Source organism: Hibiscus syriacus, unplaced genomic scaffold (genome assembly GCF_006381635.1).
Source record: "Hibiscus syriacus cultivar Baekdansim isolate YM2019G1 unplaced genomic scaffold, ASM638163v2 tig00021708_pilon, whole genome shotgun sequence".
In the NCBI taxonomy this organism is placed as follows: Eukaryota; Viridiplantae; Streptophyta; class Magnoliopsida; order Malvales; family Malvaceae; genus Hibiscus; species Hibiscus syriacus.
In genome coordinates, this window is record NW_024062515.1 from 3,705 (window position 1) to 147,883 (window position 144,179).

At 33.3% G+C, this 144,179-nt stretch overlaps 9 protein-coding genes, 2 non-coding genes and 4 pseudogenes across 12 annotated transcripts; 3 read left to right on the plus strand and 12 right to left on the minus strand.

The window, feature by feature from the left end:
• Positions 1 to 4,805: 4,805 nt before the first annotated feature.
• LOC120209994 lies at positions 4,806 to 7,024 on the minus strand (annotated as a pseudogene).
• A 12,896-nt stretch (positions 7,025 to 19,920) lies between these two features.
• Positions 19,921 to 22,151, minus strand: LOC120210001 (annotated as a pseudogene).
• Positions 22,152 to 22,785: 634 nt separating this feature from the next.
• On the minus strand, positions 22,786 to 23,515 carry LOC120209998. The gene is made up of 2 exons (XM_039208840.1): positions 23,302 to 23,515; positions 22,786 to 23,221 (listed from the first exon to the last, which is right to left on the minus strand). Exons 1-2 carry the CDS (start codon positions 23,307 to 23,309, stop codon positions 22,786 to 22,788), a joined length of 444 nt encoding a protein of 147 aa, XP_039064771.1. The 5' UTR covers positions 23,310 to 23,515.
• Positions 23,516 to 26,149: 2,634 nt separating this feature from the next.
• On the minus strand, positions 26,150 to 27,169 carry LOC120209999. The gene has a single exon (XM_039208841.1). It carries the CDS (start codon positions 27,167 to 27,169, stop codon positions 26,150 to 26,152), a length of 1,020 nt encoding a protein of 339 aa, XP_039064772.1.
• Positions 27,170 to 39,624: 12,455 nt separating this feature from the next.
• LOC120210002 lies at positions 39,625 to 41,962 on the minus strand (annotated as a pseudogene).
• A 4,794-nt stretch (positions 41,963 to 46,756) lies between these two features.
• Positions 46,757 to 50,326, minus strand: LOC120209995 (ent-kaurenoic acid oxidase 2-like). The gene is made up of 8 exons (XM_039208839.1): positions 50,041 to 50,326; positions 49,466 to 49,946; positions 48,048 to 48,311; positions 47,658 to 47,747; positions 47,491 to 47,569; positions 47,305 to 47,411; positions 47,086 to 47,207; positions 46,757 to 47,009 (listed from the first exon to the last, which is right to left on the minus strand). The coding sequence occupies exons 1-8, from the start codon at positions 50,277 to 50,279 to the stop codon at positions 46,916 to 46,918; spliced, it is 1,476 nt and encodes a 491-aa protein (XP_039064770.1). The 5' UTR covers positions 50,280 to 50,326; the 3' UTR covers positions 46,757 to 46,915.
• Positions 50,327 to 53,579: 3,253 nt separating this feature from the next.
• Positions 53,580 to 55,013, minus strand: LOC120210003 (vinorine synthase-like). The gene has a single exon (XM_039208842.1). The coding sequence runs from the start codon at positions 54,986 to 54,988 to the stop codon at positions 53,630 to 53,632; it is 1,359 nt and encodes a 452-aa protein (XP_039064773.1). The 5' UTR covers positions 54,989 to 55,013; the 3' UTR covers positions 53,580 to 53,629.
• Positions 55,014 to 73,553: 18,540 nt separating this feature from the next.
• LOC120210004 (stemmadenine O-acetyltransferase-like) lies at positions 73,554 to 75,065 on the minus strand. Its single transcript, XM_039208844.1, has one exon. It carries the CDS (start codon positions 75,017 to 75,019, stop codon positions 73,682 to 73,684), a length of 1,338 nt encoding a protein of 445 aa, XP_039064775.1. The 5' UTR covers positions 75,020 to 75,065; the 3' UTR covers positions 73,554 to 73,681.
• Positions 75,066 to 85,202: 10,137 nt separating this feature from the next.
• On the plus strand, positions 85,203 to 89,528 carry LOC120210005 (protein NRT1/ PTR FAMILY 7.3-like). The gene is made up of 5 exons (XM_039208845.1): positions 85,203 to 85,290; positions 85,496 to 85,613; positions 87,391 to 87,608; positions 87,692 to 88,254; positions 88,334 to 89,528. Exons 1-5 carry the CDS (start codon positions 85,264 to 85,266, stop codon positions 89,205 to 89,207), a joined length of 1,800 nt encoding a protein of 599 aa, XP_039064776.1. The 5' UTR covers positions 85,203 to 85,263; the 3' UTR covers positions 89,208 to 89,528.
• A 13,432-nt stretch (positions 89,529 to 102,960) lies between these two features.
• Positions 102,961 to 106,206, minus strand: LOC120210008 (ribose-phosphate pyrophosphokinase 1-like). 2 transcript variants are annotated; one of them, XM_039208847.1, is made up of 8 exons: positions 105,916 to 106,206; positions 105,391 to 105,570; positions 104,732 to 104,980; positions 104,302 to 104,445; positions 104,041 to 104,208; positions 103,693 to 103,762; positions 103,524 to 103,605; positions 102,961 to 103,413 (listed from the first exon to the last, which is right to left on the minus strand). In XM_039208847.1, exons 1-8 carry the CDS (start codon positions 106,054 to 106,056, stop codon positions 103,233 to 103,235), a joined length of 1,215 nt encoding a protein of 404 aa, XP_039064778.1. In that variant the 5' UTR covers positions 106,057 to 106,206; the 3' UTR covers positions 102,961 to 103,232. The 2 variants fall into 2 exon arrangements, with proteins under 2 accessions (XP_039064778.1, XP_039064779.1); XM_039208848.1 differs by having other exon boundaries at positions 103,233 to 103,413; positions 105,391 to 105,564; positions 105,916 to 106,056.
• A 4,818-nt stretch (positions 106,207 to 111,024) lies between these two features.
• Positions 111,025 to 111,102, plus strand: LOC120210013. Its single transcript, XR_005524468.1, has one exon. It is a non-coding gene; the product is annotated as a small nucleolar RNA U61 (small nucleolar RNA).
• Positions 111,103 to 111,180: 78 nt separating this feature from the next.
• Positions 111,181 to 111,268, plus strand: LOC120210014. The gene has a single exon (XR_005524469.1). It is a non-coding gene; the product is annotated as a small nucleolar RNA snoR14 (small nucleolar RNA).
• Positions 111,269 to 112,049: 781 nt separating this feature from the next.
• LOC120210006 (type I inositol polyphosphate 5-phosphatase 2-like) lies at positions 112,050 to 115,200 on the minus strand. Its single transcript, XM_039208846.1, has 10 exons — positions 114,897 to 115,200; positions 114,690 to 114,795; positions 114,520 to 114,612; positions 114,317 to 114,404; positions 114,123 to 114,227; positions 113,209 to 114,028; positions 112,896 to 113,077; positions 112,697 to 112,805; positions 112,463 to 112,611; positions 112,050 to 112,358 (listed from the first exon to the last, which is right to left on the minus strand). Exons 1-10 carry the CDS (start codon positions 114,924 to 114,926, stop codon positions 112,121 to 112,123), a joined length of 1,920 nt encoding a protein of 639 aa, XP_039064777.1. The 5' UTR covers positions 114,927 to 115,200; the 3' UTR covers positions 112,050 to 112,120.
• A 5,371-nt stretch (positions 115,201 to 120,571) lies between these two features.
• Positions 120,572 to 123,924, minus strand: LOC120210009 (tobamovirus multiplication protein 2A-like). The gene is made up of 7 exons (XM_039208849.1): positions 123,829 to 123,924; positions 123,334 to 123,750; positions 122,794 to 122,893; positions 122,519 to 122,599; positions 122,323 to 122,427; positions 121,317 to 121,523; positions 120,572 to 120,745 (listed from the first exon to the last, which is right to left on the minus strand). The coding sequence occupies exons 2-7, from the start codon at positions 123,570 to 123,572 to the stop codon at positions 120,641 to 120,643; spliced, it is 837 nt and encodes a 278-aa protein (XP_039064780.1). The 5' UTR covers positions 123,573 to 123,750; positions 123,829 to 123,924; the 3' UTR covers positions 120,572 to 120,640.
• Positions 123,925 to 129,171: 5,247 nt separating this feature from the next.
• Positions 129,172 to 134,265, minus strand: LOC120210007 (annotated as a pseudogene).
• Between the last annotated feature and the right edge of the window lie 9,914 nt (positions 134,266 to 144,179).

The window sequence follows — 144,179 nt, forward strand, 5'->3', positions numbered from 1 at the left end:
TCTTCTTTCAATTTGTTATTAATTTGGGGTAAGTATAATTTAATATATTGATTAATACTCTTAATCATTTGACATTGAACTTTTACATTTTGACATCTATAATGCTCAAACTCGAAAACTCAAAGAGTAACAATAATTCTTTACCATCGAGTTCGCTTAGCTGTTTATTCTTTCTCACTTTTTTCACATTCAAACATTTAACATGTTAATTAATTGAACCATTAATATTAAACGGTTTTAGTTAATCGAACTGTTAAAAATAATAATTAACCGTTAAGGATACAGTTACGAATTTTGTTGGTTAACTGTTAATAAATTAATTTTATAATTATATTTCTAATTTATTATATTTTTACACAGATAACTTAATATAATTTTATATTATTTATAATATATATATTTTTAATAAATTTGTATACAATAACTTAATATATATTTTTTACTTTTTATTCTTTGAAATATAGAAACAAACTTACACCAATATAATTATGTGTTTATTGTTAGGTCCTAAGGTATCGGGAGATGTGCATACTTACACCGGTGTAAGTATGTGTTAAGTGCTACACTTTTTTATTATGAATTATGAAAATATTTTGACAAATAATTGTAATAGGTTAACCTGTAGCCGAACCGTTAATAACGGTTAACCATTAGCGGTTAACTATTTTTTAATGATTATGTTACGGTTAAAAACCACATAGTTATTATAACGGTTAACCGACCGTTAACATCAACACCTCTACCCACAACCACCAAGTGTATTATGTATATTAATTCACCACTTAAAAAAGATATTGATTTGATTAAGTGTGTCCCTAGTCATCATCTTTGTAGTTTTAACATTATTTACATAATATGAATGACAGAATTTTACAACAGTCAACAAATCAACAAATGATTTGTTATTACCTATATGAACCTTATTCACGAGATCATCAATCACAAATGTTGGATTACTATCATTGCCAATGTATCACTTTGTTATTAGTCCCATTCACCTAAATGTTGCATTTAGTAATTTTATCCCTAATGATTTAGTAAGAGAATAGACCAAATTCACTTATGGCTTCATTCAATTAATGACTTATATCTCAAACATTCCGATTAGTGACTAAAATAAAAAGAAAAAAAGTTGGTTGCTAAAGTGCAAGCTAGAAAAAGATGGATCCCTTAATATGTTCTTTTCTCAATTAATTTAAGGGCTAAATAAAAAATTAAATGAGATATAAGATAAAAATGATATTTCATGTTCGATATGAAAATTAAAATTAAAATAATGTTGGAATTGAATACCGCAAAATTCACACGTTACCACTGACAGGATAAATAAATGATAAAGAATGATCGAACCAACTGAAACTGTGTCATGGTGGAAACCTCTATCTTAGAAACAAATTCGTCCCGATGTGTATAATCGCTGCTTCAGGCGAATTGTCCCCAAGGTTAACACGAACTCTTCGAGATTTCGTACACCCAAAACCAGAGTGGACTTCGATGGTATTGCTCCTCTGATCACGAAAATAGTAAGAAGCTTAGAAAGCTTTTAGAGAGTTTAAAGATTTTTGAGTGAATTGATGAGTTGAGCTAGCAATACTTCTCTATTTATAGGTTGTACGTCAGGGGCAAAATGGTCCAACGTGCATCGTAATTATTTCTAATTAATTTATGAATTAATTCTGTCTGGAAGTTGTTATCACAACGAGTGAACTTGGCCTTAATTCAGTCCAGGTTCAAAAATTTAAAATCCAGCCGTTTGTAACTCATGCATTATATTATAACTCTTGCATTTACTCTGTAACCGACTTAAAAAATAATTTGGAACATAGCCTGATACTCGTTCAGGTTCACCAACGTTTCACACACTTGATTCAAGAAATTGGCTGTTATAGATTTAATTTTCAGAAATCAAAATGTTTAACAGCTAATTAATCACTTGTTACTCTGAAATTTAAATCACCCAGACCACTGCAACCTATAAATATTAAATCAATTCTTTCACATTTCTTTTATGCTCAGACAATTCCTTACGAATTTTCTCTAAAAAGATAGAATCCGCGCGGACGTGTTGAAGACACGTATTGCCATGAACCACAACACATGCACGATGAGACGAGACGAGACAAACGGACAGAAACAGCGGCGGTGCGCGAAATTGCCCTTTATCTTTATCACTCAACAAGGGAGGGAAGAATGCACACTATAAACCCAAACCAGCGTATTTCCCACTCAATGTGGGATATTATATTTCACGTTACCAACATTCCCCCTCTAATGTGAAGAATTCTTCTGAAACTCGAATATAATCTTCTTAGAAGAGCAACAGCGGAGCTAGTTGCTTAAGCAATAGTGAACGTGTATCTTGAACTAGTACATAGTGATGATGAGCAATCATTCTCTTAGATAAGTGAAGCTAGTCTTGAACTTTCTAAGATAGGGGTAAACTCATAACACATAACTAACCCATTCATCCACCGAAGTCCTCGATGTGTAAGATATATATACACAAGTGTATATTTGGCCATCTTGCCTCAGAATTTTAGTAAGTGTACTAGAAAAACGTCCCAAACGTTTTTCAGAGAAGGTGGCTAATCCTTCTCACTTACGTAGGTTATTTCATCAAGTTTATCATAACATAAACCACCCTTAAACCGGGCTATGAAATAATTAAGAGCTTCTAAAATAGCTCAACCTCATAATAGGTTATGGTAAATTTTTTCAAGTTCGTTATAAAAAAACCAACGAAATTCTAGGATAAGAGTTCATTAAGAACAAATATTCAACCTCATTAATCGGTGAATTCGATATGTCCTTCTCACTAGAATCATCCAAACTTTTGGATTCAAATTCTTTAGGAGTTTTCATAAAACTCAACCTATCTAGCGGTAAGTTCATTTTGTCGTTCTCAATTAGGACTACTCACTCAACTCTTGGTTATGAACTTATTAAGAATAGATATTCAACCAAAGTCGGTAAATTCATCAAGTCTTTCTCACTAAGACCACCTAAAGTCTGGGCTATGAATTTATTAAGAGCAATTAAGCTCAATCTGGGCATGCACATTGTTCTTCATAGGGATAGGTAGGGAAATGTACACTATGAGTCTTTCCATGCTTTCGTTTAATCACATTGAACTTAGATAACTAAGTTGGGTATCCACCATGAATTCCTCAAACAATGGGCTTTAAACCCATCCTCCTTGATGAATCTGGGACCAGTTTCCGACTTAGCGGATCTACTAGGTTCCTTTCCGACTTCACATACTCTAAAGAGAGTACTCCATTCCTTATCAAGTGTCTAACAGATTCATGCCTTATGAAAATGTGTCTCTTCTTACCATTGTAAGGTTGGTTCTTAGCCACACTAATCGCAGCTTGTGAATAAGACAGTAAGGAAACTGGAAGAGTCGGTCTTCATCATAATGGAATTTCAGCTAATAAATTTCTGAGCCATTCAGCTTCTTGCCCATCTGAGTCAAGAGCTATAAACTCTGACTCCATAGTGGAACGAGCTATACAAGTTTGTTTTGCAGATTTTCACGAGATCGTTGCTCCACCTAAAGTAAAAATATACTCATCGAGCTTACTTCATCATTATCAGAAACCCAACTGGCATCACAATATCCTTCTAACACCGCAAAATAGCCAACAAACTCAACTCTCTAATCCATCATACCCTTAAGGTACTTAAGTAAGAGACGAAGAGCGACCCAATGTTCACCACTTGGGTTGTGAGTATATCTACTAAGTTTGCTCACAGCTTAGACAATATCAGGTTGAGTATAGTTCATTAAAAACATCATGCACCCAATTATTTTAACATATTCTGTTTGGGAAATGTTATTTCCTTTATTTTTAAAGAGATGTATGCTTGAGTCATAAGGAGTTCGAACAGGGATGACGTCAAAACTGTCAAATTTCTTTAACACTTTTTAACTAATGAGCTTGATTTAAAGAAAATCCTTTTTCAGTTTTGGTAGCTTTGACTCTTAAGATTATGTCGACTTCTCCCAAATCAGTCATCTCAAACTTAGTAGACAAAAATCTTTTATTTTGTTAATAGACTCGATGTTAGTATTGAAAATCAACATGTCATCAACATATAAACTTATGATGACGATATCAACACCAAACATCCTCGAATACGAGTATGCATCCGAATGATTCACAACAAAACCAAAATTAAGGATAATTTTGTGAAATTTCTCGTACCATTATTTAGGATCCTGTTTGAGGCCATGAAGAGACTTTTTGAGCCTACACATTTTGCCTTCCGTACCATGCGCCTCAAAATCAAGGCGTTGCTCTATATAGATCTCCTCATCTAGATCTTCATTCAGAAATACAGTCTTTACATCCATTTGATGTAGTTGTGACTTGTGAATAGAGGTTAGTGCAAATAATGCACAGATCGTTGAGATCATTGCTACGGGAGAGTAGGTATCGAATAGGTCTATACTGAATTTTTGAGTGAATCCTTTGACGACTACCCTTGTCTTGTACTTCTGGATACACTCTGAGTTTCTTCTGGAAGACCCATATGTACCCTTTGATGATATATATGATGCTTCAAATTTAGATCCAACATCTTAGTATATATAATTAACTCATCATTTAAGATTGAATCTTCATCGACTCGATCCTTTAGTTTGTGGCCTCAAAAAGAAATAAAATTAACAATCTATTTTTTAATTTTATATTAAAAATATATAAATCATTGACACTACAGATTATTAAGAAAAGGACACACGATCTATCTTTTTAAAATTTCTTTCTCTATTGAAAGAGCATCTTATTACACACAATCATGCGTTTTTAGGTAGAAATAAGGTGAAGAAGGGAAAGTAACAATTTAATTCCAGTCGACATGATTATGGAAGCTTAACGATTCTTGCGAGACAGTTATCTGCCGGACGTGTCAATGGTAGGGTGATAGTCGGTACATTTGTGTTTATCTCTTCAAGCCTGCAGAATATAAAATGAATTAAAGTTATGAGTGTTGAGGGTAAGTGAAAGACGAATGTCTAAAATTCTAGATGAATAAAAATATATATTACTTTAAAATTTTCAGGGTGATCATGGTTCTGCACGCGCATGCATGTTTTTTTTCTTTGGATATTTATTGTGGGAAGACTTTTGCAATTTCTTTTAGAATTCAAAGTAATTGTTTACTTGTAATAGGCATGAAAAAAAAACAGAGAATAAGAACTTACTTGTAATTGAGGAGGAAATAGTGGAGGAAAATGGAGACCTCCAGTTTGCCTAGCTCAGAACCAGGGCAGAATCTGCTCCCTCCTCCAAAGGGAATGAAATTTTTCCCCTTCAATCCAGGGTTCTGCATTTAGGTGAGTGTCAATTAACATCATTCCTTGGTATATGTGAAGCAAAGTCCTCTTCATATATGAATTTGGTATATTTATTTGTTTTACTGACCTCCCATCTCGAAGGAAGAACTCTTTTGGGTTTGGATAAATGGTAGGATCCATATGAATAGCCCTACTCCAAACCAAAACTTTCCATCCATTAGGTATGGTAACCTGTAAATCAAAGGAACCCTTTATTCTTTGAGACAAACATTGAAAGTATTTTCGAGAAAAACGAAGAAACAAAGTTTAGAAAACTAACCATTAAGGTTAACATCAGTTTCAACCTGACGAAACAGCGTGAAGGCGAAATTGGCTCTTCTCATCGACTCATCAATCACCTGCAAGGAATCAAACGCAGCACGGTTAATTTGTTACGTACATATAGTGCTGTCGACCATCTGAGTTAATTATAAGACAACGAACCTTGGGCAGATAGACCATCTGCTTGATTTCAGTGAGGGTCAGGCCATTCTGGGAAGATGGCCTTCTCTTTATGACCCCCTGCTGTTCTTCCTTTGCTTTTTGCAACATTTCAGGATGGTGATGGAGGTAGATGGTTGCCCACATTGCAGTGTGAGCCGCGGTTTCGTGACCGGCGAACAAGAATATCAGCAACAAATCCATGAGATGCTCATCATCCAGTTTTTCACCATTGTCGTATTCTGCTTCCATGAAATAATCAATCATTTCTTTCTTGGAGTCGGGCTCCTTACTTTTGGCTCTTCTTTCTGCTACTTTGTCTTTAAATATCTTGAGCAGCATTTTTCTGGCCTAATGAACATATCAAAGTTTGGTATATAATCAGAGCTCGTCTTATATCTGATGAAAACAAAAGTTCACAATTGATAGGATAGACGAAATTAATTCACCTTAAGTGCTCGATGGAACACAAAACCAGGGATATTAACGGGCACGGAAACAATGCCGGGGAACAAGTCGTTGTAACATTTAACCAGTGACGAAAGAACCGACTCTTCAGTGGTGCCCAACACAATGTGTGCGATAACCTTGAAAGTGATCTTCCTCATCTCATAGAAGAAATTGGCGGGTCCTTTCATGGAGGAAAGCTCTTCCAATGAGCTGGTCACAATCCCTTCGATAAGCTCGATATGGGAGGCTAGTGCTTCGTCTCCATTGATGGGATTCATCGCTATCTTACGCAAACGCCTGTGCTCCGTGGCTGTAATTCCATACAGCGATTTCTTCCCCGCTAGTTGTTTTGCCGATGAAGGGTAGCCGAACAGAACGTGTTCATCGGCCAATGCCTTGCGGCAGAGCTCCGGACTGCAGACTATGATGGTTGGACTCCCAAACAAATGGGTTTTGTAAATGCCTGTTTTCCCATGCCTGCAACCACAAATTCCCTTGCACGTCAGACGACAAGCATTTCAAGGATGAAAAAGAAGAGACGATTAAGAAGCTTATAAATAACCTTTAATCAAGTCGGTGATGAAGGTGTCTGGGTCCTGGGAATTGAAAGCTTTGAAGAAGGAATAGATGTGGCCGATGAAGGGCCATCCCATATCACCAGGAGGCAGGGTGTTTTCTTCTTCCCCAACCTAGTAACATAGTACCATTCATTATATTTTTTAAGAAACCAAACACAATAACATATGTTGCAGCCACAACTGCCAGGATTGAACTCAGCAATTCTAGCCCCATTTTATTTTCCTCTCTCTTTTTGCCTCTCGATACACTTTTCGGGTTCGAACGTGCTTCCTTTTATAGACAAATCGCTGTACGTATATTGTTCTCTAGAATAGTCAATGTTTTTATTTTATGTTTATGTAATTTTTTATATGCATTCTATTATGAGTAATTATCCGAAGCATTGGTGATGAGACATGGAATAATAATTTTTATATTATTTAAGTTATAGTTTAATTTTTAAAAGTATTTTTTTATATTATAAACCCATTAAGTTGTCTTTGTGATTAAAAAAATATTGTTCTTTGATTAAATGAAATATTGTTATTTTTTGATATTATAAATTCGAACTGTTGCGTCTGTTGTGAGTAATTATCCGAAGCGTTGGTGATGAGATTAAAAAAAAAAATCATACCGACACCGGGATAATATTTTTGTATTATACAATTTATAGTTTATTTTTTTAATTTTTTTTATAAATTGAATCAATAATTAATAAATTATTGAATTGGGATTCGTTGTGAATATATATATATATATATATATAAGAATTCATTTATTCTTTTCTTATCTTTTCTTTTCCTCTATGCATGTTTCCCGACTGGCCATTGTATGAATCCTGACCTAAATGTTGTTCTCATGTATTAAGTCACAAGTTATAGACCGCGAGACTGATTTTGGGATTACTCTAAGGTAAGCATCCAGGCTGATTCTTTTAACATGCAGGTATAGTGTCGTGGGATTACTGCAACCAGCAATTCAACATTGACCGAGACCTGAAAAGTAGGAAATATAAATATTCTAAACTATTGGGTCTGCTGCTATTTCTTTAAAATTTGATTAGCAGACAATGGGTTGCTTTGCGTGGACCTGTAAGAACTGAAGACTTTGGGGTCGTCCTTACCTTAACGCTACCCTCCATTGAAACGCCGTCGTCAATCGTCTAACTGATAAATTTTACTTTTTTATTTTCCTATTGTATGAAATATCGTTGAAGTGATGGAGTGCACCTTGTTGATCCTATTTTCATAAGTGTTGGATTTGTAGGAATATTAAAAGACACTTCACACACCAATAATAACCGGTTGATCTAATAAGATGAGACACTAGATTTTTACGGATTGGGAGGATTACTCTCATAATGGACCTTTGTAAAATCTGATCTGAATTAATCGGTCAATAAATCAGATATCGGATTAATTAAAAAAATTCACTGGTTTACACTACGTTAATTAGGTTGACTTTATATATAAATATATATATACACACTAACCATACTTCCTTAGCCATCATTCCACATGTATTCAAGATGTTTTATTGACTGAAGCTTCAAAGTCAAATATGAATTGTAAGGTGAAGAATATATTTGTGTGTGTATCAAACCGCTTGACTCGCATTTAATTTTCCGTTCATTGGTTTGTTGATCGTTGTGCATTTTTTTTTTTCTCTCATTCTAATGAACTTCACTCAATTAAAAGAAACGATTTTTTTATAGCAGGTGACTTAAGAGTTTCGGTTGAAAAATGATAGTTTTAATTTAATTGAGATCACCTACCCTTCAATAAAACAAGTTTGAACTATTCTCCTGGCTTTTTAGGGAAATAATGTCCCCACTTAAAAATATTAGAGAAATACAAGACATCATTTTTATTAGATCTATGGTACTTTGGTAAATTTTTACGATAATGGTAAAAAAGTGCTTGAATAATGGTAAATCGGGATTATTTACTCGAATAATGGATTTAGTACAGGACTACGATGTGATGCAGGGACCTCACTGCGTCTTCGATTGAAGCGTGGAGGGACGTCAGGACTGTAATACAACCCCTATTGTACTTCGTTTGTTTTTCTTTTAATTTTATTATAATGTTTTTCATAATTAATCTTTATCTAATTTATGTTTCAAAGAATATTCTTCCCAGATTTAGGTGTAAGAATAATAAAATTAGACCGGTGTGTATGTAGGGGGAGATGTCTGTATGGAGGGAGAGATGTGTGTATGGAGGGAGAGACACAGGGCAGTCATGACGTCTCCTCACATTTCAATCAAAGACACATCGGGATCCTTGCGTCACACCTTGGTCCAGTAAATATATTACTCGAGCAAATAATTTTCATTCACCATTATTCGAGTAATTTATTTTCCAGACCATTATCATAAAAATTTTGCCATTATATCTATTACAATGATTTTAAAATTTGTCATGTTCTTTCAATATTTTTTTTTAAAAAATATTTTATTTGAACTTATCATATCAGTTACAACAAATTTCTAATTTTTTTTTATTTTTTATTCAATTTATTGGATGTTAAACTTTAGCATAATAATATTCTTCTTGGAATTCATTGGGAAACCATGGCGATTTCTAAGATATCAACATTTAAATGAATTAAATTATAATTTATATTATTATTATTTATTATTATTATTATTATTATTATTATTATTCTTTTACAAGATTTCTTGATCAATTTGTGTCGCCTTCCAAAAGTCTCCTATTATTTCACATTCAAAACAATCAAATTTAAGATTTTGATTACTCGTTAAATCTGCTAACTGTTTACTTTTTTGGGTCAATTTTTAATTTTGACTCATCATTATTTAAATTTTATTATTAGTAAAAATATGAAAAAAAAATATATTTTAAATCTTTAACCAAGTAGTTTTTAAAATATATATTTTACAAAATTTAATTATTTAAAATATTTAAAATAATAATGGTCAAAATTTTAAAAAATTTAACTTTTGATATTCAATGATAGACACATTGATTAAGACAAAGGGAGTATTTTTCAGTAACTCCTAAAAATATGTTTTTTAATCGTGAGATTCCTTGGAAATAATTTTCAATGAGTTTTAGTTGAAGAATGTTAAATATGAAGTCTCGTGTTGGACTGGCAGCCTCTTGATTCTCTTAAATTATTGCACTCTCCGGTGGTTGAATATTTTTTTTTATCTCAGACAATATTCCATAACAGATATATACATTTGTGTTCTTAGTTCAAATTTCATCAATCCAAGAAAGGACATTTGTTAACATTTTATTAATATATGATTAAAGCTATAAATTTCCTGGGTAATTACTCATAAATAATTCATGGACGTGACTGAATAGTTGTAACATTTATTACGTTGAGCCTGATATCATTTTAATGGTTTTTTTTTTCTTTCCAATAGATAATGTAGGTAAAAAATTAATAAGTTAAATCATCTTTAAAATTAATTTGGGATCTACGGTAAATGTTATAGTACAGAACAAACTCGTCACCCCTATTTTATGAGTTTATCTAAATGATATTTTCTTGGTGTAGAGGTGCAACAGAGTGTTGACGGGATTTTTATTTGTCAAAAACGGTATGCTCGTGAAGTTTTTGCAAGGTTTGGAATGGAAGAAAGCAATGTTGTTAAAAATCCAATTGTGCCGAGAACGAAGCTCACAAAAGATGAGAATGGCGAGAAGGTGGATGAAACTATGTTCAAGCGATTGGTTGGGAGTCTTATGTATCTAACAGTGACCAGGCCGAATTTAATGTATGGAGTATGTCTCATAAGTCGATTCATGGCAAATCCAAGGATGTCTCATTGGCTTTCTGCGAAGAGGATCTTAAGATACTTAAAAGGTACAATCGAATTTGGAATCTTCTACAGGAGAAGTGAAAGCAGCAGTACGAGACTTATGGCATTCACGGATAGCGACTACGCCGGCGATTTGCGGAGAAGCACAACGGGCTGTGTGTTTTGATAGGGTCTAGTGCGATTTTTTGGGCATCGAAAAAGCAGCCTGTTGTCGCCCTTTCCACCACTGAGGCCGAATATATTGCTGCGCGTTTTGTTATTGTCAATGTGTGTGGATTAGAAGGATCTTAGAGAAGATTGGAGCTGAAGAAAGTCTGCAACCGTCATTCATTGTGACAACAGTTCGACGATTGCTTTGTCCAAGCATCCAGTCCTTCACGGGAAAAGTAAGCATATCGAAGTAAGGTTTCATTATCTCAGAGAGCTGGTGAATGGCGAGACTGTTAAGTTGGAGTATTGTGCAACAGAAAACCAAGTTGCGGATATCTTTACGAAGCCGTTGAAGCTGGAGCAGTTCGAGAAACTAAGAGCATTACTTGGAATTGTTAACTTGTCTGAAGTAAGCTGAATTCAGGAGAGTTAAGCTTAAGGGAGGGTATGTTGGAGTTTGAATTTGTCTTAGTTGAATAAGTCATCTACGAGTATTTAGGAGATTATATAGTGGAGTCTGTTTTACGTAGTGGAGTCTGTTTCCTAGTTTATAGCTGATTATGTAGTGGAGTCTGTTTTACGTAGTGTGGAGTTTGTTTCCTAGTTTCTAGCTTGCTTCTGTTGTTTCTTTGTTTCTCCTGTAAGGCTAATCATTGTCTTTGGTTTAATAAAGTATCATTTTCAGCTTTATATTTCACAAAATATCCATGACGCAGTAAAAACTAATATGATAGGAATGCCCACATAAAATTTACATAAAAGATACTAACGTGCAAAAATTTATACAAGTAGATAATATCTATATTTGCATTCCAACACAAAAAGCAGATATGATTCCACACAATAAATAAAATTACTAAACTGAGATATACGTTGTATATATTATTATAAGAAAAACGCATACATGTATATATTCTATATCAAACAAGGCTGCTTATAACAATGTAGAATTACAAAAGAATAGAAATATGCTTTTTTAATTTTTCACTTGCAATAGGAATTTCAAATTCTACATTTGAGTGGCAAAATTTAAATCAGAATTTTCAAATCAAATTCGTTTCTTAATATCCAAAGAAAAAAATTGAAAAAATGTTGATGAACAATTGACACACTGTCGTTATAATGTCAAAATAAATAGCTTTAATCTCAACAAAATAAATAAGAATAGGTAGGGTAGTGAGAGTAAGGGTCGATCCACAAGGACTAGGAGTTTGACGATGTCCTCGCTTTTGAGCTTGCTTCACGCGTGATTTGTAAAAGAAATTAGATGGGAGATTTTAGAGAGTTGAAGTGAAGTAATAAAAATGATTGAAATAAAATAAAATAGTAAATTAAGAAAATAAAATTCAATTGGTAAAATCAGCCTTGGACTAAAGCTTTTGTCTCGATTTAATCCCAACCCTTGTAACTTGTTTTTCTCTCAAATGATTGAGAATCTAAAATCAATTTTTCAGATCTTAACTCTTTGTGAGCGACAATCACTTATTAATTCAACGTTTTTAAATTATGGAAAAACCCAACTCAGATTCTATTGTCTCTACTGAGAATCTGACCCGATTTCAGTTCCCCATAGCGGACCGCCGCTAAGTTGTTCCCGGGAAGTCGAATGTGCCATAGGCCGATCCTTCTTCTCAAATATTAATTGAAATCGAAATTCAATTCCAACGTGCACTTTTTGAAATGAAATCGCCTTAATTATAAAAGGATGGTCGATTACCGTTCCTTGATTTCCGAAAACTGAAAATGTAACCCTTTAGGGTATGAAGGGTTTTTCGATTCTCACGACTTAGAATCGAGTCACTGCTCTAACCCTTGGCTATAGAAAACTTAGCTAAGCATGGTATAAATCATACTTAGCATTTTGAAATAAAATAAAGTAACTTGAAAATAAAAGGAAAATAAAAACTTTTATAAATCTAAAGAAAGAAAGAAGTAAGAGTTGAATGAATTCTGAATGAAAATCGATGCTTAGAGGCTTACCCCACTAGGGTATTTATAGTCCTCAAAAGATCTAGAAAATAACATTCAAAACAAACGATAATTCCTAAAGATAATTCCTATAAATAAAATCAAGATAAATCCTAATTTAGAATTAAAATTTGGCTAAATCTCATTCTCCACGCCACTGCTGATCGAATCTTCTAGAAGCTGTTGATTGGGTCTTCTAGAAGCTATTGATTGGGTGCCACATCACCTGCCACATCATCATCACATCAGTCGACACATCATCGCCATGTCAGCTGCAGACTAGATGCCATGTCGGGTGTGTCATGTCCCAAGTCGTGCCCACTAATCCTGCCATGAATCCAGAAAAATCAAAAGTTGCACGATTTCGTTGTTCTTAGTATAATTTCTGGAATTCAATGTCCTACATCGAAAATGAATGAAAAGGCCTAAGTTAACAACTAAAATTATCTAATCAATGAGTAATTAATCATAAATAATGTATAATTTAAACACTAATGAACAATACAAGCATGGACGAACATAGAAATTTATGTCAGAGGTGCGAATTTACGAAGTTATATTTAAAATTTTAGGGGATGTGAAGTTATAAAATTTTAGGAGGTGCGAAATTAGGTAATCAATAGAAAATACAAAGATAAAATCTAAAATATAAGGAAATTTAAATAGGCGTGCGATCGCATCCTCAGCAACCCTCGGTCCATCCCTGAATGCAAGGGTTCGCGATGGTTATTGGTTTGTGGCTCAAACTAAGGTATTCGAGTGGAAGGATCTATGACACTAATATCAAACTATTCTTCCATGAAGGAATTACACAGTTCACATTATCTTATTTGGGCAGAGTTACCATTTTCAATTTTATGAATTTCAATACTTCGATTGTAATTTCAATTTATCTCTAGAGGGATCTATAACATTGTCTTTAGTGATTTATTTTAACGCTTATGTAGTTCTCCTTTTTCTATTTAGACGAAGAGTCATGAGTGTACTTTAGAGTGCAAGGTTGTTATACATCTTTCAATTAATTTGAGCAAAAATGTTCCATTATCCTCATTTATATATATTTAGATGGATCATAAGTTTATTTTTTTAATTTAAACACGTTTACGTCGAAAACATCTTTTTGGTTATAAGCTTGCAAATTTACTGTTGGATATTAACTTATTGACTAGGATATGATAAAATTTAATCCATGAATCTCAAAAGACTATCACATCTCAGCTAATATGTTAATGTTCAGCTTAGACGACTATAATATTTTTAACGAAAAATGATGAGTTTAGAACATATGAATAGTCAGGTGACCATTTCGTAACTTTTAATAGTCAATGACTTAAAAAAACAACACCCTATAATGGGGATCATTTGTGTACTTTACCCTAAAAATAATTTTTTAAACTCAAATTCAAGTTGGTGATGAACCATTAGTTATTTTCGTGTCATTATCATTTTAAGGCCTTGGATTTCATGACATTTTGACATGCATGTATAGCGTCGAGGGTTTACTGCAACCAGCAATTCAACATTGATCGAGACATGAAAAGTAGGAAAAATAAATAATCAAAGTTTAGCGTCTTTGTTAAGTAGTCATATTCTAAATTACTGGGTCTGCTGCTGTTTCTTTCAAATTTGGTTAGCAGACAATGGGTTCTGCGTTGCGCGGACCTGTAAGAACTGAATACTTTGGGGTCGTCCTTACCTTAACGCTTCCCTCCATTGAAACCCCGTCGTCAATCGTCTTACTGTTTTTTTTCCGTATGTTTATAGACCGCGAGATTGATTTTGGGATTACTCTAAGGTAAGCATCCAGGCTGATTCTTTTAACATGCAGGTATAGTGTCGTGGGATTACTGCAACCAGCAATTCAACATTGACCGAGACCTGAAAAGTAGGAAATATAAATATTCTAAACTATTGGGTCTGCTGCTATTTCTTTAAAATTTGATTAGCAGACAATGGGTTCTGCTTTGCGTGGACCTGTAAGAACTGAAGACTTTGGGGTCGTCCTTACCTTAACGCTACCCTCCATTGAAACGCCGTCGTCAATCGTCTTACTGTTTTTTTTAGTATGTTTTATATTGTATGAAATTTCGTGGAATGTGTTGATTCAATATCATATGTGTTGGATTTGTAGGAATATTAAAGGATAGCTCGTACTTTAATCAGGTTGACTTTATATATATATACAAATCATACTTCCATTAGCCATCACCCCAAATGCATTCAAGGAATTTTCTTGACTGAAGCTTCAAGGTCAAATATGAATTATAAGGAGAAGAATAAATTTGGGTGTATTAAATAAACCGCTCAACTCGCATTTAATTTTTCGTTCTTTAGTTTGTTGATAGTTGTGCATTGTTTTTTCTCCTTTCAATTTTGTTATTAATTTGGGGTAAGTATAATTTAATATATTTGAATAATACTCTTAATCATTTGACATTGAACTTTTACATTTTTGACATCTATAATGCTCAAACTCGAAAACTCAAAGAGTAACAATAATTCTTTTACCATCGAGTTCGCTTAGCTCGTGTTCATTCTTTCCCACTTTTTTCACATTCAAAACATTTAACATGTTAATTAATTGAACCATTAATATTAAACGGTTTTAGTTAATCGAACTGTTAAAAATAATAATAAACCGTTAAGGATACAGTTACGAATTTTGTTGGTTAACTGTTAATAAATTAATTTTATAATTATATTTCTAATTTATTATATTTTTACACAGATAACTTAATATAATTTTCTATTATTTATAATATATATATTTTTAATAAAATTTGTATACAAATAACTTAATATATATTTTTACTTTTTATTTCTTTGAAAATATAGAAACAAACTTACACCAATATTATGTGTTTATTGTTAGGTCCTAAGGTATCGGGAGATGTGCATACTTACACCGGTGTAAGTATGTGTTAAGTGCTACACTTTTTTATTATGAATTATGAAAATATTTTGACAAATAATTGTAATAGGTTAACCTGTAGCCGAACCGTTAATAACGGTTAACCATTAGCGGTTAACTATTTTTTAATGATTATGTTACGGTTAGAAAAACCACATAGTTGTTATAACGGTTAACCGACCGTTTAACATCAACACCTCTACCCACAACCACCAAGTGTATTATGTATATTAATTCACCACTTAAAAAAGATATTGATTTGATTAAGTGTGTCCCTAGTCCTCATCATCTTTGTAGTTTTAACATTATTTACATAATATGAATGACAGAATTTTACAACAGTCAACAAATCAACAAATGATTTGTTATTACCTATATGAACCTTATTCACGAGATCATCAATCACAAATGTTGGATTACTATCATTGCCAATGTATCACTTTGTTATTAGTCCCATTCACCTAAATGTTGCATTTAGTAATTTTATCCCTAATGATTTAGTAAGAGAATAGACCAAATTCACTTATGGCTTCATTTAATTAATGACTTATATCTCAAACATTCCAGTTAGTGACTAAATAAAAAGAATAAAAAGTTGGTTGCTAAAGTGCAAAGCTAGAAAAGATGGGTCCCTTAATATGTACTTTTCTCAAATTAATTTAAGGTCTAAATAAAAAAATTAAATGAGATATAAGATAAAAAATGATATTTCATGTTCGATATGAAAATTAAAAATTAAATTAATGTTGGAAATGTATACCGAAAAATTCACACGTTACCACTGACAAGATAAATAAATGATAAAGAATGATCGAACCAACTGAAACCATGTCGTGGTGGAAACCTCTGACTTAGAAACAAATTCGCCCCGATGTGTGTAATCGCTGCTTCAGGCGAATTGTCCCCCGAGGTTAACACGGACTCTCCGAGATTTCGTACACTCGAAACCGGAGTGGACTGCGGTGGTATTGCTCCTTTTATCACTGGAAATAGTAAGAAGATTAGAAAGCTTTTAGAGAGTTTAAAGATTTTTGAGTGAATTGGTGAGTTGAGAAGCTAACAATACTTCTCTATTTATAGGTTGTAAGTCATGGGCAAAATGGTCCAACGTGCATCATAATTATTTCTAATTAATTTCTGAATTAATTCTGTCTGGAAGTTGTTATCACAACGAGTGAACTTGGCCTTAATTCAGTCCAGGTTCAAAATTTAAAATCCAGCCGTTTGTAACTCATGCATTTATATTTATAACTCTTGCATTTACTCTGTAACCGACTTAAAAAAATAATTTGGAGCATAGCCTGATACTCGTCCAGGTTCACCAACGTTTCACACACTTAATTCAAGAAATTGGGTGTTATAGATTTAATTTTCAAAAATCAAAATGTTTTAACAGTTAATTAATCAGCTGTTACTCTCTGAAATTTAAATCACCCAGACCACTGCAACCTATAAATATTAGACCAATTCTTTCACAGTCTTTATGCTCAGACAATTCTTTACGAATTTTCTCTAAAAGATAGAATCCACGCGGACGTGTCAAAGACACATATTGCCACGAGCCACGACCACATCCACGAGACGAGACGAGACGAGACAAACGGACAGTAACGGCAGTGGTGCGCGAAATTACCCTTTATTCTCTATCACTCAACAAGGGAGGGAAGAATGCATACTATAAATACCCAAACCAGTGGTATTTCCCACTCAATGTGGGATATTATATTTCACGTTACCAACATTCCCCCTCTAATACGAAAGAATTCTCTGAAACTCGAATATAATCTTCTTAGAAGAGCACAACGGAGCTAGTTGATTAAGCAATATTGAACGTGTATCTTGAACTAGTACATAGTGATGATGAGCAATCATTCTCTTAGATAAGTGAAGCTAGTCTTGAACTTTCTAAGATAGGGGTAAACTCATAACACATAACTAACCCACTCATCCACCGAAGTCCTCGATGTGTAAGATATATATACACAAGTGTATATTTGGCCATCTTGCCTCAGAATTTTAGTAAGTGTACTAGAAAACGTCCCAAACGTTTTTCAGAGAAGGTGGTTAATCCTTCTCACTTACGTAGGTTATTTGATCAAGTTTATCATAATATAAACCACCCTTAAACCGGGCTATGAAATAATTAAGAGCTTCTAAAATAGTTCACCTCATAATAGGTTATGGTGAATATTTTCAAGTTCGTTATAAACAAACCAACAAAATTCTAGGATAAGAGTTCATTAAGAACAAATATTCAACCTCATTAATCGGTGAATTCGATATGTCCTTCTCACTAGGATCATCCAAACTTTTGGATTCGAATTCTTTAGGAGTTTTCATAAAACTCAACCTATCTAGCGGTAAGTTCATTTTGTTGTTCTCAATTAGGACTACCCACTCAACTCTTGGTTATGAACTTATTAAGAATAAATATTCAACCAAAGTCGGTAAATTCATCAAGTCTTTCTCACTAAGACCACCTAAATTTTGGGCTATGAATTTAGTAAGAGCAATTAAGCTCAACCTGGGCATGTACATTGTTCTTCATAGGGATAGGTAGAGAAATGTACACTATGAGTCTTTCCATGCTTTTGTTTAATCACATTGAACTTAGATAACTAAGTTGGGTATCCACCATGAATTCCTCAAACGATGGGCTTTAAACCCATCCTCCTTGATGACTCTGGGACCAGTTTTCGACCTAACCCTTTGGTAAGCGGATCTACTAGGTTCCTTTCCGACTTCACATACTCTAAAGAGAGTACTCCATTCCTTATCAAGTGTCTAACAAATTCATGCCTCATGCAAATGTGTCTCCTCTTACCATTGTAAGGTTGGTTCTTAGCCACACTAATCGCAGCTTGTGAACAAGACAGTAAGGAAACTGGAAGAGTCGGTCTTCATCATAATGGAATTTCAGCTAATAAATTTTTGAGCCATTCAGTTTCTTGCCCATCTAAGTCAAGAGCTATAAACTCTAATTCCATAGTGGAACGAGTTATACAAGTTTGTTTTGCAGATTTTCACGAGATCGTTGCTCCACCTAAAGTAAAAATATACCTACTCATCGAGCTTACTTCATCATTATCAGAAACCCAACTGGCATCACAATATCCTTCTAACACCGCAAAATAGCCAATAAACTCAACTCTCCAATCCATCATACCCTTAAGGTACTTAAGTAAGAGACGAAGAACGACCCAATGTTCACCACTTGGGTTGTGAGTATATATACTAAGTCTGCTCACAGCTTAGACAATATCAGGTTGAGTATAGTTCATTAAAAACATCATGCACCCAATTATTTTAACATATTCTGTTTGGGAAATGTTATTTCCTTTATTTTTAAAGAGATGTATGCTTGAGTCATAAGGAGTTCGAACAGGGATGACGTCAAAACTGTCAAATTTTTTAACACTTTTTTTCTATAATGAGCTTGATTTAAAGAAAATCCTTTTTCAATTTTGGTAGCTTTGACTCCTAAGATTATATCGACTTCTCACAAATCAGTCATCTCAAACTTAGTAGACAAAAAATCTTTTATTTTGTTAATAGACTCGATGTTAGTATTGAAAATCAACATGTCATCAACATATAAACTTACTATGATGATATCAGCACCAAACATCCTCAAATACACGTATGCATCCGAACGATTCACAACAAAACCAAAATTAAGGATAATTTTGTGAAATTTCTCGTACCATTATTTAGGATCCTGTTTGAGGCCATAAAGAGACTTTTTGAGCCTACACATTTTGCCTTCCGTACCATGCGCCTCAAAATCAAGGCGTTGCTCTATATAGATCTCCTCATCTAGATCTTCATTCAGAAATACAGTCTTTACATCCATTTGATGTAGTTGCGACTTGTGAATAGAGGTTAGTGCAAATAATGCACATATCGTTGAGATCATTGCTACGGGAGAGTAGGTATCGAATAGGTCTATACTGAATTTTTGAGTGAATCCTTTGACGACTACCCTTGTCTTGTACTTCTGGATACACTCTGAGTTTCTTCTGGAAGACCCATGTGTACACTTTGATGATATATATGATGCTTCAAATTTAGATCCAACATCTTTAGTATATATAATTAACTCATCATTTAAGATTGAATCTTCATCGACTCGATCCTTTAGTTTGTGGCCTCAAAAAGAAATAAAATTAACAATCTATTTTTTAATTTTATATTAAAAATATATAAATCATTGACACTACAGATTATTAAGAAAAGGACACACGATCTATCTTTTTTAAAATTTCTTTCTCTATTGAAAGAGCATCTTATTACACACAATCATGCGTTTTTAGGTAGAAATAAGGTGAAGAAGGGAAAGTAACAATTTAATTCCAGTCGACATGATTATGGAAGCTTAACGATTCTTGCGAGACAGTTATCTGCCGGACGTGTCAATGGTAGGGTGATAGTCGGTACATTTGTGTTTATCTCTTCAAGCCTGCAGAATATAAAATGAATTAAAGTTATGAGTGTTGAGGGTAAGTGAAAGACGAATGTCTAAAATTCTAGATGAATAAAAATATATATTACTTTAAAATTTTCAGGGTGATCATGGTTCTGCACGCTGATGCATGTTTTTTTTTCTTTGGATATTTATTGTGGGAAGACTTTTGCAATTTCTTTTAGAATTCAAAGTAATTGTTTACTTGTAATAGGCATGAAAAAAAAACAGAGAGAATAAGAACTTACTTGTAATTGAGGAGGAAATAGTGGAGGAAAATGGAGACCTCCAGTTTGCCTAGCTCAGAACCAGGGCAGAATCTGCTCCCTCCTCCAAAGGGAATGAAATTTTTCCCCTTCAATCCAGGGTTCTGCATTTAGGTGAGTGTCAATTAACATCATTCCTTGGTATATGTGAAGCAAAGTCCTCTTCATATATGAATTTGGTATATTTATTTGTTTTACTGACCTCCCATCTCGAAGGAAGAAACTCTTTTGGGTTTGGATAAATGGTAGGATCCATATGAATAGCCCTACTCCAAACCAAAACTTTCCATCCATTAGGTATGGTATAACCTGTAAATCAAAGGAACCCTTTATTCTTTGAGACAAACATTGAAAGTATTTTCGAGAAAAACGAAGAAACAAAGTTTAGAAAACTAACCATTAAGGTTAACATCAGTTTCAACCTGACGAAACAGCGTGAAGGCGAAATTGGCTCTTCTCATCGACTCATCAATCACCTGCAAGGAATCAAACGCAGCACGGTTAATTTGTTACGTACTACATATAGTGCTGTCGACCATCTGAGTTAATTATAAGACAACGAACCTTGGGCAGATAGACCATCTGCTTGATTTCAGTGAGGGTCAGGCCATTCTGGGAAGATGGCCTTCTCTTTATGACCCCCTGCTGTTCTTCCTTTGCTTTTTGCAACATTTCAGGATGGTGATGGAGGTAGATGGTTGCCCACATTGCAGTGTGAGCCGCGGTTTCGTGACCGGCGAACAAGAATATCAGCAACAAATCCATGAGATGCTCATCATCCAGTTTTTCACCATTGTCGTATTCTGCTTCCATGAATAATCAATCATTTCTTTCTTGGAGTCGGGCTCCTTACTTTTGGCTCTTCTTTCTGCTACTTTGTCTTTAAATATCTTGAGCAGCATTTTTCTGGCCTAATGAACATATCAAAGTTTGGTATATATAATCAGAGCTCGTCTTATATCTGATGAAAACAAAAGTTCACAATTGATAGGATAGACGAAATTAATTCACCTTAAGTGCTCGATGGAACACAAAACCAGGGATATTAACGGGCACGGAAACAATGCCGGGGAACAAGTCGTTGTAACATTTAACCAGTGACGAAAGAACCGACTCTTCAGTGGTGCCCAACACAATGTGTGCGATAACCTTGAAAGTGATCTTCCTCATCTCATAGAAGAAATTGGAGGGTCCTTTCATGGAGGAAAGCTCTTCCAATGAGCTGGTCACAATCCCTTCGATAAGCTCGATATGGGAGGCTAGTGCTTCGTCTCCATTGATGGGATTCATCGCTATCTTACGCAAACGCCTGTGCTCCGTGGCTGTAATTCCATACAGCGATTTCTTCCCCGCTAGTTGTTTTGCCGATGAAGGGTAGCCGAACAGAACGTGTTCATCGGCCAATGCCTTGCGGCAGAGCTCCGGACTGCAGACTATGATGGTTGGACTCCCAAACAAATGGGTTTTGTAAATGCCTGTTTTCCCATGCCTGCAACCACAAATTCCCTTGCACGTCAGACGACAAGCATTTCAAGGATGAAAAAGAAGAGACGATTAAGAAGCTTATAAATAAGCTTTAATCAAGTCGGTGATGAAGGTGTCTGGGTCCTGGGAATTGAAAGCTTTGAAGAAGGAATAGATGTGGCCGATGAAGGGCCATCCCATATCACCAGGAGGCAGGGTGTTTTTCTTCTTCCCCAACCTAGTAACATAGTACCATTCATTTATATTTTTTAAGAAACCAAACACAATAACTATGTTGCAGCCACAACTGCCAGGATTGAACTCAGCAATTCTAGCCCCATTTTATTTTTCCTCTCTCTTTTGCCTCTCGATACACATTTTCGGGTTCGAACGTGCTTCCTTTTATAGACACAAATCGCTGTACGTATATGTTCTCTAGAATAGTCAATGTTTTTATTTATGTTTATGTAATTTTTTATATGCATTCTATTATGAGTAATTATCCGAAGCATTGGTGATGAGACATGGAATAATAATTTTTATATTATTTAAGTTATAGTTTAATTTTTAAAAGTATTTTTTTATATTATAAACCCATTAAGTTGTCTTTGTGATTAAAAAAATATTGTTCTTTTGATTAAATGAAATATTGTTATTTTTTGATATTATAAATTCGAACTGTTGCGTCTGTTGTGAGTAATTATCCGAAGCGTTGGTGATGAGATTAAAAAAAAAAATCATACCGACACCGGGATAATATTTTTGTATTATACAATTTATAGTTTATTTTTTTAATTTTTTTTATAAATTGAATCAATAATTAATAAAATTATTGAATTGGGATATTTTTTTTTTTTTTTTTTTTTGGATAAATCAATTCAATTTTATATCCAAAAGAGCAGTAAAACTGCTTCAAAACTCTGAAAGTTCTTACATAAAAATCAACACTTACAACACTATACAACAGAACTGAAAACATCAATGTTCAATACCCCATTGATTACAAAGAGTATTATTGACATAGTCATTTCTATTTATTTCTCTACCCTTAAGTTGAATAGCAACAGAGTCTTTAATAGCAAGGAGTAAGGCATTAACATTTCTTGAGCGTCCTTGGTAAATTCTCTTGTTTCTCTCCTCCCAAATAATGTAAGTAAAAGTAGTCCAAGCTAGCTTCATAATAGTAGTGAGTAGTGATTTTCCTTTCCATGAAGCACAAGCCCATGAAATGTGAGCATCCCATGAACAAGTTCCTCTGCAAATGCCATTAAGATGCAGAACAGAGTTCCAAACAGAATTTGCCACAGAACAATGAAGAAACAAGTGGTCCCTAGTTTCCCTCTCTTCACTACAAAGCACACAAATACCGTCAATGTTTAACCCCATTCGAATCAGCCTATTTTTGGTTGGTAATCTGTCAAGGAAAGCCATCCAAGTAATAATACTATACTTAGGGACATGAAGAGGAAACCAGAATAGTTTATGCCAAGTAACCTTGTCATCTTTGTTACGGATGTGATGCCATATGTCTTTGATTGAATGAGTTCCAGAAGCAAAAATGGGGGCAGCGTGATTCCTCATACTGAGCAGTTTACGAAAGCTCCAGCTTGTATTGATCCTAGCCTCCATAGTCCAAAAATCAGAGTTCTTGATAACATAAGTTTTGATCCAAGCGATCCATAGCGAACCATCACCCGCAAGGATTTTCTTTATCAAGTGCAGAATACAAGTTTTATTCCAAGATTTTATGTCTTTTAGGCCAAGACCCCCTTCCGATTTTGGGAGGCAAAGCTTATCCCATTTAACTCTTGCACCTTTAGCAGCAATATCAGAACCTTTCCAGAAAAACCTTGAACATAACTGCTCAATCCGATTAAGCACAGATTGTGGAAGGATTAGCTGCCTACACCAGAAATTAGTGATACTATGAAGAACAGTTTTAATGAGCTCGAGTCTTCCAGCGTAACTCAAATGTCTTCGAGACCATTTATGGAGACGGTCTCTAATATTGTCAATTAGAGCTATGCAGTCTTTCTCCGAAAGCTTTCTAGATACTAGTGGAACACCCAAGTATCTAACAGGTAAGCAACCATGGTTAAAACCCGTAATCTGTTTGATTTCTCCTATTTTCATTGGTGAAATTCCAGCAGTGAAGAATTCACATTTATGAGCATTAAGTTTAAGGCCTGAAATTTCATAGAAGTGATCAAGAACACTAATTACCCCACAACAGATTCTACATTCCCTCGACAGAAAATAAGCAAGTCATCTGCAAAGGTGAGATGAGTTAACCCAATCTTTTTACATTTAGGGTGGAAGCCAAAAATACCTCTAGTAGCAGCTTTGTTGAGAATACTAGAAAGGATATTCATTGATAGTACGAAAAGTAAAGGTGAGATGGGATCACCTTGTCTTAATCCTCTAGCACCTTTAAAGAAGCCAATTAGACTACCGTTAAAAGATATAGAGTACCGAGCAGTAGTGAAACAAGCCTCAACCCACTTAATATAATTGGCAGAAGTCCAATAGCAATGAGGGCAGTAGAAATAAAATCCCAATGTAAAGAGTCGAATGCTTTGTGGAGATCAATTTTCATTGAACATCTTGGTGATAAAGTCTTCCTTCCATAACCTTTGACAAGCTCCTGAGCTAGAAGAGTGTTATCTACTATGTTCCTCCCTTTAACAAAAGCCGTTTGGTTAAACGAAATAATTCCAGGGAGAAGGGGTGTCAATCGATTGACCAATATTTTAGAAACAGCTTTATAGACCACCGAACAACAAGAAATAGGCCGAAAATCTTTCACCTGGCTAGGATTTGGAATTTTAGGTATCAAAGTAATACAAGTGGCATTAAATGCATAAGGTTGAGTGTAAGGATCTCTAAAGAAGTGAGTAACAGCTGCCACCACGTCATCACCAATAATAGGCCAAGCTTTCTTGAAAAAATATGGAGTGTAACCATCCGGACCGGGAGCTTTATCGTTGCCTTGAGAAAAAAATGCATCTTTAATTTCATCACGAGTAACCTCCTTAACAAGATCATTAGAGCTTTCCAAAGGCAAAGAGCTAAGAAGCAGCTCCTTTAAAGTGTTCGGGTCACAAGATTTAACCTCAAAATTAGTCCCAATCAGGTTGGTAAAGAACCGTAAGACTTCTGTAGCCATATCCTCATAAGTTTCTAATCTTCTTCCTTGGTCATCAATAAGCACACGTATAGTATCCCTCTTCGTTTTAGTAGCAACTGCAGAGTGGAAAAATTTTGTACATTTATCACCGTGATTAATCCACTGTACCTTCGCTTTCTGTCTTAAAAACATGTTTTCGGCTTCTTGAAGGAGGTGGAGCTCGTTTTGCAATTGGGATTCTTTTTGGAAAGAATCAGCAAGATTTAAAGATTTGATCTGTTGATCCTCGAGCTCCAGTTTCTTTTGGTTGACACGATCAGAAATATTGCTATAATGCTGCTGGTTTAGGGTTTTCAAACTGATTTTTAGGCGTTTAAGCTTGGAGAACAGTTGTTGCATAGGGTTGCCCTGGGAAAAAGAGTGCCAAGAATGGCTAACTATGCTTAGGAATTCAGAGTGGTGGGCCCAAAAGTTAAAAAATTTGAAAGGCTTAGGATGGTCAGCATGAACCTCTTTAGAAAGCCAAGCAATTACCAAACAGTGGTCAGAAATTCCAGGAGCAAGGAATTCCACATGTGACTTGGGAAAAGCAGTAAACCAAATAGGATTAACTAAGATTCTATCAAGTTTTTTTGCTAGATATGATTCGTGTTGTTTGTTGCTCCAGGTGAAAGTAGGGCCAAAATAAGGGTGGTCAAGCAATTCCAAGTCAAACAAAGCATCCTGGAATTCCTTCATGTCTGGAGTAATAAAAGGGCCCAACAGAGCAGAATTTGAACTTTCTGTCGAATTAAGAATAACATTAAAATCACCTCCCAGTATCCAAGGAAATTGCCATGCTGGCTGTTCACTTCATGTAGATGCTGCCATAGTTGCCTTCTCAAAACACCTTCATTTCTGCCATAAATAGCTGTGATAATCAGAGGATTACTAAGATAATGACCTTTAATGGTTATACACTGATCAGACATGTGTATAATCGAGAAATCAATGCCTTTCTTCCAGAGGATCAAAATTCTGCCATTCTCAGCAAAGTTGTGATTAGTACATAATTCCAGTGCTCAAACTTAGAATTCAGAATAAACGAAGCATTACTAGTTTTAACTCTAGTTTCCAAGAGGCAAAGAACATCAATATTCATAAGACGAGCTCTCTTTAGAACACCATGTTGTTTAAGAGGACTGTTGAGTCCTCTTATATTCCAAAATCCCACAATCATTGAGAAAGAGAGGATGTAGCAGCCACATTAACTCCTACTACAGTATTTTTAGCTTTATCAAAACGGTCTTTCTTTTTTGTTTTTAGTTCGTTCAAAAGATTGGCTACACCTTTAGATGCTTCTCTTTTCTTTGGTTTACTTTCATTCAAAACAGGAGATGAATCTTCAATTACGGATAGTATTTCGAATCTGTTTTTTGACCCAGCAAGCACAGTTGTCGATGAAGTCTTGCCTCTTTCCCGTGATAACAAAGTAGGTTCAGTAACCTCTACTGAAGGAACAGTAAGGTCAGGGAGTATAACATCTTTAACAGCAGAAATAATTTGATCAGTGGGAATAATGTTATTGCTTGAGTCAGTACTAACTTCAGTTGAAATAAGCTCCTTACTGTTGTTGCTAAGAGAAGTTAAATTTCCTTGTAACATCTCAGTTCCTCCTATTAACGGTTCAGAATCATTAGCATTAGGAATAGTTTCTTTCCTTTTCCATACTTGTGTAGGCTGCTGGGCAGTCTGTTTGTGAACTTTACAGCCCTTCTCTGTGTGGCCAAACATTTTACAACTCCTACAGCTTGGTGGTAACCAAGGGATCTCCACAAGCACTGAAGTAACAGACCCATCGTTCAATACGACCTCCACATACTCAGGTATTTTATCATTTGGCCCTATTTCTAAACAGATTTTTGCAAATTCCAACCTTGTTTTTTCTGCAGTAACAGAGTCCATGGAGAGTGGGACTCCAATGGCACTAGCAATATAACTAAGACCAGCTCGGGAGTAAAGTTCTAAAGGGACATTGAATAAGTGAACCCAAACTGGAATTTTTGTTAGGTCAAAACTGAGTTTTTTCAGATTTGGTTCCCAATTTCTAAGGATCAACGGTTTGTTGTAGATATGCCAAGGTCCATGTTCTAACACCCAATCTCTAGCAGCATTCGAACTAAAAGAAAAGAGGAAGAGATTGTTACCTGCTTTGCTGATGCGAACCGGACTGCCATTCGAAGCATTTTTCCACATGGCTTCAACGATTCTTTGCATTGAGATGAAATTTGGAGGTGGCCCAAGGAATTGTCCTACTAACGAGTGTTTCCACTCCGCTATCCCATCTTCAAAAACCTCTGGCGGTGGCTGAACCACCGGAGACCCATCGCGTAGTGTCGGAGGATAAAATCAAGGTCAAGACCTTTTGAAATTTCAAACAACTTTCTCCAATCCATGGTTGCACGGGAACTGGTTGAGGAATAAGAGAATGAGGGGACAGATTAACCAGATGGAGAGAAGAAAACAAGACCGGAGCCACGAACGGAGAACCCAGAAACGTTAAACCTGCTAACGTGCACCTAGAGAAAACCGGCTATCGTGCGCTCAGGAATTCTAATTGAAGTACTTACGTTACTTGCAACGAATTTGAATTGGGATATTCGTTGTGAATATATATATATATATATATATATTATAAGAATTCATTTATTCTTTTCTTATCTTTTCTTTTCCTCTATGCATGTTTCCCGACTGGCCATTGTATGAATCCTGACCTAAATGTTGTTCTCATGTATTAAGTCACAAGTTTATAGACCGCGAGACTGATTTTGGGATACTCTAAGGTAAGCATCCAGGCTGATTCTTTTAACATGCAGGTATAGTGTCGTGGGATTACTGCAACCAGCAATTCAACATTGACCGAGACCTGAAAAGTAGGAAATATAAATATTCTAAACTATTGGGTCTGCTGCTATTTCTTTAAAATTTGATTAGCAGACAATGGGTTCTGCTTTGCGTGGACCTGTAAGAACTGAAGACTTTGGGGTCGTCCTTACCTTAACGCTACCCTCCATTGAAACGCCGTCGTCAATCGTCTAACTGATAAATTTTACTTTTTTATTTTCCTATTGTATGAAATATCGTTGAAGTGATGGAGTGCACCTTGTTGATCCTATTTTCATAAGTGTTGGATTTGTAGGAATATTAAAAGACACTTCACACACCAATAATAACCGGTTGATCTAATAAGATGAGACACTAGATTTTTACGGATTGGGAGGATTACTCTCATAATGGACCTTTGTAAAATCTGATCTGAATTAATCGGTCAATAAATCAGATATCGATGATTAATTAAAAAAATTCACTGGTTTACACTACGTTAATTAGGTTGACTTTATATATAAATATATATATATACACACAACCATACTTCCTTAGCCATCATTCCACATGTATTCAAGATGTTTTATTGACTGAAGCTTCAAAGTCAAATATGAATTGTAAGGTGAAGAATATATTTGTGTGTATTAATCAAACCGCTTGACTCGCATTTAATTTTCCGTTCATTGGTTTGTTGATCGTTGTGCATTTTTTTTCTCTCTTCATTCTAATGAACTTCACTCAATTAAAAGAAACGATTTTTTTATAGCAGGTGACTTAAGAGTTTCGGTTGAAAAATGATAGTTTTAATTTAATTGAGATCACCTACCCCTTCAATAAAACAAGTTTGAACTATTCTCCTGGCTTTTTAGGGAAATAATGTCCCCACTTAAAAATATTAGAGAAATACAAGACATCATTTTTATTAGATCTATGGTACTTTGGTAAATTTTTTACGATAATGGTAAAAAAAGTGCTTGAATAATGGTAAATCGGGATTATTTACTCGAATAATGGATTTAGTACAGGACTACGATGTGATGCAGGGACCTCACTGCGTCTTCGATTGAAGCGTGGAGGGACGTCAGGACTGTAATACAACTCCCCCTATTGTACTTCGTTTGTTTTTCTTTTTAATTTTATTATAATGTTTTTCATAATTAATCTTTATCTAATTTATGTTTCAAAGAATATTCTTCCCAGATTTAGGTGTAAGAATAATAAAATTAGACCGGTGTGTATGTAGGGGGAGATGTCTGTATGGAGGGAGAGATGTGTGTATGGAGGGAGAGACACAGGGCAGTCATGACGTCTCCTCACATTTCAATCAAAGACACATCGGGATCCTTGCGTCACACCTTGGTCCAGTAAATATATTACTCGAGCAAATAATTTTCATTCACCATTATTCGAGTAATTTATTTTCCAGACCATTATCATAAAAATTTTGCCATTATATCTATTACAATGATTTTAAAATTTGTCATGTTCTTTCAATATTTTTTTTTAAAAATATTTTATTTGAACTTATCATATCAGTTACAACAAATTTCTAATTTTTTTTATTTTTTATTCAATTTATTGGATGTTAAACTTTAGCATAATAATATTCTTCTTGGAATTCATTGGGAAACCATGGCGATTTCTAAGATATCAACATTTAAATGAATTAAATTATAATTTTATTATTATTATTATTATTATTATTATTATTATTATTATTATTATTATTATTCTTTTACAAGATTTCTTGATCAATTTGTGTCGCCTTCCAAAAGTCTCCTATTATTTTCACATTCAAAACAATCAAATTTAAGATTTTGATTACTCGTTAAATCTGCTAACTGTTTACTTTTTTGGGTCAATTTTTTTAATTTTGACTCATCATTATTTAAATTTTATTATTAGTAAAAATATGAAAAAAAATATATTTTAAATCTTTAACCAAGTAGTTTTTAAAATATATATTTTACAAAATTTAATTATTTAAAATATTTAAAATAATAATGGTCAAAATTTTAAAAAATTTAACTTTTTGATATTCAATGATAGACACATTGATTAAGACAAAGGGAGTATTTTTCAGTAACTCCTAAAAATATGTTTTTAATCGTGAGATTCCTTGGAAATAATTTTCAATGAGTTTTAGTTGAAGAATGTTAAATATGAAGTCTCGTGTTGGACTGGCAGCCTCTTGATTCTCTTAAATTATTGCACTCTCCGGTGGTTGAATATTTTTTTTTATCTCAGACAATATTCCATAACAGATATATACATTTGTGTTCTTAGTTCAAATTTCATCAATCCAAGAAAGGACATTTGTTAACATTTTATTAATATATGATTAAAGTCTATAAATTTCCTGGGTAATTACTCATAAATAATTCATGGACGTGACTGAATAGTTGTAACATTTTATTACGTTGAGCCTGATATCATTTTAATGGTTTTTTTTCTTTCCAATAGATAATGTAGGTAAAAAAATTAATAAGTTAAATCATCTTTAAAATTAATTTGGGATCTACGGTAAATGTTATAGTACAGAACAAACTCGTCACCCCTATTTTATGAGTTTATCTAAATGATATTTTCTTGGTGTAGAGGTGCAACAGAGTGTTGACGGGATTTTTATTTGTCAAAAACGGTATGCTCGTGAAGTTTTTGCAAGGTTTGGAATGGAAGAAAGCAATGTTGTTAAAAATCCAATTGTGCCGAGAACGAAGCTCACAAAAGATGAGAATGGCGAGAAGGTGGATGAAACTATGTTCAAGCGATTGGTTGGGAGTCTTATGTATCTAACAGTGACCAGGCCGAATTTAATGTATGGAGTATGTCTCATAAGTCGATTCATGGCAAATCCAAGGATGTCTCATTGGCTTTCTGCGAAGAGGATCTTAAGATACTTAAAAGGTACAATCGAATTTGGAATCTTCTACAGGAGAAGTGAAAGCAGCAGTACGAGACTTATGGCATTCACGGATAGCGACTACGCCGGCGATTTGGATGATCGGAGAAGCACAACGGGCTGTGTGTTTTGATAGGGTCTAGTGCGATTTTTTGGGCATCGAAAAAGCAGCCTGTTGTCGCCCTTTCCACCACTGAGGCCGAATATATTGCTGCTGCGTTTTGTTATTGTCAATGTGTGTGGATTAGAAGGATCTTAGAGAAGATTGGAGCTGAAGAAGAGTCTGCAACCGTCATTCATTGTGACAACAGTTCGACGATTGCTTTGTCCAAGCATCCAGTCCTTCACGGGAAAAGTAAGCATATCGAAGTAAGGTTTCATTATCTCAGAGAGCTGGTGAATGGCGAGACTGTTAAGTTGGAGTATTGTGCAACAGAAAACCAAGTTGCGGATATCTTTACGAAGCCGTTGAAGCTGGAGCAGTTCGAGAAACTAAGAGCATTACTTGGAATTGTTAACTTGTCTGAAGTAAGCTGAATTCAGGAGAGTTAAGCTTAAGGGAGGGTATGTTGGAGTTTGAATTTGTCTTAGTTGAATAAGTCATCTACGAGTATTTAGGAGATTATATAGTGGAGTCTGTTTACGTAGTGGAGTCTGTTTCCTAGTTTATAGCTGATTATGTAGTGGAGTCTGTTTTACGTAGTGTGGAGTTTGTTTCCTAGTTTCTAGCTTGCTTCTGTTGTTTCTTTGTTTCTCCTGTAAGGCTATATAATGTCATTGTCTTTGGTTTAATAAAGTATCATTTTCAGCTTTATATTTCACAAAATATCCATGACGCAGTAAAAACTAATATGATAGGAATGCCCACATAAAATTTACATAAAAGATACTAACGTGCAAAAATTTATACAAGTAGATAATATCTATATTTGCATTCCAACACAAAAAGCAGATATGATTCCACACAATAAATAAAATTACTAAACTGAGATATACGTTGTATATTATTATAAGAAACGCATACATGTATATATTCTATATCAAACAAGGCTGCTTATAACAATGTAGAATTACAAAAGAATAGAAATATGCTTTTTTAATTTTTCACTTGCAATAGGAATTTCAAATTCTACATTTGAGTGGCAAAATTTAAAATCAGAATTTTCAAATCAAATTCGTTTCTTAATATCCAAAGAAAAAAATTGAAAAAATGTTGATGAACAATTGACACACTGTCGTTATAATGTCAAAATAAATAGCTTTAATCTCAACAAAATAAATAAGAATAGGTAGGGTAGTGAGAGTAAGGGTCGATCCACAAGGACTAGGAGTTTGACGATGTCCTCGCTTTTGAGCTTGCTTCACGCGTGATTTGTAAAAGAAATTAGATGGGAGATTTTAGAGAGTTGAAGTGAAGTAATAAAAATGATTGAAATAAAATAAAATAGTAAATTAAGAAAATAAAATTCAATTGGTAAAAATCAGCCTTGGACTAAAGCTTTTGTCTCGATTTAATGCCAACCCTTGTAACTTGTTTTTCTCTCAAATGATTGAGAATCTAAAATCAATTTTCAGATCTTAACTCTTTGTGAGCGACAATCACTTATTAATTCAACGTTTTTAAATTATGGAAAAAACCCAACTCAGATTCTATTGTCTCTACTGAGAATCTGACCCGATTTCAGTTCCCATAGCGGACCGCCGCTAAGTTGTTCCCGGGAAGTCGAATGTGCCATAGGCCGATCCTTCTTCTCAAATATTAATTGAAATCGAAATTCAATTCCAACGTGCACTTTTTGAAATGAAATCGCCTTAATTATAAAAGGATGGTCGATTACCGTTCCTTGATTTCCGAAAACTGAAAATGTAACCCTTTAGGGTATGAAGGGTTTTTCGATTCTCACGACTTAGAATCGAGTCACTGCTCTAACCCTTGGCTATAGAAAACTTAGCTAAGCATGGTATAAATCATACTTAGCATTTTGAAATAAAAATAAAGTAACTTGAAAAATAAAAGGAAAATAAAAACTTTTATAAATCTAAAGAAAGAAAGAAGTAAGAGTTGAATGAATTCTGAATGAAAATCGATGCTTAGAGGCTTACCCCACTAGGGTATTTATAGTCCTCAAAAGATCTAGAAAATAACATTCAAAACAAACGATAATTCCTAAAGATAATTCCTATAAATAAAATCAAGATAAATCCTAATTTAGAATTAAAATTTGGCTAAATCTCATTCTCCACGCCACTGCTGATCGAATCTTCTAGAAGCTGTTGATTGGGTCTTCTAGAAGCTATTGATTGGGTGCCACATCACCTGCCACATCATCATCACATCAGTCGACACATCATCGCCATGTCAGCTGCAGACTAGATGCCATGTCGGGTGTGTCATGTCCCAAGTCGTGCCCACTAATCCTGCCATGAATCCAGAAAAATCAAAAGTTGCACGATTTCGTTGTTCTTAGTATAATTTCTGGAATTCAATGTCCTACATCGAAAATGAATGAAAAGGCCTAAGTTAACAACTAAAATTATCTAATCAATGAGTAATTAATCATAAAATAATGTATAATTTAAACACTAATGAACAATACAAGCATGGACGAACATAGAAATTTATGTCAGAGGTGCGAATTTACGAAGTTATATTTAAAATTTTAGGGGATGTGAAGTTATAAAATTTTAGGAGGTGCGAAATTAGGTAATCAATAGAAAATACAAAGATAAAATCTAAAATATAAGGAAATTTAAATAGGCGTGCGATCGCATCCTCAGCAACCCTCGGTCCATCCCTGAATGCAAGGGTTCGCGATGGTTATTGGTTTGTGGCTCAAACTAAGGTATTCGAGTGGAAGGATCTATGACACTAATATCAACTATTCTTCCATGAAGGAATTACACAGTTCACATTATCTTATTTGGGCAGAGTTACCATTTTCAATTTTATGAATTTCAATACTTCGATTGTAATTTCAATTTATCTCTAGAGGGATCTATAACATTGTCTTTAGTGATTTATTTTAACGCTTATGTAGTTCTCCTTTTTCTATTTAGACGAAGAGAGTCATGAGTGTACTTTTAGAGTGCAAGGTTGTTATACATCTTTCAATTAATTTGAGCAAAAATGTTCCATTATCCTCATTTATATATATTTAGATGGATCATAAGTTTATTTTTTTAATTTAAACACGTTTACGTCGAAAACATCTTTTTGGTTATAAGCTTGCAAATTTACTGTTGGATATTAACTTATTGACTAGGATATGATAAAATTTAATCCATGAATCTCAAAAGACTATCACATCTCAGCTAATATGTTAATGTTCAGCTTAGACGACTATAATATTTTTAACGAAAAATGATGAGTTTAGAACATATGAATAGTCAGGTGACCATTTCGTAACTTTTAATAGTCAATGACTTAAAAAAACAACACCCTATAATGGGGATCATTTGTGTACTTTACCCTAAAAATAATTTTTAAACTCAAATTCAAGTTGGTGATGAACCATTAGTTATTTTCGTGTCATTATCATTTTAAGGCCTTGGATTTCATGACATTTTGACATGCATGTATAGCGTCGAGGGTTTACTGCAACCAGCAATTCAACATTGATCGAGACATGAAAAGTAGGAAAAATAAATAATCAAAGTTTAGCGTCTTTGTTAAGTAGTCATATTCTAAATTACTGGGTCTGCTGCTGTTTCTTTCAAATTTGGTTAGCAGACAATGGGTTCTGCGTTGCGCGGACCTGTAAGAACTGAATACTTTGGGGTCGTCCTTACCTTAACGCTTCCCTCCATTGAAACCCCGTCGTCAATCGTCTTACTGTTTTTTTTAGTATGTTTTATATTGTATGAAATTTCGTGGAATGTGTTGATTCAATATTCTTATGTGTGGATTTGTAGGAATATTAAAGGATAGCTCGTACTTTAATCAGGTTGACTTTATATATATACAAATCATACTTCCATTAGCCATCACCCCAAATGCATTCAAGGAATTTTCTTGACTGAAGCTTCAAGGTCAAATATGAATTATAAGGAGAAGAATAAATTTGGGTGTATTAAATAAACCGCTCAACTCGCATTTAATTTTTCGTTCTTTAGTTTGTTGATAGTTGTGCATTGTTTTTTCTTCTTTCAATTTTGTTATTAATTTGGGGTAAGTATAATTTAATATATATTTGATTAATACTCTTAATCATTTGACATTGAACTTTTACATTTTTGACATCTATAATGCTCAAACTCGAAAACTCAAAGAGTAACAATAATTCTTTTACCATCGAGTTCGCTTAGCTCGTGTTTATTCTTTCTCACTTTTTTTCACATTCAAAACATTTAACATGTTAATTAATTGAACCATTAATATTAAACGGTTTTAGTTAATCGAACTGTTAAAAATAATAATTAACCGTTAAGGATACAGTTACGAATTTTGTTGGTTAACTGTTAATAAATTAATTTTATAATTATATTTCTAATTTATTATATTTTTACACAGATAACTTAATATAATTTTATATTATTTATAATATATATATTTTTAATAAAATTTGTATACAAATAACTTAATATATATTTTTTACTTTTTATTTCTTTGAAAATATAGAAACAAACTTACACCAATATAATTATGTGTTTATTGTTAGGTCCTAAGGTATCGGGAGATGTGCATACTTACACCGGTGTAAGTATGTGTTAAGTGCTACACTTTTTTATTATGAATTATGAAAATATTTTGACAAATAATTGTAATAGGTTAACCTGTAGCCGAACCGTTAATAACGGTTAACCATTAGCGGTTAACTATTTTTTAATGATTATGTTACGGTTAGAAAAACCACATAGTTATTATAACGGTTAACCGACCGTTTAACATCAACACCTCTACCCACAACCACCAAGTGTATTATGTATATTAATTCACCACTTAAAAAAGATATTGATTTGATTAAGTGTGTCCCTAGTCCTCATCATCTTTGTAGTTTTAACATTATTTACATAATATGAATGACAGAATTTTACAACAGTCAACAAATCAACAAATGATTTGTTATTACCTATATGAACCTTATTCACGAGATCATCAATCACAAATGTTGGATTACTATCATTGCCAATGTATCACTTTGTTATTAGTCCCATTCACCTAAATGTTGCATTTAGTAATTTTATCCCTAATGATTTAGTAAGAGAATAGACCAAATTCACTTATGGCTTCATTCAATTAATGACTTATATCTCAAACATTCCGATTAGTGACTAAAATAAAAAGAATAAAAAGTTGGTTGCTAAAGTGCAAAGCTAGAAAAAGATGGATCCCTTAATATGTTCTTTTCTCAAATTAATTTAAGGGCTAAATAAAAAATTAAATGAGATATAAGATAAAAAATGATATTTCATGTTCGATATGAAAATTAAAAATTAAAATAATGTTGGAATTGAATACCGCAAAATTCACACGTTACCACTGACAGGATAAATAAATGATAAAGAATGATCGAACCAACTGAAACTGTGTCATGGTGGAAACCTCTATCTTAGAAACAAATTCGTCCCGATGTGTATAATCGCTGCTTCAGGCGAATTGTCCCCCAAGGTTAACACGAACTCTTCGAGATTTCGTACACCCAAAACCAGAGTGGACTTCGATGGTATTGCTCCTCTGATCACCGAAAATAGTAAGAAGCTTAGAAAGCTTTTAGAGAGTTTAAAGATTTTTGAGTGAATTGATGAGTTGAGAAGCTAGCAATACTTCTCTATTTATAGGTTGTACGTCAGGGGCAAAATGGTCCAACGTGCATCGTAATTATTTCTAATTAATTTATGAATTAATTCTGTCTGGAAGTTGTTATCACAACGAGTGAACTTGGCCTTAATTCAGTCCAGGTTCAAAAATTTAAAATCCAGCCGTTTGTAACTCATGCATTTATATTTATAACTCTTGCATTTACTCTGTAACCGACTTAAAAAATAATTTGGAACATAGCCTGATACTCGTTCAGGTTCACCAACGTTTCACACACTTGATTCAAGAAATTGGCTGTTATAGATTTAATTTTCAGAAATCAAAATGTTTTAACAGCTAATTAATCACTTGTTACTCTCTGAAATTTAAATCACCCAGACCACTGCAACCTATAAATATTAAATCAATTCTTTCACATTTCTTTTATGCTCAGACAATTCCTTACGAATTTTCTCTAAAAAGATAGAATCCGCGCGGACGTGTTGAAGACACGTATTGCCATGAACCACAACCACATGCACGAGATGAGACGAGACGAGACAAACGGACAGAAACAGCGGCGGTGCGCGAAATTGCCCTTTATTCTTTATCACTCAACAAGGGAGGGAAGAATGCACACTATAAATACCCAAACCAGCGGTATTTCCCACTCAATGTGGGATATTATATTTCACGTTACCAACATTCCCCCTCTAATGTGAAAGAATTCTTCTGAAACTCGAAATATAATCTTCTTAGAAGAGCAACAGCGGAGCTAGTTGCTTAAGCAATAGTGAACGTGTATCTTGAACTAGTACATAGTGATGATGAGCAATCATTCTCTTAGATAAGTGAAGCTAGTCTTGAACTTTCTAAGATAGGGGTAAACTCATAACACATAACTAACCCATTCATCCACCGAAGTCTTCGATGTGTAAGATATATATACACAAGTGTATATTTGGCCATCTTGCCTCAGAATTTTAGTAAGTGTACTAGAAAAACGTCCCAAACGTTTTTCAGAGAAGGTGGCTAATCCTTCTCACTTACGTAGGTTATTTCATCAAGTTTATCATAACATAAACCACCCTTAAACCGGGCTATGAAATAATTAAGAGCTTCTAAAATAGCTCAACCTCATAATAGGTTATGGTAAATTTTTTCAAGTTCGTTATAAAACAAACCAACGAAATTCTAGGATAAGAGTTCATTAAGAACAAATATTCAACCTCATTAATCGGTGAATTCGATATGTCCTTCTCACTAGAATCATCCAAACTTTTGGATTCAAATTCTTTAGGAGTTTTCATAAAACTCAACCTATCTAGCGGTAAGTTCATTTTTTCGTTCTCAATTAGGATTACCCACTCAACTCTTGGTTATGAACTTATTAAGAATAGATATTCAACCAAAGTCGGTAAATTCATCAAGTCTTTCTCACTAAGACCACCTAAAGTCTGGGCTATGAATTTATTAAGATTAATTAAGCTCAACCTGGGCATGCACATTGTTCTTCATAGGGATAGGTAGGGAAATGTACACTATGAGTCTTTCCATGATTTCGTTTAATCACATTGAACTTAGATAACTAAGTTGGGTATCCACCATGAATTCCTCAAACAATGGGCTTTAAACCCATCCTCCTTGATGAATCTGGGACCAGTTTCCGACTTAGCGGATCTACTAGGTTCCTTTCCGACTTCACATACTCTAAAGAGAGTACTCCATTCCTTATCAAGTGTCTAACAGATTCATTCCTTATGAAAATGTGTCTCTTCTTACCATTGTAAGGTTGGTTCTTAGCCACACTAATCGCAGCTTGTGAATAAGACAGTAAGGAAACTGGAAGAGTCGGTCTTCATCATAATGGAATTTCAGCTAATAAATTTCTGAGCCATTCAGCTTCTTGCCCATCTAAGTCAAGAGCTATAAACTCTGACTCCATAGTGGAACGAGCTATACAAGTTTGTTTTGCAAATTTTCACGAGATCGTTGCTCCACCTAAAGTAAAAATATACCTACTCATCGAGCTTACTTCATCATTATCAGAAACCCAACTGGCATCACAATATCCTTCTAACACCGCAGAATAGCCAACAAACTCAACTCTCCAATCCATCATACCCTTAAGGTACTTAAGTAAGAGACGAAGAGCGCCCAATGTTCACCACTTGGGTTGTGAGTATATCTACTAAGTCTGCTCACAGCTTAGACAATATCAGGTTGAGTATAGTTCATTAAAAACATCATGCACCCAATTATTTTAACATATTCTGTTTGGGAAATGTTATTTCCTTTATTTTTAAAGAGATGTATGCTTGAGTCATAAGGAGTTCGAACAGGGATGACGTCAAAATTGTCAAATTTCTTTAACACTTTTTCACTATAATGAGCTTGATTTAAAGATTATGTCGACTTCTCCCAAATCAGTCATCTCAAACTTAGTAGACAAAAAATCTTTTATTTTGTTAATAGACTCGATGTTAGTATTGAAAATCAACATGTCATCAACATATAAACTTATGATGACGATATCAACACCAAACATCCTCGAATACGAGTATGCATCCGAATGATTCACAACAAAACCAAAATTAAGGATAATTTTGTGAAATTTCTCGTACCATTATTTAGGATCCTGTTTGAGGCCATGAAGAGACTTTTTGAGCCTACACATTTTGCCTTCCGTACCATGCGCCTCAAAATCAAGGCGTTGCTCTATATAGATCTCCTCATCTAGATCTTCATTCAGAAATACAGTCTTTACATCCATTTGATGTAGTTGTGACTTGTGAATAGAGGTTAGTGCAAATAATGCACAGATCGTTGAGATCATTGCTACGGGAGAGTAGGTATCGAATAGGTCTATACTGAATTTTTGAGTGAATCCTTTGATGACTACCCTTGTCTTGTACTTCTGGATACACTCTGAGTTTCTTCTGGAAGACCCATATGTACCCTTTGATGATATATATGATGATGAATATATGATGCTTCAAATTTAGATCCAACTTCTTTAGTATATATAATTAACTCATCATTTTTCTTTAGGTGGTGTAAGATTGAATCTTCATCGACTCGATCCTTTAGTTTGTGGCCTCAAAAAGAAATAAAATTAACAATCTATTTTTTAATTTTATATTAAAAATATATAAATCATTGACACTACAGATTATTAAGAAAAGGACACACGATCTATCTTTTTTAAAATTTCTTTCTCTATTGAAAGAGCATCTTATTACACACAATCATGTGTTTTTAGGTAGAAATAAGGTGAAGAAGGGAAAGTAACAATTTAATTCCAGTCGACATGATTATGGAAGCTTAACGATTCTTGCGAGACAGTTATCTGCCGGACGTGTCAATGGTAGGGTGATAGTCGGTACATTTGTGTTTATCTCTTCAAGCCTGCAGAATATAAAATGAATTAAAGTTATGAGTGTTGAGGGTAAGTGAAAGACGAATGTCTAAAATTCTAGATGAATAAAAATATATATTACTTTAAAATTTTCAGGGTGATCATGGTTCTGCACGCTGATGCATGTTTTTTTTTCTTTGGATATTTATTGTGGGAAGACTTTTGCAATTTCTTTTAGAATTCAAAGTAATTGTTTACTTGTAATAGGCATGAAAAAAAAAACAGAGAGAATAAGAACTTACTTGTAATTGAGGAGGAAATAGTGGAGGAAAATGGAGACCTCCAGTTTGCCTAGCTCAGAACCAGGGCAGAATCTGCTCCCTCCTCCAAAGGGAATGAAATTTTTCCCCTTCAATCCAGGGTTCTGCATTTAGGTGAGTGTCAATTAACATCATTCCTTGGTATATGTGAAGCAAAGTCCTCTTCATATATGAATTTGGTATATTTATTTGTTTTACTGACCTCCCATCTCGAAGGAAGAAACTCTTTTGGGTTTGGATAAATGGTAGGATCCATATGAATAGCCCTACTCCAAACCAAAACTTTCCATCCATTAGGTATGGTATAACCTGTAAATCAAAGGAACCCTTTATTCTTTGAGACAAACATTGAAAGTATTTTCGATAAAAACGAAGAAACAAAGTTTAGAAAACTAACCATTAAGGTTAACATCAGTTTCAACCTGACGAAACAGCGTGAAGGCGAAATTGGCTCTTCTCATCGACTCATCAATCACCTGCAAGGAATCAAACGCAGCACGGTTAATTTGTTACGTACTACATATAGTGCTGTCGACCATCTGAGTTAATTATAAGACAACGAACCTTGGGCAGATAGACCATCTGCTTGATTTCAGTGAGGGTCAGGCCATTCTGGGAAGATGGCCTTCTCTTTATGACCCCCTGCTGTTCTTCCTTTGCTTTTTGCAACATTTCAGGATGGTGATGGAGGTAGATGGTTGCCCACATTGCAGTGTGAGCCGCGGTTTCGTGACCGGCGAACAAGAATATCAGCAACAAATCCATGAGATGCTCATCATCCAGTTTTTCACCATTGTCGTATTCTGCTTCCATGAAATAATCAATCATTTCTTTCTTGGAGTCGGGCTCCTTACTTTTGGCTCTTCTTTCTGCTACTTTGTCTTTAAATATCTTGAGCAGCATTTTTCTGGCCTAATGAACATATCAAAGTTTGGTATATATAATCAGAGCTCGTCTTATATCTGATGAAAACAAAAGTTCACAATTGATAGGATAGACGAAATTAATTCACCTCAAGTGCTCGATGGAACACAAAACCAGGGATATTAACGGGCACGGAAACAATGCCGGGGAACAAATCGTTGTAACATTTAACCAGTGACGAAAGAACCGACTCTTCAGTGGTGCCCAACACAATGTGTGCGATAACCTTGAAAGTGATCTTCCTCATCTCATAGAAGAAATTGGAGGGTCCTTTCATGGAGGAAAGCTCTTCCAATGAGCTGGTCACAATCCCTTCGATAAGCTCGATATGGGAGGCTAGTGCTTCGTCTCCATTGATGGGATTCATCGCTATCTTACGCAAACGCCTGTGCTCCGTGGCTGTAATTCCATACAGCGATTTCTTCCCCGCTAGTTGTTTTGCCGATGAAGGGTAGCCGAACAGAACGTGTTCATCGGCCAATGCCTTGCGGCAGAGCTCCGGACTGCAGACTATGATGGTTGGACTCCCAAACAAATGGGTTTTGTAAATGCCTGTTTTCCCATGCCTGCAACCACAAATTCCCTTGCACGTCAGACGACAAGCATTTCAAGGATGAAAAAGAAGAGACGATTAAGAAGCTTATAAATAACCTTTTAATCAAGTCGGTGATGAAGGTGTCTGGGTCCTGGGAATTGAAAGCTTTGAAGAAGGAATAGATGTGGCCGATGAAGGGCCATCCCATATCACCAGGAGGCAGGGTGTTTTTCTTCTTCCCCAACCTAGTAACATAGTACCATTCATTTATATTTTTAAGAAACCAAACACAATAACATATGTTGCAGCCACAACTGCCAGGATTGAACTCAGCAATTCTAGCCCCATTTTATTTTTCCTCTCTCTTTTTGCCTCTCGATACACATTTTCGGGTTCGAACGTGCTTCCTTTTATAGACACAAATCGCTGTACGTATATTGTTCTCTAGAATAGTCAATGTTTTTATTTTATGTTTATGTAATTTTTTATATGCATTCTATTATGAGTAATTATCCGAAGCATTGGTGATGAGACATGGAATAATAATTTTTATATTATTTAAGTTATAGTTTAATTTTTAAAAGTATTTTTTATATTATAAACCCATTAAGTTGTCTTTGTGATTAAAAAAATATTGTTCTTTTGATTAAATGAAATATTGTTATTTTTTGATATTATAAATTCGAACTGTTGCGTCTGTTGTGAGTAATTATCCGAAGCGTTGGTGATGAGATTAAAAAAAAAATCATACCGACACCGGGATAATATTTTTGTATTATACAATTTATAGTTTATTTTTTTAATTTTTTTTATAAATTGAATCAATAATTAATAAAATTATTGAATTGGGATATTCGTTGTGAATATATATATATATATATATATATATATATATATATATATATATATTATAAGAATTCATTATTCTTTTCTTATCTTTTCTTTTCCTCTATGCATGTTTCCCGACTGGCCATTGTATGAATCCTGACCTAAATGTTGTTCTCATGTATTAAGTCACAAGTTTATAGACCGCGAGACTGATTTTGGGATTACTCTAAGGTAAGCATCCAGGCTGATTCTTTTAACATGCAGGTATAGTGTCGTGGGATTACTGCAACCAGCAATTCAACATTGACCGAGACCTGAAAAGTAGGAAATATAAATATTCTAAACTATTGGGTCTGCTGCTATTTCTTTAAAATTTGATTAGCAGACAATGGGTTCTGCTTTGCGTGGACCTGTAAGAACTGAAGACTTTGGGGTCGTCCTTACCTTAACGCTACCCTCCATTGAAACGCCGTCGTCAATCGTCTAACTGATAAATTTTACTTTTTTATTTTCCTATTGTATGAAATATCGTTGAAGTGATGGAGTGCACCTTGTTGATCCTATTTTCATAAGTGTTGGATTTGTAGGAATATTAAAAGACACTTCACACACCAATAATAACCGGTTGATCTAATAAGATGAGACACTAGATTTTTACGGATTGGGAGGATTACTCTCGTAATGGACCTTTGTAAAATCTGATCTGAATTAATCGGTCAATAAATCAGATATCAATGATTAATTAAAAAAATTCACTGGTTTACACTACGTTAATTAGGTTGACTTTATATATAAATATATATACACACACTAACCATACTTCCTTAGCCATCATTCCACATGTATTCAAGATGTTTTATTGACTGAAGCTTCAAAGTCAAATATGAATTGTAAGGTGAAGAATATATTTGTGTGTATTAATCAAACCGCTTGACTCGCATTTAATTTTCCGTTCATTGGTTTGTTGATCGTTGTGCATTTTTTTTCTCTCTTCATTCTAATGAACTTCACTCAATTAAAAGAAACGATTTTTTTATAGCAGGTGACTTAAGAGTTTCGGTTGAAAAATGATAGTTTTAATTTAATTGAGATCACCTACCCCTTCAATAAAACAAGTTTGAACTATTCTCCTGGCTTTTTAGGGAAATAATGTCCCCACTTAAAAATATTAGAGAAATACAAGACATCATTTTTATTAGATCTATGGTACTTTGGTAAATTTTTTACGATAATGGTAAAAAAAGTGCTTGAATAATGGTAAATCGGGATTATTTACTCGAATAATGGATTTAGTACAGGACTACGATGTGATGCAGGGACCTCACTGCGTCTTCGATTGAAGCGTGGAGGGACGTCAGGACTGTAATACGACTCCCCCTATTGTACTTCGTTTGTTTTTCTTTTTAATTTTATTATAATGTTTTTCATAATTAATCTTTATCTAATTTATGTTTCAAAGAATATTCTTCCCAGATTTAGGTGTAAGAATAATAAAATTAGACCGGTGTGTATGTAGGGGGAGATGTCTGTATGGAGGGAGAGATGTGTGTATGGAGGGAGAGACACAGGGCAGTCATGACGTCTCCTCACATTTCAATCAAAGACACATCGGGATCCTTGCGTCACACCTTGGTCCAGTAAATATATTACTCGAGCAAATAATTTTCATTCACCATTATTCGAGTAATTTATTTTCCAGACCATTATCATAAAAATTTTGCCATTATATCTATTACAATGATTTTAAAATTTGTCATGTTCTTTCAATATTTTTTTAAAAAAAATATTTTATTTGAACTTATCATATCAGTTACAACAAATTTCTAATTTTTTTTTATTTTTTATTCAATTTATTGGATGTTAAACTTTAGCATAATAATATTCTTCTTGGAATTCATTGGGAAACCATGGCGATTTCTAAGATATCAACATTTAAATGAATTAAATTATAATTTTATTATTATTATTATTATTATTATTATTATTATTATTATTATTCTTTTACAAGATTTCTTGATCAATTTGTGTCGCCTTCCAAAAGTCTCCTATTATTTTCACATTCAAAACAATCAAATTTAAGATTTTGATTACTCGTTAAATCTGCTAACTGTTTACTTTTTTGGGTCAATTTTTTTAATTTTGACTCATCATTATTTAAATTTTATTATTAGTAAAAATATGAAAAAAAATATATTTTAAATCTTTAACCAAGTAGTTTTTAAAATATATATTTTACAAAATTTAATTATTTAAAATATTTAAAATAATAATGGTCAAAATTTTAAAAAATTTAACTTTTTGATATTCAATGATAGACACATTGATTAAGACAAAGGGAGTATTTTTCAGTAACTCCTAAAAATATGTTTTTTAATCGTGAGATTCCTTGGAAATAATTTTCAATGAGTTTTAGTTGAAGAATGTTAAATATGAAGTCTCGTGTTGGACTGGCAGCCTCTTGATTCTCTTAAATTATTGCACTCTCCGGTGGTTGAATATTTTTTTTTATCTCAGACAATATTCCATAACAGATATATACATTTGTGTTCTTAGTTCAAATTTCATCAATCCAAGAAAGGACATTTGTTAACATTTTATTAATATATGATTAAAGTCTATAAATTTCCTGGGTAATTACTCATAAATAATTCATGGACGTGACTGAATAGTTGTAACATTTTATTACGTTGAGCCTGATATCATTTTAATGGTTTTTTTTCTTTCCAATAGATAATGTAGGTAAAAAAATTAATAAGTTAAATCATCTTTAAAATTAATTTGGGATCTACGGTAAATGTTATAGTACAGAACAAACTCGTCACCCCTATTTTATGAGTTTATCTAAATGATATTTTTTATTCAAACTCATCACGTCAAAATGGCGAGTTCTAATAAAATATAATTTTTATTAGATTTTTTCATGTTAGAGAGATAAGTTTTAATAAAAAAATATATATTTTATTGGAACTCGTCATGCTCACGTGACAAGTTTCAAGTAATTGTAGCAAATGTCATACTTTTCAAAATAAAAAAAATTGATATCGTATTGGTCTAAATAATTAATCCACCTACGGTATTGGGCCAATTTTGCCCATTTTAATTAGCCTTTCTTGATTGTATGTGGTCCATTTCTATCAGCATTTGGATCCTTTAAGCTTGTAAATATAACCCAAATAAGCTAGACCATGACTAGATTTCTTGATATTCTTTATCCTTCAAATAAGTTTGCAAGCCTTTAGTTTTTACCAACATGTTCAATTTGAACTTGAATTATTTTGACTTCATTATTGGGCTTGTGGAAAGGTAAGCCCATTACGTCCACGATCATAAATTTGGGCTTGGTGCTCACACCATTCCCCATCCTCAAAATGATTTAACTCCAAACATGGAATATGAAAGATTGATGCATATTAAACAAGAAAGAATCTTTATCGTAAGTGGAAAAATTTAACTAAGCACCTCTTAATGATTCTACAAAGTCCTCAAATAACCAACGGATTGGTTCAAGTGGTAAGTAGCTTGATACCGCTTAAGCAAGTGTTCAAAAGTTTAAAGACTAATTTAGAATGAGAGTCATAGTTTAGGGATGAAAATAAAATATTTAAAAGTTTAAGGACCAATTTAAAATGATGGTTATAATTTAGGTCATGTGATGTAATTAACTCTAATTTTCCCTTCAACTTTGAATTTATTTCAAACATGGAAATTTGTTAAGGCGGTATCCACCTCCTATAAATTAGGAACCTATAACTAGGGATGTCATATAGATATAATTTCGTGGATTTTGTATCGTACCTGTAATTAGGGTGGGGATGAGTATAAGTCTAGTAGGTAGTGGGCGATTGTAGATGTAAAAATTCATACCCGTCGTGGGTAGTAGCTAGGTGATGAGTTTGAGACTTTATCAACTCCACATCCACCTACCCCGCAATCGCCCTCCCACTAACTACTTACCATATAAATTTTGGAATATTATGATTTTAGGTATAATTTTAGAGATTATTCCGTGAATCTTAAGATTTTATAAGACATAACTTATAATTTAACCAAATGTTATGATATAAACATTTTTAGAATTGAATAACCTGATTTTTTCTATCTCAAATTGGTGGATATGTACGGGTATGGATGAGTGGTGGGTATTCAAATAGGTAATGAGTGTGTGGATGAATTTAAAAATATACCCACATAAACGGGTGTGAATTTAAAATTTATACCCATCGTGAGAAGTGGGTAGATGGTGAATACAAAAATTTTAAATAAGGAATGATGAAAGGTATCCGCACCTGCTTCTCCAGTTTACCATCCCTACATATTAAATTAGCTTACAGTAATAGAAAGTCTTCGGTCTGAATTCAACTGGTACATGGGTTGAACAAAAGGCTGAATATTTATATATTTTACAACACAGCAGGTTGGATATTTTCCTAACAAAAGGCTACTAGTGGAGCTGAGTTAAACAGAACTGGAGGAAAATAAGATAAACATGAAGATCGTTCGCATAGTGGTCGATCATTCGATCTTCACGACTTTCGCCAGACAGTTGTCCACAGGCCTTGGGAGAGGCAAATACACATTGGGTCCTGCTGGATTGATTTGTTCAAGCCTACAAATTAATCAAAGTAAACAAATGAGAAAAAAGAAAAGAAGAATCAAGCTTGGATTAATGAAAGCTGACTCACGTGTAGTCAAGTAAAAAATAATGAAGGAAAATGGAGATCTCAAGCTTGGCTAGATCAGCTCCGGGGCAAATCCTGCTTCCTGCTCCAAATGGAAGGAATGATCCTGGCCTGGGTTTGTGGTTCTGTATGCAATGCAAGTGAAAGCATATGCCATATTATGGGATTGTTTTCGAAGGAAATAAGGTTAATGTTTTAGCCATGTAATGTATTTAAACTTACCCCCCATCTTTCAGGGAAGAACTCTTTTGGGTTTGGATAAACTTCAGGGTCCATGTGAACACCTCTATTCCAAAGCAGAACCTTCCAACCTTTTGGTATTAAATAGCCTGGAAACATTGCATATCACCAGGTGAAATCAAGGTTAATGAAGAATGTTGAGTAAATTAGAGGGATTTAATCGCTAACCATTGATGTTAACATCAACTTTTGCCTCCCTGAAGTTGCAAAAAGAGACACTTGCCCTTCTCAGTGTCTCATCAATTACCTAAAATTCAAAATCATTGATATCTGAAACAAAAGGACATGTTCCTTGTGCAATAAACAAGCCAACAATGGCGTATCACACACGTTACCTTTTGAAGATAATTCATTTGTCTTACATCTTTTAGAGTCAAACCCTTCCCCACACTTTGTCTCTTCTTCAAGATTTCTTCTTGCTCTTCCTGAAAAATCGGTAATAAATTCATTAAAATAAGTAGCATTCAGATACAAAATCAAACCGGAGAAAAAATAAGAGTTTCGAGCATTTTATTTTTGAATAGTTTGTTGTGATTAAAGTATCTGTTCAATTTTTTTTCTTAGTCATTTACAAGGCACACACCATCCAAACACAATTACTCAAGCTCGAGACCTCTAGGGAGAATAACACTTCCTTTTACCACCGAGATCGTTTAATGAGTTTAACGTTCCATTACTTTATAGTTAAGAACAGAAAATGGAAATTAAGGCTACGATAATCCAACCTTGGCCATCTTCAGTATTTGTGGATGGTTATGAAGATAAAGGATTGCCCACATAGCCACATGAGCTGAGCTTTCATGACCAGCTAACAAGAACATGAGCAGTAAATCGATTATATCCTCATCGGGTAATTTGTGGCCATTCTCGTCTTCGATTTCCATCAGTAAATCAATCATTCCTCTCTTTACATTCGGCTCAATAACTTCACTCTCCACTCTCCTCTCATCAAGGACTTCCTGTAGGATCTTAATCAACATTTTCCTTGCCTGTTTATTCGTCAATTTCGATCAACAAATAATCATTTATTACTATGACTTCAATCATATTAATGTAGGGTACTTTCGTAAAGATAAATGTAAGTAATGATAATTAAATATGTAATTATAATAATATTTTAAACTATTTTTTGTCAGATGTTAAAGATTTAACATTTATTATAATCACTAAATTTTTTATTCTCCTTCATTATGGCCACTTTTATTTGTTGTCTTTAAAAATATTGATGTGACACATTAAAATATTTTCTTAAAAAATATTGGGATTCCAAACATGTAGTTTCATCAAGGTCAAATTTTTAATGAATGAAAAAAAATCATCGTTCAATTTCGATAGTCGGAAGGATCTGTTTAGATAAAAGATTAATATAATTCGATTTCAAGTTGATTTGATAGTTGATCATATCAAAAAAATTTAAATTTTCATTTTAATTTAGATTTACTTAGGTTTTGAAGAGTTTGAAAGATTTTTCGATAAGTTTGAACCAAAGAAAAGAAAGAGAATGAGAAAATAAATAATTTGGTGATCTTTTCGATCAGAAAAAACCATCAAATGATGATAGAAACGACGACAAAAGTAGAAGGCAATCTGATAGAAACTAAAAGCTAAAGCGTTTTTATTCGTCATTATTGACTGTTGGATTAAATTGAAATCAAACTATGTTAATCATATGTTCAAACGTAACCTTCCCACTATTAGGATTGATTAACACCACTTCGTTCAATGAAAATTTAATTTTTACAATGATTGATAATTTGAAAATTAGAGTTTTAGGAGAGGAAAACTCCAGGTCAGTATTTTCTAACTGTACCTAGTGATAAAAATGTAATGAAAGTGAATTTAAAATTTATTGACTCAATGTAGATTTTAAAATTTTGATGACCAAGATGAAAGTATCATAAAAGTTCAGTGACTAGCAATGCAGTTTACCCTATAATTTAAACTCTATTATATTAATTGTCCATTGAAAGCCGTCCTTGGCATCTTCCATTTTTGAATCTATCTATATTGGAATTCTGGACCATTTCTTTTACATTTAATTAATAATGGCTGGCAAACACTCATATGGTGTTAAGTTAATTGATGTTGCACACATACATCTAGGCATGTAGAATGTTGTTGCTTATTGTGAAGAAATATTTACCTTGAGAGCTTTGTGGAAAGCGAAGCCAGGAAAATTAATTGCGGCAGATTTCATTCCATGGTTCAAATCAGTATAAAGCTCCTCAACTGACCCCATGATTGATTCAGCACTGGACCCAACGAAGATGTGTGTAATCACCTTGAAAGTAAACTTCCTTATCTCGTTCAACAGCTCAATCGGCTCTTTCATGGTGGACCATTCCTCCAAGGAATTAACCACGATCTCCTCAATATGTCCAATATACATGGACAGTGCCTCATGGCCGTTGATCGGAGCCGTTGTTAGCCTGCGAAGACGCTTGTGTTCTGAATTCGGGATGCTGTGAAACGATTTTTTCCCGGTTAATTGCTTCGTGGAAATTGGATAGCCGAGTCTGAATTGCTCATCATCTGCAGACACTTTCCTACAGGTTTCTGGAATAGAAACTATGATGCTTGGACTTCCAAATAAGTAGGTCTTGTAAATACCCGTTCGGCCATACCTGTAGCGTTTCCAAGAGAAGAAAAAAGGGTGTCAAGTTGTGATTAAAATAAGTCCATTGTGGTTCTGAACAAAGAAAGGGAAAGAGGAAAGACCTTTGAACGAAGTTGTAGATGAAAGTGTCAGGGTCGTTTGATCTGAAAGCTTTGAGGAAAGACCACATGTTGCCGATGATAGGCCATCCCATATCGCCTGGAGGAAGAGAATGTTTCTTCTCTCCCAAGCTGCTAACATGGCGCCACTCATTTATTTTCTTCAGAAAACCAAACAGGAAAACATAGATCCCAAGCAGAAGAGCAAGAACCAAAGCCGATAAATCCAAGTATAATTTCATTATTATGGAATTAATTTCTCTTTTGATAGCTTTTGGGTTTTGTTTCTCATTCGCTCTCTATGCCTTAGCTGGACAATTGACAGCTGCTCACTCCTCTTATATAGCTGCCTGCAAGGCTGCAACCTTAGTTTGTATCGATCAATTCCCAGGCTAGCCAACTCATGTAATTAAGCGGTTGTTAATTATACTCGTCAATGTTAGTATCAGTATTAGTGTAAAATACATAAGCGGTTGAAAGGATTGTTATTGTCTATTGAGATTTTGAGTTCGAACAGTTGTGTCTAGTTGTCTACAAAGTATATGTGTTGTCAATAATTAAGAAAGATTCTGAACAGACATTATTTTATAATCACAGAGACTAATAAAAAAATTAGTCTAATTCAATTAAAGATTCAACAATAAATAAAATTAGCATAATAATATATTTAATATTCCAAGTTTTACATTTTATTATAATTTAATCCAAAATTAAAAAAATCAACCTTCAATATTTTCATTTCAATTTAATCCTTATTATATTCAAACTATTTCCTATTGCTTGAATGGACATTTCCACCTCCAAAATCAAGAATTTTCCTTTCTGATAAAAGGAAAGGTGATTTGCTTGGAGTAGTAGATGAAGAAGAATTCTTAAAATAACGCATTGTTGGGTATCCACTCGTCTCTAGTGTTCCAAGCCTTAAGATATCAATAAATAGTGACGGAGCTATGTACGATTTCAATTTCTTTTATCATTAAAAATTATAGAGACATTACAATTTTAAATTTTGGTTTATTTTTTATTGTTAATTATATTTTTTACCCTCGAATTAAAATCTTGATAATGTCTATGTGAATAAAAGTTCCATCACCATTGTTGACACCAGCTTGGAACCTTCCAAAGTGGGTGATTTTCAGCTCACACATTAAGTTATTGAGAATAACTTCACGGGTTATCAAGTTAAGAAACTCGCTACAATCAATGAATCTTAAACTATAGCTTCTTTAAATCTCTCTTCTATGGATTTTGGGTCAATGATTTTCATTGTTTCTCGCCTTTGATTATATTATTTATATTTTTATTTCATATTAAATTAATATTCCTCAGTACTATTAACCCTTTCTTTTCAAGGATTTGATTATGACTCTGGACGGCTAAAATCACAATCAAAGTTAATAAACAAGACTTTTGCCTTTGGTGATTGAAATTGATTGTGTTTCCAAAATGTAAGCCGCCTAGAAAAAAAATCAGAATACCCCAAATTTTTGATAAGATTAAATAATTGAGAGAATAACCTCAGTGACCGAAAATGCCTTATAATATACGATTTTGATCAACTATTTTTTGATTTGTCAAAATGACCAACAAAATCGTAATGCGATCTCTAAATCGCAACGCGATTTTGACTATCGCATTGCGATTTTCCAAATTCCGCAACGCAATTCTGACTATCGCAACGCGATAATACATAATCGCAACGCGATAATGATTATCGCAACGCGATAATACATAATCGCAACACGATTCTGGTTATCGCAACGCGATAATACATAATTATGACCACGATAATACAAAATCGCAATGCGATTCTGACTATCGCAACGCGATAATACAAAATCGCGATTTTCCAAATACAAATCGCAACGACTGGTGGTATTGCATTTGTTTCTTAAGAATTTTCTCTAAAAAGATAGTATCCGCGCGGACGTGTTGAAGACATGTATTACCACGACCACGACCACGAGACGGCGGCGGTGCGCGAGAGTCCCCCTTGTTCTCTTCCACTCAACAAGGAAGTGGGAAATCCAAGCCTTAAATACCCATTTCCAATAGTGTTTCCAATACTATGTGGGATTGAGCATTGCAAACACTTGGGAATCTTTTACACTATCGCAACACATTCTTTATTGTTTCAAACTCCACGTGAATTTGGAATAGTTAAAAAACAAACTTATTTTGGATTTTTCACTATCGCAACACTTTTTCACTATCGCAACACTTTTTCACTATCGCAACAACACGTTTTTCAAACTCTCGCAACACATTTTAACTATCGCAACACATTTTTCAAAATCGCGTTGCAAATCTTACAATCGCGTTGCGAATCTGGATATTCGCGTTGCGAATTTGGAAACTGAATTGAAAAATTAGAGTTCGCGTTGCGATTTTGTTGGTCATTTTGGCAAATCCAAAAAAAGTTGGTTAAAATCGTATATTATAAGACATTTTCGATCACTGAGGTTATTTTCTCTAAATAATTCAACTTGGCAAGAGGGTATACTGAATTTTAAAAACTTCAACAAATAATTAAACTTGAACAATATATATAAGACTTAATACTAAAATAAATGTTTAAATTATATTGTTTTCTCAAATCTAAATTATTTTTTAACTCATTCAGGTGTCTAACGTTACCCATTTAGGTCTCTGGGCCGTCAACGGCGTTAATTTCTCCCGTTAAGTAACATGTGTCACAATCTGACCATTGAGAAGTACTCGAAAAACAGAAATAAAAAAACAACGAGAAAGGATTTCGAAAACATACCTTTGAGAAGGATTCGACCATTGAGTGTTTATTTGGAGCCTCATACGCCATTGTTGAAGGTAAAGGAACTACCTTTGTGGGGTTTGGGTAATTAAATTGAATAGAGTCACCACCACTGACATAGTCCTTACCATCCTCCTAATCATATGTCATCGTAATTTCCGTTGATTGGCCATCAGAATCGCGTGAGATCGCGATTTTCATCCTAGGGTTCACGGGTATAAAGCGTTGATTGGTCATCTATCGATCACGGTTTCATTGGGGTTTTGGTCGCCGGGATGAGGGGAGGTCGGGTATAAAGTTTTTAAAATATATATAATTTTAAAAAGAAACCTTTTGCCGTTGATGAAGCTCCACCCGACCTCCCCTCATCCCGGCGACCAAAACCCCAATGAAGGTTTTTAAAGTTTTGGGTTTATTTCAAAATGTGTGATTTCTTTTTAAAATATATATAATTTTAATTATTTGATTTTTTAAAATTATCATGTTGTGACACTTGTAAATTAAAAGATAAATTAACACCATTGACGGTCCGGACACCTAAATGAGTAATGTTTGTAACGTTAGACACTTAGATGAGTCAAATGGTTTAGGCACCTATTTGGTAAAAGAGGTATAGTTTAAGCACTTTTTTGGTATTAAGCCTATATATAATAACATTATAAAGAAGCTAGTCGATATAAAACAACGGGACCTTATTTTGCACATTGATTTTATTTCAAATATAATGTTTTATTGTCATATTCTATATTTATTTTTGCTGCAGAAAGAAGTACACCATGATCTGATCAAACCATTGTAAAAGATAAAACAAAAGGAACAAAATCACAGACGGCAATTATAATTTGAATTGTAGAAAGCGTAAATACTGGGGTTGGGATTAGCATATTTCAGAAGTTGTTCATTTTGTTCAAACAGGGCCATTTCTTCTTCATCCAAAGTAACTAAAGCTTCAATTCCATCACCGGAATTTGTGTCCGCCAAAGCAATCGTGTTGTTCACCAATCTGTTTACGCTGACAACCCACATCGGCTTTCCCCACCCGAAATCAATGTCATACAGAGGCAGCTTGCACCAACTTGAACACTTGTAAACCTCCATTTCCTTGTTGCTTCTAATGAACTCTCTTCTCTCTTTTATGGCCTCCATGATTGCCAGTGGAGCATCTTCTCCTCTGAACATATTTGCCTTAGTGTTGTTGAATTCGTTCAAACGTTTTCTCAGCTGAATCACTACCTCATGTAGCTCTAAATCTTTCTCTTCATATGCAGACACCATAATTGGCCATATGAAGTTCCCAATCACAGTTTCCGGTAACGGAGGAGACAACCTTTTACGCAAATTAACAGCTTGGAACAATGTCGTCGGCCTGAATGACCCTATTTTTTGTATCTTGGTAGCCACGGCACATTTCCATAACAGTGCCAAAACAACCTCCACGCGAGAGAATCGGCTTTGCAGAACTTCATGACTAACTCTAGCCTTCAGTTCTGCAATCTTTGATGCACTAAACACAAATCTCCTCTGCACAAACTTTTCAGAGGCAATGTTAACAGTTGCAGACATGCCATGGAATTCGTCTCTGGGTGCCAAAAAATTTTCTCCGATAAGCAGGGGGGTAATCGGGTTACTCGAGCCACGGCAAACCGATGACCACGTTTGAACAAGAGTGTGTAGAGCAGATACATCGGCGAGTTTGTGAGTGAGGGAGAAACAGATCGCCACGCCACCGCAGGTGAAGCTAGTAAACCGAACAAGGAACATGGCACCATTGGATAAGTCCATGGTCATGGGATCAGTGGTAGGTAAGAAATGATCCATGAGATTCAAGTCGGGTTGACTGAGGAAGTGGGATAGTTGGATGTTGACTCTAGCTTCCACAAAGAAAGCACCTTCGTCGTTACAATCGACGGTGGCAGCATCACGGAGACGTCCGGCCAGCGGGTAAAAGAGGGAGAGTGTTTTGGAGATTGAGTCTTGGAGGAGCATGGATTTGTGAAAGAAATCACGGTTAGAGATGGAATGGGAGGTGTTATTTGAAGGGAAGAAGAAGTTCATGTTGCTATGGATGTCAGGAGAGATTTGGTCGAGAAGAGAGAGCTTGAAGGTTTTCAAGTGGGGAGGAGTTGGGTGTGAGGGTTTGATGGTCTGCCTAGAAACTATTTCGGACTTGATTTCGACCATCTTTTCTTGCTCTTCTATGTTTCTTTACGTTGGTTTAGGTGTCACTTGCCGCCTCCTGGTCTGCCTACTTATATAGACGTGGGAAACTTTTGTGATTTTTCTTAAGCATCATTTACATTGTCCCTGCCAAAGAATTTTTATGTTAACATGTATATATTTTGGATTGGTTAATAGATATATGTGATGCATTATATTTAATATTCATCAAGTGACTTAAATAGTAGAAGGAAACAATATTGTTCTCCTTAAAGTTTTGGATTCGAATAGTTTCGTTTATATATTATCAATGATTAAAAAATTATAAATAAATACTATCATATAATATTCCAAAATTATTGAAAAAATAAACTCAAATCTTTGACTCTATCAATAAACCTGCCTTTGTCGAGGAAAGGAAAATGAAGTTCATGACACATTCAGTCGGCTAGATTTTGTAATTTTAGCCTTCGTTTTCTACTTAAAAATGAATCAAAGTAGCGGCAATCAATTTGAAAATGGCGTAAAGATTTGACAAGCACACAGATGGCATATCTTTAAGAAAGATAGACATTATGTCTATTTTGGTGTTACTATTAATTGAATTTAAAATAGAAAGTTAAAAAAATTTCTCCATTAAAAACAACACAAAAAGAGAAACATGAAATATATTATTACATACCCTTAATTGAAGAAAGTTTTTTTTTTAACTTTGATCTTTTAAACACTGGAACTTGAAGCTTAATTAATGCCAAGAACAAGAACAACAAGGCCTTCAGTTTAACTGGTTTGTCCCTTCCTCGTAATAAACTAAAAAAAATACTTTTGTTTCCTTGATCTAAGTAATTATGTTCTCTGTTTCTTCGTTAGAGTTTTCTCTTAGAAAAGCTAAATTAGCACAGAATAAGACTATGTACACTAGAAAGTATATATACATATACCTCTATATGAGCAATGCAAAAAACGGGTCTTATGAAATAATTTATGTTGTGGAAGTGGAAAGTGAGGATTCAAAGAAAGGGGAAAAGTCAATTTTTTAAGAAGTTGTATGTTTGCATGTTATAATAAATTATTTTTTTAACAATGAAACAATAAAAAAAAGATAAAATAACCTCAGTGACCGAAACTGCCTTATAATATACGATTTTAATCAAAAAAAATTTGGATTTACCAAAATGACCAACAAAATCGCAATGCGATTCTGACTATCGCAACGCAATTCTAACTATCGCAACAAAATAACCTCGGGTCGTGGTCGTGGTCGTGGTAATACGTGTCTTCGACACGTCCGCGCGAATACTATCTTTTTAGAGAAAATTCTTAAGAAACAAATACAATACCACCAGTCGTTGCGATTTTGAAAAATCGCAACGCGAATTTGGATTATCGCAACGAATTTGAAAAATCGCAACGCGAACTTCGATTATGTATTATCGCGTTGCGATAGTCAGAATCGCTTTGCGATTTTGTATTATCGCATTGCGATTTAGAGATCGCATTGCGATTTTGTTGGTCATTTTGACAAATTCAAAAAAAAATTAGTTAAAATCGTATATTATAAAGTACTTTCGGTCACTGAGGTTATTTTCTCTAAAAAAAATGAGCGACATATGAAGTTGGCCACCTATGACGATTGATCACATAAACCAACGAGTGAATGCGATGTCAAACGGTGTTTGATGCTAACCTATCGATGAAGAGTTTAGAAAAAAAAGTTCGAGCAATAGATTTGAAAACCCTAAAAATATTGAAAGAAGAAAAGTAACTAACATAAAAAGATGATGATCAACTACGACTGACGAATGACGACAGTGACAACCAACTATTGAAGGGATTACGTCTACCGATGAGAGTTTAAAACTAAAAATTTATAGCGATAGAGTTTAAAAGTGGTTATATATATATATATATGAGTGATCTTACTGATTAAAAAGAATTTTTTAAAGATATTAAATTCAAATAGTTATATTTTATAAGATGTATGTGTATTATAAATTGATTAAAAATATTATGAATAAATATTACCTTATAATCATTCTTAAATTATTAAAAAAAATAGTGATATATTAATGTTAGATCACAAAGAAATAGAAAAATTGGAAAAACAATAATAATTTATTTCGACTTATTAATAATTTGAATTAAGTTCGAGTTTGAATTAAATTCATTCGAATTGAATATTAACTAAACTTTAAACAAATTAAATTAAAGTAACTCACAATCTGTTTCGTCTTATTTACAATCTTAAATGTGAATGTTTATGTTTTTTATTTACTTACCAAATAATATACCGAAGATAAATGGTAAAAATATTAAACTTTTTCTTAAACTAAATATAATAAAATTTAGGATAAATTACACGTTTATTCACTAAATTTTATTTTTTTATATTTCATTTATCGTATTTTTAATTTTTTAATTAATTCATTGAATTTTAAAAATTAATTTTTTATCACTTAACCGTTAATTGTTTAACACGACATAATTACAGAAAACATGTGCTAGATCCTCTTGCCCAAAAAAACATAAACAAACTAAAAAGGAAAAGAATTGAAAAGGATTTTAAGGGCTGTTTGTTTACCTCTTAAAGAAATTATTTAGCGCTGAATGTTGAACGGTTCAATATTTAGCGAGTTTATTTCGCACTTCTGAATGATTCAGTGCTGACTGATTCAGTAAAACAGCGCTGAATAATTCAGCACAGAAGTACATTCTGAATCATTCAGAGCCAGTTATCAAACAACATGTCACAGAGTAAAATCATTCAGAGCCTCTGAATAATTTAGTATTTATATCATTCAACGTTTAATCATTCTGAAATAAACAAACACCTGGACTAATATAAAAAAAAAGTTTCTTCTTCTTCGAAGAGGCCATCAACGATAGACGGGTAGTTCTGCGGTGCGGCACCTAAAAAATGGCTAATATACGGCGTGACCGGTTAAACAAGTGACCGGTTAAAATTTAGACCGGTTATGTTATATTATTTAACCGGAAATATTATAAAGTACAATAACATACTAGGTAGCGCTTATATAATGTAATAGGTAGCGCTTATATTTACCTATTTTATAAGTAAACCGGTATATTTATACCGATAGCATTGCAAATTTACCTATTACATTATATTATATTGAAAGTGTCCATACTTTTTATAAAAAGGATCGATATTTCTTTTAAAGTTATGTAATTTATGTTTCAATTTTTTTTAATAGTGTTTCATGTTTTCCACCTACAATATTAATTTAATAATTTCATTTGCACAAAAAATTATTTGATTGTTTTGATATTTTATAAAATATTATTTAGGATTTTTAATTTAATAATAATATATATCGTAACGTAAAAAATAAATCATTAGACGCCTATAATTACTAAATTAATATCTTAAAACTCACTCAAAAGATAACCTTAAATTAATGTTTTCCACAGTGAAAAAAGTATGGACACTTTTATAAAAAGGATAGACACTTTACAATATAACCACTACCTATTACATTATATAAACGATACCTATTACATTATAAAAGGGCTACCTATTACATCATATGTTTACCTATTATATTGAAAGTGTCCATACTTTTTATAAAAAGAATCGATACTTTTTTTAAAAGTTATGTAATTTATGTTTCAATTTTTTTAACAGTGTTTCATGTTTTCCACCTACAATATTAATTTAATAATTTCATTTACACAAAAAATTATTTGATTGTTTTGATATTTTATAAAATATTATTTAGAATTTTTAATTTAATAATAATATATATCGTAACGTAAAAAATAAATCATTAGACGCATATAATTACTAAATTAATATCTTAAAACTCACTCAAAGGATAACCTTAAGAACACTTGAAGAAGCAAGAGAACAACTATCCAAGCAATCAAAAACGAGAAAATCCCAACATGATAACAACTGAACATATCATATCAATGTTCAAACTCAAGTTGTAGATTTTGATTTCCTTTTGCTTGGCATCATATGAGATTTGGATTTTGATTTCCTTTTGCTTGGCACCATATGAGCTTTGGATTTTGATGAGCATCGGAAGTATTTCAGACTTATGATTTGGGTGGTACTCAACTTATGATTTTAGTTGCTATTTGTTACATTTCTTGTATACCACCCAGATCATACGCCCGAAACGTTTCTGACGCTTTAAAGTTGACCAAAAAATAAAATGGTCGGGATTTCCCTCGCGTTTATACGTTGGAAAAAAAAACAATGGAAATTAGGAATAATCAATGATAACATGCATATTGGCTTGGGCTAATATTTATAGTGGAGCCGAAATATATATTGAAATTCAAACTCAAATTGAAATTTAAATTCAAACTTCAATTACATATGAAATGAATTTGAAATGCAGTGTTAAATTGAACATGAAAATTGCATAATTGATTCATACTGTTCAAGTAACATGCTTTATGAACCATCAAGCTAAAAGACAATATTGATTGAGTTCAAAGCTGAGTTGTGAGTTGATGGAGTTGTCACACTTGTCACATGGTTGGAATAAAGTACTCACATGCGAGATATATTGTTTTGTTATACATAACCCATCTCAACTGAATGAAAATATACATACAATATAATCAAACCAAAACATACTTACACAACAAATTTATATATAACAATGTTCAAATAATGTACCCACAAAAACGAAATTAATCCAATGAAAAAGAGTTATTTCTAACAAAGTCCGGAACATTATTTTTCCAAATAATGTACCCATAACAATGTTCAATTAATGTACCCACAACAATGTTTAATTGATTTGTTGTTTAATTTTCAATTTGAATTATTTGATTTAATAATTTCATTTGCACAAAAAATTATTTGATTGTTTTGATATTTTATAAAATAATATTTAGGATTTTTAATTTAATAATAATATATATCGTAACGTAAAAAATAAATCATTAGACGCCTATAATTACTAAATTAATATCTTAAAACTCACTCAAAAGAAGTGCCGAAGAACAAGGTCGAGAAGAAAATTAGGCGATGTGGGTACTGCAACGGTGAGGGGCATAACAAACTAACATGTCCTCAAGTCAAGCTCAGTTTGAGTACAAGCACACAGCCTACATCAACTGATTTTTTCGAAGACGGAATGGAATGACAACGATCTCCATATAATATATCGTAAGTATCAACATGACTCCTATTGTATGTACATATAAATATTTTGAATGAAGGAAGAAAAACCGCGTTACTTAAAATTACCGACACTTTTTTAAATGGTATCGACACATTTTTCTTCCAATCTGGACATAAAGTACCGACACAATATTATAAAGTGTCGATATAGGTTGTAGACCTATTCGCTCATAAAACCGGTATATTTATACCGGTTATATTACAAAATTATCTATTACATTATAAATCTGGGTTCCGATGTGTAAATGTCGATACTTTTTTAAATCGTATCGACACATTTTTCTTCCAATATGGACATAAAGTACCGACACAATATTAAAAAGTGTCGATATAGGTTGTAGACCTATTCGCGCATAAAACCGGTATATTTATACCAGTTATATTACAAAATTATCTATTACATTATAATTATGGGTTCCGATGTGTAAATGTCGACACTTTTTTAAATCGTATCGACACATTTTTCTTCCAATATGGACATAAAGTAGCGACACAATATTAAAAAGTGACGATATAGGTTGTAGACCTATTCGCGCATAAAACCGGTATATTTATACCGGTTATATTGCAAATTTACCTATTTTATTATAATATGTTGAAAGTGTCCATACTTTTTATAAAAAGGATCGATACTTTTTTTAAAGATATGTAATTTATGTTTTAATATTTTTTAAGTATGTTTCATGTTTTCCACCTACAATATTAATTTAATAATTTCATTTGCACAAAAAATTAGTTGATTGTTTTGATATTTTATAAAATAATATTAAGAATTTTTAATTTAATAATAATATATACCGTAACGTAAAAAATAAATCATTAGACGCCTATAATTACTAAATTAATATCTTAAAACTCACTCAAAAGATAACCTTAAATTAATGTTTTCCACAGTGGAAAAAGTATAGACACTTTTATAAAAATGATAGATATTTTACAATATATTAAAAAAGTATAGACACTCAAATGTATATGTACACATAGAAGAAAATATGGAATAATTAATGAAAATATACAAACAATATAATCACACCAAAATATAAATACACAAGAATGTTCAAATAATGTACCGACAAACAAAATTAATCCGATGAAAAAGGGTTGTTTCTAACGAAGTCCGGAACATTAGAGGCCTTCAACAAATTTTCCAAATACTCTCGTATGTTTCCGCCTTTTTCTGAGGACATACATAAATAATTTCAATTATCAAACTAATGAGGTGCAATTTTACTAACAATAAATTAAATTCGCATAAGCATGAATAAATTTGTGTCATACCTAGAGCTTTGTCGTTCGAATGGGAAGCAGCGTCAAAGGTATGTGGACATATGTAATTGTATTTCTATATAAACACATAAGTTGTTAAAATAATCAATGTCTGAACACCTGTTCAACTGGAAAAACATATTGCATAAATGCAACTTACCGGATTATAAATCATTTTTTTCGCTGAATCATCGACCAAAAGTGTATTTAGCTCGTTAAAATCTGGACACGCGTTCCAAACATCATTGAGATCTTTACAGTAGGTAACAGAATCGTATGTTTTGCATTTTTTTTGATCCTGTTCACAAACAGTCGAACATAAATATGTAGGAATCATAGACAACGAAAAGTCAGCAAACTGTAATGACATTCATCTTACCCACACGAATAGAAAATGCTCGGAAAATACAGGTAGTTTCTCAAGTACACGGTCGACGTTATGCCTGAGATTGTAATCAAGTTTGAATGTTAACATTCAAATGTATATTAACGATTTTGACTACAGTAATTCAATTGCCTCAAACATGTTCTAACCTCATCTTTGAAGACCAAAGGGCAACAACAAAATTGTCGACACAAAATTGCATAAATTCAAATAATCCTCTTCTGAGGACAACATCTACAACATGAAGAAAATGAGATTAAAGTTCTACGCTTATATGTTAAAATAATGGATACAAAAGAATAGAATTAAAACCTGCTGGCAGTCTTGGGATGTAGGCAAGGACACCATTGAGATCAAAAATTAAAAGTTTTCTTGAAGGCGACGTTGCAGACACGATATACTTGTTTGGATCATCATCATCATCATCATCATCATCATCGTCATCATCTTCATCGCCAGCTTCATCGTCATCGTCATCGTCATCTTCATCGTCAGCTTCATCTTCTGCGACCGCTTGGTTGTCCACATCTGTTAAAAGAAAATAAAATAAAGTTCAGAACGTGTAAATGTTAAGAAACATAGATAATGAATTACCTAACTCGTTTGATGTCGTTGACGTAATTCGTCTCGCAACATGGAGACTTCACGTTGCAATGATGAAATATCGGATCGCATTCCACTCACAAGGGAATCAATATGCTCCCGAAAATTGACCATGTATTCCATCACGGTCTTAATTGTGACATCCTCTGCAACTGGAGCTTCTTCCATCATTGCGTCTCCACTTGGTTGCTCTTCTTCATGGCCAACGGGGTCCATTTCCTCCCTCTCTTGATCTAATCCGACCTCCTTGACACGCTTCCAACCGAGTTTTTCAACAAAATCATATCCCGCTTTTTTAATAAATACCATGTCAATCTTGTGGGTTAATCGAACAGGGGCGTCATGCGAAAAATCAACTTCCTTCTTCTTCAACAGATGGGTGATGACACATCCATATGGTAGTGTAGTTGAAATTGTTGCTCCCTTTGTGACCATATATACAATTGTATTAAATATGAGTTTTGCAATGTTTGGAGCCGTTTTGGATTTATACTTTGCTATCCACCAATAATCGCTGTCTCGAAGCGTTGAATGTTTTCCCCCACTAGGCCGGATATACCATGTGAGCATTTTGTGAAACACTCTCGACTCTACATCGAGGTGAATTGGGCTATTTCTAGTAACCCGTTTAATTGTAGACCAATCTACACCATTTTCATCTGAATCCCCTGTATTCGCTACACCTAAACCCTCCGCAATAGTTTCTGGAGATATATATATATCCTTCCCCATGACATGTGTATTAATTCCTATTATATTAGTCTTATTAGGCTCGTGCTGTAAGGAAGCATTGTTGTAGAAGACTCTAACTAGGTTGGGATAATATCTTGGTTCTACACCAAGGAATTCAAGCCAACCCCAAGATGTAAATGTGGATTTAAAACTAAATGCATATTTATCATCAAACAAGAAACCCAGGTCAATGACACGTTCGGGACGAATCTTCCTTACTTTAAAACTCGTCTGCCATCTTTGTTTCTCCATGTCGGATCTAAAGTTCAGAGTTTCGAAGGACCTGATTTCCTCAGAAGAATCGTTTGTTACAGAAGGAGGTGGTTGAGAAGAATTGGGTTGAGAAGAGCTTTGAGAAAGACCTCGCTTCTGACGCTGACGTTTTGGAGCCATTTTGGTTGGATGCTACCCCTATTACAATGGAACACAAACACATTCAGGATAAAAACTCCAATATAGAAATCAATCAAACCCATAAAATATCGATAAATTTACCTGAATATCTGATCGTCACTTATGATAACGGTAGAAGAAAGAGGAAGATCTGCCTGCTTGCCTTTATGTTTAGGGTTTCTCGATTAAGAGTACTATATATCGTAAACGGTGGAAAACACTTGATATTTAAATTAGTATCGACACAAACTATATTAGTGTCGACACATTATTTAGACATATTCTCTCATAAAACCGGTATAATTGTACCGGTTATATTGAAAAATTACATATTACATTATACTTGTGGGTTCGATGATTTTGGGATCGACACTTTTTATATATGGATCAACACTTTATGGGTGCACCCTGTTTTCCATTCATTCTGGAAATAAATATCGACACAAACTATATTAGTGTCGACACATTATTTAGACATATTCTCTCATAAAACCGGTATAATTGTACCGGTTAGATTGAAAAATTACATATTACATTATACTTTTGGGTTCGATGATTTTGGGATCGACACTTTTTATATATGGATCGACACTTTATGGGTGCACCCTGTTTTCCATTCATTCTGGAAAAAAATATCGACACAAACTATATTAGTGTCGACACATTATTTAGACATATTCTCTCATAAAACCGGTATAATTGTACCGGTTAGATTGAAAAATTACATATTACATTATACTTTTGGGTTCGATGATTTTGGGATCGACACTTTTTATATATGGATCGACACTTTATGGGTGCACCCTGTTTTCCATTCATTCTGGAAAAAAATATCGACACAAACTATATTAGTGTCGACACATTATTTAGACATATTCTCTCATAAAACCGGTATAATTGTACCGGTTAGATTGAAAAATTACATATTACATTATACTTTTGGGTTCGATGATTTTGGGATCGACACTTTTTATATATGGATCGACACTTTATGGGTGCACCCTGTTTTCCATTCATTCTGGAAAATAAATATCGACACAAACTATATTAGTGTCGACACATTATTTAGATATATTCTCTTATAAAACCGGTATAATTGTACCGGTTAGATTGAAAAATTACATATTACATTATACTTTTGGGTTCGATGATTTTGGGATCGACACTTTTTATATATGGATCGACACTTTATGGGTGCACCCTGTTTTCCATTCATTCTGGAAAATAAATATCGACACAAACTATATTAGTGTCGACACATTATTTAGACATATTCTCTCATAAAACCGGTATAATTGTACCGGTTAGATTGAAAAATTACATATTACATTATACTTTTGGTTTTCGATGTTTTTGGGATTGACACTTTTTTATATATGGATCGACACTTTATGGGTGCACCCTGTTGGTCATATTGTAAATTTGCCTTTTACTTCCAAGTATCAACATGACCCTTAATGTGTATAAGAAACATGTACAACAACATACTGCTAACTTTTCTCATCTCATTCATAATTATATTCACATACAAAAATATAAATCGTATACAAAATTATAAATCTTATACAAAATTAACCCTACATTTACATCATTGCATCCTTTTGTTATTCTTATGTAATATTGCAGCTTTTGTTATCTCCTGTCTTCGTTCATTTTGATTGTGGCTTACGAGATCGTTTAATACTCGCGATCGATCCCAGTCTCCAACAACCTATATTCAAATTGTCAGAACGTTAAGTATTGTCAACTACAGCATTCAATCTACGACTATTAACAATTTTACCACAAACGATTTTTTCTATCCACTTACAAAATCACCAGTTGCCCCTGTAGAACCGATCGATTCCATCCACATCATCACATACATGCCGCAATCATATCTGTTACAAAATTTGAAAACCACACATGTCAATTATGATGAATACTGCATAAATTAAGCTTTCTATTTGTGATAACATCTCATACCCATTCAATTGCTTATTCTTCTTATGCTCCACAAATTTGAAATTTTTCAAGGGATACTTTCCTAGAGATCCACAGGACTCAACCCAAATGCGTTTCTTATTATAAGAATCTAATATTTTAATCTGCATTAAAATAGAAGAAGTTATGCACCAAAAAAATTATGCATTATAATTTACATAATGTCCTTTCATACATACATACATACCAATCTCTTAGCATCCTTCACTCTCTGTTTAGCTGCTTTAGTTGTAAACATACTATCATATATTGTTACAACATGATCTACCATATCCAACACCAACAGATACCAATGTGAATTATGGTAGTTTATTGTGATCATGATCTGCAACAAATTTCACACCCAATTTGACAAAATTCAACATTCTATATCGAAAACATCATTTGCAATTGGTATGGTGTCTTACCTTCTCACAGTCGGTGAATTTCACATAGTTATCCAATATGACACCCCAGAAGGTAGAAATACTCTCAACACTTTCTTTGTTGTTGGCTTCCAACGCCTGTTGCTGTAATTACGCAACAAACATTATTAATTTACCGTCTATAACACTACTTTTCAATATTTATTAATTTAACTCACCACTAAGAGGTATGGAAGGTAGCCAATCCTCCGGAGTGACTTTTGAGAATCGTAGCATATGGTCCAGGCGAGCAAATCGATAACCTAACAAAATTAATTACACAATCAGAACATATTCAATAAGTTTTAACATTTTCTACTTTCTACTTACCACACCGCCAACCCATTCCGTAGGCTTCAACGTTGCAACGTCGTATACAGTAGCGAATTGATTTCCCATTGAGATTACAGAATATCTGTATGAATCATTAGGATTAATATGTTGTCATGAAATATTTAAATATCACTCACAAAACAATATATTTCACTTACCCCGATTCTAACTCGCTATTCCATAAATAATCACAAATTGCAGCTTCGATGTCATCAATTCCGCTTGGAATATCCGCTTTTTCAACCTACAATTTTGCATACAAATTTTTGTCACAACAACATAATAAAAATCAAATTAAGTATTCTTTTATTAAACTTACCTTCTGATTCTTCTTCTGGGGTGCAGGACATTCCGAATCCAAAACTGCTGCTATAACACTCTCGGTGTATAAATGACATCGACTTCCTTCCTCCTCATTTCTTCCATCTCTTCTTCTTCCTCCTCCCTCTTTTCTTCTTCATATTTTTTCAGTTCATCGTACTTTTTTTCTACATAGCTCTTCATCTCTTTTATTTCACCCTTCAATTGAGCTCCTTCATCCGAGTATTTATCAACCACCCCCTTCACCCCCGTAAGTTCACTCCTCAAATCCACAACCTCCTTCACCACTCCCTCAAATTTTTCTCCCGTCACCATCTTAATATCACCCCTTAACACCCCAACTTCTTTCACCACTTCACCCTCAACACCTCTACTTCTTTCACCACTCCATCTATTTTTCCTTCCACTACCCCCTTATGCCTCTCGAGTGTATCTTCGACTCTCTCGAGTTTCTCTACGACTTGATCAAGTTTCTCTTCGACTCTTGATTGTCTTTGCATGATTTCAAATTGGATTTTTTTGATATCAGCCAATTCAGACATCAAAATGTCGAAGTTACTCTGTTTTGCTTCACCGTCGTCCCACTCACCGTCATCCCCCAATACAACCATCCCTCCTTTCTTCTCCTCTGCCTCCTCTACATCCTTGCCAATAACCTTCAAAATTAAATTACAATATTAAGACATTGATTATATTCTTAATATTATTTAATTACATTTATTACCATTTCTTGCTTCTTCTCTCTATCCAACTTCAACTTCACCATCACTCTAACCACCTCTTCCTTCCCCCATGCACGGATGCGTGCCACTCCGGTTCTTTCATAAGCCGGCACTGCCTCACAGCCTGACCAAAAATCGAACAGTGCAACCTGCATTTATAATAAAATTTATATTTTTATATAAAAACACAAAAAAGTGATTCAACTCATTTACCTCTAAGATTGCTATGCACCCTTTGAGGTATCTCTGGCTGCCCTTTTTAAAGGTGATTATTGATTCAATCAATCTCGAATGGATATATTCAGCCCAATTGAATTCACCCTTCAAGCCTTCATCGCAAATGAGCTTCATATATTCCTTGTTCGTTGACGTATCACCCGTTGGACAAAGAAATATCCCGACAAGGTACAATAGAACTCGGGCCTTCAGCTCATCCCCCCAGTAAGATCCACTTTTGATATCCTCTTCAACTTCAGCATATGTCACCTTATGATTCAAACCATATTTGGAGGCAAGTGCTTTCCAGTTCTTACTCCTACAGACTTCTATAACACTTTTGCCTTTGTTTTGTACCCCCAATACGGCTGCAGTAGTCGATACCCCCAGAGGGAATGAATAATCACCATACTTAGCCATACATTGACTGACGTCAAATTGTGCCATCAAGGATCGACACAATTCCCTCCGAATAGGTCGATCCCTTACTCCGATCAACGATCCAAAACCTATTTCTCCCAGCACATTCAACTGACCCTTCTCCTTAAGGTGTTTAATTAATAAATTCACCCTTTTAATGCTGCATCTTGTCGACACTTCCTACATTTTTTAACAATATATAATGTTATAGTTCTTATATATTTGTATCAACGTATTTACAAGTTTAATGAATACCTTATTTTCATGTGCTTTCCTCCGTTCTTTGTATTCTTTACTATCATTCCTTGACTGTGTGATGTAAGGTTCCTTTTCAGCATCACTCATTGAATTCCATTTGGACCTCACATCTTTTTTCACCTAATATTAAACATAAACGTTTCTTAATCAATACATTAACACTAAATACTAATACTACTCAATGTCAATTTCATTTTACATACCGAACCGCTCTGTGTGCCATCTCCCTTCATCCTTTTGCATTCGGCCATACTGTTAACATTTAAAATTTGTAATCAATTTAAAGTTTATCGATACTTTAATCCAATTACCATTTAACAATAATAACAAAAAGACATTGATACTTACTAGAAGTACATATATCCACCCTTTGGTTGCTTTCGAGTCTCGGCCTCAATTTCAAAGTCATCTGCTCCACCAACAATTTTCCAACCCATTGACTCCATTTTTCCTTCATATATCAGTTTACGCAAATCAAATTATTTTGTTACATACACTTTTCAATATACAAATATAGATAACTACTCTTGTGGTAAAACGGTTTTCTTCAAAAGAATTTGAATGGCCACACCAAAATGTGTCGGCACATTTATACAACTTATAATATCATTTTCTACCTATAATATTTAATAAAAGTATCGACATTTATATTTTTCCTTGAATATCTATTTCTACCTGCAATCGGTCCCAAATGCTTCCTTACTCTAAAACCCCAAACAACACATAAAAAACCCTATCGCGATTACTGTAATAATAAAAAATTAGGGTTTCGACAACATACTTTTCGATTCGACTGCAGCAACAAACAAACAAACTTCGCTTTAGAAACGCCTTCTGAAATGCAGCAACAATTACTCTTCGATTTCAAAAACTCGTCCGTTCTATCTTTTTTCAGAGGATATTTAGCTATGGCCTTTATATTTTCATCGGATATGTTATTTATATTTAATCGATACAAATACAAAAGTGTCGATACTTTTATGTCAGGTGTCGATACTTTCGAAAGAATAATTACCTATTTCTTTGAAAGTGTCGATAATTTATTACACGTACTTACGAAAGTATCGACACTTTCAATATATCCGGTATCATTTTACCGGTTTTATCAATTTGATACCGGTTTTATCATATTTTTACCTGTTATATCGTTGTGGATCGATATATTTTTTTAAAGTATCGACACATTATAGGCGCTATAACTGCTTCTCTTTTAAATTCACAAAGTGTCGATCCTTATATAACGTATCGACACTTTTAAATTTACCGATTTTATCATTTTGTATACCGGTTTTATCATATTTTTACCTGGTATATCGTTTTGGATCGATATATTTTTTAAAAGTATCGACACTTTTTAGGATTTAAAACTGCTTTTAAAGTTATGTAATTTATGTTTCAATTTATTTAATAGTGTTTCATGTTTTCCACCTACAATATTAATTTAATAATTTAATTTACACAAAATTTTATTTGATTGTTTTGATATTTTATAAAATATTATTTAGAATTTAAATTTAACAATATTAACCAAATATAATAATAAATATGTTTTCAACAGTGAAATAAGTATAGACACTTTTATAAAAATGATATATACTTTTTTGAAAGTTATGTAATTTATGTTTCAATTTTTTTAATAGTGTTTCATGTTTTCCACCTACAATATTAATTTAATAATTTCATTTACACAAAAAATTATTTGATTGTTTTGATATTTTATAAAATATTATTTAGATTTTAAATTTAACAATATTAACTAAATATAATAATAAATATATTTTCACAGTGAAATAAGTATGGACACTTTTATAAAAAGGATAGATAATTTACAATATAACAGGTAAAAATATGACAAAACCAGATTCATTATGACAAAACCGGTAAAATTTACTTGATATGTTAAAAGTATGAACACTTTTATAAAAATGATAGATACTTACCGATAACCAAAGTTTACCGGTTACCAAATTTTTTAATAGTTTTTCATATTTTCTACCTAAAACATTATTAGTTGTCAACATAATAGGTACCGCTAAACCGAATTTATTAAATACATTTTAATGTATCCGGTAATGCTATATATTAACCGTATATTAACCCGCCTTTCCTGAGACATTCCCCCGATAGACTTCAGTGGGTGGAAAATGAAGGCGATGAAAGAGTTAAGATCGAAGAGTAGATGAGGGGCTTCCTCCGACGAGCAACGAGAACCGACTGAAGCGAATGCATGCATTATATGGGATCTATTTCTACTAATAAAATTGAATGAGAATGAAGAGAAGTTTCTTGCAAACTGTACCCCAAGAATACTATCGTAGCTTCCACAGCAAACACTGAGGATGAAATAGGGTAAAATCCATTATCTTTTGGCACTTAACAAAGGCTGAAACAAACGATGAGCATTCAGAACCTTCATTAATCAATCCATGAATGGTGGGTTAATCAAATGGTGGGTAATCCTGGGAAATAACACAAATAGACAAAAACCCATTTCATTATTTACATTATCCGAAAGAATAAGCACCAGAAACAAAAGATAAATCTCTCCATCAGATTACTTAGCGATGCACCGAAAGCACCTCGTCACAGTGGTCGGCTTGGGGCATCAATCCTAGTGGGCCAAGAATGGTGAATACCAGGCTTTGGTTGCCTTCGCGAACTCTCATGGTGTGACTTAGACAATCACAACCTCCATTAATAGCATGAACCATTCTATGCAACAGAAGAAATTGAGCTTCCTGGTTTTAAGTCTTTCGACGATATTTGAGAATAACAAAATCTCGATATTTTCCGTTTTGAAAATCCCCCAAACTTGTTATCCATTCCATGTTTGGCAGCAAGGTTGGAGTGTTCAGAGAAAAAGAATGGCTTTTAGAGATGGATTTTTGAAAGAGGTAATGAAAAGGATAAAGAAGAGATTTTGTGTGGCTGCCATGGACGGTTGCTCTGTCTCTTTCCCTTTTCCTTTCGCGGTCAACTTTTAAAGTTATAATTTTTTACTTTAAAAAATAAATTTTAAATATTAATATTTATCTACGTGGATGATTTTAATATTAAAATAAACCATGTTACAAAATTAATAGTCGAGTGATAAAAAAATTTAATATTTAAAGTTTAGTGAACAAATTAAAAATACAATAAGTAAAATAGAAGATAAATTAAAATTCAGTAAGTAAATATATAATTTATACTAAATTTTATTTAGAATAAAAAAAATGAACTCTTGATTTTGATAGTTGAAAACTTGAAACATAAAGGGATTAGTAGTGGAACAAAATAAATTAATAAAAATTCATTTATGTAGTGTTTGAGACTAATAATTCTAACTTTTTTTTTTCTTTTTCTTGTAGTTTAGATGATCAATAATTCCTTGGTTGTACATGTTAAAAGTCTTGTTTTTGTTTTCCTACACGACTCCGCCTAGTCAAATCTAATATCTAAAAAAGTATATATGCTTTAAAAATTAGCCTCATTAGGTATAAGCTTACAATAAAATACTAAATATTAAGAGATCCGTTTTTTGCGGTGTATTTATCGAAAAATCACTCAATTTTTTTATTTATATGTTAGACACTGTTGAAAAAATTGTATTGAACTAGCAACATTTATAGAAAGACGTATATCATTAATTTCTGTTACAGTGATTTTTGTTTTTAACATAATACAGTTATGTCTACTAATTATCACTTGTCACTTTCTAATGCCTTTTTGAATCTTTTAAAATTTTATACGTATAATTTGGTATAGAAAAATTTTGATGAAAAATAATTTAAAATATGAATAATTTTATAAAAATTTTATAACTAATAATCATTTTACAAAATGATGATGATGATAAGAAATTTTTATAATTTAAAAAATTATAAATTTCATATATTTTTGAAAAAATTCTTGATTTTTAAAATTAATTGTTTAAAAATATACAAAAATATTAAAATAAAATTTTAATTATAATTGAGGGATCAAATGAGTTATTATTCATTAATTATTATTTTTAACAACAATTAATAATGTGTATTCATTTTTAATAAAATTAGAATTTAATATTTATTTTATATTCTTTAAAATTAATATTAGAAAGAATATTTTAAATATATATAGGTGATATTTTTTAGCTTTACCTTCTTTTTTTTATTGAATTTTGTTACAAGTTTAGAGAGTAACACAAGAGAAATGAAAATCTGTAGATTTTCATATATGTATTTATACTTTTTAGAGACATTTTACCATAATTTTTCTTAATTAATTTGAATAATAGCAGAATAAATGATTAATTTGAATTATAACTCATATATATACTCCATTAATTGGTCGATGATGATGATAATAACAAAAAATATTTTATCATAATTTATAATTGATTTTCATATAATAATTGAAAATACATTAGTTATAATTATACTAAATATTTTAATATGTTTTATTTTTATCATTGATTTTTTTTAAAAAATATTTTTTATTATTATAATTTTAATTCGTTTTATTCTGATAATTGAGTCATTATTTTAATAATTTATGGTCATATGACTTAATTTTTCATAAGACAATAAATGAAAATGATTAGATAATTAAATATTTTTTCCAAACAAACAAAATAAAGTTACTTCCTTAATATTTCATGGTATTTTTACACAAAAATCATTATAATAGAAATTAATTATCTATTAAGCACCATTTTATAAAAATTTACGAATCTAGCACTCATCCCATAAAAGCTCATATCATCATCCGCGCCTTACGCTGATGTGACATCACGTGGGGTAAGACACGAATCATGATTCTCACTTTTTTGCAAAGGGTGTTAAGTTTATAATATTTTCTCTAATGGTGTCTGACACGTAAATAAAAAAGTTGGGTAATTTTTCTGTAAATACACCGTTTTGTTTTACTGCGTTTCTTCCAAAAATATGCTTAGTGGGGAATTCGGCGGAGGTTGCAACGTGGACACATAGATATAATTATATTACCATCAAGAATCAAGCTCGTCGGAACAAGGATGGGACCTCATTTTGCACACTAATTATATGGCAAATTTAATCATTTATCTTCGTATTCTGCCATTGTTTTGCTCAAGAAAAAAAATCAAGATTTATCGTACCAAATCATGAAAAATAAAGTCTAAACGAAAATGTATTTGAATTAATTGTTGAAGATTAATATAGAAGATTGAGATATTGAAAATTACTTTGAAGGTTGAAATCTTTCAAGAAAATAGAAGTTGGCCTATTTATTAGGATCATAATCTCAACTAATTGATTTAATAATCATTTATTGCATGTACTTACAACTCTGGCGCTCATTAAATAATAAATAAAACTTTAATATTATCTATATTTTTATTTTCACGATACTTCTAATATCTTATGAATTTGTACAACATATTGTCCCTTCACTGTGTTTCATATTTTATGTTAACATTATACAATAAGCATATGTGTCCACAATTATGAATTTTAATCTAACAGAAACACAATTACATATTGCAGTTATAATTTGAAATGCAGAGAAGCAAAAACATCAAGCGTAACTACTGGGGTTAGGAGTAGCATATTTAAGGAGTTGTTCATTTTGTTGAAACAAGGTCATTTCTTCTTCATCCAAAGTCATTATAACTTCAATTCCATCTCCGGACCGTGTGTCAGCCAAGGCAATTGTGTTGCTCACCAATTTGTTTACACTGACGAGCCATAGTGGCTTTCCCCACCCGAAATCAGGGTCATACAGAGGGAACTTGCACCAACTTGAACACTTGTAAACAGTCATTTCCTTGTTGTTTCTAAAGAACTCTCCTCTCTCTTTTATGGCCTCCATGATTGCCTGTGCAGCTCCTTCGCCTCTCAACACGTTTGCCTTGGTGTCATTGAATTCGTTTAAGCATTTTCTCATTTGAATCACTGCCTCGTGTAGCTCTAAATCTCTCTCTTCATATGCAGACACCATAAACGTCCATATGAAGTTCCCAACTGCAGTCTCTGGTAACGTAGGAGACAACCTTTTACGCAAATTGACGGCTTGAAACATTACTGTCGGTCCGAATGTCCCTGTTTTCTGTTTCTTGGTAGCCACAGCACATTTCCATAAGAGCGCCAAAACCACCTCAACACGAGAGGGATGGCTTTGCAACATATCATGAAATTCCTTATTGACTTCAGCCTTCAATTCTGCAATCTTTGATGCACTAAACACAAACCTCCTCTGCACAAACTTTTCAGCGTCGATTTTGATCGTTGCAGATATGGCGGATAGTTCATCTCTGGGTGCCAAAAACTTTTCCCCGATTAGAACAGGGGTAATGGGGTCACTCGATCCGCGACAAACCGATGACCAGGTCTGAAGAAGAGTGAGTAGTGAGGATACGTCGAAGAGCTTATGAGTGAGGGAGAGGCTGATAGCCACAACACCGCAACCGAAGCTAGTGAACCGAACGAGGAACATGGCACCATTGGATAATTCCATAGTCGTGGCATCAGTGGCGGGTAAGAAATGGTCCATGAGATTCAAGTCGGGTTGATTGAGGAAGTGGGATAGTTGGATGTTGACTTTGGCTTCCACAAAGAAAGCGCCTTCGTCGTTGCAATCAACGGTGGCGGCGTCGTGGAGACGTCCGGCCAGTGGGTAAAAGAGGGAGAGTGTTTTGGAGATTGAGCCTTGGAGGAGCTTGGATTTGTCAAAGAAGTCGTGGTCAGAGGTGGAATGGGAGGTGTTATCAGAAGGGTAGAAGAAAGTCATGTTGCCATGGATGTTGGGGGAGATTTGATCGAGAAGAGGGAGCTTGAAGGTTTTCAAGTGGGAAGGAGTTGGGTGTGAGGGTCTGATGCTCTGCCTTGAAACTATTTCGGACTTGATTTCGACCATCTTTTTTGGCTCCTCTATGTTTCTTTACATTGGTTTAAGCGACGCTTGATGCCTCCTTATATAGGAGTAGGAATCATCCTATAAATTTTCTCCTGTCACTAAAAAAGTTGGGGAAACTACTCTGAAAACTATTAAATTATTAGGTTGATTCTATTTTAATTATTAGACAAAATTATTATCAACTCAATCACTAAACTCTCAAATTTAATTTCGAATAAGTCATTTATTGTTAATTATTAATGAAAGGGTAAACTACCTCAATTGTCAATAATGTTTGGGTAAATGTTTGTTTTCACCAATGAAGTTTAAAAAGTCATAAATCGGTCACTAACGTTATCATTTGTTACAAAATGGTCACTAACGTTATCGTTTGTTACAAAATTATCACTCGACGTTAATAGTTGTTAACAAATCATTACTACATTAACGAAATGATGACATGGCAGGTTAAACCAACTGACTTAGCATGTTTGACCGACCATTTGACTCAGCATGTTTGATCGACCATTTGACTCTTCTTCTTAGTGAAATAAGAGACAGTGAGGAATTGTGCAAAAATTCGTGACAGCGCTTCTTCATGGCTGCAGTGAATAATATCCGTAAACATTAACACGATTAAACGTATTTTTTTATTCCTCTACCCATTGTTCTTTTGGGGAGGGGATCATTGAGGCTTTAAATAAAATAGACATGAACTGCCTTGTCTAACAGATCCCCATGAGTAGATGGTTCTGCACTAGAAGAAGAAACCACATAACATGTGAGGCATGTGTGTGCATATGTATATAAAGAACAGATTGATGTTAGTATAAAATGGCACCGTGACATAAGACTATTCCGTACATTTTTTCAGAGGGGACTGCTTGTTATACGATTGCCTACGACTGTGAAGAAAGTGTATCGAATTGAACCTAGAACTATTCGGGATTAGTTCAAGAAATGGATCCATAAGGAAAGAAAGAGTACTGAAAGACGATGAGATTAAAAGCAAGGCAATTGCAGATCGTTAAATAATATTACCAGATAGCTGACAAACACCGATCGAATGACAAGCAATAAGTTCCAGGTTTCAAGTTTAAGTTTCTTGTCCTAGCAAGCATAAGGGTAAGAGTTGCCGAGTATATATCGATATGCAATACTACAAACTATAAAGGAAGCATAATCTAGCCTTTTCTTTTTAATTCAAAGGAAAACATGAACCTGTGATTATCTGTTTGAACCTGTGATTATCTGTTTGAACCAGTAAGGACATCAAACAATCCACATCAACTAAACAACGACGTTCTTTGCACCGCCGGTGGATTCTAGGCGAAATCACTTTGCAGTCAAATAAGAGAGTATTCAGATCCACAATTCTCAAAAGAAAAAGGGCTTGATATACTGATATACCTGCGTTTTAGAATCATCATGTGGCTCAGCATCCCGGATTTTTTCGGCAACATTACTAGTTTCAGTAGGTGACGTGCTCGAGTATGGGGAAACCTCTACTTCATTTCCTTCCAATTCAACCCCGGATATCCCATTTGATGGGGGCAGTAACTCTCCTTCACTCTCCTTCACTCTCCTTGGACCTTGATTCAACTAAATTGTATATTGATTTGTTTTCTGAAATTTCAGTACCATTCTCAACTTCTTCCGTATCAGTTTTCACTGAAGTAGAAGAATAAGAAGAGGAGGAGGAGTTAAACAATCAATCAAACATGTTGAGTCAGCTGGTTTAACGTGCCACATCAGTATTCCGTTATTGTAGTAATGACTTGTTAACGACTGTTAACGTCAAGTGATTATTTTATAGCAAACGAAGTAACATTAGTGACCATTTTGTAACAAGCGATAACATTAGTGATCGATTTTGGATTTTTTAAACATTAATGGTGAAAACGAATATTTTCCAAAACATTAATGACCATTGACGTAGTTTATCCATAATGAAATTGTTAGGGATATTAGTTGGGCTAACGGGTGCGGGATACTCATCTCCCACTCATTATTGTGAATAGTTTTAATCTACATCCTCGTACAACAAGCCGTTGAAGGTCAATCATTTTCGTCTCGCAACCCAAAGAATAAAAAGCATCTTAAACTCATCACTTACGTGGGACGTTTAATGAATCCTAATATATAAGGAAAAAAAATGTGTTATCAAAAATATTAATTTTTTTTAATTTTTTTGTAGAGCGTTATTTAAAATATTAATATTTTTTTTATCGAAAATATTAATATTGGATGCTACTTAAAATATTATTTTTTTAGTAAAAATATTTATATCGAAAATATTCATTTTAGATAACGAAATTAATATTTTCGGTAAAAAAAATAACGTTTTAAGTAGCGCTCTACCGGAAATATTAAAAAAATATTAACATTTTCGGTAGCACCTTTCTTTATCCTTATATTAGACTGTCGTACAACAGAAATACCCCACTTACGTGGCTCCTCAAACTCACCTACTCGTCGTTATATAGACTTCGCAACCTATTTCACATAATACATGGCATAATAATGAAATTACATCCCAATATTTGTGTAAATGGTCACTTTAATCTCTATTATTTTTTAAAACATTTTAATCCTCAATAATTTAATTTTGGAACATGTTAGAAAGAAATTGTTAGTTGACTAATGATTAACGCATGTTGTTGATATGAAATTTTCACACGTGTTTAATTATTGACTTGACACATATCACATTATTACTTTTAATAATGTGACATGTACCATATCATCACTATAGGTGATGTATTTACTATAAGTGATGTATCGCATGTCACGTTATCATTATAAATGACATGAATATTGTTATTACTTTGGTGATATGACACATGCACAATATCACTTTAAGTGGCGTGACACATATCACATCATTAATTAATCACATGTGAAAATAATATATCAACAATTAATCACATTTGAAAATGACTTGTCAGTAACATGAGTTGACCATTAGTCAATTAATGGTTCCCTTCCAAAATTAGGTATTTTAACAAAAAAATTAAAACGTTGGAAGCTAAAATATTTAAAAAATAGTCAAAACTACCATTTATGCAAACTTTTTGGGTAATATTGTCATTATGCTATAATATATTTATAAACATCAATTAAATAAATATAAATCAATTTATTTTATGAAAGTATAAAATATAAGTCCTCAAACTCTTATCACATGTTATATTAGTCTATTTCTCATCATTTTAAAAATAATAACTTATTGTTATCTTCTAATTAATAAATTAAATATAGCTTCAACATGAGTTTAAAAAACAAAACCTTTATATAATATTCAAAAAGAAATAATAATATGAGACGAGTGAGGTCATACTCATCATTTTCTGTTAAAAATTGACAGTTGTCTAAGTCGGACGTTAACATGATGATTGAGATATGATAGTCGTTTGAGATTTTGAGATCATATTTTATCATATCACAATCAGCAGGTTAACGTTCAGTTTAGAATATTGTTAATTTTTTAATGAAAAATAACTAGTTTGGAAAAAATTATTCTATCAAATGTTAATAAAAGGTAACTTGATTGGCACCATCTAAATAATTAAGTGGTTTAATTGAAAAAAATTAATTGAAAAAAAATTAAAAGATCGATAGTCAAACTAGAATTTATTCTTAGTTAAGTGGTTTAGGGTTTAGGTTTAGGGTTTAATGCTACCCATTTAGGTTTTTGGCCCGTCGACGACTTTAATTTCTTCCGTTAAGTTACACATGTCACACTCTGATTATTTTGAAATTTATTTTTTTAAAAAATATTATTATATTTATAAAAAAAACCCTAATTTCTCTTAAATTATCCAAAACCCCCAAAATACCTAAAATCCTCAAATCCTATCATTGACCTATCGCCACCCCCTTTCCGACCATCCTTCTATTCAAACGCCATCGTAGTTATCGTCGATTGATCATCGAGATCGTGTGAGATCACGATTTTCATCCTAAGGTTTCACGGGGTATAAAACGTCAATTCACCTTTGATTTCCAGTCTATCGATCACGATTCATCGGGGGAGATGAGGTCGGGTGGAGCTTCGTCGACGACAAAAGGTGACGGTCGGCGTGGGTTTAGGGGTTGAAATGAAGGTTTTCAAAGTTTTGGGGTTATTTTAAAATGTTTTTGTTTTTCTTTAAAATATATATAATTTTAATTTTTTTATTTTAAATAAAATTTTTAAAATATCAGATTGTGACACTTGTCACTTAACGGGAAAATTAATGTCGTTGAAGGTTCTGACACCTAAATTAGTAATGTTTGTAATGTTGGGTCAAAAAATAGTTTAGGCACATATTTGAGAATTTAGGTATAGTTTGAACACTTATTTTGGTATTAAGACTTTATAAATATACAAATTGTAAAATTTAAATCAAATAATAATTGATTAAGAGAAAATTCGATGAATGTGAAAATATATACATATAAACTATGTTATGATTTGTTACTTAATATTTTGATAAAAATATATGATAATAGCTTCTCAATTGGGTTAAAGGCCAAGTCAAATCGTTTTTGTCTACTATAAAGCAGCTCCTAATTTATCATTATTTGTTAATTAATTCAAACCTACTCTCTATTTTTTTTTTTTTTTTGCCCTTCAGTTCCAAGATTTCGTTTTGATTAATCTGGATCGATCCGAGTCGTACACCTGGTTTTGGTGAGTGAGTTTTCCAACGGGAATTTTCTGCATACATAAAGACTCGAAACTGAAACTTTACTTAAGCGATATCAAACTGCTTACCTCTTGAACCAACCTCATTGATTACTCTCTAATCTTTTAATATTTAGAAAAAACAAAGCTCTGATTTGTTTCCCTTTATTGTTTAAAGTTGTATCCCAGTATAGATTTTGGCAATACGAAAATGGTCGCATCCGCTCAGTTTTAGTGCTCAAACAATATGCATTATAGCATTTATACTTTACGTTTTATATGTGTACAAGTTTATATACTAAAAATAAGTGATGTGGTGTTATATTGTGAAATTGTGTTAACTTATTTAAAAGAAATTATTGGATTTAAGAGGCTTAAAGGAGGTGTAAATATACACGGTAATAATATGTAAAATAGATACTCAAGTATGTAGAATTGTTTGAGTGTTTATTGCCAAATGATTGAGAATCTTTTAAATATATATTTAGACAACTACATTTGTAGTATGTGCATGTACTGTTATAATTTGGTGTAAGTACAATGTAGTATATGTTCAAAGATAACTCTTGACCTTTCGACATTGAACACTTACACCTCTAACATCTATGGTGCTGAACTCGAGTTCTCAAAAAATAATAACAATTTTTTTATTATGGAAATCACTTGATTCGTGACTCTTTATATATATATATATGGTATATGTGGTTGGATTTTAGCGTACGTGGACAGACATATAGCTTCTCCTTGATCAACCGGTTGAAGTTGTATGAAAGATCAATTATAAAATATCATAATCCTAAAAAGAAGAAATTCAAGTGGGGGGAAGGGGGACAATCTTAAGAAACTTGTGGTGACAATTGGGTTGAAATGGTTTGTTTAGGTCATTGTTTGTAGCAAGTGGGATAGCTATCTTGCCAACAAGAGAATACATGATTCATCGCTGAATCATCAGATCAGTAAGGTCTCACCATATAAATCAAAATCATCAAATGATTTGCATAAGCGAATGACTCTTTCTTCCTGTGAAAAAGCAGGTGAAATCTATGGATATCATCAAACAAAAACAAAGAGTTTCTTATTCACAACTAGTGAGACGAGGCACTAGATCCTTTAAACAAAGACATAAATTCGAATCGTAACATTTGTGATTGTAGTAAATTGAGTTAAAAGGGTTACCTACATAACGGATCTCTATAAAATTCGATCTAGAATAACCATCCCTAAAAAAAACCAAAGAGTTGCTTTGAAGAAAAAAGGCGTCATCGATGGGGCACCACACAGCTGCAAACCAACCGTGCCTTAGAAAAATGCTGAGAAACATGAATTAAATCAGGTCACTGTCTCCCTCAATAACAGCTGATGATGGATCGTCTATTAATCTGGTAACGATGTTGATGTTTTTATAATTAATAAATAAATAAATAAAGCAAGTGGAATCTGACTCTTGGGAGCAGTCTTATTTATTTAATAAAAGTGGGCGAAAGCACTTTAAGGTTTAGGGTTTTCGTCATTGATAAGTTGGTGAAATCGGACAGAATAAGAAGGATTGCATTTCAACATCAGATATGGCCTTGGGTGTATATATATATATATATATATATATATATATATATATATATATATATATATACCGTATAGTAAAATGAATGGGGTGGGATTCAGTGATAATTTGATATCGAAAAAGGTAGCACCTAAAGCTACAAACATGATCACTTATGTGCTCTTTGCCTGTTGTGTTGGTAGATTTTGTGCTGGAAATTTGTGAGCCGATCACAGAGGTTTTTCTGTTTAGTACTTAACAACGAGAATATAGTATTCGGCACTACCATGGGGCTTCGACAATGACACACTTCTTGCCATTTACATATTGCAGTCCTGCTAATGGAGTCCCGCAAATTAATTTTCCTTTTAAAAAAGTCATTGCAACAATTTGTCTGTTTATGCATATTGCTTTATGGATATGTTAGGTCATAGGCTAACAATTGCTTTCCATGGACCGTTTTGGTGAACAATAATTTTTTTTAAGATGTAATGTTTTTTCTAATTAATATGGGTAAATATAAGATATTAGCTGTTCGAAGATAACTCTCAACCATTTGACGTTGAAAGTTCACACCCTTGACATTAATAGTGCTCGAACCTAGAACTTCAATGAATAACAACAATTCTTTTATCCGGAGGTTGCTTGGTTCGTACTATGGAACTATAATTAAGTGATTAGGGAAGGGCTTAGGACCGGTTTATATTAAGTAAGAAAATATGGGGGAAATGGACCTCAAAAAATAATGATTAGTTGTAAACTTACACAATTAATGTTTTTGGCAGATCCATTGGAGCAAGACATTAGAATCCGTATGGCTCAAAAATGAAACTGTTGTTATTAATGTGGTAAGATGTTTTAGGTTGAGTGGTGTTAAACATTTTCCTGTTAATTTGTTTCGACATGACCAAAGGAATTAAGCGTTATGATGAATTAAATTCCAAAGAAAGGAAATATGAAAAAAGCTCATGGGTCGTTGCTATTACAGAGTAATTCTTATTCTTGAGTGAAAAATAGTATTGGATATCATTTCATCCTTCGCAACTTCTGTTCTACTACCATCATCCATAAATATTAAAAAAATAGGGTAAACTACCTATTGGTCATCAACTTATTACTTAATTTTTATTTTGGTTACTCAACTATTATTTTTTTTAAATATATTAATGTTCCGTTTTGATTTTGTTTTGGCCACTTACCGTTAAAATATTAACGACAATGTTGATATGTGATAAGGTAATATTACATCAACATTGAAAAATAATTAAAAATACCACGTCAGTGCACAGTTAAAAAATTAATAGTGGGTGACAACAAATTTGTTTTGATGGAGCATTGAAAAAATGATTTTTTTTATTGGAAGTGGTTCATACTTTATTTTTTCAAATAGGGTGAATATTGCAGTAGACATCGAAAGTCGATCGAAGCATATGACATCTTCCGGAAGATGATCAGAGTATTATGATTGACCTCTTGAAGACGTCAGAGATGAGGATGCAAGATGTTGTTAGAGTTGAAGACGTCAGGTATTCTGACCATCTTCTGTAAGCCATTTAGTTCGACCGATTTCCGTCGTTCACTGTAACATTCATCCTATTTCAAAAATTTATTTTTTCACTCTCCATTTCAACCATTTTCCCCCAAAACTCCATTAAAGCATTTTTGTCAATGGATAACCAAAACAGAATCAAAACGTAGCATTATGTATTATTTAAGATAATAATAATTGGGTGAAAATATAAACTAAATAATATGGTGTGAAAATAGAAACTAAATAATTTGTGTATGACAAAATATACACTATAAGCCCTCTAACTTTTTAAAAAATCAACTAAGCCTTCAAAATTTTTAAAAGAATTTATTATCTTTATCATGTCATCATCAATAATGAATTACTACATCATAATCATGAACCACCATATCATCAATGTAGACTATCGCTTCAGTATCATAATAATCAACGATAGTTTTTATTAATAAAAAAGGTTATATTAATTATTTCGTAATTTAAGAATGTATTGAGTGCAAAATAAATATATAGGTCTCATTAGTTTTTGAAGTCTTCAAAAGTACAAAGATATCAGAGCCATTAAGCCATTCAACCAACATATTATTTCAGTATGGTATCAAGAATTTTGCATCTCCTTATACTCCCACCATATTGGAACAAACTGGCGTTTTGGGTTATAAAATCAGACTTTGATGCGTTCATTTTAGAATGATTTTATTTTATAATTATAAACGTCTTCACTTATGAGAATAATTTTATTTAAAATAGAGTAATATTCAGATAAATTTTCCTAATAATAATGACTAACGTTTGGATTTAGTTCAATTGTCTAAAAGGGGAAAATTATTAGATAAATCGGCTCACCACGTCATTCGTAACCCCAACTAATAATATTTTTTATCTCATTCTGTTCGAGGTGAATCTTCACCTCTTTCTTACGTGCAAATAAAGAGTGTACAATTATTTAAAAATTATTTTGAAATTAATGGATGTAATTTACCAAGATCATAAATGATGTGGTGAGTCGAGACCATAAAATAATTTCTCAAAAAAAAGGAGTTCATTGGTACTTCTTTTGACTACGTGTTGATAGAGAACCATATTTGTGATAATAATTATGTGGATATAAGTGTTTGAAACACATCAAAACCCAAGTGATTATTGATTAACTCATTCATTCCAAAACAAAATCACATAAACATAAGGTTACTATGTATAGAACCAGCCTCTTTCTTTTTCCGAGGTGCATAAATTAATTCTTGGAAAACTTATATAATAAAAATTCATTGAGTGGTTTTAGTACCAAAACAAAATATTGTTATTTTATAAGACTCAAATTTGAATAATTATATTTACATGATTATAATTTGTTATAAAAAATTATAAATATGTGATAAGTTACAAATATAATAACCTATTATAACTAAATTACTAAACAAAATTATATATGGAAGAGAAACTAAGTTTTCTTTTACTATATCTGGAGTTAAAAGGTAGTCACATAGTTTTTACTTAGGGTAAAATACAAATTTCATTACTAAATTTTACTCTCTCTCTTATTTTACTCACTGAACTTATTACAAAGAATTTTTTTGTCACTCCGTCGTTAAAATAGTCACTGGTGTCAAAACGACATCATTTAAAAAATCATTAAAATGATGTCGTTTTGCATTTATATTAAAGCCTATTTATAACATTGTTAGTGAGAAAATAACTAGTAATAAAAAAATCAATGTATTAAGTTTAGTGAGAAATTGAAAAAATTTAAAGTACATTGAATGAAATAAGAGAAAGAGTAAAATTAAGTTACCAAATTTACAATTTACCTTTTAATTATGTGCACCTAATTGTTGGAAAGTCATTAAGATAACTGTCCCAAATGTGTCAATATCAAATCAGATGTGGATATTGGAAAGTGACCCAGAGAACACCATTTTGCTCATCAATCCCAATTCCAATCTATTGGAGCACAATAATAATAATAGCATTAATAAATTATTCATTTAAAGTAATTATAAAATAATATCTATTAATAATTTTTAATAATTAATAATATATATATACTTTATAAATAACACAAATCAACTTACCTTAGTGGTCAAAGTAATTATTGTTATACATAAAGGTCATGGGCTTAAGCACCAACAACTGTAACAAAATGATTGATCGTTCATTAGTAAATAGCTGAGAGTATTTAAAACATATATTACTTTATAATCACCTTAACTTAATTAATATATATATATATAATTATAAAAATCCAAAATCTTAAGAAAATAAAAACTTCTTTTAATCACTCACCTCCCTTATTCCATCGTTGTTAGTCCAAACAATTTGCCACTTATAATATATAAATGATCGGCTGATGTGGCCTTCTCTCATTTATGTTGATTCAATCTCTACCGTTGGAATTAGCTTCCCCACCCTCTATTTATACACCTCCCTCTCCTCCTTTCTTCTCCAAATAAACTCCCCTGCGCTGCTCTCTCATCTTCTAAACAAAATTCGTCTCTTTTCTTCATCTTTATTCTTGTTAAGAAACATCAATGGCTTGCTTAGAGGCTTGTAAGGAGGTCAGTATGGGGCCTAAGGGTCCCTATTTCTCTTCTCATTTTGTGCATAAATAAACTATTCCATTGCATTGTAAATTTATATCAAAGACATGGAGTAGTACAATCATTCTTTTTTTAAAAAAGAAAAAGAAAAATTATGTTTCCCTATGATTTATTCCTTTTTTTATGGTTTCAAATTATAAAATGAATGAAAAAAAAAACACAGGGGAAGTTGAAAGAGGAACAAGGAGCAGAATGCACTCAAGATGGAACTATTGACTGGTATGGCCGCCCTGCTATCAAAGCTAAATCTGGACAATGGACAGCCGGAATTATCATTCTCTGTAAGCTCTCTCTCTCTTTCTTCTATTTTCACTAATAAAATTGATTAGCTTAATCAGTAACAAATACATAAAATATTTACATTCATTAGCTTTGTAAGTTCTGACGTATATAAAATAATATGTCATCCAATTCATTATCTATTTCTATAGAGAAATATTGTTCTTTCTTATAAGTTTTAGGTTTAGGTTTAAAAAATTATGTCAGTAGGTATATGTACATTGTTAATAACTTAAATTATTTAAAAAAGAATGATCACCGTTTATTCAAAATATTTGAAAAGAAACATGTCACCGTTTATTCAAAATATTAATAAAATTGATGAATATGCAAGGGAAGCTATTGAATTACTAAAAATAGAAAAGGGAAACGAAAGCATATCTGTACAGAGTATGTTTCGGATAAGCTATCAAAAGGGTGAAGTGAGAGACACATTCGGCTATTCAGGAATTCCAGAAAAGAAAGTTGAAAACAAAAAGACAATTTTTTTTATTTATAATACTTATAAAACTAAAGAAACGTGTAGGATTTGGGAACATAAAGAAAACCCAACATAACCCAGTCCAAGTGTTGAATTTCTGTTCTATTCTCTTGCATGTTTGGGGAGCTGGCTAGCTCAAACTGGATGGGTTTTTTAACGGCAGTTTGGCTGCCAGTTTTTTTTTTCTCTTTTCTTTTTTAATTTGTTCGAATGGCTGCCAGTTAATGAACTGAACGAATTACCAATGACAACAAAAGCGAAGGCTTTTTCTTTTTTTGGGGATAATAAATGGCATAAATTGAGAGACAGCATGCAATTTAGGGGAGACCGAGTGTGACACGTAATCCTCGTTCCACCCTCGTGAGTTATGCATGACGTGGGTTCTTTCCACGTGTCCTCTGTCAAATTTCAAACTTACAGAATCCGCTCGGTTGGAGAAATTATCTCTTGATACCGACTCGTTATGTTATTCATGATCTTAATAAATTACATTTATTAATTTTAAAATATTTTTTAGATAATTCTTTACTCTTTATTTTAATGTAAAAAATGTAAAAACAAAATCCCCAGCTGCTTCTGTAGACTCTGATTAATAACGTTGGACTTCCTTCCATCGCCAAAATTTAAAATATATATATATATTGGTATTTTTTTTAGTACCTCTAACAAAAGCCAGTATTTTCTTTATCGTAAAATGCATGCCCACGTTTTTATTACGTTTGTAATTTAATGAAGAAAAGAATCACAAATAATTCATTATGAACATGGACATGTTTCTTGCTGTTGCTTTGTTTTCCCTTTTTTCAGGAAGGTTAATGGATATTTCGTTTTAGCTCTAAATCTCATAGCTATATGTGCCCTTAACGTACTTTTCAAGTTGCTAAATTTGTGATATTAATGCACATGAACATCGAAAAATCTTATCCACCAAGATTGTAGTAATCAAACCCCTTTTCTGGGAAGAGGCTATAATGGGAGTCCTTACTTCACATGCAGAATATGGTTGGATGATTGATTTTTGACATCGACTGCTGTATATCCATAATACTAAATTGCATCTGCGGTGTCTTGTTTGTAGACGTGGTGTCTTGTTTGTAGACGTTGCGGACATTACGATGTAATTTATTTCCTTAAAAATAAATATAATTTTATGTTGAAGATTCGATTTGCATCACGGTGATATTAAAAGAACGTTACGATGATATCATGAAATTAATATCTTACTATGAACTCTTTTTTATTTCTTGCACGTCTCCTTAATGTTTGTATGTTTTGTCTTTTGTCAATGAATTAAACAGTGAACCAAGGTCTGGCAACCCTAGCGTTCTTTGGGGTCGGGGTGAACTTGGTGCTTTTCCTGACAAGAGTGTTAGGACAAAACAACGCTGATGCTGCTAACAATGTCAGCAAATGGACCGGCACTGTCTACATCTTTTCCCTGGTTGGTGCTTTCCTCAGTGATTCCTACTGGGGAAGGTACAAAACTTGTGCCATCTTTCAAGTCATCTTTGTTATCGTAAGCAATTTATTTCTCAAAGTGACTTGGATGTTTGCTTAATTTTTCCAATTTTTAATAGCTCGAAAACATGTCCGATTCAGGGTTTGGTGTCGCTGTCGCTATCGTCATACCTTTTCTTGATTCGACCAAAAGGCTGCGGGAATCAAGAAACGCCGTGCCGTTCACATTCTGGCTCGGAGATCACACTGTTTTACCTCTCCATTTACTTGGTTGCGCTAGGGAATGGAGGGTATCAACCTAACATTGCTACATTCGGGGCTGATCAGTTTGATGAAGATGACCCCAAGGAAGGGTACTCCAAGGTTGCCTTTTTTAGCTACTTCTACTTAGCTTTGAATTTGGGATCCCTTTTCTCCAACACCATTTTGGGCTACTTTGAGGATGATGGGATGTGGGCGCTTGGATTCTGGGTGTCCTCTGGGTCTGCCTTGGCAGCACTTGTTTTGTTCCTGGCAGGAACCACTAGTTACAGGCACTTCAAACCAAGTGGAAATCCACTCTCCAGACTCTCTCAAGTCCTTGTGGCTGCAATAAGGAAATGTAGTGTCGACATGCCATTGGACGCAGACGAATTGTATGATGTCGATGGAAATGATTCGTCCATGAATGGAAACAGAAAGATACTCCACACCAATGAATTCAAGTAATTATCGAAGCATAATCTGATCTTGAAAACTAAACAAAATATAATAATGCTAATTGTTAATTGTGTTGTTTTATAGGTTCCTGGACAGAGCAGCATACATAAGTACCAGGGATGTCGATGTGCAGAAGAAGGGCACTCAGAGCACATGGCGCCTCTGCCCTGTTACACAAGTGGAAGAAGTTAAATGCATACTAAGACTTCTCCCCATTTGGCTTTGCACCATAATTTACTCGGTCGTCTTCACACAAATGGCTTCCCTATTCGTCGAGCAAGGCGCTGCGATGAAAACCACCATCTCGAATTTCCAGATTCCACCAGCAAGCATGTCTAGCTTTGACATTCTCAGTGTGGCACTTTTCATATTTCTTTACCGACGAGTCCTCGATCCACTGTTCGCAAGTATTAGGAAAAAAGGTGCCAGGGGACTCACCGAACTTCAGAGGATGGGCATCGGCCTTGTTATAGCTGTATTGGCAATGGTTTCAGCCGGGGTTGTGGAATGCTATAGACTAAAGTATGCCAACAAAGACTGCATGCATTGTGAAGGCTCAAGCTCCCTGAGCATCTTTTGGAAAGTTCCCCAGTATGCATTTATAGGAGCATCTGAAGTTTTCATGTATGTCGGTCAGCTCGAGTTCTTCAACGCTCAGACACCGGACGGGTTGAAAAGCTTCGGCAGTGCGCTTTGCATGACATCGATATCACTAGGGAATTACGTTAGCAGCTTGCTAGTAACAATGGTTATGAAGATTTCGACCGAAGATCACATGCCAGGATGGATACCGGGAAACCTCAACAAGGGTCACTTAGACAGGTTTTACTTCCTCTTAGCCGGTCTAACAACAATCGACTTGATCGTCTACATAGCATGCGCCCGGTGGTACAAGAACATCAAGCTGGAAGGAAAAACTGCAGAAAATATTGACGACCAACATAGCTTCAAACTGTGAGATAGTATATATCCATGGTAAAACATATGAATAACGGTATAGACTGAGAGAATAATGAGGAAATGGGTAGAAACTAAGGGTTAGTCACCAACATCTTGTTGAGAAAAGTGAGGTATTCTGAGGCAGAGATAATTTTTCTCGACTCTCTTGAATTCTTTTCGCTTTAACACAGTTTTATTGTCCTAGATGCTGGCTCGGAGAGCACAGGGCTGGAGTTCACATGTTCTCCCTAACCTTTTCTCTTCTACAATTTGAATGCTTTGTATCTCATTGTAAATTGCAGTATTTTATCTGCTTAAAAGAGCTATTCTCTTGGAATTCATTCAATGTGCCATAATGGGAGCATAATTATAATTAGAGAAATTAAAATTTTATTATATAAATGATACATAACTTGAAGTTAATAGTATTTGATGTAGTCTGCATTTGATTTTATGATTAAAGTTTTAAGTGTAATTTAAATTTTTAATTTTGTAATTAAATAATGAAGTAAGGGTTTAAATGAATAGAACATTCAATGAACCTGTTTGTTAACCGTTCACATAATAATTATTTATGTTCGTTTATTAAGTTAAATAAATGAAAATGAACAAAAATTTTGTGTTCATTTAATAAACGAAATAACATAAATACAAATGTGTTCGGTTCATTTATGTTCAAATTTGTTTATTGGATCATTTATAAGGTCGTGTATTCACTCATTTATAAACATGTTTACTTGGTTCTTCTTTTGCGTTTATATTATAACATTTCAAATATTAGTGTAGGTATAAACTAAATTGTCCATAAGATGAACTTTAGAATTTATATTATGAAGTCTAAAGAAATTAAGGATTAGTGACGTAATTGAATATTGGACGGATGTTAAATAAACATGTTCTTGAATACTAAAAGAGCAAATACAATTATCTTCAAAATAGATAAATAAATATTGACATAATATTAAAAGTTTAAACAAACACAAATCAAATATATATACTTTTCAAAATAAATAAACAAACACAAGCAAAACTTTATTAGTTAAAATTTATGTTAAACTACGCAATTAGTACTGAAACTATCAGTTTTTGGTTTGTTTTAGTACCTAAACTTTTAATTTTTTTCAAAATCATGTCTAACTATAAGTTTTTTGCATTTTTACTTTGAATTACGTTTTGGGACAAAACGACTTAAGTGAGGGGGGAGGATAGCATGTTATATTTTTCCTCGCTTGTTGCATGCTTAATGTTGATATGCTTGATCGATTGGTTGTCTATTCTCTTAATTTGTTGAGTAATTTGATTGCTTTCCAATGATTTATTCATTTTCGCTTTGAGTTGACGTTGAGTGCATGATGGTTCATTGGTTTAGCTAGTTAATTTCTTGAATTTTTTGACATTTCATGGTATATTGGTTGAATTGATGCATTCACTTGATTCAATGAACCTATTTTGGTTAATCTTGAGCCTAATGAGCATTAATTTTTCATTCTTGCTCTTTGTTTCTTTGTGTGTGTCGAGCGTTGTTTTTGCATTCTAGAACTTGTGGTTTGATTCTTTTTGAGGCTACATGCATAATGAATTCGATGCTTTTGGATGATAGAGGCATTAGGATTAACCATTTTTCTCTATCCCAATCAAAAAGTTTACCCTTTAATTTATCCCTTAGTGAACCAAGTTTAAGTTGATTTTCTCTTTTCTTTGATTTTCACCTCATCAAATTAAACTCGAAGCATTTTCCTTCATCTTCCCTCTTTTCATACCCTTGTTGAGATCTTGATCATTTACTTTCGGCACCACAAAAAAAAACAGCAGCCTAAACAGTGAAGAAATGCTGCTGGAAATTTTGTTTGACCCGAAAAAAATAAAAAAAGTTTAAAAAAACATCACCCTTTTGTTCGAACAACAGAAAAAAAGAAGAAGAAAAAATGACTCTTGATTCAAAAGATTATCCCTTGGTTGTTTTATTTTAATTCTCTTCCTTGTGCTTCATTCTTATTGGTGGCTTATTTCAATTTTTATGACTCTTTGTCTTGGCAATTTTAAACCTTTCTTTTCGGCCGATTTCCCTACCCAAACCTTAGCCACGTTACAACCCGATTAAAGACCTCTTGACTCTTGCATTGAATTTGTTTTTAAGTGGTGGAGATTATATCACATTACAAGCTTATGGTTATGCATTGACTTGCTTTGGATTGAGCGTTTCTTGTCCTTAAACACTTTGAGTGAATTAGAGAATCCTTTGTAAAGTAATCAAGTTGTGCATCATGTGACTAGTAGCTATTGGAATTTCTTGTTTCAATTATTTCCTAGCTTTGCAACTTGCTTGATTACTTTCTAAGTTTCAATTCTTTGCTTAATTGCGATTTATTAGGGACAATTTAATTATGATATGAGTTAAGGAATGACAACCTATGGATTTAGTATGTTGACAGAGAAATGCTTGAGGACAAGCATTAGAATCTTAGATGAGTGAGGGAAAATTTGACTAGTGTTTATTTTGTGCTACATTTTGTGCTTAAATGCACTTTGCTTGTTCATGTTTACTACTGATTTGGATGTTTTTATATGTTTTCTATGCAGGGCAATGACTTCTTGAACATGTACTTAAAAGGGCCAAAAACTGCATTTTTTTCCTGGAATAATAGGTATGAAAGTGGGCATGAAATGCTGACATGGCAGTGAGTCAGTAGCTTCTAGAATATCCAGTCAGTAGCTTCTAGAATATCCAGTCAGTAGCATCCAGTCAGCAACTTTCAGAAGGTTGGCGGACGGCTGAGCATTTCAAGCAATTCAAAAATCAAGATTTTTGTATTATCATTAGGAATTTGTTTCAAATTATTTTTAGAATTTTCTTATGATTAATCTAGGGTTTTAGAAGGCTATAAATACCCTATAATGGTAAGTCTTGTTCATCTCTTGTTCTTCATTCAATCATCTTTCGAACTAGCTTGTTCTTTTCTTTTTTTTATATAAAATTTCTTTCTTTGTTATTTTGTTTTAAACTTTGTTTTTAAAATGTTGAGCATAACTTTGGTCATGCTTAGCTGATTTTCTTCTAAGCCAAGGGCTAAGCGATGACTCAATTCTAATGTGAGAATTAAAAAGCACCTAAGTAACTTCGGATACATTTCTCAATTTCTTTTGCGTTTATTTCAAATCAAAACAAATTTTCAAAACCAAAGATAGTCGATGGTCAGAATGTTGTTGCGATTAAACATGTGGGAGGAAATATCGGCTAATTGATAGCAAATGAACTTCCTTGGAACACAAATAGCAAATTTTTGCTAAAGTGAAAATTGAGATCAGAAACGGTTTATATGGAAACAACTATCCGAGTTAGTTTTTATGCTCTTAGTGGTTCTTAATCTACAACAATTAATGTTAATTAGATCAATTTCCAAATCTGAGATCTAAGAGTTGCACTTAGGTATTCGGTATACAAGTTAGTCGCAAGAATTTGTCCTTGTAGACAAAGTAACCAAAGTGAATTCTGAAAAGTAAATCTATTTCGATGATCCGAAGAATGTAAATCAAAGCGAATGCCTAAGGCTGATTTAGTCCATTGAATTATCAAGATTCTACCTTTCTCTATTTTCTTTAAATCAATTTTCCTTGCTTTTATTTTTCAACCACAATACACCTCATTTATTTATTTCTATTTCACGCCTAAAGGTCATAGTAAAAAAACAAAGAATTTCGTCTATCTCCTTAGTTCTTGTGGGTTCCACCCTACTTCTCTTATACTAACACCTATTAGTGCCGCCACAAATCGTCATCTCTGTTGATCAACCATCGCTACAAATATCAGAAAATGGTTCACACACGAAACCAATGTAATGATGGGTCTCCTATTCCACCAACTGTCCTCGTGGACGTCGGTGTTTCACCGCTCCGACGACGCTCGTGGAGGTCCCCAATGAATTTAAACATACCCTGACTCCGCCTCCTCCACGCCATAGGCGACAGCAGCAAAGCCAAGTGCCTCCACACGTACCGGTCAAACCATCCCCTACCTCTCCTCAATCATTTAATCACCGGTCATGCCAACCCGACATTGTCTGACCTAGTCATGATCGTTGACCATCTCTGATTTGATATGTTTATCTCAATCAAAGTGGTTAAATAAGCTAGACTTGAGATATTTGTCTCGAATCCCATAACAAGATTAAAACCACTTTGATTGAGATTCCACATGAGTTTTGTAATATCCCAAATTTTGGAATAGTGACTGAAATGAAAATTTTAGAAGTTTGGGGACTAAAGTGTAAAAATTTAAAAGTTTAGGAACTAAAATTGAAAATTTTCAAAAGTTATATTTTGGGTATGTAAATAATTAATTCATCCCAAGATAATTAGTTTAGTGGTTTCAGAATTTTGATGTGGAGTTTACATAAAAGTTTATTAAAAGACAAAAATTGGTATATTATTTGGATAATCGGATCAAATTGGAAGATTACAAAAATTTGAAGGAAGGTAGATTTGGGTTCGAAAAAGTATATGGATATTTATTATTAGTGGAGTTTAAGTTTGATTGGTGGAGTTTAAGTTTGATTGGTGAAATTTGGTTAGAATTGCACTATAAAGTAAAATAGTGCAATTTAGTGACTAAAATGAAATTTTAAAAAATTAGAGGGTCAAAAAGAAAAATTGAAAGATGAGATTTTTATGATTATTTAATAATATTAAAATATGTATAATGGAGTGGCATGGGTATAATTTTGGGAATTCATTAATGGTAATTTAGCCTTTTGGCCCAAAATGAATAAAAAATTAATTTTTATTTTATTTTTAAAGGCTAATTAGGAGATATTTTGTTAGAAATGTGTAGAAAATATGCTTTCTCCTCCATAGCCAAAGGGTAAGTTTGCTTTTTCTTCAAATTTGGTCCATTTTAATTATATTTTGGACTAAAGTATGAAATATAAAAATAATCCCCATTAAATTCTCTACAATTTGGTGTAATTATTTCTTGGTTTCATGCTTGAATGGTGAAAGTTGTGATTTTTTTGGATGAAAAGGATTTGATAATTTGATTAAATTAAGTTTGATTTTGATATTAGGAGTGTTGTAGAGTTATAATTAAGCATGAAAGTTGAATAAAAATTGTTGGAGGGATTGGTTTGGTGATTTGTCCATTGATGGATATGCTAGGAACTTGGTTGAATTTGATTTGATTTGCTTTGAATTTGATTGGAATGGATTAGAAATGGTGTATTAAGACTTAAATTGTGATTGAATCAAGAGGGAGACCATTATGGAAATTATTGCAAAGTTTTAACCAAGGAAGAAAATTTTGTAAAAATTTCCTATCAGTTTAGATTGAATGTAGGATTGATTCTAGTTAATTGAAATGATGTTTGGAACCAAATTGGAATTTTGTTAAACCTTGAGGGACCTTTTTGCATAGTATGGAAACTTAAAGGGTTAATGTGCAATTATTGAGAAGTTAAGGTCCTATGCTGAAATTTAATATCAGAACAGTAAATTGGAATAATTTGAAAGAGTTTATAAGTCTATGAACTCAATTGTAAGTTGAAGGAAGTTGGTGGTGAGATGGTGAAGTTGTTAAGGACATTTTACAAAGTTTGAAAAATTTAAAGAATTAAGATGCAAGCTTTGGAAAGTTGGGATATAATGCTGGAAATTATAGTTAGAATATTATAATATTGAATTTGGATTAAATTAGGAAGTTTCACAAGATTAAAGGAGAGAAATTAATTTCGAATATGTATCGATTATTTTTTTAGAAATTGTTTGAATATAAATTATTATTATTATATTAATTAAAGTACTAATTTGTATTCGAAATTGCTTATGTTGGGAAATCGATGTCGTGAAGATCATGATGGAAAACAAATACAAAATGAACCAAAAGAAAATGATTAAGCTGGAGAGTGCAGTGAAGATAGCAATTAAAGCGTAGGGAAGCAACAGGTGAATGCAACTAACCTTTATCAAAAATAATACGAGGGTGACTTGCGACGAGTCAACCTAGATAGATCTGAAAGAAAATATTTTTAAATCACATTTAGAATAAGTAAAATCTACTATTATTTTATTTCATAGCATTTAAATATTTTTGGATATGAACGACCCAAAAACTTGATTTTCATAATAATGGTTTTATATTCGATTATCTGAATTATTTTTTACGCAAATTAGTATATGATTTTAAATAAAGCCCATTGTGTGAGAATGAGGGTTACTGGTACAATGGCATGCCATGAGGTGGAGTGAATCTGTATATGTTTCGGATCTGGCACCAAGATGGATCACTTGTGGTCTGACTCGGTGTACCCTAGTGGTGCACGAGGTGGAGTGATCCGGTGCAATCTGTCTGATTCTATATGTATGTTATATGGCACCAAGACGGGTCACTCGTGCTCTGACTCAACGTATCTTAGTGATGCACGTGGTGGAGTGACTCGGTGCAATATGTTCTGACAGTAAATTTGTATATAGTTCGCTCACTCATTATCTGACTAGCGTACATTGTAATCTCGTGATAGTACAATCGGTTATGATATGAATTGAAATGATTATTTTATCTAATATAGAAAATTATAGTTTTGCAATAGTTTGATCTGAATAAGAAAAATATGAATTTGAAATGATCTAATTTAGAAAAGAAATGTACAGTGTTACAATGATCCAAAATGAAATAGAAAAGTATAAATTTAAAATGATGTAGTACAGTCCGATTTACATATTTCTATAGTAAATTCTTATTACAAGTTTTAATTTGATGTTTCATATAATGATTTAATAATGTTTCTATACGATATGATTTGTTTTATCTGTTAAAATATTTTATTTTATTTTATTTGGTTACCTCACTAAGTGAAAACTTAGTGTGTGAGTGTTTCACACATAGGTACAAGCGAACGAGTAAAATAGGGAGCGTATCAGTATCATTTACGACAAGTTAGGTCTGCCACCAGAATCGATAAGGACATCATGATTTGTTATTTTGATATGTTTGTGGCGTGTACATTAAAGAAGTTTTAGTTGCTATGATATATGTTTTAAATATGCTTTTGTAATGTAAAAATAGTACCGTTAAAATATAATAAAATTAATATGGTAAATAGTAGTTTTTACAAATTAAATCTGAATAGTATTTTTATTTCGTATATATAAATTCTATATTACAGTTTTCAATGAGATTTATTATTATTGTGTTTTTAATTTTAATGGTTGATGTGACATCTCTAGCTCGTATATGGGACTGTATACGGGATAGAGGTGTTACAAGTTTGGTGCGGATACATCGTACTCCATGCTTACCGATTTTTGCACTCAACCTTTTAAGTAATTCACCTCCATAATCGGCGTTGCATTACATCCATCACTTCTTAACGTACAATTTCTCGAGACGAAACGACTCCTCCGGTATTTTAAGTAAGACTGAGTTATTTTTCCTTTGGTGTATGTTCACCAGAATAAAGGTAAATCTCATTTTTTTTGTTCGCCCGATAATTTGAGATCGTCATTCGATCCAACGGGCCTCTTATACTTGGTTCATATATTTCCCATTTAGTAGAATGTATAGCTAATTTCGATGTTGTTAATTATACTTATGCTATTTCTATGGATGGATTAGATGAGCATTGTTTGGACTCTATGGGCTTGCTTGTCGGATCACTTGTCGCAATTTACCTTATTCCACCGGGAGTTATGATGCCACCGACCGAGCGAATCTTCACTCGTCGGAATGCACCACCTCGCTCTCAATCTCTGACTCGTCCGAATGTGCAAGAACAAGTGCTCAATTTTTCTTAACGTCTCCATGCCCTTGAGGAGAACATCATGGAAATTCTCTCATACTTTCGTCCTAGCCACGGTCGCCATTGATCATACGCGGATTCCTTTTTCCTTCTCTTTATGCTTTAATTTTGATTTATTTCATATTGGGACAATACGATTAAGTGAGGGGGTAAAGGTTGAATTAAATTCCGGCTTGCCTGTCTTACTTGTCTCATGGCATGTTTGGTTGAATTAGTTGAATGCGTAATTGAAATGAACACTTTTTGTTGCTTGTCGTTAATATGTTGTGATCGTTTAAGCTCATATGAATACTTGAATTTTAGCATGCTTGATAGACGAATTGCATGAGTATGATACTAATTTGAGGACCTTTTGCAATATGTCTTGATTTTGTTAATTAAATTCCTTGCCTAGCTTGATTATTTAGCCCACTTTTTGTTGCGTGTTGTGAGTACTATAAAATTATACGCAAATAATGTGCAAGTATACACAATCATTCAAGTAATAAAGTGATGAGTGAGTATCGTCTCCACAGGGATTGGGTGAAATTACAAAAGTCTAACCAAAGCTAAGCACTAATCTATCTATGTATAGTTAGTCCTGATATATACAAATATCACGGCAAATGAAAATGTGTATGCTGGTGAATATGAATTGATGGTCTGATGGTGTAGCAGATGGAAATGTAGTGGCAAGAACAGATGTTTAGTGTTGAAAATGATAAAATGTCGAGGCAATGAAAAATGGTAAAAACAGTAAATAAACAGCAAATAAAATGATGAATAGATAATCCTCATGTGACAAGCTTCCACTGGAATGAATGATAGGGATTGATTTAAGGATGCTAAACTTATCTCTCAGGCAGATTTATGCTATCTAATATTTACTCACTCGACAAGGTTTTCCTAAAGTGTTCCAACTATCTCTAGTCAAAGGAACCTAACAGGATAGGATGCCAAGGCATCTGCTCTCACTCAACAAAGCTGGCAGCCTATACTACTGATAAAAACACCCTTCTTAGTTGTTGAAATCCTCCTAGTCTCTCTCGAGTACTAAAGGATTAGGATATAATATTCCTAGGCCGGTTCAAAGCCCCTTGAAAATACTATAGCCCATTGCTTATGAGGATTTTGTCTTGTGTTTCTCTCGAATACTAAAAGTATTTTTAGCTTAGGTTTCTCTCGAACACCTAACCTTCATCTAAGAAATGGACACTCTCATGCCTCTTACAAGCCTAGATGGTGAAGTATTCATAAGCAAAGCAAGCAAATAACCAAGATAAACATTAATCAACCATTAACATAAAGTTTAAACAACCATTAAACCAACCACCACCAAATAAGTTAGTTCATGGTGGGGTTCAAAATATCCACAAAATAAATCATGAAAATATTCGTTCCAGCAACCCAAGAATAATATATAAAAATAATAGCAAAAGGGAAGTGAGAAGAAGCCTTCGACGCGCGCCACCGGAGGTCTCCTCGACCACCACGAACCACCTTAGCTAGTTAGCTCCTTTCGGTGCCTAGCTCACCACTCCTTGAAGCTTTATCAATGGAGGAAAACCCAAGGAAGAAGAAGAGAAATAAAAATATGATTTTTTCTGCTCTATGCGTGTGTGTCCTCTTGCGTATGTCATTCTCTCCCTTGAGGTGTCATATATAATAAAAAATATCTAGGGGTAATGATGAGGTTGTTGGGTGCAAAATACCCCTCATACCCCTAGAATCACACCATAACCGTGAACCTTATCCTCCAGGTGGTAGTGGTCCTCTGGCAGGCGGTTACAACAATCATTTCACGTGCAGAGCTAGCTGTCCTCGTACAGCTGTATCATTTTGTCGTTTTTTGTGCTAGAAATGCCAAGGCATTTCAATCTGCTTCAGCAACGTGTGATGTCACGGTATTACTTCCCAAAGAGTCCTTGTCTGCTATTCCCTGCACACCACAAACAATTGCACCTTTCTCTCATACAGCACCATTAAGAAATAAAACAACAATACCACCACAAATGCAACTATATGTAACTACATTATCCAAAAATGACTAAAATGTGCTTTTAAACAAACAATAACTTAAGTTAAAAAGGCCTTAAAAGTAGCCTTTTTAGGAAGTTAACAATTTTGTTAATTAAATTCCTTGCCTAGCTTGATTGTTTAGCCCACTTTATGAGATTTTAGCCTTGAGCACGAATGTCCTTATTTTTATGTTCCTTTTCTTGCTGAGTGTGTCAAATTGAATAATGGAAATCTAGAACTTGTGGCATTAATGCATTTTGAAATTACACATGAAATAGGATGTTTTGAAATGATTTAGGCGTTAGGTTTCACCCCCATTTTTTCCCAATAAAAAGCATACCCTTTCTTTTCCATTAGTGAACCAAGTTGAGTATATGCATATTTCTTTGTTTTCACCTTCATTATAACCACAAACCTTTTTTCACCTCTTCTTTATAGCCTTGTCAAGAAAGGATTGAAACATCTTTGCACCCTTGTTCTACCCGATAAAAACATAAAAATAGGGGCATTTGAAAAACATAAGAAAAAAAAAGAAAAGTCAAAAGAAAAAAATATTGTTTTTTATTTTGCTTTTGTACATATTTTAGTATTTCATTTGTTCATGAAATTCGGGTGATTTATTTAAGAATTCTTTATCGTGATTTCAAACCTTCATTCTATCCCTTTTTTCTCATCTTTACCTAAGCCTCATTACACCCTTTCTAAAGTCATAATGATTTTGCATCCTATTTCTTCTAAGTAGTGGAGAATTGATTCTGTCACAAGCCTATGGAGATCCTTGTTTAATTTTGACTTTGAGCGAACTTTTTGCACCCGAAACACGTTGAGTGATTTGAGTGAATCATTGTGAGGAATTAAGTTGGGCTACATTTTTAATTAATAAATGATAGATAATTGTAAGGTTGTCAATTCGTTCTTACTTATGTTTGTTCACTTGATTGGTGCTTAATTCATGTAAATTTTGTGAGCTTGATTTTCATGATTTTGCTTAAGCATGCAACAATTTGGGGAAGGAAGATTAAGCTTTTGATTAGTTTAATTTAAGCATACTTGAGGACAAGTATGAGACAAGTGAGGGGGAATTTAATGAGTGTTTGAGATTGACACCTTTTGCTTACTAATTCCCTTGTCTTATGAATTTTTCACTGTTAATTTGGATGTTTTGCTTTTATTTTATGTGCAGTGACTTGTTTGCTAGAATTGGTAGCAAAAGGGTGCATTTTACAACTTTTCATTTTTTCTGATCGTTGCTGGGAGCATGGGCACGACGCGGGGATAATGTGACAGAATCACAGAAGATACTGGAAGGTTCTAGAGACATATCCAATCAGCACGATTCTGATAGAGATTTTAGGATTTCAATTTGTTAGTTTAAAATTTGAAACACTTGATTTATCATTTAGATTATCTTGGATTTTTATTTTGTTATCTTAGATTTAAGAAGTCTATAAATACCCTTCATGGGTAAGGGCTTGAGGATTTGGTTTTTTACTTTTTTTCTTTTGGGTATTTTTATTTTTATTGAGTCTTCATTTTTCTTTTTTACTTTCTTTCATTTCCAAGTTATTTTATTTTACAAATCTATGCTAAGTATGATCATCAATATCATGCTTAGCTAATTTCCTCGTGCCAAGAGCTAGTAATGAATCAATTTTATTCATGAGAATCGAACAAAGTGTTTAAATCCGTTCGGGATACATTCTCATTTTTCTGAATAAAAGAGCTTGGCAATTGGCCTTGTTCATAATTTTTAAACGTTTTCGAATCAAGAAGTCAACGTTGGTCTGAACATTATTTAAAAATATCGATGGAAAGAAAGATCGGCCTGTGGCACTTCGACTTCCTGTGAACACGCTTAACGACGGTCCGCTAAGGTACGAGATTGAAATCAATTCTCGATGAGACAACATCTGATTCGGGGCTTTCTAGTTTTTAATCTGAATGTTTTAACGGCAATAGATATGGTTAATCCACTCAATAATCGTCTTTTAAGTATAGACTTGGGAAGATCGGTTACACAAGAGAAGGGTAAGTTACAATGGGATGGGCCTTGTAGATTGTAACTGACATGAATCCCAGAGCAAAAATGTATTTCTATGATAGAAGAAATTGAAACAAAGCTAGCTCGAGGCAGTTTATCTCATCGTAATTTTCTAAAATTATTTAATACTTTCTTCTGATTCATTACTTTGTTCAATTACTTATTTGATTCTACTTAGTTGCTTCATCTTAAATTCGCCTACCACACCCATTTTTTTATTTATTTTGTTTTGTTACAACTTCCTGGACGAAATCAACATAAATCGTATCAGAGATTCCAACATTTCCCTATGGATCGACCCTCTTTCACTGTTTTACTTTTCACTTATTTATTTTATTTTCGAATAGGTTTATTTTATTTTGACAAGTAAAATGATGCATGTCAGTGTTGTTGGAAGACCAACCTCAGTGTTGATTATGTGCTAGCTATAACCTTGTATACTTTATTATTGATGCAATAACGTTATATAAGTCGGGATGGACAGAAGGAAGTGGGTGGGGCGACATAGAAAGAAGCGGGTGAGGTAGTTGTTCCTGAGACTTTGAATATTCATATATTTTAATTATTTTCTTTGTATTTCCTATTAATAATACATTTTCGTTTTCTAGAATTTTATAAATTCATCTCTAATATAAAATCTTGTATGTAAGACCGTGTGTATGATATATCTATGTGTGCAAGAATGTTGGAAATGATGTATGTGCAAAAATGTTTTATAAGGCCATGTATATAATATATAGATATATCATATGCATGTCATATTATCCTAGTCCTTGACTTTTTTTTTTTACAGGAATTACTAATTTTATTGAAAGAAAAACTCCAGAATAACAATAAATGTTTACAATTATAATTGTATGCTAAATATATAATTAAGATATTTTTATAACCATTGTTATAAGAAACTAGTCATTTAAGATCATACAAGTACTATATAAGAAAAAAGTTAAAAGTTCAATCAAAATAGTCGAGCAATGACTGATACAAATATATCGAATTGCATTGGTAAATGAACCACAAAAATGGATCAAAATTATTGAAAGACAAACAACAAACCGCATATTAGAGTCAAGCGATGTTAGAAAATTATTCACAAATACAATTGTATATCATAATCTAATTCGAGTGTCCAAAGTGTGAAAGATCATCAAAATAACAAATAAGGGAAACACATATGATAGGATACTCGATTAAACAACCATTCTTTTTTTAGTAGCCTGTGGTGATTTTAAGGAAATATATATTCATAATCTTTTTTATATATTGACAATACATCGGGATGGCTTCAACCCAAGATCTTTATGAAAGATAGTCCCCTTTAACCATTAAAGTAAGACAATGAGTTCCGTTAAACAACCATTATAAAAATAAATCCAATTGTATGCATAAATTATCATGTTCAAATTCCAAGTCCAGATTTATACAATTCAGCTCCTTGATTTATTTTGGTATTAAGGACTGGAATCAATTATATTGTAGTTATATCCCCTGTTTCTCAAGAACTTTATGGTCCAAGTGTATTTGTTAAAATGCCGTTTACGTTGAGTTCTTTAAAACTTCATCTTAAATAGATAAATATTAATTATACCTTTTGAAAGAAAGAAAAAAAATCAGAATGTAGAGAGGCTTTTTTACGTTTCAAGACGAGGATACGTTAAAAATAACGAAATTCTTTGGATATGTGATAGAAGGATCAAAATGAACTCCAGAACAAATGTAGTGATAAGCAGTAATGATGATGGTGGCAAGTAGCAAAGGATGATGAAGATCATGGTGGTTGCAGTGAGGATAAGTCTAAAATTAAAGAACGCAAAATTTGGAAGTACATAAATAATACTGGGGCAAATGCTTTTAAAAGTACCAATGCAGGCGCAAAATATTATAAATTTATTTAAATTAAGAATATTTTAAACAGTCTATATGGGAGGCGGTCCAAGTTCCAAGTCTAAAAGTAAATTTAGCTAAAAGAATTTTAAAAATAAAACTAGGAGAAGCAAGATTATGCAGATGTGTGTGTGTGAGAGAGAGAGAGAGAGAGAGAGAACGAGATATGAGACGCACGTGTTGATTCACCATCCCCCCTAGGACTAAAGTTTATTCCTATGTGATCAAAAACGTCCCTTTTCAGCACTGGTGCCCAGCCAGTCCCACAGGCCAAAGGACTAAATTGCATTATCTGCAAAAACCTGCATAAATTTGAAAACACCTTTGGGGTTTGTCACTGAAAAATGCTACTGACAGAACAATCATCATGAACACGCCAGATGGTTTCACCCAACAGGTTCGCAACCGAAAGAACGGTCAGCTGAGGGAAGTAATTCTTCTCTGCTACTGGCAGTGTGTTTGTTATGATTACTTCTTGAAATAGTCCGCCTGATAACCTCTCTATTGCCGGAGGACTGCCAACAAAAACACACAACAACAGCAGCAGCAGCAAATGATATCATTCAAATGGTTGAATACCATAAATCAGCTTTTACCAACAAGTACATCCAAAAGTTTTCAAAACCTGAAAACTGCATGAGTACAGCATGCATAAACTTCCCTTGCCCCCTCTTGGTGTAAAAGTGAAGCCCCCTTCGCAATGGTTCCTATAAAACCCCAAAATGTTCACTATAAGAATCAACTTAATTTTGAACAGGTTTATGTCTGCCAATCATCAGATTGCATTCATTTACCAGCAGTGTCGATCATGTCGTCCACCATAACTGCAACTTTTCCTTTGACGTCACCGATAAGGTTCATTACCTGAATAATAAATGAACTAAGGTGAGAAAAATAATACAAACTGGACTCAATGCCCCTGTAAATCAGTCAAGGCTGATTCCTACTGTCATTACGATTAAACTGAGCAATTACTGAAACACTCACAGTAGACTTTGTGCCTATTGACAAATGTACTACTACATCCATGGACAACATCATATTTCACAACCGTATATAGAGAACTTTAGAATAACAGTAAATATAATAGTAAAATCAACAAGGAAGACTGATAATGACTGTAATCGTTGAGAAAGCATTACCTCTGCAACATTGTGTGCATGGCGCCTTTTATCCACAATGGCTAAGGGTGCATCTGATAGTTTTTTTGCAAAAGCACGCGCTCTTGCAACTCCACCAACATCAGGTGAGACCACTACCAAGTCATCAGAACAAATTCTCTTGCTGGCAAGATAATCAAGAACCACAGGCTATACAATCCACAGCACAAAAGTACAAATAAATCGGCAATCATTTAGTCATTGACAGTCAACATATAAGTTTGAAGCCTGATGACCGAATACCTGGCAGTGCACATGGTCCACTGAGATATCAAAATAACCCATGGACTGCCCAGAATGAAGATCACAAGCAAGAACACGGTTTGCACCAGCTTCTGTGATAAGATTTGCAACTAGTTTGGCTGCAATGGATTCACGCCCTTGGGTCTGAAAATAAAATTACAGGCAGAGAGAAGATAGCTCACTACACTTTAAGAAAACAGTATGATTCAAACGCTTCAGAAATTCATGCCAGAAGCAAGGCGTTGACACAAACGGCATAATTCCAACATGAGATAGCACAATTTTATTACTGGTTATGAATGACACAGGCTGTTTCAACTTTCAGGACATCTGCTTTTAATCCATTCAATTTGCCGCTTACATCTCCACACATACTCATATTTTTATGATTTTATCCCTCAAAAATTATTGCCAAATACATTGAACTTACCTTTCTATCAGCTCTGGCATAACCGAAATACGGAATCACTGCAGTTATAGTTTTGGCTGACGCTCTCCGACAAGCATCGATCATAATGAGAAGCTCCATAAGATTCTCATTTGCAGGAGGGCATGTTGGTTGCACTATATACACATCACATCCTCTAACACTCTCTTGCAACTGAACATATATTTCCCCATCAGCAAACCTCTTTATGTTGATCTGTCCCAGTTCCAGGCCCATGTACCAAGCAATTTCCTGCAACAGAACAGATTAGATAAGACATGCTCTAAAAATAACTCAAAAAATGGACTATTACTATCAATATAGATCTGCATTTGTAGGACAAACAGTGGAACAACATTCAAGCAGACATCATATTGTCTCATCCAAACTGCAAGGGCTCAGAAGAGATGGTGGAGACTTTATCAAATGATATTTAGCAATTGAATTTTATCATATAGTCAAAAAAAATCTATAATTGCTTCAGAACTGAGGCAGTTCTAGAAATTCCTTTCACTTGCAGTCTATCACCCACCAGCAGCACAGGCAAAAACCATTAATGTCTACATCCTATTAATCTTATATTTCTATATGCATGTTGAAAGCAAAACCTAGAAGAAGAAAAAAGCAATACAGTAAACAAAATGACAAGGCAATAACTTTACCTGAGAAAGTGCAGGGTTGGCTGTGCCCGAAAACAATTTGAGCTTAGCACCATTTCTGGTGGCAGTTGTATCCATTCTAGTTGAATCGACGAACTTGGGCAACATCCTTTCATTAAGGATTGGATTCCTTGGTTTCCCATTTCCATGATTCACTGGTTGATGCAGTTCACATTTCTTGTACTAAAAAAATAGACACATATCAGCACAGCTCTAAAAGTCACTCAAAACATACAACTCTTTTTCTTCCAAAACCTTCATTGAAAGAATACTCTCCTCTGGAAATTTTGTTGTAGAAGAATCAAAAGCAAGCCAATTATTGGAAAAAGAAACAAACGTTGAACGGTGGATTTCATTACATAAAGCACGTGCAGCATATATCACAGAAAAGTAAATATAAAATCTTAAAATTCAACGAAAACCATCAAAGAAATGCATTCATAGAAAATAAAAGGCCGATAATAAAAATAACAACAACAACAAAATGCCTTTCACTTCAAAACCTTGAATACAGTGAATAAAGCATACCAAGCTATTCGAAGCGCAGATACGGGGGCTAGACAAATTGAAAGAGAAGCTTTTCGGACTAAGAGAAGCACGAGTGAAGAGAGAAGAAGAAGACAGAGACGAAGAGGATTTGGACGGCGAACGAATCGTCAAGGAAGCCATTTCTTCTTTATCGTTAATGTGTTGTGATTAGGGTTGGGATTTCGACGTTTAGAAATTTAAGAGGGCGGAGGTACTGGGGTGGAATTTTTATGGATGGTCATCTACACGTTGTGGCTATCGTCTTCGTTTCCTTTCCTCCACCAACTATGGATTCCGGATGCTACGTTTCTCACTATAAATCAGGCCAGGCCTAAATATGAATTTTAATTTTATATTGTTCAGTCTTTTTAAAAAAATTAATTAACACCTTTATATTTTTATAAATAAGAGAGGGGTTCAAATTTAGAGTTTTCAAATGAAATAAATTGAATTAGGAGGATCGTTATCGTCTTTGTAATATTCGATTTAGATTATTAAATCAATAAATTGGATGTCAGAGATTAATTCAAAAAATATTTTTAGTACTATTATATCATAAAATATAAAAAAAAATCAAGTAAGTTACTACTGTGGATATTGAATTATAATGTATTTTTTTTATTTTATTAATTTGATCATTACATGTTTTATTTTAGTGGGTTTTTAAATGTAATTTAATTTTTTTGGATAAGGTGATATGATCCTGATTATGTGTTTTGAGTAATATATTGTGTTGCCCGATCGTGATTCTAGTAAGAACTTCGCAGTGCTTTGATTGAAGACTGAAAATGCACAAACAACGTTACAAGAAAGAAATTGATATAAGTAAATTGAAAATGAAAGGTTGTAGGTTATGATAAAGTGGTTTGAAAGGTGGTGAAAGAGTGATGATTGTTGTGGTTTAATGAAATGAAGGAAAATGGGGAAAGTGTAGTGGTGATAATAATTTATAGTGTGGAAAGAATGGAAGTATGGTGAAGGTCAAAGATGTTATGGCGTGGAAGATGAATGATGAAATAAGAAGTGTGGATTGTGACACACTAGCTATATGGAGCTAGGAACCAACAATATACAAAGATGGAGTCGAAGTGATAGAGGGTGGAACGTGACCCACTAGCTATAGGTGAGATAGGAACCAACATTATAAAAAATGAAATAGAGGAAGTTTCAAGACTGACAAGAAACTGATAGAGTTTTAATCCAAGAACTAAAATGAAAGTAACCTTTCAAAGAGTTTTTTATGCAAAAAGTTCTAAGTACAAATGTCATGGAGGTTCCTATTTATAGTGTTGATAAGCACCATATAAAGAGTTTTTACAATTAAAATAAAATAATCACCTAAATGCAATTGAATTCAATTAAATGACTTATCATTTTCTTATCCTTTGATGACCACTCTTGTCTTTTACCACTCGTGCTTTGATTTTAAGTCCTTTTGGGAACTTCCTCAAGGCTTATAAGGTCTAGTGGACTTCGACTGAAACAATTGTAGCTTGGTAGTAAGGATAGTGAAAAGAAATTGACTACAAGGAAAAGAGATGGTATGTAAAGGTAACAAAATTGAATAATGGAATATAAAGATGAAGTAAACATTTTTTTTCTTTAAAGATGAAAAGAATTACTCCCACCCTCTTTAATTTTTTTTTCTTTCTTTTGTTTTTATTTTTATTTTTTACTAACCTGGGAGAGAGAAAATGATGCGATAATCTTACTGAATCGGCTAGCTCTAATACCAACTGATATGATCGCCAATAGTAAAGATCCGGAGAAGTACCCAAGTGGCCCCATCACACGAGCAAGAGCTAAGGAGTTTTAAACAGCCATGGAGAGTATGTTTACATCAAGATTGGAATGTGATGAAGGAGGGATAATAAGGGAGGAACATTTTACGTTGCTTATGCATGAATTTGCATGAGAATTTGAAGTTTGCATAACATTCATTGCATTTAATAAGTGTATTGTTCATTCAAGCATGCATTGCATTTAAATCATGTAGTTCATTTAGGGAAGTAGTTCATTAATTAAAATAATTCATTTATTAAATTAATTATTAATTGTTTCATGCATGTTTTCAATTAAATATTGAATAAAGTTCACCTTTGTGTCTAGGTGCATGAGAGAAGTTGAACGGTTTCATCATATGTAAGAATGTCAGTCAGAATGTCTTCCAATTCTGGATACGATATAGATGTGTTTGGTTCTATAAATCAATTGGACATTATTCCTCTATATCTTAGCTTCCCAATGCCTTTTGAATCACCTTAATCCGATATTGGGAACTTGAGATATGGTCGATTTATTGAAGACAGTGCAGGCTGGAATTTTGTTACGGGAATTTTATGCGTGGATGATTTGGATGAGTTTGAGCCAAGGGAGTCTTTTCAACTTCAGCCAAGTGACAAGCCATTGAATGACTCTTAATTCACCCATTCAAGGCATTTAAAGCTGGTTGTTATCATCTAAATTCAAGGGTTGTTCATATTCTTCAAGGGAGCATGCAATGAAGGGTAATTTAATTCACTTGTTAAGACAATTTTCAACGTGGAATAGCAAGAGTCTTCCACCCCTTGGACGAAATTAAGGCCAAATTCAGCTTCAAATTTCTAGATTCATCCCCAAAATGATCTAAAATATTCAGCCAACCTTGAAGATAAGAAGACAAAGCATTCAAGTGCATTTTATTGCTAAATTGATGAGAATGTTTTCATCTTTTGAGTCTTTTCATATGTTGTTTAGAAATACTATAAATAGACACCTTTGGGATCATTTGTAGACACATTTGAATATATAAAACATCTTTGAGAGGTTGCTTTTATTCTTGTTCTCTTGTAAAACTTTATCGGCTTCAAGATAATCTTATTGTCTTCATCCATTTCCTTTTGTTATAGCGTTGGTTCCTAGCTCATCTATAGCTAGTAGGTCACGTTCCAACTACTTCCACTTCAATTCCATCTATTTATATTGTTGGTTCCTAACTCCATATAGTTAGAGGGTCACAATTTGTTTTCTTTTCAATCCATCTTTCATATTCCACGCCATTACCAACCCATACCTTCGCCGTACTTTCGGTACATCCAAACTACAACTTCATCAACTTCCGTTCAAAGCAAGCAATTCAATTTCTTACTAGAATCACGATCGGACAATCATATATATGATTTGAAACTCATAATCGATATCATATCCTAAGGTAATTTGTAATTTTAGGTAATTTGAAGTGGTAATTTAAAACTTCGGTTATTTGAGTGAAATGATAAGCATGAATTATCTATTTACCAAATTTAGCTTTATAGTTTCTCGAATTTTTTTAGAGACTTTTATTATTTATGGAGACGATATAAAAATGTATATTTATTTTTGGACTGAATATCACGGTTAGTATTTTTATTTGATTTTAATATTTAAAAATTATAAATTTAAATATTAAAGAGTACGTCCCGTTTAAACATTATAATTAATGTTTTTTTAATTAATTTGGAATGAGACCTATTTGATGCATGTCCATTGGGATTAATTCTGCTTCCCGGTTTGGGAAATCCCATTATGTTAATTGGGCTAGAATTTATTGCACCCCTTATTTGGGGGCGAAGTTGCTTTTTTAGGCTGAATTTTAAATTTTAAAAGATTAAAGTATACTTTTATTATTATATTAATTTATTAATAAATTATATTACGGGTATGTATAGTAAATATACACATTTCAAAATCTAGTATTTTATGAATGAATAAAGCATATATTGTCATTTTGCTCGCGACGAAGTTAGTTTCAAAAGTGGCATTTTCGTTTTTTCTTAAGCAGGATCAATTTATCGATATATATAATACAAGTCATGAGTTCTAACAATGATGTGTAGGATATTCACTTTTAGTCATCGCATGTTAGTGAAAAAATAATTAGTATATTATTATGATAGTTTTTGTATTTGCTGGTGGGAGGAAATTGATTGCTTCATTTGTTTGCGATTCACTTCCTTTTGTTTGAGCGGAGAGATACAGCGGCGCGAGGATAGTCATAAATCGGTGTTGGATTTGATGAGGTGAGAGAATGGATGTTAGATAAATGAATCGAGTTTGAACGAATAAAGTTGTGTTGGTGTGTATTTATTTATTTTAGAAGGCGTTCATGTTCATTTAAATTTTTAGTATCATGTTTGTGCATATTTATTTATTTTTGAAGGTGTTCATATCCGTTGGTTCAGTGTTCGTGAACATGTTCATTTAACGTTCGTGAACATGTTTATTTAAGTTCACAAACATGTTCATTTAACGTTCGTTTATTCGAGAGCCAACACTCTTGCAATAAAAATGGTGAAATTATACCACTAAACCTTAAGCTTCATAGTTTGAACCCCAAAGTTCATTTTGTGTTCAATTTAGTTCCTATCATCATCAATATTTAAAATGTAAGTAAATAAAAGGAAAATGACATATTAAATGAGCTATTAAATGAGTCTTTAAAGGAGCCAATGAATGAGTGGGTTCTAAGTTAAAATTATTGGGTTTAGAGCATTTTTTAATGAAACAAACACCAATCCCGTGTTCATAATGTTAAAAATGAGTGGATTAGAAATTTTGGGATCCAAATTTCATTGACACCAACGACGATCGGTGGTGATCGGTAGAGACAATGGTGACTTATGAAAGACGACAGAAGATTCTAATCAAATTCAGGGGTTAAATTGATATTTTATCTAAACTTTAAGATCAAAATGAAATCTCATACAAAGTTTAGGGGTAAAGCTAAAAATATCCTTTTTACTAACATGTCACGTGATCAAACCAACAAGAGTTAACAATAAAGTGACCAAAATATAGTAATCGATAACGTAAATGATCAAAATTTAATAAATCGATAGTGTAATTGATTGAAATGTAACATTTTGAAAATCAATGATCAAAACTAAACAAAACTTAAATAAAAGTGATCATTCTGATAGTTTAGCCAAATTATAACCATGTGAAGATTTTAACCCTAAACGCCGCTCACTTTGAAGCGGTTACTAGGGTTTCTTTGTGCCTCTATAAATACTCTTTTCGCTACCTTCCGCAAGCGGTTTTTGTTCCTCGATAGTACGATGTCTTTCAATTTCTCTTTTGTTGTAAAAGTATTTGCGATGATGAATATTATGGTGTACCAGAGAAGTCTCCTATGACGGTAGCACAATCCCTCTAAGAAGTTCTGAGCTTATCTTTTCCTATTTTTGTTATTAGATTTAAACTGGGCTTTCTGGGTCATTTTTTAAACAAAAAAAAAAGAGAAGTAAAGGGATGTGATGGTAGAAATTCAATGGTCTGTCAATCCACTGATATAATATTTTGATGTTAAATTGAACTTCCGACAGGTTCTGATCCTTTTTTTTATTTCTCTGTTTATCAGAAGATTAGATCATGTTCTGAACTTGTCTTACTGAAATGTGTTTTGGGCATGTGATGAATCTCTTTCCTATGGGTAATTTGCGTCTGAATTAGTTTATTTATAATAATTACCTCTGGCCTCATATACCATGATGGGATGTCTTTCAAGTTCTCGGATGCAAGAGATTGAACATTCTCTAACCGTCGATTGCTTCCCTGTCCGTCCTTTACAAGGCAGTTCACGACCGAACCAAAGCGTTTGACTTTTGTAAATACCAAGTGTGTTCCGGCCTCATATCGAAAGCCAATTGGGAAAAGGACAAAGCAAAGTAGATGCCATTAATCGCTTGAAGAGATTCTTTATCAGTTTCACCAGACTTTAGCTAGCAATTATCACAAAACTATATGGATGGAGTGATCTCAACGGAGGAGAGGAATTTTATGTTATTTTTTAATGTCTAATGGATGTAAGTAGTAATAGATTAAAAAATATTTTTCAGTATAGTCACATGAGACGGAAAGAAATAAAATTTTAAGGTGAAAATAGTCTGTAAAGTAAGTAACTAATAGAATAAATTCAAATATTAGAGTGGGCAAAAAAATTTTGGGGTGAATACTGTCAGCAAAATAAGTAATTAATCAAAGAAAATTAAGATTTTAGGGTAGGTACAAAAAATTTCATGATGGACACTATTAGTGAAATAAGTAACTAATCGAAAAAAATTTAGAAAATAAGTAACTAATCGAGAAAAAAATTAGATTTTAAGGTATGTAGTATAAACTCTGACTAAGTTGTGGCTCCGCCAACGGATACTGGCTTATATTGATCTACTTACACTTGTTGAATGAATTATAAGCTTAGCATATTTTTGTATGCTAAAATTATGTCTCCATCTTCATCAAAGAAAGTAACTGGATGAACAGCAGCAGTGCTGACATTGAGAGCCCTCTGCAATTTACGATGGTCCAAGACTTCAACATCAACTACGAACATCGAACTCACTGGTCGATGATCCGAGAGTCTTATATCTGCTCGTTGGTAACAAAGTTGTTTTATGCCTTTTCCCGACCAGAGTATACGATCACACCTACCAAGGGAATAATGTAGATCATAAGAAGATTGAATTGTGTGGAACTTAATGAATAATCAGTTACATGACCACTAGACAATTACTTATGAAGCTCTGCTTACCATGCCGGAGATCTCTTCTTCTCGCCTTCTTTAGGGACCTCACCGACGTATCTATCGGAATCTATTTCGTATTTGTATGTGGGAGGAAAATCTATTGTTCCCTCATTCCATCCATCAAATACATGACCACTACACAGTTCCTTATGTAGCTGTGGCACAGGGTTGAAGACATTAGCTTTTATTCTCATCAAAGTAGCGTTTACAAGGGCAAATCTAGATCACTGTGATACTCACCTGATCATAGTCCATTAGTTCGTTCCAGCGCTTTTCAGCAACAAGACTTCTTACGTCTGCATCCAGCATGTTGAGACGATAATTTAAATCCCCGAACCAAAATATCTGACTGTTTACACAGGCAACCAGTTGCTACTAATTCATGTCTCCGGTTGAATTTCTTGCTTAAATCAAAAGTAGATGCTAAAATTTTGCTTACTCATGAGCCGGAATTGTTTGAGGTTGATATGTATCGAGGACAGATGAGAAACTGGTACGCCGTATAATTTCATACACATCGGAGTTACGCCTGTGTTCAGCTCCGTCCTGGCCGGATGTCAAATGCGAACACACAAAGCAAAGCCTGGACTGGAAAAGAGTCATGCTTACAGAAACAGACCCCTGCAAAATCAAAAGCCATCCAGGCATATCAACAATAATAAAGCAGCCATTTTCAGAAATTGATCAGTGTTAATGGTATAATGTCATCCACCTTAAGAATTGCAAACCTAGAAAAGAAGAATGTTCATTACCTTGTTTCCCATGTAGCCCATAAGGCCAACTCCAACAGGAGAGACTTTTAAATTGTTTATATGTCTCCTCAGCCTCTTTCTCACCCATACAGATATGTATATTCCAACCATCTGCTTACTAACGATTCGAACGTACTTCGGGTGTGACCTTGGCCTATCGTTTTCTTGTTGCTCCATTGGTACATCTAAGAACAGGTCATCCTCTTCTTCAGAAATCTCATCAGAGGTATCTGAGAAAGAATCTACAGTTTCTAGGAATGGTTGCTCATGCATACACATTGACTCTAGGTTTCCAGAGCTATGGTGGGATCTTTTCAATCTGCTTTCTTTTAACACTATATCATGAGGATAGTGGAAGATGGAGTTCTCTGTCAGATTAAAGCCTATTCTTGCAGAGCTGCTCAGTACTCGATGTAGTTTTGAATTCGACGAGATAATTTGTGGGGTTGCATCTAAAGGATGTTCAGGCCAGTCTAAACTAGTGTCGAAGTCGATACCATAGATTCTCCTCAGCTGAAGATTTAGTCCAACATTAACATCTTTGTTCAGATCTTTCCCTTCAAGATCATAGCCATTAGCAGTCTCCAAATATTCATCACACGTCACTTCCGATGGCAGAGCTTCGATTATGTCTGCTAATACATCTGCAACTGAAGTTCTTAACACAGGAGAAGGGGGAGCACTGAAGCATTTGTGCTTGCTTTCAGGTACCAACGATTTGTTTAGAGTTCTCCTAATGATTGCCTCCCATTTCTGAATCGGCCTGCTATCCTCGGCTCCAAAGACGTTTCCTGCGTTCAAAGGGACTACCTCTTGGAAGCTGTCCAAAGCAGATCCAGTATGACATCAACAATCAAATACAGTTGAGGAGAAATCCAAAGAAAAAGTATCGAACAGGCAACGAAAATACTCACCCGATAATGTAAATATCGGCCGCCTCTGTCGTGCAAAGCCAATCATCAATCTCAAGATCCTCATCTGGAAGTCTTCCGGCAACATTCCAAGTGCTTAGTGTCACCCTACAAGTAACCAAGATATGTTTCAGTTAGAATTAGAACAGCAACATCTTAAAGCTTACACTTTGATCATAGGCATCTTGCAGTCAAACCTCACATCCTTTGTGTTTATGTACTGCGCACGCAGAGTTTCCGACTTTCCCCGTCTATGTCCTAATCGATAGCCTTTCGAAGGTTCATCTGAACGATGAAACATCAAAAAAAAAAACCTTCAGTGTCACGATCTACAGATTAACTTGAAACTTAATTGTACTCATTTTGATCTGCACACTAAAGAATGTGAAAAAAATATTGCCTGGAATTTGGTCTCTGCACTCAGATTGTTTCCCCAATGACCTATGGGTATGATCCTCACCATTATGCAACCTTGAATCTTTAAGAGAGCAAGCTGGATGGATATTACAGGAAAAAGGACATCATCAAGCAGAAAGTAGAAGCAAATATGAGTATGGCAAGATATTATACCATCATCTTCACTCTCAGTTTCGGTGTCGACTTCGTCTTCGCTAAAATCGTACACCTTCGGCTTTATATTCAACCATTTCTTCATCACAATGGATGGCCAAAAGGCCTGAAATCAAACACAAACACAGTTCAACCAAGTTCATCATAAATACATCACTTTCATCTAAAGTGAAGAAAAAAGAAACTAACAAAGCATCAAAACAATACCTCAGGACGCTTTCCCCTCCTAGTTCTCATAACCAGAATTTGAGAATAGAAAGCCTGAAAAAAGCTTTCAAAGCCCTTGGCCTTGAAAAAGGAAGCAGAAGCAAGGGAAAGAGTCTGATTGTCACTGTTCTAGGATATCAATATATAGAATTCCCAAAACCCATTACAAACAGAGGCCTTAAGTTGGCATATTTGATGCCAAGCACTAGGAAAATTCATGCTACGACCAAACAGAAAAAGACACCAAAACTATGGCCATTTTTAACAGCCATCCATAACCTCAACTTGCAAAAGGCAGGAAAAAAAAAAAGACCTCCAATAATCCTACAACACGTCCCAATTTCATGCTCTAGAATGGCAAAATCAGCCAATCATAATATCTTTAAACTATAACCCAAAGACAGTCCCGTACAAAATCAGAATGTCACTTTCAATACAAAAAAACCATAATATCCTAAATCAATTGATAATGCGACATGCTTTCTATTCAAGCAATCATCTTTTAAGGAATCCATTGCAGGGCTGTTAAAAAAATACCAGTTTTAACTTGTATGAAACCCCAGCGGAGTTGAAACTACAACTAGTGCAAACAGAAATTCGAACCAAACATATTAGTATATGCTGTTAGGAGAAAAAAAATTAAACATAGAACCTAACTAGGATCTGTTAAACCAAATACTTGATTTGTAACATTCGTTATATCTTCTTACTTTCTTGACATGTAACAATAAAATGACAATTACTTAGCAATATTGGATAGGGCAGGAGTCATAGGTACTATTAACTTCCACGTCAACACTGTTAACAGCAAGTGTTCTGATTGAATATATTTAAATAGTTGGGTGATCTGATTGACAAGAATTCAAAAATGGTAATCGAAATAAAAAGGAGCTATAGTTAGGTGGTTATTGGTATAGTTTACTTATTCTCATCTTTACACAGACGGCGCTAAGTCCACCAAAGGAAATGGAAATCTATTAAACTTAGGTGGCGTTTGGTTTGCATGAATGTTTCTGAGGGAATTGGAATCTGTGAAGTAATTAGAATCTGTTAGGAATTGGAATCCAATTCCATTTTCTGTTTGGTTGGCAGGAAATTGAATTGAAATCCAATTCCATATTCTGTTTGGTTCGCAGACATGTCAGATGAATTTGATTTCAGTAATGTAAAATGACATGATTGTCCTTCTTCTTCTTTTTTTGCTTAATTTTAGTTTGTTTTATAAATTACATGTATCAATATATTATAAAAAATAAAAAAAATATTAAATTTTAATTTTATTGATTGATTATTCATTTCAATAAATTATAAAAATCATGCTAATAAACGTCATAAGTTAAAATCATCCCAATTAGGGATGGCCATGGGTCGGGTTTTTGGTCCACCCGATCCGAGAACAAGGGAACCTCCATCCGAGACCCGACCCGACCCGAATATATGAATTAGAAACCCGACCCGAAATAATAAAAAATTTATTTTTATTCAATAAAAACAGTGACTTAATTGAAAAAAAAAATTATATATAGAGGGGTATTATTGTAATTATTCCTAAACATATAAGGTAAAATTATAAATTTTTCGGGTCGAGTCCAGTATTTTTCACCCTAAACCCGAACCCGACACGACCCGAATATCACACTTAAAAAAACCGAACCGACCCTACCAAAATAAAGTTTCACCTGACCGACCCGAATATATGAATTAGAAAACCGACCCGACTCGACCCGAAATAATAAAAAAATATTTTTATTCAATAAAAACATGACTTAATTGAAAAAATTATATATATAGGGGTATTATTGTAATTATTCCTAAATATATAAGGTAAAAATATATATTTTTTCGGGTCGGGTCGGGTAGGGTATTTTTCACCCTAAACCCGAACTCGACTCGACCAGAATATCACACTTAAAAAAACTCAAACCGACCCGAACCCGATTTTTTTTTAAAAAAAAAATTTGACTCGATCGGGTCGGGTCGAAACCCATCGGGTCCGAGTTGAGTGGCCATCCCTAATCCTAATCAAAATATGTTAATAAGTTACCAAAAGATTGATGAAGGTAGTATGGTTAAATTTCACATTCCCTCCAACAAGAGAATTGAATTCCATCATAGAATGAATGAAATTCACTTTCCCTCATTTGACGGAAAGTTGAAGTCATGAGAGATTCTAATTCCCTTTGAAAACTTGAACCAAACATGAGAAAATGATGGAATTGGATTCCAATTTCTCCTAATTCCAAAGGATTCCTACAAATCAAACGTCACCGCATCCCTAAATCCAACAAAAGGAAACGGAAGGTTTGCACTGGAAACTTCAAATATATTAAACATATTAATTTAGGTAGAATGAAAGTAATTCAAATATTTAATTAACAAGAGCTGAGACCCTATTGGTCGGACGGTTTCATGCAATTTATATGATCTTCTATAAATAGATGTCATACAAATTATATATAAGAATATGTGAAGTATGTCTATCCATATACAGTGATTAATAATATAATTATGCATGCAGGTGAATATTATGTATCCGGAATTTAACAATACATCTTGAAGTGCAAAGAAGTTGGACCCGCGCACTATATGTGAAGGTAAAGAGCTCTGGGTTTCTACTCAAACGTCCCATCTATTTTCATTGATATTTACTTTTATTAAATTATAGAAACTTTTTTAAGCTTTCTGTTTTAATTATTGGACGGTGACTTTAACAGCCATGCATTGAAAAAGAATAAAACAACGGATTCACGCAAGATTTTAAGTTGGTGGATAAATTTAAACTTATAAATTTTTATAATGGTAAATTTGAACTTATAAAATTTTAAAAAAACGAAAATAGATTTTTAATAAAAAAATATATAAAAAAATTCTAAAATATACGATAATTTTAGAAAAAAAATCATAGGTACATCCCTGATTACAAAACTAAAGATAAGACGGTAGAGGCATGTGAAAATTTGTACGGATGGGTTTCCTGGTATTAGATTGGAGTTATGATCGGAGATGGATCGGAGGGTTAACAGGAGAGGTCATTTTTACGAAAATTTTAAATTCTCGTATAATTTAGATGTTTTATTTTTTTAATTAATAATTTGTTTTCATTCTTTAAAGTTTTATAAATTCAACTCTTAACATAAAATTTTACGTCTATACTTAGATGTGATTAACATAAGTACTGTGCTCTTTTATGTTTTGGTGTAGCTAGACAAGAAGATTACATATTGACTTAAGCTTGTCCCTAAATTCAACTTGGATTTGTGGGCTTCCATCATTTTATGCATTGAAATAATGCTTCATTATTTAGCTTGTATGGTGGAATGAGATTTTTCAAGGGTTAAAAACTCAAAATTATAGAGTGAGACTAAAATATTAATTTTGATCCGTTTTAGTATCTAAACTTTTAAGTTTTTCAAAATTTTACCAAATGTTTAGTTTTCATTTCATTTTAGAATCACTTCGTTAAAAACTTAACGCGTTTAGTACCTAAACTATCAGTTTTGGTCGATTTTAGTACCTAAACTTTCAATTTTTTCAAAGTTTAACGTTAAATTTTGGACGGGGTACTAAAATAAAACAAAAATTAAACATAAGATATTATTTTGAAAAAATTTAAAAGTTTAGGTACTAAAACTAACCAAAATTTATCTTTAGGTACTAAACCTATAATTTACCATTTTTTCCATCAGCCAGCCAAAAACATAAGAAATGTTTTTATTGCATTCCCAGATTTTATTAAATTTATATATTATCACACAATAGAGAGTTGGGTTTTAAAAAGATTATATTGTTCACATATACTCAATAATTTCACGTATGTATATGAAGTAGGAATGTCATAATTAACATGAAAATTCTAGAATCGAATCATATTGTATTATATATAGATGTATAAAGTTGCCATGCAATTTGGGAGGGGCTAGAAAACAATTGACTTATGAATTCTGATAACACCAAGGACCACAAAACCTGCAATTTGCTCAAGAAATTAAATTGAAAATCACCAAAGAAACAAAAAAGTGGGCATGTTTACATATTAACAATTTATTAATACCCATCGTCCAAATTTGGGTCGGTAATAGTTTATATGGTTTTGGTCATATAGATAATAGTATTATTCAAGTCTCACGTCAAATAAGTACGAGAGAGAGAATGTTCAACTAATGGATATAAACGATTAACGAAATATTATAAATCAATGCTTACTAGTGTACATGATCTAGGGATATTTTATAACTCGAGGACCACCACAAACTAGAGCAAAATGAAATCTGATTTGTCTGACTTCCAGTTGGTTAAAAGTAGGGCAACAAGCACCTCATCCTATTAGAGGGATTAAAAAGATACGTTAGGAATGGGGAATGAAGAACAAGTTGTGTGTCTGACGAGCACAATGATGCTACAGAATTTGGAAAGACGTCATTGCCCAAAACGCACTCACCTATATATTATTCTATTCATTTGCCAACTACTCCGAAAACACTCGCACCAATAAGAAAGCGATGAGACCGAGTGAGTGCACCACTTTTATTCTTCTTGTGAGTGGACGGGATTTGGGCACCTCTGGGGAAGGGACTGCCGTTTTAATCAAAACTTGGGGCTGCCATCCAGAGATATTTTTTAGGTTAGTGACATACATTTTTTTAATGGAATGACATAAATAAAATTTTAAGATTGATACTATAAGTAAAATAAGGAATTAATCGAAAAAAATTTATATTTTAAAGTGAACACATATCAACTTCAATTATATGCGACTCAACCACTGGTGACGGAGATACCATAAATAGTAAAAAGAACAACTTAAATAACTCCCAATTTATCATCTCTGAACGACTATTAGGACATAAATAAAAGATATACACGTGACTTTTATGAAAAAAATGAATTAATAGAATTTAAAGAATGAAAATATATTATTAATAAAAAATATAAAAATATTTAAATTATATAAAAAATATGAAACTTTCAAGAAAAAACTGCACCCGATTACTCTCCCCTTTTTCTTTTCAAACCTGCAAATAGCATTGTTCTGTCCAATAAAACCGAAAAGGAAAATCAAGGGCTTTAGCTGTCGTTGGCATTCGTTCACGTCGAAGAATGAGAAATATAGGCTCTACCATCCTGCTCGTAAAAAGGCCTTATCATCAAAAGTCAGAGGCAAGAACGAATAGCATTGTAAAGGTATTTAGTTCTAAATTCATACTTCAATGAATTTAGTCACCCACCTATTTTTATAATTTTTTTAGTCACCTAACTATCTTTCTAAAACATATAAAATATTACATTTTAATTCCATTTTCATCACCTACCATTAAAAAAATTAATAATGATATTGACATATCATCATAAGATAATAAAACATTATCATTCACATCAACAACTTTATTTACTTTTTAACAATGGATAACAAAAACGGAACAAAAATGTAACTTTAAGTATGATTTAAAAAAAATAGATGACCATCAGAATAGATGTGCGACTAAATACATAGTTTACCTTAGAAACTAATTGGAAGCAAACAAAAAGTGAAAAGGACTGAAATTTTACATATTTATGCATTTGGAAGTCTTTTGTAATTTGTTCTCTACAGCACAAGCCCCCGACAATTGGGTATTGTACACAAACTCGATAAAATGGAAATGGAACTGTCATCTTAGATATATCTAGAGTTGTCACTCCATTGTCAATGCAATCTTCTCCGGGAGCCAACCAAATAAGATTTCCACAAAACCCAAAATATGTCATCACATAATGGTGCACCGACTCCTTTCTTCTGCTGGTTGTGCCACCGGCTGATACCTGTTTGACTCGGAAGGGTTGTAGGTGAACTCCGATGTATCCAGCCCATACTGATTTACATGCAGTAGGAAGCATATTAGAGAAACAAATTGCAATAACAATAATCGACACGAGAAAAATAACACAGAAAAAGGCAAAAAGGGTGACTAGGCAGGATGTGCATTCTAACCATCTAAAACAATAGTCAACTTATGGGTTCTGTCAAAGGTAAAATTTATCCATTTGGGCGTGTTTAAGAATATGACTGATCAAAACATCAGTGAGCAGTGTTCACTAAATGTCACGGTTGAGCCAAATGCAACCATATCTAGAATTTCAAAGATGTTAATGACTTCAGAGAAAAGAAAAATATATTTAAGATTTTCTTCTTCCCTTCCCACCCTCTAAATATATGGTAGGAAATCTCAGCTAGAGAAACAATGTAGTAGAACATTTGATTCAGAGATTTCACTAGCATACAGCTTTACGTTGTAATTCTAAACCCTTGATGTTTTAGCAGATTATTTAATTCAATATCATGATTCAAGAGTATGGAGAAAATAAAGGTCCGATTTATGAACCTAAGTGATACATTATCATAAAGGGCAACCATATCAAAGGAATCACCAGAACAGAAAATACCTTTTCCCTCATTCGTGTACTCCAAGCATCATTTCTGCTGGGCCGTTGTTCAAGGGTGGGAACAGGTACACCTGCAGCTGGTGCTGGTGGCCGATTGATCAAAGGCTGTCTGATTTGTGGCCTCGGTGCAATAAACTCATCATCACTGTCGTAATAAGCAGGTCTGTTTGCAGCCCTAACCATAAGGGCTAACAAGAAAATGAGAGCCTGCAAGTTGAAATTGGTTTCATCCAAGTCAGTGGTATTAGTGCCCCAAACTATAGCAAGCATAGATGTTATGCTAATAGAGAAATCAGAGCCAGTTTTTAATTGATTCAAGGTTACTTTGATGCATAAGCAGTATCAAATCAATTCCATTTTAGTTCGAAGTAACAAAAACTTTAGTCTTAGTGCATTGTGGCCACACCAAATGATTGTCTTCTGGAAGTTATCTAAGTCTAAAATAATGTCATAAATGATCAGGTTAAACACAATCCACGATGAAAAGGAAAAAAAACGCACAACATTCCCCATAAATAATAATAGTTGATGAAGCTTTCAACTTCTCCTTAGCAGGATTAAATTGAATGCTTATCAACTTTTAGCTTACAATGACATTTGAAGTAATATCGTATCTCTTTTTTTAACTGGATATATTTTCCATAGATAGTCAGTCATTCAAGACAAATCATATAGTCATTCAAGCCAAATCATATATACTTTGCAAGAATAAAATGCCCTTGGCCAGAGGGACTTCTTATCCAAAAGAATCCTGCAATATTTCTGAAAGCTAAATGAAACTACAAAGACATAAAGTGCAACTGCCAAGAATAAACAATGCAATTTGTATGCTCTAAATGCTAAGAACCAAAGGGGGACTCCTTTCGTTTGAAACTAACTTAATTTAACAAGTCTTAGCCTATCCTATTACTGCTCAATTTTTTGCATGCAAATGATCATGAATTAGCATGCTTAGTGAAACTATCTTTAAGTCCTCAGAATTAGCAGCATGGCACGTTACACTTACCTGTAAGATAACAATTCCAAGAGCAACCCACTTGAGAATAGTCCAGTTTTCTTCCAGAAATTTGTATAGCATATCAAAATCTCCAGTTTTATCCATAGGAAGTTCCTAAAAAAATAAGCACTAATTAGATTACCAAGCAGACCTCCTTCAATTGAATAGGCCAATATGGGAACCAAAAAGTTAAAACATAACTTACTTCTTTCCAGTGTTTGTTGAAGAATATGAAAGATGCACATCCTAGCTCCACCAAGATTAAGAAGATCACCAAAACAGAATACTACATTACGTTAAGGAAACCAATGATCATGAAATAGAAGAAAAAGGAATGGTTATTGGTTAGGAATGACGAATGAGGATTAATAAATTAGTTCTTTATGAACTACTTGATCAAAATGTTTTTATGATGCTACACAAAATCTATGCGATATGTCATTGCCACCTTTCTAACCATCGAATGAGTAATTAGGATACACAAGTCAAGCAGCATATATTCCGTGTTGCAGCTCCAATACAACCAAAACAAGAGATAACAAAGAGAACCACACCTACTCCAACAAATAAGTATATAAACCTGCAAAATTGGAAAACAAATAGTTAAAACACAAGAGAACATGCAGAGAATTCAACTCAAATGTGCACATGAGTTCCTATTAAAATTCATATATTCAGAAACAAGTATATAAATACACCTAAAACCCAGAATAAGATTCTCCGAGAATACATATGACTCAAACAGGAATGCATAAACGTCATACCAGTGAATAACAATTAGAATGACACCTCAGGTGAGCATTAGGGGATCTTAGAAGCAGAAATTATTCAAGCTTTTATGACTCAAATTGAAGGGTGGTGAGTCAATGTTTTATTACATGTACAAACTTTAACTAAAGAAAACGAAAATTACACAAATTCTGCGCAGCCACATTTTGGATTCAACTGAACAAGCAAGCTAATCTGATTAGAAATAAGAAACGTGATATCAAACTATAAGCAAATGCTAAGAACTCATACCATGCTTTTGGCAGGTTATCGAAAATATCAGACGAAAGAGACACAGCCATGAACATGGGCCTACCAAACTGTATCAAATCTTGATTATTGCCCACAGGTGACAATAGCTTAGCAGCATCGTCAGCATTTTTGTACTCAACAAACAAATAGATGCCGTATCCAACCATGACCAAACCAACAAGAGTCATCAAGAAGTTCAGGAGCTTCAACAAGCACTCTAAGCATCCTCGACAAGCCATCCTCACCAATGATCTTTATCGATCCTTCCGAATACAGTTTTAATAAGTATATCCTACGTAATCAACTTAAAAAATACCTAAAGAAAGAGAAACCCACATTTAAACCTTACAATTATCAACAAATAAACCAGAAAATTGCAAAAATCATGGGAAAGGGCATCTGGAAAAATGATAAAAACTATTACAAACTCGTCTAAGCACTTACAAATTTTTGCTAATCGGAAAAAAAAAATCATCTTATTTGTGCAACGTAAACGGAAACAAGAAAAGGATTTTCTACTTCCCGTTATGAGCAAAATCAAAATCAGTTGAATGCTTAATATATATAATTTCTAACTTAGATCGCAGGAGAAAATTTAAACTGAAACAACTTACAATGATAATTACGATTGGGAGTTGAGATTGTTTAGTCAAATCAGAGATGTAGAGGGTGGGAAAAATAAGGACCCCTTTTCCCGTATTTGCTATTTCCATTTTTTTCCTATTTTTATCCTGTTTTGGTCCTATCAAATTCTAGGATCCCAAAATTGCCCTCTTTTAAGTCCAGCGTTATTTTTATTATTATTATTATTATTATTATTATTATTATTATTATTATTATTATTATTATTATTATTATTATTATTTTTCTAGTCCTATACTCCTGATAAATATAAGTAAGATTGGTATTTATATTTTTCAGAGTTTAAACTATATTTGACACTTCTCTCCTAATTATAAAAAATTATAATTTTGATATTATCTGCATATATCAATAAAAAAAATATGACTAAAAAATTAAAAAATCTAATATATATATATATATATATATATATTATTTTGTTGCTCATAAAGAGAAATGAGGACTTTCTTTTTATATTGCGAGTATTTTGGTTTTTAAATGATGGATGATGAAACAACGAGAGTGTGAAGCTGGTGTCACATACACGTGTTATGATCTTTTAAAGTGTAGTTAAATTCAACGACTGTGATTTGAAATGATGAATTTGGGCGGTGAGATTGCGGTAATCTACTGGTCCACTACCAATAAACTTATTTTTATTTAGATATGCTTCTATTTAAAATATATTATATTATACCAAAGATCTTATCATTTAATTGAACACGTCATTCTAATAATGAAACTAAATATTTTATTTTCTAAATAATCTAAAACTAAATCACTTTCATCTTATCCCTTGTTTATCGCCATTCTTCTATTCAGATTTGAAAGACGTATAAAATCTTTTTTTTCAATTGAAAAATTAAGAAGAAAAAAAAAACTTTAAAGTAAGGTAATTAGCATTCAAAATAATATTATATAGTAAAATAAAAGTTTGTTCATTTTGGGGAAGGTCGGGAAAATGGTAGAAGACAAGACACCAACTAACGGTCAAGGAGGTGAAGCTTAAAAAACATATAATAATAAATTCCTACCTAACCCATTCGGTGCTAATGACACCCTTTCCTTGTTGTTTTCAATTTACTCAAACTATACCTTTTTTTAACTACATCGGACATCACCTAGTTATGAGTTTTTAGGGAAAGATTAGTTTGTCTGAATTTGATGTTTTATGATTTAATTCATTTGAATTGATTTTAATTTTAAGAAATTAAATTCAGAATAAGTTGGTTCATCATTCTCAGATTGTGATTGAATTGGATTCGGATTTAGGATAAAAAAATACGCCCCAATTGATACACATTATCACTATATTTTGGATTCTCAGAAAAAAATATAATTATCTTTCGGGTTAATTACATCATATAGCATCAAAGGATGACTCTTGTTTTACACTGGTCTCTAAATTTTTAAACATTCTAATTTTCTCTAAATTATGATTATCATTCTAATATAGTCCTCAAACTTTTGAATATTTCAATTCCATCCCCAATTTATGCCATTTGTTCTAAATTTGTCCTTTAACTTTTAGAACATTTCGATTTCATTTCAAACTATATGTATATACTATTCACATCCCTTGTTAATAAATTATTAGACCAAGTTATATTATTATATGCTTGAAAAAAATTTAGGTTAAATTATGATTGAAACTAATTACATATTTGTATGGATATGAGGATGAAATTGAAATATTCAAAAGTTTAGGGACTAAATTAGAAAGAGGTTCATAATTTAGGGATGGAATTAAATTGTTCAAAAGTTTCAGGACTAATTTTGAATGAAATTCATAGTTTAGAGATAAAATTAAAATATGTATTTCAAATGAAGATTATAGTTTGAGGACATATAATACATGTAACACTGTAAATCAGTACGACACACAGTCGATTGATTAAAATGTCGTACGAAACCACCGAAGTGGCTAACCAATTTTTTCTTTAATTTCTCAATTTAAAACGGTCACTTAAAGTACTCATAATGAAATAAGTCAACCACGATTTAAATAAAACAATTTACATTTGGAGCTCCTAGAATAAATAAATCAAAATATACAAACCATCATAGTAATAGTTTACTACTCGATTATTCAAAATAAGGTTTACAAAAATACATGCCTTCTAAAGAACTCGATACGTACTGCTCTGGATCAAGGTTGAACAAAAAGGCTCCTCAACTGTTTATCTACTAACTTGCGTAAGGAAACAAATTCCAAACGCTAAGTTAACTAGCCCAGTGTCACACGAATAACTAAATCATACTAAAAGTGCATCAGAAAAATGCTCAAGCTTTTAAATTTTCATGCATAAGTAAGTATACTCATGTACTCTACTTTAAGGTAGATATCATAATGCGGCTAAGGGTTCTACACCTCATAGCTCACACACCCCTCTAGTCTACCGGGAATGTGGTATGTAATCTCTACATCGGACACAACACTCTCGACTAACCCACCCCTCGCGCGTGTTGGACCTCGTGCCCTAGTTAGTTAGTTTAAAGTGCCTCAGGTATTGATACCCTACCCAAGGTATCGATACCTCAAAACAAAATTCTCTTATTTTGAAAGGGTAAGTATCGATAATCATATGAGAGTATCGATACTTGGACCATGGGTATCGATACTCCTTAGAGTACCGATACCAAAATGGCATACTAGAATATCGGTCTCGATACCAAGCACCAATGTCTTGATACCGAATCGATACTCCTTCAAGGGATATCAATATTGCACTCATAAACTTCATAAATTTGGGACTGAACAAGAACAATATCGGTATTGATCCCTCCAGTATAGATACATTCCCTCGAGTTTGCCTTATTTAGACACTTAAATTCACTCACATTGCTGCCTAGAGGTTCTAAATGTTCTTAGTGTTTTATGTGATCAAGTAGGACCATAAATAAGGCTTTAAATATACTTTTAACATGAAACATAGAATCTACCATTAACATGCTCACCAAACTTTACTCTAAACCTTTATGTTGTCATACACTTCAATGACCCTTTAGTAAGTATGGAAGAGTTGTAAGTGTGGTTACCTTGAATTCTTTGATGCTAAACTTTCCCCAAATCAACTAGGGGTCACTTTGTCTTTTCCTTTTGCTTTGGAACTCTCCCATACCTCTTTCACTAAATAAGGTAAAGAATGGTTCATTAACTCATCTAAATGTTTAAAACAATATAATTTTATTCTCCATAATTCGAATCTTCCAAAAAAGAGTTAGAATTTATAGATTTACATAGACCCCACAAAAACTCATTTTTGGTTTTCAAGGCTAAAACTTATAATGTGGAGCTTAAATTAAAGCTAGAAGAATTATGGTTATCAATTTTACCTTAGTTGAATCAAACTAAACTTGGATTGTTTGATAACTTGTTTTTAGAAAAGAAGAGAAATGAGAGAAAATGGAAGGAAAAAAAGAGGAGTTGGTAAGATAGTATGGGGGTGGTTCATGTAAACTAGCTTCCAAAATAAAAAATAGGTAAATTACATTTTAAATCCCTATATTTTCTAAATCATAAAACTATCATCATCTTTCATAATTCTTTTGGGCCCAACTTAGCCCAATTCTAAATAAACTTTGTTCAAACTATTTTAATAAATATTTTGAGCTCTAAAATGGATATTGAGTTAACATAAACTACTGGCCCAATTTTCGGGGCATTACAAGGTCACTATCAGATCTCTAAAGAATATTGCCTCCTCGACACCCGCATCCCTAAACTCCTCAAAATCCATATCTATGACAAAATCATCACATATATCGCCTGTAATGGAAGCCCTACTCTCGTGCCTACCTTCCTGATTGTGGCATGTGATCTCATCCATATCTCAACTCTGAAATTTTAAACAATGCGAGGAGTTACTATCACTACTTCAGAAGCATAAGCACTCATAACATCCCTAGAGGCATGTATACTCATAAACTTTTTACGACTCTGACTCGCGGGTCCTAGGAATGTCTAAACTTGACGCTCTGATACCACTACATATAACACTTTAAACCAGTACGACACACAATTGACCGATTAAAATGTTGTACGGAACCACCGAAGTGGCTAACCAAATTTTTTTCTTTAATTACTCAATTTAAAATGTTAATTTAAAGTACTCATAATAAAATAAATCAATCACAATTTAAATAAAATTATTTACATTTAGAGCTCCCTGAATAAATAAATCAAAATATGCATATCATCATAATAATAGTTTACGACTTATTTATACAAAATAAGGTTTATAAATATACACACCCTCTACAGAACTCGAGATGTACTCTGCTTTGGATCTTGGTCTGGATCAAGGTTGAACAAAAAAGCTCCTCAATTGCTCCTCTACTAACATGCATAAGGAAACAAATTCCAAATGTTGAGCTAATTAGCCCAGTGTCATACTAACAACTAAATCATATTAAAAGTGCATAAAAATGCTCAAGCTTTCAGATTTTTCATGCATCAGTAATGTACTCAATCTTTACTCTAAAGTAGAAATCATGGTGTTGCTGAGGGTTCTGCATCTCGGAGCTCACACACCCCTATAATCTATCGAGGATGTAGTCTAGAATCTCTATATCAGACACAACACCCTCAACTAACCCACCCTCGCGGGTGTTGGACCTCACGACCTAGTTTTACCGCTATCTTTACTGAAGGAACTCAGGTGTCCTGATCATTTCCCGAACATTAATCAAAGCTAGTTTTATGTCACCCTAATTGAGGAAAACCCCATTTGCCTCTTAAAATTATTGGTTATTAAAGCCCAAAACAAAACTCTGGTATTAATACCGATCTTACAACATCGATACAACCTCTTTAAGTATCAATACCCTACACAAGGTATCGGTACCCTAGCTCAAATTTACTCTTGTTAGAAGAGATTGATACTTCAAAGAAAGGAATCGATCTTTTTGATATAAGTCAATCCTTTTAGCCTAAAATCCCGTAACACATCTTGGAATACATTTTCAAATTTATTTGAACTTTCCTACAATGACATTAAAAAGTTGCTACATATCTAAATTGCAGTGGGAAATCAGATCTACGTGGCCAATTCTAGTCCGTTCAATTTGTCACCTTAGAAGGCGACCGCACATCATCTCCTCACTGTGCCGATAAAATGGCCTAACCCTTGGTTTCTTCGTTTGGCATGGTGTCCACCACCACAACAACAAAACCTACGCGCTCCAAAGGCGCGTACCTTCAAACGTTTGAAACAGTTGGAAGTGCATGCAGCGAAGGCAGGCGGTCCAAACTTCCAAACATGTTCAGTGACGTAATATCCGTAAGCATAACGGTGGGACCGAGGTGATCTAGTGTCACGTCAGCATGAATTAGAGCCGTTGATCCAAGGGGGACGGTGGAGATGCCTTGTCTAGAGAGCTCAGCTATCACATTATCGGTAGAAGGTGGGTTGAGGCCTAAAGGCAAGGGCAACCATGGCTTGCTTATTGCTTCTTTCACAACCTCGTCAATCACCTCCTCTGCCTGCAATGACACTCGAAAACACGTACAAATCGTTATTGCAAATCACTTTTAACGACTTTTTCGAGCTCGATTCGATAGATCTTCTGATGTAAGAAACATTGATTAGAGTGTTTGAATGTTTCAGGTTAAAATAAAATCCATAAGAAAGAAACATGTTAATTACCGGCTGATGTTCAACAGAACTTCGAGGCATGCCACTGTTATCCATGGTGCTCGAACAATGAACCCATGCGCATTCTGCATATTCTTGAAAAGTAGAATACTGTGGATTAAAATGCTTTCATGAGCTTCAAAGACTACCAAGAATATTTCAACTTCTCCGAATTACTCACTTGATTGTTCCGAGCAATTTCCTGGAGGTATGAGCATAACAGGGCAACCCCATGCATCAGCGTGCACCTGAAATAAAAAAAGTTCATATATCATCTCTCTCTTAAATACATTTGAATATGTAGGTTGCTTTGTTTCTGCTAGCATAATAACAATAAACTTACCCCTGGATAGGGCTTCCAATGCCAGGTTTCAGTTGGTTGCCACGGGTAGTAACCTTGCGAGCCCCACGACAGGATGCTGGCCGGATGAGGTGTTCCCCACATGGGATAGAAAGGACCAACCGGGACAACATGATTAAAGGGACACGGAGGGAAGGCCATGATCGGTTTATGTGGATAACAACTCCTGTGTGTTTGATCTCTTCGTGGCCATCTTTGATCAACTTCCTTCGGCAAAATGTGTCTCTTTTGCATTCGATATTTCTGCTTCACATAAAATGATACAATGTTGACTTATTTGCTCAGAGCAAGAGAGAAGACTTGCCACATTTAACATCAAAATAACCATTGTTCTAAAACAAAAACTTAATAGGGATCGAATTTCAAATGAGGACAAGCAGTGCAATACACGCACTGAATGAAAGCACTATAATTACGAAATCTGATCGAGTATCTAAGAGGCTAAAATGTCGCCAACCTGAAGATGACTTGCTACATTGTGCCTTGTCAATCCTTCTACTTTCATCAGCTCTAGTATTCGGGAAGGTATGGCTTGATCTATACCTAGTTGGTCAACTGCCTGGACAAATTTCTTGTGCAGTTCAGTTGTCCAGTCTACCTGAGAACTCGAAACAAAAAACATAAAGTGAGCTTTAATAGAAACACACAATTATGTAAAGAAGCCGGAAGTATTGTCCAAAGGTGGTTGGTAAATTGTTTTCAGAAAACGTCACGAAATTTTAAAATCTAAAACTTATCACTCAAGACTTTGATTTTGAACACAATTATTGTGGAACTGTGTAATCTAGTGATGGTAACATAGCAATTAGTGAATAATCTCAGTAAAAAGATGTTTTCTATGCTTGTATAGCGAAAAGACTGCCCGGCACAAGTGCACGATATGATGCCAATTAAAGGGGATGTTACCACAAATCAGTACAGTTCTATACACATTAAACTTGTGAAATATTGCCAAGAGAGGATGAATATGAATGAATATATCACAATCCTTAATCATAGGATAGTTTTACTATAAGTTGCATTACCTTCAATTTTTTTCGATTAGCTTTATTCGGACATGAAATATGAAGACCAGACACAGTATTTGGCCTTTTGGCACCAGCATGAGAATCTTGGCTGTTTACTCTATCTTGAGGATGAGATTCCACAATATGTTTACCGTTGGTACCATTGACTAAGTCAGCCTCCTCTTTTACCATGGTCTCCCTTTGTCCCTGCGGTTGGTCAACTGGTGCAGTTAGTCCAGCAACTACATTGCCACTGGTAGTTTCGACAGATTTTGATTCTCCATCCGGCTCCCCACTCTCTTTTTCAGTTGAGCAGTTGGTATGTTCTTGGCCATCTTCATTGACTAATAATCTTCCACCCTGTTCTAATTGTGGTGTCGAAGGAGCCGGGTACTTATTATTTACTGCTGAGAGTTCACAGTCATTTTCATGAACCACAGATGCATCTTCTATTTTATCCGAGTGCTCATGCTTAGGTTCTTCTTCCGATTGCAGATGTAGTATAGAAGCCACAGAATCTTTAACAGGTTTTAGTGATTCAGAAAGGTCATTCCCCCCTACACTAAATGCCTGAGAAAGACTAATCAAATGAGAATTTCTATACCATAGTACCATGATTGCCATTTATATGTAAATTCAAGCTGTCATACAAGAGAATATACACCGACCTTATAAACCACGTGCTGCCATATACTCCTTAGTTTATCCTCAGATAGTGGTTTCCTAAGAAACTCAACTGCACCAAGCTGTAAATAAGTTGTAAAACATGCATCAGCGGTTTGCAATTATGGCGTGTAAGAATGAACTTGAGCACTGATCTTCAACTGAAAATTCCTATGTTTCATCTATGGAAGCAGGTGACAATATTAAATAATTAAGAATCTAAAACTTTTGAGTTGAAAATTTGGACATACACGTATAAAGCTGAAAAGAAATGTAAAACTGTTCAATAAATGGTAGGAAGGAAAAACATCTTACTGCTATGCACTTCATCATCGTGCTGATACAATGAATATTCGAAATCACTGAAACAAAAAGGATTTAAAACAGCATTAGGACTCAACAATACGCCCAACAAATTTGATTACAGTCATAGATGCAAAAAAGAAAGGTCCAGGACGAATCAACAGGGTTTCATATAAAGTAAAGATATCAGGCAAAAGCAGGACAGCTTTCCTTTGAACTTACTAATAGTAGGCAAGTCCTTAGCAGTTTCAAGAAACTTCAGACCCCCATTGTTACTGCTTGTAGTGACCTGTGATCATACACATCGTTAGTGTAAATTGCATTTCTGCAACAAACACAACAACAAGGATATACTCTATGTATCTCAATGAAACAGTATTCTGATGATGGAAGTGGAGCCGTGGCATTATTGAATTTACATCAAGTATAACGGAGCAGGCTTATATAAAATTTATGGCAAGTTATTGCTCTGTGCCAGTATAACAATGAGAAAAACTGTGTAATCATGCTGAAGGTTCAGTTCAGTGTGCTTATGAAAAATCATCAACGTTTCACACATTGCCTTTTAACTAGTTCTCTTATCCTTAGTTGAAATTTTTTGTCGAACTCAAAATCCACTAGTTACCTCTACAATGGCTACATGGAAGCTTTCGGGTCTACTTGAAACTGCGGCAAGAGCTTCATTTTCATTGGAGAAGATATACACTGCGATAAGGCATAATAATTTTTATCATACATTTGGAGAGAGAGATATAAAAAGAAAAAGAAAGATACAATAGCAGGTGATAAAAATAAATGGCATATTAATGATACAGGAGATCACTGTGAAAGCACGCCGCGAACACAAGATTTAAGCAACATTTACCAAAGGGAACTGCAGAAAACTTTAAACAGTGTGATTGAAATAATAGTCTGAGAAGCAGCATTTATAAACTTTTACAGAAAACAAAAACATTACTCCAATGGGCACTCAATACAACTGAAGTCTGAAAAAGAAAGCATGTACTTACTTTAAGAAAGATTTCAATAATCAAACCTTTTTTCTAAAACTATATATATATATACATATACATAAATACATATGCTTTCTGTTGGTTTGAATCAGCATGTGGAGCGCAAAACATATTTATAGCTGAGTCAAACAGTGCAACAAAGTGAGCCCTATTAGCACATAATCTCCAAGCTTTCATGTATATTTACAGTCCAAATCCAAACTTCCATAAAACCAAAAAACTGCCCAATCTAGAGCAATGGGGGCAATAGTCAGAGAAGAGAATAATCATGTGAAGTGAATAATAATGAAACTAATGACTACTTAAATCTGGTTTTGAAAAGAAATAACTAAGAATTAAAAGTGGTAGATTCTGACCTATATAATCCACAGCTTCAAGCTTTGATTTTATGTCTGCAGCAGAATCGTTGTCCTCATCAAGGAGGAGGACCCTGAGACCCTTTGGGAAATCCTTCCATTCTGATAAATCATTTCTAGTGCAAACCAATAGCTGGTTTGGCATCCTTTCTCAAGCAGCCAAAAAGTGTTGCAAATTACTGCTTATCATCATCCGGTTACCTTTGCATGACCACAGGAAATTCCCCATTAAAAAAATAAAACTTGCAACTTGTCTAATAATCAAAACTGGTTTTCAACAGAGAGATATATATATACAGTTTTAGTGAATGAAAACGCATTGGAGAGACTCTATTAACCAATTATAGCATATAGTTATATACCCCAAACACTCAACTATTACCGATCTCTGAAGATTCTGATAAAGTACTTTATTGAACACTGAACAGAAATACCTTGGTTAAAGATCTAAGGCATGAGGACTTTACTATGAAAATATGCATGCATTATCAAGTACTTAATCATCCACCAAATAAAGGGGGAAAAAGACAATTTCTGTACCAGTGATGAATACTTAATGGAGTGATAGCAGAAATGAAAGAGAGATGGAGAAAGATCTTGGTGTTATATCAGAACAACCCATGTAAGATCTCGTAAAATTCATTAGAAAATAGCCAAAATTTCGGAGATTAAAAAAAGCATTTTGAATGGAGAAGTATGCGAAACGTTTCAAAGGGAAGTACCAAAAGAACAGATTAAAAGAAAATAAAACAATGCTTAAAGCACATTTCATGCATGCAGAACAACAAAGCCACCATTTTATGCGAAAACGAGAAAGACCCACCTTTCTTTTCCCTATTCTGATATCCAAGAAACGAAGTTGCATGCAGCCAAAGATAATTAGCGATTACCAGAAAAAAAAAAGAGAGAAAAAACCCAGAAAGAAACTTTCGAGGACAGACTATATATGAGTTTAGGGGATAATAAGGATTAAAATTTAGAAACATGGATGCCTTTTAAAGTCTTCGATATTTCTACTTACAGATCCCTTTGGCCGCACATTATAAAAAGGGTAAAGTACATAAACAGCCTCCGATTATATAACGTTGTTTTATTAAATTCATGATAATAGGATGTTACTTTATTGAATCTCTTTATTATTAAAAGTTATGTAATGATTCCCTGATTAATGATATTATTTTGTTAATTTTTCCGACTATTAAAAGTTATAAAATAGTCATATAATAATTCATATTTTTAAACTCATTATTTTTTTGTTAAAAATTAATGGTAGTTTAAACTGAACGTCCATTTCAGATCTTTATCATTTTTTAATGAAAAATGACGAGTTTGTAACATATAAATAGTCAAGTGACCATTTTATTAATGTTTTCAAAACCGGACCGGACATTGAACCGGTGAAGGTACTAGTTCACTGGTTCACTAGTTCAATCGGGTTCAACCGCGGTTGAACCGAATTTTATATTAAATAATATATATTTTTAATTTTACATAATATTTAAAGAAATATTCATATATATGTAACACTTTTTTTAAGTTTACAATATTAAAAGGTATAAAAATATTACAAGTCATAACATGTATAAATGAAAAACCATAAAATCAAGTGAAACAAAATGATTCAAATCAACTACAACATAATATTTAAGGTAAACCATATTAAATAATAAATATAATTATATAACTATAATCAAAAAAAAATTGGGGCTTAAAAATCATAACAAATGATGTCATTTGGTTTAATTGTTTTAAAAAAAACAATCTCACATGGCTAAGAAACATAGAAGAGTATCCCAAAAGTTTAAAGAGTCAAAATATGAGAACAAAACAATCCCACATGGCTAAGAAATATAGAAGAGTATCCCAACTTACTTCTATAAATAATAGAGGTAATTTGACATTCAAAATCATTGAGCTTTTTGGTGAGCACAAAGCGAACTATTATTTCGCTTCAATTAAGCTTAAATTTTAGGCTTCAATTGAGCTCAAATTTTAGGCTTCAATCGAACTTTTAATTTTTTTTTTTGAATTCGAGTCTTTTCGATTTCAAGTTTTAATATTATATTTCGAGTTGATAATTTTTAGCTCGTGAGTTTTTGAGTTGAGTTGAGCTTACTTTTAAAGTTTTCGAGTTCGAGTCGAGCTTAGCAATACTCGAATTTGACTCGGCTCGTTGAACAAACGACGTCGTTTGGTTTAATTTTTTTTAAGAGAAAAAGTGAACCGGCGGTTCAAACCGGTTTTGTCGGTTTCAACCGGTTCACCCCGATTTTTTCGGTTTTCAGCCGGTTCTTCCGGTTCTTTACTGGTTTTGGGAGTTAACCGGACCGGACAGACCACCAGTTCACGGTTCAACTGGTCGAACCGGCTGGTCCAGTTTTAATAACATTGCATTTTATAACTTTTAATAGTTAATAAACTCAACAAAACAATGTATTATAATCAAAAAATCATTCATAACTTTTAATAGTAGAAGACTCAATAAAACAATATCATATGATTAACGAACTTAGTATATTTTACCCATATAAAAAATGTCTAAGACATAATAGTATAAAATATTTTTTTATTAATTTAAGAGAGTAAAAATTGACCGAGGGACAAGTTTGTTTTATATCATTTATATATATATATATATATATATATATATATATATATATAAAAATATGTTTTTATTCTTCTAAAGTTTTGTAGATATATCTTTTAATAGGATTTATAAATTTGTCTCCTAACATAAACATAAAATTTTGTGGTTGCCTATATGAGTGAAAGGGTTGTGTCTTTCTGTACACTTGCTATCAATTGTACCCTTGGTGTTTTGTAAGTCTAAAAATTATATTTAAGATTTTTTAGAAAAAGTTATCTCGTACAAAATATAAAGATAAATAAGTATTTTTATATTTATATGTAATGTGATACTCAACTTTTTTTCTGATTAAACACTTAAGGTTTTAATGATACAATTAGGTATTTATTTTTTTAGTGTAATTAGGTATTTAATTTTAATTTTTTTGATGTTATTAATTATTTTTATATTTATATGTAATGTGATACTCAACTTTTTTTCTAATTAAACACTTAAGGTTTTAATGATACAATTAGGTATTTATTTTTTTAGTGTAATTAGGTATTTAATTTTTATTTTTTGATGTTGTTAATTATTTGGTTGTTTTCAAGTTACACATGTTAATAATTAGAATTTTAATGTCCAACTTTTGATTAACATGCATATAGTCCTCCTTTAATTAAATAAAATTAAAATTATAAGTATAAATTAATTAGAATTGAACATGTATAATTAAAAAAATGTTAGTTATCTAATTGCATCAAAGGAAAATTTTAAGTACATATTCGTAAAAAAAATAGGTACATAATTGCACCATTAGAAAAAAAAAAGTGACTAGGTTCAATATTGCATATAACTACCAAATTTGACAATTATAAGTATGAGTATCAATACCAACTCAATGCATATATACTTGTTGATGCTCGATATATGGAAAATTTAAAAAAAAAGTATTGATATCCCTTCACAAGTATCAATACTCTTGACTTAGGTATCTAAACTCTATCATGTATTGATACTTTTAGCGAGCTTGATATTTTAGAAAATCTAGAGAATAATTTTTTTTCTCAGTAAAATTAATATTATTATTGAGAAATAATTTTAACTATTTCATTACATTATAATATATAATATACTTTAATTATTCCTTTATGTCGTTATATATATATATATATATATATAATTACACTTGTATATTATCATAAATTACATGTATGAACATGAAAATCATCTCTTCAATAAAACCATCTCTTCAATATTTTACCTTTTATTTTATTGTTATTATTGCCAACAATTTTCATCATTACTTTTGATGAAAAAGGGAAAAGAGAACACCAACAAAAAAATCCAAAACGTAATTTGGAAAATACTCGATTAACTATATTCATGCAAGTAATAATTGCCATGGCATTGCTACCTTTATTGGAATCATTGCTGGCTCAAGTACTTCACCCATCACTTTGCATGTTTCTCTTTGTTGTTTTACATTAGGTTTTATTATTAGACTTTATTTAAAAAAAATCATAACGAGAGTAAAGTTATTATATTATATTATATTATATTATATTATATTATACTATATTATATTATATTATATTATATTATATTATATTATATTATATTATATTATATTATATTATATTATATTATATTATATTATATTATTGAAATGTACTCTTTATATATATGCTATTTTTAAAGAAAAATATAGGGTAAAGTATATAAATGGTCCCTTGATTATAGAATATTACTTTATTAAGCTCCTCAAATATTAAATGTTACAAAATAGTCCTCCGATTATAGAAAGTTGCTTTTTTGTGTCCCTGGACTATTAAAAGTTATAAAATGGTCACCTGACTATTCATTATGTTCCAAACTCGTCATATTTCGTTAAATAATTAACTTCAATCTGAGTTGTACGTTAACTTGTTAACTGAGATATAATAAAATATAATCTCATAATCTCAAACAACTATCATATCCCAGTCAGCATGCTAATGTCCAACTCAGATGAGCGTTAATTTTTTTAACGAAACAAGGACGAGTTTGGAACATAATGAATAGTCGAGTAACCATTTTGTAACTTTTAATAGTCGAGAGACTCAATAAATCAACTCTCTATAGTCGAGGGATCATTTTTTAATTTTTAATAGTCAAGGGACTCAATAAAGTCGTATCCTAAGTCAGAGGACCATTTGTGTACTTTATCCAAAAATATATGATCTTTTTTTTTTTAAAAATCACTATTAAAATATGGCTAAAACATTAGAAATACATAATTAAAGTGAATAAGCATTACACTAAAATATGAGGGCTGTTGAAATTCCCTCGAAGACGTTAATGTCATGACTCAAAGATAATCACAATCTAACAACTTAGGATGAAAAATAATCCGAATGTTGAGCTTTGCAAGCTCGATAGTGCACACCACTCAACATCTACAACATAAAACATGTAATGCAAGTGAGTTAAGCATAAATATGTCAGGGTATGTGACGAAATTCATATCATGCTGGTGATTTGACAGAAAATAGTTCAGTACCTAATGAACTAGTTTGACAATTTTTACAAAGTGCAAGGATCAAATTATAACAAATTAAAACAAAATAATTAAATTCTTTAATCCCACAAAATCAAAAGAGGGAATTCACAATTAAGTCAATTTCTTTACGTGGCACTACAAGACACATAAAAATATAGTCAAAAATATTACCAAACATGTTGAATATGTTGGATGAAATCAAATCCAAATTCCCAACAATTTTCTTGATGGAAAATTCAAGATTGGTGGAGAAAATTCTGATTAAATAGACAAAACTTAGCCTCAATCCCCTCCTCTTTCAATCATGAATTGATTTTGAAGAGACATAGCATAATAGTATACTATAGATACAGATATACTTGATATAGAAGACGAAAATAAGAGAGCTGAAACAGTCAAAACCCTTATCTAAAGATAGTGGAAACCCCACATGATCAAACGGATAGATCTTTGTCTCCTATTCTTTTCAGTCTAACTTTTCATTATTGTCTTCAAAACTCCAAAATTGGGGCTTACGAAATAGTGTTCATAATTCAAGACGTACATCCATCCCAAGCCACAAATTGTGTGTTTGCGTGGTGCCCATATTATGTTTCTTTTTGTCTCTTGTGTTTGGAGTTTGTTATGTGGTGGTAGAGGCAATCTAACATGAATGGATTCGTTTCTTAAAATATTTACCCTTTTTTTTTTAAATGTTTTAATGTGCAAAGTTGATAGTGCTTTATAACCATTGCTGCTGGAACCGACTGGAGTTGGGGTTTGATGAGGTTTTAGTGACATCAAATCAGAATTATTGGCGTATTAATCTGAGGACTCCCCACGTTCATTAACATATAAAATATCAGAATTGCATGTGTTGGTTGAATATTTGGTGAACGTGGAGTCTCGACCATCCATGTACTTTGCCTGCTTATATACCACAAGATTCCCTCACTTTCCTGTTGCTGGTAAACAAAAGATGAAAGCTCAACTTTTGTAAAACAGGAAACCCCCTTTCTGAAGCCCATAGATTCTAGGGGGCTGTACTGAAATCAAACACCACATTATTTGTTTGTTTTTGAGCCAAATGTCAAATGTGGAGTTTTATCGTAACAGTGACATGGGATCGATCGGAGACTGTGACAGAGCAACACTGCTGGTTGTAGGGTCGTTTCACTCAAAAAGAAAATAAAAATATTTTGTTATGAAAAACAAATTATTATTCTCACCCTACTAAAATAGCACTTGTGTGTTGAGTAGAGGGATGATGAAAATCATGTAGTGTGTTTAGTAGAATGAGTTGGGCTCATGGACAGCTCTGCATGTACGAAATACCCTACCACTGCCATTACCATTTGAAGGACTGTAGTGAGATTCCTACCACTGCCATTGCCATTCTCCAAATCATACAGATCAAACATGTGAATAGCAGCCTTGTACATTTATGCTGGTAGGTCACTGTGTCGGCCACCCCATCGGACACCGGTTAGGCCTAATGTTTCAACACCGATTAGGCCTTTAAGTCTCACCCGAGATAACCGGAGCAAACTTCATAAATTTCATTATTGACATTATTATAGAAACTATGCTACACTATTCCCTTCCAGAACCACGTCTAAAACAAATTATAGGTTTCTATTATTTTGCATCTAATACTCTTACACTTATCCACTGCACCCCCCGTTAGCAGCTAAGGTCCTAATTAACAGTCAGTTATGCTGTTATCATTAGTTAGGCAGGTTAGTTAGTCAATTGGGCTTTATGGCTATAAGCATTTTATTGGGCTCAATATAAAGTATCAATTCAATGAAAATCATGAAATTCACTTGAACAATCTTTTTCTATTCGTTTCTCTCTACCACAACCTTTCAGCTGATAGCAGTTGTATCATTCTATTCACCGGAACTAAGCACGACGTTCAACGGCAGCTGTCCAACATGGTATCACAATAGTTGTTCTAGCAAAATATTCCAAGAGAGATTGCCCTATGATGCAAAGTAACAAGCCTCGAGTATCCAAGGCTGAATGTAAACATCGGTTGGAGCTCCTCAGACGTATCACTATATCTAGAGCACCTTGCCACCTTCCTTTAGTGGACCAAGTCTGCTGTGCCAGTGAAGATGCATCAATTTTCTTGTACAACAACTGCTCTATGTACCTCAGTTTTAAAAAAAAAACTAGTATTAGTGTCTAAATTTACTAAACATAACTCGGTCTATTTTGAGTTTCACCCAAGTTGTTGTCTGAAGGATGAGATTACATGGAACGTTCTAATTCAAGGCCAGGCTGAAAATGGCACTAAATATTTCTCTGATAAAACATTGCATACAACAAAGACTCACCTTCCCTTCAACGTCTCAGCAAAATAGTGTAGAGGAGAGGAAGCAAAGGCGCGTAGACACTCCTCTATGTCTCTGAAATATTGGATTTATAGTCTTCGTTGCAACATTTCTCATTAACAGAATACCAACAAAGGTATTATCAGGTTCCTCACCCTATCAAGTTATGTACAGAAAGGCTCTAGACTACACTTTCCTCCAAGTTTCTTTTTCGTGAAAAGCGGAAAATAATTCATCCAAAAATGATTTGAGCAAAAGTTCATTTGTACATGATAAGATTTGAGTCGAAGTTCACTCGAAACAAACATTACTTGACCTGAATTGATGGCATGACTCGACCTAAATGGGACTCGACCAAAAGTTCATCCGAACATAAATTAACCTGATATTTAATTGATTCAGACTTGAATCGTATTGAATAGAATTAATATTGACTCGACCTGAAATTAACTCGATTCGAATCTGATCTGTGTCTTATTTAAAATCGATCTAACAATTATCCAAAAGTCAACTCAAATCCAATCTGACTCGAATCAAACCATTAAATTGATTTTACATAACATGTTATCGGTTTTACCTGACTTGACATATCTTGATGTAAAACTCTAGGCTCCGGAAGAGCATTTTGGTTGGCTTATGTGTGCACATTAGATGAATGCCAACCCATATTGAAAAGAGCAGTAGAACAGGCAACAATTCTGACATAATTTATTTTCAATTTCCCAACACCAAACTGTCTTGTTTACCAGTCGGTGAATTTACTACTGAGGTTGAATGACCGATCTCCATGTGCTTGTTTCACATGAAATTCAACCTTAAACAAGTAAATAATATGTTTAATTATAATTTTCGTACTATTTCAATTACCTAATTATTTTTAAAAAATTATATATAACATTTAGTTTTAATTTTAATCAATGTTAAAAAATTAACGATAATAATAACATTCATCATAAGATAAAATCAAGTCATCATTAATATTTTTTAAATATCACATCAATAGTTTTGTTAATTTTTTAACCGTGAACAAAAAAATAAAATTAAATATGATTTAAAAAAATTAATTAGATTATCAAAATAAAATAAAAATGATAATTTAATATTAACGTGTAGTTTACTGATACTTCAATATTAAGCATTGAATTTGAGGTGCTTTAGGCTGTTATTAACTTATTATCACATGACATCCCTTCAACAATCCTTGGGGCCTTTAGAATTAGTTTATCTCATTTTTTATTGGAATTCCACTGTCTGTCCAGTAAATTACTTTTTTTCCCAATAAATTACTTGTATTATAGTTTTAGTTATATTTTATATGGTGATAAAAGAAAAATTATATTTTTTTAAGTAAAAAAAAATAAAGAAAGAAAGCAACTACCATATGAGTTTTAATTATGATTTGTTATTGTTTTTTTTTAATTATTCTTTATTAAACTGGAATTATCAACTAACAATTAATTGTTCTGTTCTACAGCTGCATCTTTACGAACGACTAATTTTTCTGGAAGATTCCCAATGGTTAATCCGTAAAAAACCGATTCTATCAAAACCCTAATTTCCAGGATTTTGTCAACTTTGCCAACCGTAGATTAATCTCTCCTGGTAATATTTCATTCCCCTTTTTTTTAAAAAAAATGGTTATATCTGCATCAATTGGATACCTTGAAGTCAACTCCAATGCTCTGTTACAGAAACAAATCAAATTAAGAAAACTTCGAACTTTGTTTTGTCTAATTGTTGTTACGAGTATTTCAGATTTTATGTATGTATGATTCCCTTCCTGGGGTTTTGATGAAATTTAACGAAAGGAATATTTACATTGTAATGGATGGGACTTTGCAAGTAATTAACGTGAGATCCACTTCAAAGAAGAAGAAGAAAAAAAGAGGAGAAAATTCTCTTATTTAAGTTCTGAAGTATTTAGAGAAGAAAAGCCTGAAACTTTGAAGGTTGCATGGGAAACACAATAATCAATTTAATTAGGTTCCAATCTAATTCTTTTAGTTTTATGATAGGTTCCTTTCCTTTCTTTTTTTCTTTTGATGTGTGTGTGATTGGAGAGAGGGGGTGTTGCAAGAAAAAAATGTTATTTAACATTTAAACTAATCAATTTGAACCGAAAATATGATTTTCACTGTATATTTGCAGGTAAATTATGACTTACCAGTGTTAGATGAAAGTTGTCTAATTTGAGAAAACATCCATTTCAGGTGTTTTCTATGAGGTAAGAGACAAGTTGGATGATGGCAATTTTAGTTTCAGGAGGAATTGTATTGCAAATCTTGGTCCGTAATGCTTTTCTCTGTTTATTATCTACCTCTGCAATTTCTTCATCTAAAATGTTTTCATACTACTTTGATCTAATTCTTTGTTTATGATGCGTTAGGCGTGTGCTCTTTACAATAATTGGTGGCCAATGCTGACATCACCAAGTTTATGGTCTTAATCTTCTGTTACTAATAATTTACTTCTTCTCAAATGAATTTTGTTAGTCTTTTTTTTTCAAGTTTAAGAGTTTGAGTTTTAGATTTTTAGCTCACCTGTACATCAACCTCAGAAACTGATGCTTATAATTCAATTTGTTATTCCTGTGATTTGTTTAGCGTGTCGGTACTAGGAAGAATAGCTTAATTGTTCGCTGCAGCTAGCTCTCATTCTTCAAGTTGTAGTCTTACTCTTATTGCTGTATTTGGTGATCATTTTCAGCAATTATTTTTCTTGATTTTCGGAAAGCAAACAAACTATAGAGTAATGTATCTTAGGGTTCAACTGAACTCATCTATAGACATGCATTACGCATGCAGGAAACTAATCAACCCCATGATTCTTTGGATTAATTCCTTTCTTGTAGTGCGTCTTTACCCTGCAGTTTATTACATTATTTGAAGATTGCGTTGGTTGCTGTGTAAATGTGCTTAGAGGTAATTGTTGCTGCAATTAGTTATCAACGAAGTAATGTATCTTAGAATTAACTGAAGCTGTCATCCAGGGACATACATTATGAATGCAGAAGTGAATAATCCCCATGATCCTTGTGTTAGTTCCTTTCTTGTATGGATTTAGTCCGCAATTTTTTACATTTTTCGTAAGTTTGTTTGCTTTCTGTGTAAATGCGCTTAAAGGTGATATTTTTTTAATGAGCATGAAGTTTATGCCGTGTATGAGCGGGTGCTGAGATTTTCTGGCAGCTCTATTAGTGTAATTAAGCAAGAAACTTCATTTGGTTATGCTCGTACATATTACTCCATTTAAGCATCCTGACATAATTCATTTCTGTTACAGTAATAATGTATGTGCTTCTTCCAATACCGTTGCTGTTCTTTACGGGCTCTGATGCTTCTCTTTTATCTGAATCCGACAACGAGTAACCTTTTTGCTTGCCCTAAACTTCGTAAATAAGATTTTGATAATCTTTTCAGTTTAAGCTTGGGATTTGTAATACTCATGATCGTCTTCCTAA

Excerpts from the sequence above, each read along its gene's own strand:
- LOC120209999 (XM_039208841.1), bottom strand. The coding sequence starts at position 27,169 with ATGTGGAAAAATGCTTCGAATGGCAGTCCGGTTCGCATCAGCAAAGCA.
- LOC120209995 (XM_039208839.1), bottom strand. The coding sequence starts at position 50,279 with ATGAAATTATACTTGGATTTATCGGCTTTGGTTCTTGCTCTTCTGCTT. Across the intron at positions 49,947-50,040 it reads ATCTACAACTTCGTTCAAAG|GTATGGCCGAACGGGTATTT; the intron begins GTCTTTCCTCTT and ends GAAACGCTACAG. Across the intron at positions 47,748-48,047 it reads AAATACTGAAGATGGCCAAG|GAAGAGCAAGAAGAAATCTT; the intron begins GTTGGATTATCG and ends CCGATTTTTCAG.
- LOC120210003 (XM_039208842.1), bottom strand. The coding sequence starts at position 54,988 with ATGGTCGAAATCAAGTCCGAAATAGTTTCTAGGCAGACCATCAAACCC.
- LOC120210004 (XM_039208844.1), bottom strand. The coding sequence starts at position 75,019 with ATGGTCGAAATCAAGTCCGAAATAGTTTCAAGGCAGAGCATCAGACCC.
- LOC120210005 (XM_039208845.1), top strand. The coding sequence starts at position 85,264 with ATGGCTTGCTTAGAGGCTTGTAAGGAG. Across the intron at positions 85,614-87,390 it reads AGCCGGAATTATCATTCTCT|TGAACCAAGGTCTGGCAACC; the intron begins GTAAGCTCTCTC and ends TGAATTAAACAG. Across the intron at positions 87,609-87,691 it reads TTCAAGTCATCTTTGTTATC|GGTTTGGTGTCGCTGTCGCT; the intron begins GTAAGCAATTTA and ends TGTCCGATTCAG.
- LOC120210008 (XM_039208847.1), bottom strand. The coding sequence starts at position 106,056 with ATGGCTTCCTTGACGATTCGTTCGCCGTCCAAATCCTCTTCGTCTCTG. Across the intron at positions 104,446-104,731 it reads ATGCCAGAGCTGATAGAAAG|ACCCAAGGGCGTGAATCCAT; the intron begins GTAAGTTCAATG and ends TTTTATTTTCAG. Across the intron at positions 103,763-104,040 it reads ATGCACACAATGTTGCAGAG|GTAATGAACCTTATCGGTGA; the intron begins GTAATGCTTTCT and ends TTTATTATTCAG.
- LOC120210006 (XM_039208846.1), bottom strand. The coding sequence starts at position 114,926 with ATGAGAACTAGGAGGGGAAAGCGTCCTGAG. Across the intron at positions 114,228-114,316 it reads ATAAACACAAAGGATGTGAG|GGTGACACTAAGCACTTGGA; the intron begins GTTTGACTGCAA and ends GGTTACTTGTAG. Across the intron at positions 112,612-112,696 it reads AACTAATGGACTATGATCAG|CTACATAAGGAACTGTGTAG; the intron begins GTGAGTATCACA and ends CCTGTGCCACAG.
- LOC120210009 (XM_039208849.1), bottom strand. The coding sequence starts at position 123,572 with ATGGCTTGTCGAGGATGCTTAGAGTGCTTGTTGAAGCTCCTGAACTTC. Across the intron at positions 122,600-122,793 it reads ATATATGCTGCTTGACTTGT|TATTCTGTTTTGGTGATCTT; the intron begins GTATCCTAATTA and ends AACGTAATGTAG. Across the intron at positions 121,524-122,322 it reads TTGGAATTGTTATCTTACAG|GCTCTCATTTTCTTGTTAGC; the intron begins GTAAGTGTAACG and ends TTCAACTTGCAG.